Source organism: Lissotriton helveticus, chromosome 6 (assembly GCF_964261635.1).
Source record: "Lissotriton helveticus chromosome 6, aLisHel1.1, whole genome shotgun sequence".
NCBI classification, from domain to species: Eukaryota; Metazoa; Chordata; class Amphibia; order Caudata; family Salamandridae; genus Lissotriton; species Lissotriton helveticus.
Genome location: NC_136067.1, coordinates 779948505 through 780092683, shown reverse-complemented (window position 1 = coordinate 780092683; position 144179 = coordinate 779948505).

Genomic DNA, 144179 nt, shown 5'->3' with positions numbered 1-144179 from the left:
GGGGACAGGGAGGACCCGCACTGGTTCCTATCGCTAGATGCGGAAAGAGCCTTTGATGCGGTGCACTGGCCTTTTCTGGAGGGGGTCCTACAGAAATTTGGCTTCGGGCCAAACTTTTAGAGATGGGTGCAGCTGCTGTACACTGAACCGAGGGCCAGGGTGAGAGTGAACGGAGTCCTCTCACGGGAATTCAAAATCCGACGGGGGACCAGGCAGGGGTGCCCCCTCTCCCCACTCTTATTTGCTCTAACGATAGAGGTCTTGGCGGCTAAAATTCGACAGAACCCGACCATCAGGGGATTCCGGCGGACCGACGTAGATGTGAACGATTAAAAGATCTCGCTTTATGCAGATGACGTTCTCCTATATGTAACCTCGCCGGAGACGTCGATACCGCAGCTGTTCCATGAACTGGAACTATATGGTGAATATGCCGGATACAGAATAAACTGGCATAAGTCGGTCCTGTACGACCCCGCAGGGAGAGAGGAATGGCCGGACCTCCCAGGACGGCTGCTCACTACGACTGGGGGATTTCAGTATCTGGGGGTCTACCTTACCTTGGATAGGCTTATCTCATATACCCGCAACATTGAGCGTATCATGGTTAACTCCGTCGCGGACATGGACCGCTGGAGGCAGCTCCCGCTCACCCTCCTGGGCCGAGCGGCCATGTACAAAATGATCGTCCTCCCCAAGTACCTATATGCCCTCCAGAACGAGTACTACCCCCTCCCCCCAAAAGTCTTCCCTAAGATACATGCAGACCTTCGTGCCTTTCTATGGTTGGGCAAACAACCCAGGGTGGCCCTGACCACCCTACAGAGGCACCAGTATAGTGGGGGAATCTCGCTGCCGAATCTGGAAGCATACTATTGGGCAGAACACCTGGCCCGATAAATGAATGGTTACATGCGCAGGCAGACCACCCTTCATACGCACTAGAGCGCCACAACTTAGCACCCAGACACATCATTTCTTATTTATACGGGGGACATGGTAGGAAACGTCTACTACCGGCAACTACAATCACCATTCGGGCCTGGAGGGCGTCCACGAAACGAATGGGGTGGGACGGGAAGCCGACGAAACAAACACCAATCTGGCACTGCAAGTGGCTGGCAGAGCTCCACAAACTGACGGGTTACAATAGATGGGACGACATAGGGATTTCCACGCTGGGAGACATCCTGGCCAAAGGACAACTGAAAACATTCACGGCGCTGACCACGGAATTCGGCTTACACCCCACACAGAGATACAAATACACTAGGCTGCAACACGCATGGAAAGCTCAGAATATTGACACCACAGGTCTGGCAGACTTTGCCCCACTTGAGGGCAGGCTTCTACAGGAACATATTCAGCAGAAGGCGGTATCTCTGACCTATAGGACCCTCACAAACAACATGCTGGGAGACCTGGCCAGGCTAAGGCAACACTGGGAGGCAGACGTGGGAGGCATGGAAGACATTGACTGGGAACTGGTCTTAACACACCCTAGAGAGGTGGCAATTAACTCCCGCCTCCGCCTTATCCAATTTAATGTGCTACATAGAACCTACTTCGACAGGGTAAGACTTCAGAGGATGGGAAAGATAGATGATGCCAAATGCCTGCGATGTCATGACCCCAGGGGGGACTTCTTTCACGTCCTGTGGTCGTGCCCTAAAATACAGGGGTATTGGTCGGATGTTTTCACGGAACTGTGTGCAGTACTGGAGACCCCATTACAGATCGATCCCAAGCTGGCTTTACTGGGCATGTCGATAGATGTGGACCTCCCGCACCCTCAGTTGACCTTCCTAGTACTAGCATTAGTTGTGGCAAAGAGAGACATTGCAAAATACTGGGGGGCGCCGGATCTACCACGTCTGGAGGAGTGGAGGGGTGGCCTGGACATGTACATGGCGGCTGAGAGGGTTACATATAGGGCGAGGGGGTGTCCCAAGAAGTTCAGAAAAGTGTGGGGAAAATGGCGAAACTACCACGGACTAGATGCTGGACTGTGAGGGTTCATTCCGAGAGGTCCAACTCGGAGGGCAAAGAGACTTTCTAAGAATGGTAACGCTGATGATGTTGTGGAAAACTTATTCGGAGCTTATTTCTGTATGTGAATTACATGCCTTCATATGGGTAGTGGCAGGGGAGGGGCGGCGGGACTGGGGGGAAATGCATGATGCACTATGTGTTGGAGATGACTGCGTTGTTCTGTTGGGAGAAAATGTCAATAAAAACGGTTTAAAAAAAAAAAAAGAATAAAAAAAAAAAGAATGATGCAACTCTTCCTTGATGACACTTCTGGGTCTATTTGCTGCATTTGACACCATCAGCCGTCATAATCATAATAAATATATCTGAACTTAAAAGGAAAAAGGATGGTAGGGAGAATGCTGTGGGTAGCCGCAACCAGGGTACTTGGGGGTGCTGGGTCACAGGGGGAGCCGGACTTTACTTGGTGCATAATGAGCCTGCTGTTTAACTGCACACATGAGAGTCACTAGTTTAACAGGAAGCCAGTATGGGTTTGGTGTGGTGCATGATTTTGGACAGTTGTAGTCGCAAAGAGATTTTCCAACTTCTTCAGGAACTCCCATTCGGAACGGAAGTCATGTTCAAAATCTGGGGGAAGCTTTGCAGTTGCCCAGGGAAATAGCAGTGGTTAAGCGTTCAGCACACCAATGTGGGAATGGATATATTGCTATGGGTAATAGATATGCAGATTCAGCGGAACTGTATGGTGCTTTGTTGAACTGCACATGTAATAGCACTTTCACATGTGAGTCTGAAGAATACAGTTCATTCGCAATGTTGATAAGAGTCACAGACACCTGGAACAAGTTAAAATGAGTCCAGGAAAATGTTTCAGAAGCAGAAAATAATGGATGGATAAAAGCAGTGTTAGAAATGGGGTTTCAGGTTGCCTAGGGTGTGCACCTAAGCCAGGCAGAACCCACCACTCTAGTCATGGCAAGTAGGTTACACACCAAAGATAACCTGTGCTCACCCGGAGTAGCTTGGCACATGGCAGTCAGGCTTATACCCTGAGGCAATGTGTAAGTGTTTGTGCAACCCACTCACACCAGTAACACAATGAAAACACCACAAAAGAGACTCCACACAGAGTTATATGAAAATATAACATATAATGTACATACATCATAGACCAAACAAAATAAATCATAAGAGCTGTGCATACTATGCCAAACCAGAGTCAAAACTCATTATTCTGACAATGCAAGCATTAAAATGAAATACATTATAACATCAGGTCAAGAAATGCAACAAGTTCTGAAAAGATACATGAATCAATAATGATGTGCATATTATGGAAATCTTGAAGTAATACTGTTTTAGAACATCAGGGCTTGAAAAATAAGGACACATGAATCATTAGGGGAGAGGAGTTGGCCTAACGGCTAGGGCGCTCGACCTCGGACCTGGGGACCTCGGACCTTCGAGTCTCGGTAATGACGCCAAAAACCTCCTGTGATTCTGGGCAAATCACTTAATCTCCCCGTGCCTAAAATGAATGTGTGTCCGTCCTCGTATAACGTAACTGGTGCTATGTAAAGCACCTGATTCGGTTCGGGTCTAGTTCGCGCTATATAAAACTGCAAAAAAAAAATTAATAATGTGTACCAAAGTGACATAAACCCTGCACTTACTATGACAAGCCTGAAATAGTACTCGTGACCCTGGCTGATGTGAGGCATCATGACATTGAAAAATGCAGCAGTTTATGAATGAACACATGCATCATCACATTTCGGCAAGTGGGGGAGCACACATAAATCACCACAGAACACATACGTATACGGTAATTTAGGCCCCAAGTGAGCAGCATCTGTGTGCCTATACACCTTAATAAAGTATCATGCACTAATCGGGAGCCTCCCCCTAGATCTCACCCTGTAAAGACCATCAACGACCATATGTGCTGAGATGGGGGGTACACCCACTGCTGAATTCAGTGGGAGGCCTCGCTGGGTCCCTGCATACCAACAGCTACCTCAATGGGACGGCTGGACAACTCCCTCCACCACTCTCCAATGAGGCGGGGAGTAATTCCCACACCCAGAAAGTGAAGGAAGGGCCTGACCAAACGCCCTGTCCTGAGGTTCCCATGAGGCAATGGCAGGTGCGGCAGACTCCACCCCACACCATGATGTCAGCTGAGTTCTTCTGCTTCACTTTTGTTCTGTGTTCAAGGCAGGCGGCTTCACCTGTCGCTGTGGTGGCTCTCTTACTTAGAGAGCACAGCTTTGGGGGAGCCCAGGCACATAGGCGGTGAGCAGCCCAGTCTTTGAACGACACAGTGAGGTGACAGAGTGAGGCACCAGACATGCGCTGCTCTCCTACCAGAGCGTACACTCACTGACAAAGCCTCATGCTTGGCTGCAAGCGCACCACATGCGCTCCTCTGGGTCACAAGTTTGAAATAAAAAATAAAGCGCTCAGCATGAGCTTTTGTTGCAGAACACAAAGCAAGTTAACCTGCACTTGGGGTGAAAAGTAAACTGCTCATCACACGCTGAGAACATTTACAGGCAGGTAAAAGGCAGGGATGACAAAACCAATCCAGCGAGTCCTTAGTGCCAGCAACAGGTAGCAGACAGCAGAGCAATAAATGAAGAGTACTCCATTTGAGTCATTTGTGCAGCACCGGCAGTCCTTCTGACAGAGTTTCAGTCCCAGTTCCAAACCAAAAATGTGGGGCCAGAGCCCCTGTACCCTTACTCTGGTGCACTGCCTCTAGAAGGTAGAAAACGTTTCCAGCAAGGCATGTGAAGTTCCAGGAGTTTCCTTTCCCCCCTGCCTTGGCTCCAGACATCAGTAGGGGATAAACAAGCCCTTTGTGTGAGAGCAGGACACAGCCTTTAGAACTGTAAGTGCGCCCCGCCTCCCACTTTCCTAGCCCAGGAAGACTATCAGTATGCAGATGCATCCAGGCCCTCCTGTGGGATGGCTGTCTGGAAAGTATGCCCAAGTCCAGCTGTCACTCTATCCTAGACGTGGTTTGGAGTCAGGCTGCAAAGCGCATAGAGGTATGAGTACATGGCAATGGCCACTTTCTAAAAGTGATACCAAAGGGGATGATGGACGGAGAATTTGAGCAAATCAAACACTCACCCCCAGTCAACTGATATGGGTTTAATCCATCATCATTGTTTAGCTCACTCCACCACCCCAGTTCAGACATGGCCATATGCAAATCAGTATAACCGTGTGCCTCATGGAAACAGTCCAGCCCGAACTGCCAAGCTATGTCTTCCTTGGACCGGAAACAAGCATCCTAGGACTGGTTTCGGGTTCATAACCCTCATCAGCCAGGCTATATTGAATCCAGTGGCAAAGTGAACAAGGGACCCACGTCTGGGCATACCCTGCCAACTTAGGGCAAACAAAGCGATACCAAAGGGGATGATGGACGGAGCGTTTGAGCAAATCATACACTCACCCCCCATCAACTGATCTGGGTTTAATCCATCATCATTCTTTAGCTCACTCCACCACCTCAGTTCAGACATGGCCATATACAAATCAGTCTGACCCTGTGCCTTATGGGAACAGTCCAGCCCGAACTGCCAAGCCATGTCTTCCCTGGACTGGAAATCCAGTGGCAAAGTGAGCAAGGGACCCACGTCTGGGCATACCTTGCCAACTTAGGGCAAACAAAGCAATACCAAAGGGGATGATGGACGGAGCGTTTGAGCAAATCAAACACTCACCCCCAATCAACTGATCTGGGTTAAATACATTATCATTCTTTAGCTCACTCCACCACCCCAGTTCAGACATGGCCATATGAAAATCAGTCTGACCCTGTGCCTCATGGGAGCAGTCCAGCCCGAACTGCCAAGCCATGTCTTCCTTGGACCGGAAACAAGCGTCCTGGGACTGGTTTCGGGTTCATAACCCTCATCAGCCAGGCTATATTGAATCCAGTGGCAAAGTGAACAAGGGACCCACGTCTAGGCATACCCTGCCAACTTAGGGCGAACAAAGCGATACCAAAGGGGATGATGAATGGAGCGTTTGAGCAAATCAAACACTCACCCCCAGTCAACTGATCTGGGTTTAATCCATCATCATTGTTTATCGTACTCCACCACCCCAGCTCAGACATGGCCTTATGCAAATCAGTCTGACCCTGTGCCTCATGGAAACAGTCCAACCCGAACTGCGAAGCCATGTCTTCCCGGGACCGGAAATACAGTGGCAAAGTGAGCAAGGGACCCACGTCTGGGCATACCCTGCCAACTTAGGGCAAACAAAGCGATACCAAAGGGTATGATGGATGGAGTGTTTGAGCAAATCAAACACTCACCCCCATCAACTGATCTGTGTTTAATCCATCATCATTCTTTAGCTCACTCCACCACCTCAGTTCAGACATGGCCATATGCAAATCAGTCTGACCCTGTGCCTCATGGAAACAGTCCAGCCTAACTGCCAAGTCATGTCTTCTCTGGACCGGAAATCCGGTGGCAAAGTGAGCAAGGGACCCACATCTGGGCATACCCTGCCAACTTAGTGCAAACCAAGCGATACCAAAGGGGATGATGGATGGAGCGTTTGAGCAAATTAAACACTCACCCCCAATCAACTGATCTGGGTTTAATCCATCCTCATTCTTTAGCTCACTCCACCACCCCAGTTCAGACATGGCCATATACAAATCAGTCTGACCCTGTGCCTCATGGGAACAGTCCAGCCCGAACTGCCAAGCCATGTCTTCCCTGGACCAGAAATCCAGTGGCAAAGTGAGCAAGGGACCCACATCTGGGCATTCCCTACCAACTTAGTGCAAACAAAGTGATACCAAAGGGGATGATGGACGGAGCGTTTGAGCAAATCAAACACTCACCCCCAATCAACTGATCTGGGTTTAATCCATCATCATTCTTTAGCTCACTCAACCACCAAAGTTCAGACATGGCCATATGCAAATCAGTCTGACCCTGTGCCTCATGGGAACAGTCCAGCCTGAACTGCCAAGCCATGTCTTTCCTGGACCGGAAATCCAGTGGCAAAGTGAGCAAGGGACCCACGTCTTGGAATACCCTGCTAATTTAGGGCAAACAAAGCGATACCAAAGGGGATGATGAATGGAGCACTTAAACAAATCAAACACTTACCCCCAGTCAACTGATCTAGTTTTGGTATCACTTTCTAAAAGTGGCATTTATAAATAGTAATGAAAAATCCACCTTCAAAAATAAGCAGGATTTATCACCATTATACCAAACATACCGAACATGACAACACTAATTCTTCCAGATTAGAGGTTACGACTATGGTGGTCTGACCATGTGACTGGAGTAATGGTTTGAAAGGTTACTAGTTTCTGATTTGAAAAAATGACAGCTAGGATGTGTCCAGCAGTGTGTGTGGACGATCTGATGTATGTTTAGTGCATCTAGGCCAGTGATGATTGTTTTATGATGGGGCATACCGGTTTGTCAAACCAAATGTTTAGGTCACCAAGAATGCAAGAAATAGGCCAAAGAGAAAGTTCAGTTTACCAGGGGCACCTTAGAATGTGGGGCACATCGGCAAACGCCCACTTTGCCCTTGCCTTAAAATATCTCTGATAGTTGTCAAATTTTTCCTAAGGGAAATGCATGTGGAAAAAAGTGTTTTGAGGGCCCCCCTTTTTCTTTGCTCCCACTTGATGGAGCGCCCCAAAACCTTTCCAGAAAGGAGTTAGATGGATGAATGTTGGCTTCATTTAATACATCACTGTTCGATGGTCAAAGTTTTCTTGTAACAATCAATAAAAAACAATCCACAATGACATTGCTTCTGTCTGCTTTTAACTGTGGCAGCCATCTTGTAATGGTACATTTTAAGCATTCCGTGACTCCTCCTCATGTTTCTCGATGTGTTCCTCCATTTTCTTGAGGAGTGTTTTTTCACTTCCTCCTGCTCTTTGACTGTCTCAACTTTTTCACAATAATCATAGAATAGCTGTTTGCTCTTCCATGCGACGCCTTGCATGAGTTATGAGTGTTTCCATGAGCGTAAAGGAGCAGCCTTCGGTATTGGATCTCCATTCCTCAAACAGATCTGCATCCATATCTTCAAACCTGGGCATCACAAAAATGCGCAACCCACGTAGAATCCTTTTGCACTCAATGTATCTTGTCAGTGACGTCGTTTCCCACCATTTTTTGTACTCTGCATTTCGTGCATTCGCTAATTCTCTGATCACCACCATTGTTGCTGTACCACTGAATACATCCAGGGCCGCTTTCACCCACTGTGCTCTTCGTTCCACCATCTGAAAAAATATATATCAGATCAATGTCATGGTTCTATGCAAACTCACTATTCTCCAACTAATGCACAGCAAATTTCACTTCAATCGAAGCCGTTCGGGACCAGAGATTAGCCAACAATATGTAGCTGTAGTCATGTGTTGCTCAATTAAGACAATTCAACGTCAGCTGAATAATTTTATTGTGCGTGCGCCCCTCTAACACAGTACAGGTGCGGTAGAATGAGGAATCCGGGTCATTAACCCACTGGTTGACGTGCGGGCAGCCGGGCTGAGTAACACCAGTAATAATCAAATTAAGCTCTATCCTATGTGGATACCGGGTCGGGTTCTCTCCCCTTCGACCTTGATCGTTCAAGAGGATCTCTTACCCTAGTCTTCCAGAGCCTCCATCTTGTTTCGATTACCGGCAGAGAGCAGTTCACTGTAGCCTTCACTTCAATTCCTGCTCAGAACACGGACGCTTCTTCTCTCGGTGTGCTGGCTGTCTGCGCACGGGATCGCGCATATCCATTGCTCTATAACAACCATCGCTCAATGATGATCCAGCTGCACTCTTCTAGAACTCCAACAAAGGTGATACACGATGTTCGAATGCTCAGTCGCTGTTTATTTCTTATTTTGCATTAAGCAGCACCACCACATGGAACGCTACATGGAATGCTAATGTGTTTTCAGTTCAAATAAGAGTTTATTAAGCGATAAAAGGTGTCAATATAATATACATAAGTGATACAGGATAGAAGCAAAACAAGTTAGAAAAACATTGCATAAATAAGAAAAGGTACACTGGTTATGGAGATAGGAGGAGGCTATACAATAAAGAAAAAAAAACAGTAGTAAAATCTGTTAGACAAGAAAATACTTAGGAACAATAAGGTCAATCAGGGAGGTTTGGAGACTTCTTGCTGAATGGGTGATAAATTAAATAAATTTTTAGCACAAGCATCAAGGTACAATGTTATAGGGAGCCATAAATCAGTGCGTTTCATTGCCATATGAGGAGGAAAAACAAAAGCAGTATCTAACCTATGATTGTGACAAACGTTATACCACCATGCTTTAACCGATATATTAGTAAAAAATTTCCAATTAGCAGTGATTTGTTGGAATGCAACCTCTATCAGTAAATCAATGATTCGCACATCAAAAGTAACATGGTCCCAACAAGGGGAGAGACTACCTAAAAAAATGTGAATAAAAGAAAAAGGGATTTGAGTGTGGAAAATATTATTAATTTGGGCCCAAATTTGCTTCCAGAAGTCATGAACGATTGTGCAAGAGAAATGCATGTGGAATAAAGTAGCAGTGGGTGTAGAACAAGACCAACAGAGGTCAGGAGCAGAGGAAAATCTCTTATTAAGCAAGTGTGGTGTAAAGAGAAGTCTGTTATAAATAAAAAATAGTGTCTGTGTTGAAGTGGCAGATCTAGAAGATTTGCTAATCTTGACCCACAACCTATCCCACAGAGAAATAGGCCAAGAAGTAGCAAAGTCACATTCCCATTGCTCCTCTACCTTAGACCTTGGACGAGGAGAGGGTGTGGAACGAAGAAATGCGTAGATGAGAGAAGCCTTAGAAGAAACAGCCAAAAAAGAGTGAAGTTGTGAGGTGGGGTTAGGAGATGAAGAATGATTGTGAGAATGTGGGATCTGGGTGTAAGTAGACATGACCACTTCCTTAAGTATAAGATAATTACGAGCAAAGGAGGCAGGAAAATCAAAAGAGTGGCATAATGTTGGAAAAGATAAAAAAGTGGATTGAGAAAAAAGTTGAGAAACCCAAATTAAACCCTTCTGCCTCCAAGATTTCCAATAAAAAGGTTTGTTATTGATAAGGAGATTTTTATTATGCCAAATGGTAGTGGATAAAAAATCAGCAATAGAGGAGGGAGGGGTCCGGGAGGAGGCTAGCAGTAGTTTGACTGTGAATTTATGTATGGGGAGGGATGGTAAGTGTGGTTTACGAGAAAAAGAGAGAAAATCAGCAAAAGTAAAGGGAGAGAGAGAGAGAGACGTTCTACATTAACCCACAAAGGACAGGGTTCATCAGGGTCTCGCAGCCAAAAGGAGGCCTGGCGTAAAAGGAAAGCCTTGTGGTAGGTCGGAAAGTCAGGAAAATTGACACCACCCTCAGATTTAGGACGTGTCAGTCTGAGGAGAGACATACGGGATTTTTGCCTGACCAGAGAAAAGAGGAAAGAATGGCGTTGATCTTCCTAAAGAACTTTGTGGAAATAGGAACAGGAATATTAGAAATAGTGTACAGAACAATGGGGGATAACATCATTTTAATAGTATCAAGGCGTCCCCAACAAGAAAGATAGAGTGGATGCCATTTGGTGGTGAGATCGGAGAGTTTCTGGATACATTTGTTGAGACAAAGGGAGACCGTATTTGTGATGGAGGGAGTGACGTGTAGACCTAAGTATTTGATGTGAGAGGAGCTCCAAGTGAAATTAGAGTCAACAAAATCAGGTTTGAAGGTATATTTAGTAAGGGGTAAAATTTCGCACTTGTCATTGTTCAACTTATATACAGAAATCTGCGAGTACACACGAACTTCAGCAAAGAAGGCAGGAATAGAGACAGTAGGATTGGAGATAAAAAGCAAAATGTCATCTGCGTAAGCAGCAAGTTTAATGTGAGAGTGTGATGTCTGAAAACCGTGTATGTCAGGGTTTTGTCTGAGTTTGGAGAGGAAGGGTTCCAAAGCTAGATTAAAGAGAAAAGGGGATAAAGGACAACCTTGCCGGACACCTCTACCCAACTCAAAAAAGGAGGAAACCAGACCATTTGCACAAACCGCTGCTCTGGGATTGGAATAAAGAAAGGAAATTAAGGACATAAATTTGGGCCCAAAACCGAACCATTTGAGGGCAGAGAAAAGATAAGTCCACTCTACCCTATCAAACCCCTTCTCTGCGTCCAGGGCAATAGCCGCCAGAGAATCTTGAAAGCGTGGGGATTGAGACAAAACATTAAAAAGAAGTCTAGTATTATCAGTAATAAAACGTCCCTTAACAAAACCAAATTGCTCGGGGCCAAGTAATTCAGGTAAAAAAGGGTCTAACCGAGCTGCAAGGGATTTGGCATAAATCTTATAATCAATGTTGACAAGGGAAATTGGTCTATAGTTTTTACAGTATCGAGAATCTTTGCCTTCCTTAGGGATTATACAAATATGAGCATCAGAAAAGGTACCTGAAGAGCTACCAAGGGTAACAAAAGAATCTATAAGAGAGTGTAATTTGGGCATTAGCAATTTGGAAAAATGAAGATAAAACTCAACAGTAAAACCATCAGGCCCCAGAGCTTTATCTTTTTTGAGAGAATTAAGGGCGGAGAGTAATTCTTGCTGGGAGATGTCCAACTCCAAAGAGGTTAAGTCAATGGGAAAACGGTCTGGTTGACGAATGGTAGAGAAAAAATCAGAGAGAGATTGAGGGGTAGGATGAGTTTCAGAGGAATAGAGGTTAGAGTAGAAGCGAGAAAATTCATCAAGGATATCGGTGTCTTTATGTCTAAGGACAGCATTGTCATCAAGTACAGATTCACTATTTAATTTGTTATGTTTGATTTTCAAATAATTAGCTAGAATTTTCCCTGCTTTGTTTTTGCCACCATAAAATTTCGAACTGGATTTCAATAAGTAGAGAGAAGCATCCTCTGTAGATTTCTTGTTAAATTTCAACTTGGCGTCAATAGGCGCTGTCAAGCTTTCCTTTGAGTGAGAGGTATAATAGGAGTGCTCCAGACTCTTGATTTTGTGGAGAAGGTCACTAGTGTATTTACGTGCGATCTTCCGCTTCTTAGCCACATAACGGATGATAAAATCCCTAGCTGTGGCTTTGAATGCATCCCAAACAGTGAGAGTAGGAATAGAAGGGGTGTCATTGAAGGTAAAATATTCATTAAAAAATTCAGTAAAAGAGGTGGTAAATTTGGGATCTAAAAGTAAAGAATTATTGAAACGCCACCTATTTGGTCCAACAACTTTGGGTAGGATATCAATATCAATAGAGACTGGAGCGTGGTCAGATAATAGAATAGGGCCAATTTCTGCATGAGTAAAGGACTGTGCAAGATGATGGGATACAAAAATATAATCAATACGTGATTGGGAATGGTGGGAAGGGGAGGAAAAGGTAAACTATTTGGCCATTGGGTTGCATATACACCAAGCATCAATAAGTTTATGCTGTGAAACTGCGTGAGTAAAGAGTTTGTGAGGCTTGTTTGGAATGAAGGAGGCTTTGGAGTTTCGGTCCAAAAAAGGGTCAAGAGGCTGATTACAGTCCCCCGCCATAATGAAATTATCATCAACGAGGCTAGTGATGCGAGTAGCCATCTCGTGCCAAAAAGTTGGATGACCGCCTGTGGGGGCATAAATATTGAAAAGGGAAAGTGGAACACCCCTCAAGGAAAGCTTGACATATGAACATCTACCATCAGAATCTGATTCAGTATCTAAGATGGAGTAGGTAAGAGATTTATGGATAAGAATAGCGACACCATTCCGCTTACCATCTCCGGGAGCAAAACACACCTCTCCCACCCAACCTCTTTTAAGCTTAACAGATTCCGCTTCTGATAAGTGAGTCTCTTGCAAGAAGGCGAAATCCACATTCAATTTAGCGAGGTCAGAAAGAATTTGTTGTCTCTTAATGGGAGAGTTAAGACCTTTAACGTTCCATGAAACAATACGTACTGACATTAAAAAGAGATAAAAAAAGGAAAGCAACTACAATGAGAGAAAACCTCAGAGCAAAGAAAAATACATAAAGATGAATGAAGGAGAAGCCAAGGAGATGATGAAATAGGAATTAGATGAACAGAGAGAAATTGAAAATGGAAGAGAAAAAGTGACACCTTTAAGAAAATAACAGGTAGAAAGGGTAATAGGGAAGAGGAGATAAGGACAGAAATAAAAGTTAACATTTCAATAAGATAAGGAAACGTACTTACAGGTAGGGGAGGCGAGGGATCACAAGCAGGAAAGGAAACCAAAACGAATGAGGAGGGGGGGTAGAACCAACTAGAGGAGACAAGATGGTCAGGGCTCGCGAGCCGCCGGGCTGGGGAAACACGGAACATGGTGTATGATCTGTGGAAACAAGAGGAAAGCGTTAGGAGAAAAAGACAAGAAGAGAATCAAAAAACCACACGGAAGTCATACCAATAAAAGCAACAAGTAGAGGGGAGAGTAAACAATGAACATTATGAACAACAGGATCAACATGAAAAAAGGGAACTATAACACAATGCATGTGAAACTATGCTACCTATGGTAAACCTATGCATAAAGCACGAGACTTCAAAAAAGGAAAAACAACATTAGTCAGAAGAGTCAAGGAGGGAATGAAGAAGAGGGACCAGAAGTATCCATGATAGCTCCTCGACAGGAATTCAGAAAGCTCTGGAGTCGCACAGGGTCTTCGTAGGTCGTCGTCTTATTGTTATATGTAACCCTAAAAAGACAGGGATGAAAAAGCCCATATCTAGCACCAATAGATCGGAGTTCAGGTCTCATGTCCAGAAAGGCTTTGCGACGACTGGCCGTGGCTCTAGCATAATCCTGCGCGAAAAACAAGGAGGATCCAGACCATGTAAGATGTGGAGAGGCTCTAGCTGCTGAAAGGACCTTTAAAAGGTTAGTATATTGCAGGAAATACATGATCAATCCTCTGGGTTTCGCCGAGGCAGAAGTAGACGATGGAGCTCCACCAAGCCTGTGGGCTCTTTGTATGTTGAGCACAGTGTCCTCTGGAAGATGTAGAAGTTTAGGAAGAAAGGATTTAAAGAAAGTAATAGGGTCACTCTCCTCACAACCCTCCACCAGGCCGTAGATGCGCAGATTGTTGCTGCGATTTCTGTTCTCAAGATCCTCAACCTGCTTTTGAAGAGAAGAGATCTGGGAATGCATATGCGAAGTCTTAGCAGAGGACTCCTGAAGAGAAGAGACACTGTGTTCCACCGACGCAACTCTTGCTTCCATTTGTGTCCAGTTGTCAGTTAGAACCTGCAGTTTAGCGTTAGTCTCTTCCATAAAAGGGCGGAGTGTGCTTATCTCCTCCAATAACAACACGATAGATGCAGATGAAGCGGAGGCAGATGGTGAGGGGGGTCCTTTTTTAATCGTTTAACTGTAGTCTTCCCGTTGGGCTGAGTAAGGGGTTCCATGGCCGGCTTTGACATGTGAACAGGAGTTTCTTGTGAAGCTTCCAACAGGGCCAATGCTGAAAAGACCTTTGAGTTTTTGATGAAAGTGCGCTTTGAGGTTTTGCTAGCGCAACTTGTTGTAAGTCTGCCCATCGGGTGGTCAATCTTTACTAGGAGCACGACTAGGCAGCGTGCAAAAAGAAAGAAAAAGACCCCTTATCTTCCAGAATGAGTAATCAGCATTGGAAAAATAAATAAATGTCACAGCAGTGAAGGATTAAATCCAAGCTTCACATGCAGAGCAAAAATGGCAAGATGAATAATCAGAAGCAAGGGCTGCTGAGGGCTGAGGAAGAAAAAAGCAGCAATAAGTGTAAGCCTCTGACAGGCAAGACCTGGAAACCGCAAATGACATATTATGCTGTAAATAAGCATAGAGAAATTAGCTGCCATGCAAGAGAGCGACCAAAAAATCTATTCAGCAGAGCCGCAATCAGTCTGTAATGCTTAGAAAAAGCAAAGGAGGCAACTAGGTGAAACTGCGCAGGCATAATATGACTGAAGAAGCCAAAAAGGTATTGAGGTAACAAAATGGCCGCTCATGTGGCAAGGAAAAAAAGCAGCATTTAAAACACAAGTGAAAGGTTGTGTGGAACAGGAAAGTCATTTAGCAGTAATATAATGGCCACCATGAGGAAAGAAGAAGGCATCAGGCATTCTGAGGGCTTGTGGAGAGCAATGATGTTTCACCTGTGGGGATCGTCACACGGAGGAGCTGCACAAAATGGCGGCCGCGGCTGTCATGAAGCCGCGTCCTGGAGAGCGTCGCTCAAAAAAGACAGCAAGCGACCAGAAAGGCTCCCGCAAAAGGTCACATCCTCCTCTGGAGACCTTACGATGTCGAAATCCTCCGTTCGTGGGAAAGAAAACCAACGCGGTCCGCTAGTGCGCCCCAGCCGCGACGGAGCGCTCAAGCCAGCACCGCCATCTCCTCTGGGCGCTAAGCCACGCCCCATGCTAATGTGATTTGGCAAACCCATTACCCATAATCACTGAGTTTAAAAGAAGAGAGCGACTGTCACATCTTCTTTGCTTATTTTCTGTCGTCAGCATCTAGACCACCTACTTCCACATCTTTCTCGCAGCTTCAGCCACATTAGAATTGCGTTTGATTGCATGCAGTACCATGATCCCCCATGTTCAGACCACATTTTCAAATATAATCTTTTTAATTATTTGAAATTCTTTTTAAAATAGAATTTTACAAGTATAGTTGCCAGATTTAAAATTCTTCAACTGGGGATTTATTATTCAGTGATAATGCACAACCCATTAAATGTCTACCATATCTGCATAGATTATCGACTTTTTATGCATAGCACATTTCCTAGAACATCATGTTTCTGCAGTACGGCATTATAGCACATATATAGTTGAAAAAACATATTTGTTGAATTGCACGTTTCTATATTGTCACTGTGGACGTCCAATGCAAGCACATAAAGTGCAAGTGCAACCAATATGTTTCATTTCTACAAGGGATCACCTACCATAATAGTTGCATCCCAATATTATTGCACAAACCTCATACAGTGCAGATGCGTATTTCTAGACAGTTTCCCACAGGGTCCATCAACCCTCAAACTAAACTGCAAGTGCTTGTTAAAAACTGGTCCTATGCTCTCATTACTGTCACCTAAAGTTCAAGTGCATGATCATAAGCACCAACTCAGAGACATCATGTACACCCAGTATGAAGTGCAAATATCGTTTGTAAGCAAGACACTCTATCAATCGTATCAAAATGTATAATCAAAGGCACCAACTCGAGAGCATCAAAAGTACCCAATATAAAATGCAAATGCTATTTGTAAACAAGTCACTCTATCCATTCTATCAAAATGTCACTAAAGCGCCAATGCATATTGGTGAACATTCTTCTCAAATCCTGAAGTATAAATATTATAGGAGTTTGCAGATATGAACTTATCAATCTCTACATGCATTTAAAGTGCAATATAATTTTCTATGGGATTGCGTTGCACTACCTATCAGTGGCCTGGTGTGGTGCTAGACTTACTCCAAGGCTGGGCTTGAGTTCATTTACAACATTTGGGCCGTAGTACCTTTTAAAATATAGTTTGTGAACAACAATGGTTTTGCTTTTTTGTGGGTGGGTGTTTTCATTAGGATGTCCCTTCCTAAACCCCTTGTAACTCATCTCTAACGCTGTCTTATGTTGTAAGAAGTAGTTCTCATTTACCAGCCACTCAACCTGACGCTTGACAAAGCCTGAAATCTCTTGCACGGACCCGGACCCCTAAAATAGCGAGAGCCTACCTCGCCAACGCTGTTCCCCGTGACTCCTGGTGCCTGTTGGTCTTGGTCCCCCTCCCGCCGCCGCAACCGTCACCTTGAAGCGGCCGCCGAGCGGAGGGGGGCACAGGACTACGTTTCCCGCCCTGCTTTGCGGTGGAGGACGGCGCTGTCATCGCGCCAGGCGGCGCATAAAGAGCGCGTCACCCCGGTGGAGCGGGTGACGCTTGATAAAGCCTGAAATCTCTTGCACGGACCCGGACCCCTAAAATAGCGAGAGCCTACCTCGCCAACGCTGTTCCCCGTGACTCCTGGTGCCTGTTGGTCTTGGTCCCCCTCCCGCCGCCGCAACCGTCACCTTGAAGCGGCCGCCGAGCGGAGGGGGGCACAGGACTACGTTTCCCGCCCTGCTTTGCGGCGGAGGACTGCGCTGTCATCGCGCCAGGCGGCGCATAAAGAGCGTGTCACCCCCGCGTCGCGGGAGCGCCCGGGGCTAAGCCCGGGCAAAGGGCGGGCCCTCTGTGGCCCTCAGGGGACAGAAGGAGAAGGGACGGGCCACCCCCTTTCTTCTTCAGTATCCTGGGATATACCTTGAGGTGATAGTATCACATCTGGTCTTTTCACTGACAGTGAGTTTTCAGAATTAAGTGCTCAGTATATTATCTACCATTTTGGATATTTTCTACATGATGACTAAAGTTAGAAAGACTCCTGTGGCTACAAGATCGTCAACTAGAAATAAGACTGTTCCATCTACACCTCTACCGACAATCACAGCTATTGACTTAATGCTACAAAAGACTATAGGTATAGTAGCAGATGCCATACAAAACACGGAGAGGCGTCTTTCTTTGACACCAAATATGTGTTTTCCTAATCTATCATTACATACCACCACTAATGATAATACTGCAAACTCTTCTATTAATTTAGAGGAGTCACTTTTATTGCAATCTTTTACAGGGTTGCCTAGTGGTCAAAGCAGTAGGAAAAAAGCACTACTAACTTCCCCTATACCATTAAACAGCATAGAAAGTAGTCCTGCATTAACTTCTAACTTTGGGGTAAACCCGTGCTCGCCCCACTTGGGAGCCATATTACCAAACTCTCCAAGGTCAGGGGTTGAACTCGTAGAGAGCTTACTCATAACAGATACAACAGCAGCAGATAAGCCACTTTCCCCAAAAAAGTCAAGGAGGCAATACAAGAAAAAAACTAAATCAATAATGAGGAAAACATATCGCCCCCTAGGTAATCACAAACCATCAGCAAAGGATGTCTGGGCAAACTTCAGATTGGTCAAACCAACTAACAAAGTATCTAACTTAATTGAAATGTTCCCCAATCAAGGTGTATTATCACCGCAAACTGAAGTGCATTTAGAGTATATTAAAAACTCCACAGACCAGACAACCCAGACAGAAAGGGCAAGTACATCAGACAATTTATACCTCACAGAATTGGAACATTTAGTTAGATCCCTCTTGCAGCCAATAAGCAATAAAATTACCAGTCTAGAGCAAACTTTAGTGAAGTTTGAAAAGTCCCAAAAAGATGACATTACGAGCATGTTAAAAACTTTTAATGCACTTACACCAAAGGATAGTCTCTCGCGGGACAATAGCACTCACAAGCAACATAACACAAAAAAGACACGAGACAAGAAAAACATTCAAAATGATAGCTCCAGTTTGTTACCCATTCCCTCCTCAAGTGCTATAGATCACAACATCGCAATCTCAATTGTATGTGCAAATACCCAAACTGTACTAGTTCCTACTTCGCCTACCATCTTAGATGACCTTACAATTGGTAATGATGAGAGCGAATGGGCTGCGGAAGGCTCATCCTCCGATCCACCTGATGACTCGGATGATCAGGTTGAGCCTCAAAGGCCAATACCAACACATAACGTAACCATAAACACACGACCGGTGCAAACACCAAAACCGAAACAACCAAAAAAACTCGCCCACGTCAATCTCCCCCCTAAATCCCACTTACACACCATAGTAATGATTGGTGTACCACAATTAGAAGAGGGAAAGGCCGAGAGTTATGGGGATTTGAAAAATAAAGTGAGTCATTGGTTAACATCTCATAGACCAATCCCCCCTCATATAAGCGGCAAAATAACAAATGTTAGGAGGGCTGACTGGGTGGGGCACAGATTCAAATCTACTGAGGGTGACTGCATTGTTGTCAATTTCATGGATAACCGTGTGGCAAGGCATATTACCAGTTGGAAGGATGGCTCGATCAATAGCCTGATCCGCACCATGGATCTAAGCTACTTTTATCCTTTAAATGATCACAATTTAGCCAAAGTGCACCGACACCCCGCATTAGAGCAGGAGAAAATTTATGGTAACTTTAACCAATACCATGACGGAGTAACCCCAAGAAATCGTGGACACTACCCTGCAGGTGACCAAAGACAGTACGGGAGAGATACATCTTGGGAGCCCAGACAAGTTAATTACCCAGTATCTTATCATGAGAGACGGGAGGCCTCACACGAGATGTATCACCACCGCAATCACCCCCATTCACCATTCCCTAATACTCATTATAATGTACCTACTTTCAATAGGTTTGACGCCTTCTATGATGAGAGTGGTCTGGAGGGGGTTGACTGACTGCATGCCGCTTCTATCACACTAACACACACTGATCACATGCAAAGCAAATTAGTACATGGGGAAACTAGGGCTATACAAGCAGCAAACGTTCCCCTCCCAGCCGCTGAATTAGATACTAATAGACAGGTAGAGCTAGACTCAGATTTTTTAACGGATAGTCCCACTTTATATGAGCACACCACTATACCGCATGCTTCACCCAAGGCTTCCAGCCCTCTTCCACTTCATGAAGAACCCAGCGCTTCCCTAATTGTAACCCAGGGAGACACTAACGCAGTACAACTTAATCGATCGTCTCCAGAATTTGCTACTGTAGAATCTGCCATTGGGACAGAACTGGATGACGTTTACAATGCGAATTTAGTCTCATGGAACATAGCGGGTCTAGCTGATAAAATATGTGACCCTGCTTGGTTGGCATTTGTTAAGAAATACGCAGTAATATGCCTTCAAGAGACATGGATGGAAGATAAAAATGTTTTTATTGAGGGCTATCAAAGCTTCTTGAGGCCAGCGGATCCATCAGTTAGTGGAAGAGCAAAGGGGGGCCTGGCCACTTTCATTAATCTGGCACTCACCTGCCAAGTAAGCAATTGTTACCATGAACATCAGAACATTCAAGTGCTGGAACTAAAGAGAGGCAAATATGCCCTGACCTTAATTAACTTTTATAATGCCATAAACAGTCAAGGGGAATGTAATATACTGCTTCTAAACAAGTTGTTGAGAGAGGGAGCAGGCATCTTGCCACGAGATTTATTGATTGTAGGTGATTTTAATGTTCACCCGTGTGGTAATCCAGGAATTACCCCCATGGGATCATTGGGTTGTAACAGTATGAATGGTTTTCACTTTGATCACTCTAGGCGTGGAGCCTGTCTTAATGACTTGATGAATGAAAACAACTTAATTGTAGCCATGTCTATGGTGCCGGAGTCTAAGGTTTTTGATGTCTCCACATTCAAAGGATCAGTTCACGGTTCCTTTATAGATCACATATTGCTATCTGCTGATCTCGCCAATCAGGCCTCTAGATTCACTATTAAAACAAGCATCTATAGTGATCATAACCCCATATCTATTAGCCTAGGTGGAGGAGTACTTGAACGGCGACTGAATTGTGAAGGCAGGGGAACCTTGAAATGTATTAATGGTAAATGTCGATTGAAATGGTCAACGGTAAATTGTGAAAACCTGTATACTGAAATCAATAGGGCATGTGGGGAGGAACTTATGGTTTGTGTATCTTCAGCCACATCCCCAGAGCAAACACTAGCTGTCTTTGAGGTTGTGGTCTCATTAGTAGGATCTATGTTAACAGTCCCAATGAAAGTACAAACCAGAAGTACCCCCAAATGGTTTGACCACTCTTGCTCGAAGGCAAGCAGAGATTTGAAAAAAGCATTGAAAATCAAACCCAGAAACTCAGGCCAAATTAAAATCCTGCGTTTGATTTACAAGAAATCACTTTTTAAACGGAAAAAAGAAATTAAGGCAGGTATCTGGGAGTCTCTGCTTGACCCATCAGTTCTGGGCAACAGTAGTAAATTTTGGGAAATCATTAATAAACCTCTGTTTGACGATCCCAGTGACATTGCACTTGGCACTAACATCCCACAGAAGGAGTGGGTTATTCACTTTGGTGCTATTTTTAAAAGCAATGAGCAGGAGGCAGAATACGGTTCTTTGTCTCCTAAGGAGAAATTTTTGTGCTTTTCAGTTAATGAAGTAGAGAAGGGCATTCAAGGGTTAACAAGTAATAAGGCCCCTGGCCCGGATGGCTTGCCTCCGGACCTTTTTAAATCTTGTATCTCACTATGGGCCCCTGTCCTTACAGCCGTAGTAAATGCAGCCACGGTCTTTGGATGCCCAAAGTCTTGGGGGGCATCGACTATAGTACCCGTGTTTAAAAAGGGTGATCGCAGAAGCCCGACATGCTACAGGCCAATATCTTTAATTAATTCTGTAGCTAAAGTGGTAGGGGGTGTAATTTTGAATAGACTAACTGCATGGGCAAATGAAAACAATGTCATATCCCCGATACAATACGGCTTCAGACCTGGACACTCGACAGTCACCCAATGCCTGAACTTATATTTGATCACAGGAAAATACACTATGGCCCGTCAGGGAACAGTCCACATGGCCTTTATGGACTTATCGTCCGCATTCGACTGCGTGGACAGAGGCAAGTTATGGGACACCCTGTCAAAGATGGGTGTAGAGCAGAACTTAATTAATTTATTGGCTGACCTGCACTCTGACACAAGAGCTAATATTCGATACACCCAAGACCTGAAAGTGACGGGGGATATTAGAATTAATCGCGGTGTGCGACAGGGATGTATCCTAGCCCCATTCCTCTTCAACCTGTATATCAACGAGTTAGAGGAATATTTGCTAAAAACAGGTGCAGATTACCCCTATGTAGGACAGAAAGGCATCCCAGTCCTGCTTTATGCGGACGATGCTGTCCTCATTTCTAGGACAGCAATCGGCCTTCAGACACTTTTAATTTCTTTTTTTAACTTCATGGAGTCCCGAGGCTTAAGTATCAACAATTCTAAGTCTTACGTTATGAAGACAGGCCTGGGGCTGCGAAAAACCAACCTTTTTAATATAAACGGGAAAAAATTCCAACCACCAAAACCTTCTCATACCTTGGGGTCCTCTTCGATCACCAATTATCCTGGGGCCCCGCTATATTGAGAAAGAAGGGTGAGGTAACCCATGTTAACGCGGCTATACTTAACTTCGCAAGAAAAATTGGTAATAGCCCGGTGGCTGCCCTGCTTCAATTATACCAGGCAAAGAGCATCGCCGTTGCTTGCTATGGAAGCGAGCTCTGGGGCTATAGCCGGACGCGAGATCTGGAGGTTGCTGAAAACAATTTCCTGAAGCAGTTACTGAGGCTGCCAAGGGGAACAGGTAATTTCCCTGTACATGAGGAACTAGGGGTGTCCTACCTAAGTGACAGAATAGCAGTTAACCCCCTGCTGTGTTGGATGAACTGTTGGCTAAATAATGATATACCTCTTACCCATGATATACTAAAAGAAGCCCTAACATGGGAGTGTAGGTCTAAGGTTCCGTGGCTGAAGTACATTTGTGATTGTTTTACCGCAATAGGACGGGCTGATTTGTTTTTAATCCCAAACTCTATTACCAAATTGGACGTCACTCTTGTGAAAAATACATTCTTGACAACTAGGTATTTAGCTCGGGAAGAGGTTGAGCTACAGAAAGACAGTGTTAGGAAACACGCATTACTTAAAACCTGTCTACAAATGGAACCATACTTATCATGGCCCATGACAGGCTATGAACGCTATTTACTAACAAGGTTCCGTTTTGATTTGTTTCACCTTTTACTGGCAGTACCGAGTGGAGCCCATCGAGGTCAAGTGTTACTAGCTTGCGGCTGCGACGGAAAGTCTCCGCAAGACCTGGCGCACTTTTTATTTATTTGCCCTTTTTATACAGTACCCCGGAAGTTATACTTAAAACCTCGTCTCAAGGAACTGAAATTTGCACAGATTAAACCAGCACTTTATTACCTTCAACTCCTGAATTGTGACTGCACCTTACATGTATGTAGCTTCCTGAAGTTAGCAATCAGATTCAGAAAAAGCATGGAGGGATAATAATGTTGCTGTTGTTAGGCATAATGCCAACTTTTTATCTTTGTTATAAGTATTTATATTTTTAATGTGTATATTCTGCCTGTTACTCTCGTTTTATAATGTTTACATAATCTCGTCTCATAAACGAACTGGATCATTTGCTTTTTTAACTGTATGTTCATTAACTGTGCTTTTATGATTGTAAAACTAACAATCGAATAAAGTTATTTGAACTTGAACTTGAACACTCCACCTGTTCCGTCCCACATTTACTACAAAAATATATACTTAAGTGTGCTGAGACCTCTGCCACTTTGGTGCAGATATCTGCACAGAAAAGTTGGATCTAGTTTGAGAACTCTGCATGTAGGTGCGTGACCTGCATTTTGTAGTTTATGAGTTGCACTACTGTGGAACTACTTCACATACTACAATAGTTTGTGAAAAAGGCCCCAGAGACGTTTGACACTATGAGAATACACAACCAGTTGAATCTACAATACCCCTAGGCTTTGAGAGTCAGTCAGGACCTTCCTTATAAGTGGAAAAGTCAGCTTCTTGAAATTTGAAAAACTGAGATGTTCTGATCCGACAGGGATCCCGAGGGGCGCACTGAATTCTGCAACTGGGCGCCATCATACGGAAGACACTTGTTCCTCACTTTTAGTACTTTAAAGCAGTAACAGCATCATTAAATGTATGGCAGATTCCAATTTACAACTAGCTGGTAGACAAACATGAGCACGATCCTCTTTTGGACTGTAACCAATGGAGCTGCAAAAATGTTTTAATACAAAGCCAATTTGTATGCCTAGCAAATATCTTGTTGCTGCATTCTGTATTCATTGAATGCAGGTAGTGCTCTTTTAAATCTTAACCCGTGTAAAAGATTGCTGTCCAATGTTTACACTCTTACTTTTTGTTCCCGTTTCAACTTTGGTCTGTGTCAAGTTCTCTTTTTGTTTCAAGGTTGCTACTTAATAGCATACATCAAAATCACTCATGTGTACTTTTTCAAACCTCAGTGCTTGAGTTAATAAAAAAGGCAATTTCCCATCGCTCCTGAATATAGTAGGGATTTTTATGTGAAGAACTACAGTATAAATGATATTAGGGCTGGAAAATCAAAAATGACACTCATAACCTAATTTTAAATAGCGCAATAGTCGCTTTGATAACTACATCTATTTAGGGTGTCGCTTGAAAGATCAGAGCCTTGATGTAGGGAGGACGTTTAATTGAGTTTCATTAGAACGAGGCGATTAAAGTAATGTGACATATTCCTCATAGGTACCATCGACAGATGCTGTCAGGATATTGTAACATGACCCATAAAACCTTCGCTGTCTTCAAAGTGGTGGGAAGTATAAAAAGTGATTCAATTTCAAAATACAGCAAAGTGAAAAATGTGCCTGACAGACTCATTATTGTTCATAAAGAGGAATCAGAAAGCGACGCGGGACCGTGACCTTAATCCGTGACCTTGTGACGATGCTTCTCAATTTTCTCCTGACCTGCTCTCAGAAAACATATTTTATAATTTCAAGAAGAAGTGGATTTCCCGATTTCTATTGTCTTCTCCTCTTAAAGTACTTTAGTGTGAGCAGATATGTGGGGAAGACATTGCAATGAAAGCAGGGGGTGTTTTGTGGCCTTATTGTTGACATGAGGCACTATACAAACCCTGCAATACAATACAATGCTGAGGCGGGGAAGGAAAACAAACCACACCTCTGAACCGAACTTGTTTTATACACTTTGGACAACCATCATACATTTGAAAACTTCACCTCTAGCAGTAATGAAGCTAGTGTGTTTGTAGAACACTAAAACCGTCCTCCACTAAGAACTGCCTCATTTTCTTATATTAGAATAACATATTGTTCAACCTTCTTGATATCTCTACCCATTCCTGGCCACCAATGCCACTCATCAAGACTCCTTTTGTTCAATCTTATTTATGAATGATCTTTCTGAATACATTACCTCATTTTCACTGGGGGGGGTGGGATTGACGTTTTATCTAGAGTTAACTGAATTGACTAAAGATAACTTTGAAACCATCTTAACAAAATGTTTCACACTACTAGAAACAAATCTTCTCTTAGCAAGCTCCACTGTCAAAACCTAAACTCCAAGAACCCCAGGTTATGTTACCCAACTCTTCAGTGTCACCTGTAGTCACTAAGCACTCGAGATCCTGGTGGATGCCTTATACCCATAAAATGCGCAATCTTCTTACACAATAATCCCAGAAAGACAATCTGTCCTCTTCTTCCCACCAGCACAGTGCTCAGTCTGATAGATATATTCTTGAAACTTTTTGCTAGGTATAGCCACCCTAGTTGTAAAGCTGCTTGTGATCATGCAAGTTCTCCATAGAACATAAACACAGGGTTTATAATCTGTCATAAGGTCAAATTGAGTTCCCCAAATAAACATAAGATATGTATTTGCAAAGCACACGTTCACTTAAGGATATCTTGGTGCTGAATAACAGATGTTTATTGCTACCCAACTCATTGGTACTCATTTTATTGACTTCAGAAGGATGAAAGGCTGAGTGGAGCCACCGGGATTTGAACCTGATGAGGTCAAATACAGGCCCCTACAGTGGATGCATTTGTTCACTAAGACACCAGTCCCAGCCTAACCACTTGTATGTGTCCATCACCCAGGGACAAGCAAGCATTTTCCTTTTAATGCTGGACTGTTTTCATTCTAGGGCCCTCATAATATGGGAAGCACATGTCAGAATGTAATGTTTATGGTAATCCATCTGAAATAAGCAGCAGCAAATGAGCGAAAATTAATAAATAATTATTTTACCCTCGTCGTGATCTGTCGAAATCCCCCCACCCGCCCCACACCGCTCTTACCTGCATGCGTTGCGGCTTTTATAAACGGAATACTTGCTCACCAGCATTAACTGCCAGAAACTAACCATGCACAGGGAAAATGGAGTTACACTGGCAAGAGCTACAATATAGTGCTTATTATGTGCAAGATAAACAAATTCATTGATGAAAGGCTTGAATTAGTCTCAGTCACTGGCAATTGCTCGGGCGACATCCCAGTCCATCGTTTTTCACTCACCATGCCATCTCAGTTTGGACCCAGCCATATGCAAATCAGTCTTGATTCTGCTTGAAATGGGAACACTCCAGCCCAAACTGCCTTAATATGTACAGAGCAATCGCTCTGGCCCTCTCCCCCCAAATACATACAACCTTTTTGAGTAATATCTTGAAAACGTCTGTCTTGACTATATATATATAAAAAATAATATGAGCTGTTCCTTGTTCCTGGGGGCCAAAATTCCAACTCTCAACCCTGCTCTTGGTTTTTTATTCTTTTAGCAGAGAGCATGATCACAAATATCAAAGTTCAAATTTTCTACAGATACAACCATCTTCCCTTAGTTTGAAATTACTGATCTACAGAATCTTCAACATGTGGCCCAGTCTAAAATCATGTTTCACTTCAGAATAAAAAAATAACTAATATTATCAGATCCTCCTTCTAGCATATATATATGAATTGAACATAAGCAGCCAGCACTGAGGACTACTGAATGGCATCCTCTTAAATGAGAAACATACATTATGGGTGACACAAGTGTACTATCAGGTTTCTAACCTTGTGCACAGGATACAACAGAAGCTCTCTCATCTTCCCCAACAATGACCACTTATGCTAAAAGACAATGGGCAGTGGTAGAAGGAGGAAAAGGGGAATAGGATAAAAGAGAAAACAGAGACACAATACTCTGCAATTTGTCTCATCACTTCTATGGTCAAGAAGGTCTCCAGGGTGTAATGGATCTCTTAGAAATATCTCTGGGTAGCCAACTCTCTATGCTTCAACAGGTGAATGGGAATTCCTGAAAGATCACAATGTGATGGTATATGCTCTTTTGTGGACAATACGTATAGTTTCTACTTGACTCCTATAGAAATGTATGTTCATTAATAATTATATTCATTTGAAATGTCCTCTTAAATATCCAACCTCTTCCTTCACAGGAACTGTTAGTAGTCTTTAGAGTTAGAAACAAGTCTGCAATGAGTAGTTCATAGTTTATTTTCAAACCACACAAAACTTCAGCGTACTTCTTTGGCAAACAAAATGTCCATAGGTCAATCCTGCAGGAAACTAAAGATTATGATGCTTGAAAACACACAAATATTTAGCAAGGTCCTGCTGCAGCAACATCCTGATTCAGAAAAGGGGGTGGTGATGAACAGAGTGCCTGAATTAAGCAGACCACTCTTACCCAGTCCAAAGATCAGGGCTTGATCCATCACCGTTTTTTAGCTCACTGCACCATCCCAGCTCAGAACTTGGCTATATGCAAATTAGTCTGTTCCTGTCCCAGTGCATGATGGGAACAGGGCAAACCAAACTACCAAGCCAATTCTTGTACTGGGAAGGAAACAAGCTTCCGGGGACCGGTTTCTGCCATTTCAGGCGTCTTCGGCCCGGCTTGCTTGAATCCTGATGGTGCAATGAGCAAGGGACTCACATCTGAGTATACCCTTCCACGCTTATGGTGGACAAAATGATTCAGAAAAGGGGGTGGTGATGAACAGAGTGCCTGAATTAAGCAGACCACTCTTACCCAGTCCAAAGATCAGGGCTTGATCCATCACCGTTTTTTAGCTCACTGCACCATCCCAGCTCAGAACTTGGCTATATGCAAATTAGTCTGTTCCTGTCCCAGTGCATGATGGGAACAGGGCAAACCAAACTACCAAGCCAATTCTTGTACTGGGAAGGAAACAAGCTTCCGGGGACCGGTTTCTGCCATTTCAGGCGTCTTCGGCCCGGCTTGCTTGAATCCTGATGGTGCAATGAGCAAGGGACTCACATCTGAGTATACCCTTCCACGCTTATGGTGGACAAAATGATTCAGAAAAGGGGGTGGTGATGAACAGAGTGCCTGAATTAAGCAGACCACTCTTACCCAGTCCAAAGATCAGGGCTTGATCCATCACCGTTTTTTAGCTCACTGCACCATCCCAGCTCAGAACTTGGCTATATGCAAATTAGTCTGTTCCTGTCCCAGTGCATGATGGGAACAGGGCAAACCAAACTACCAAGCCAATTCTTGTACTGGGAAGGAAACAAGCTTCCGGGGACCGGTTTCTGCCATTTCAGGCGTCTTCGGCCCGGCTTGCTTGAATCCTGATGGTGCAATGAGCAAGGGACTCACATCTGAGTATACCCTTCCACGCTTATGGTGGACAAAATGATTCAGAAAAGGGGGTGGTGATGAACAGAGTGCCTGAATTAAGCAGACCACTCTTACCCAGTCCAAAGATCAGGGCTTGATCCATCACCGTTTTTTAGCTCACTGCACCATCCCAGCTCAGAACTTGGCTATATGCAAATTAGTCTGTTCCTGTCCCAGTGCATGATGGGAACAGGGCAAACCAAACTACCAAGCCAATTCTTGTACTGGGAAGGAAACAAGCTTCCGGGGACCGGTTTCTGCCATTTCAGGCGTCTTCGGCCCGGCTTGCTTGAATCCTGATGGTGCAATGAGCAAGGGACTCACATCTGAGTATACCCTTCCACGCTTATGGTGGACAAAATGATTCAGAAAAGGGGGTGGTGATGAACAGAGTGCCTGAATTAAGCAGACCACTCTTACCCAGTCCAAAGATCAGGGCTTGATCCATCACCGTTTTTTAGCTCACTGCACCATCCCAGCTCAGAACTTGGCTATATGCAAATTAGTCTGTTCCTGTCCCAGTGCATGATGGGAACAGGGCAAACCAAACTACCAAGCCAATTCTTGTACTGGGAAGGAAACAAGCTTCCGGGGACCGGTTTCTGCCATTTCAGGCGTCTTCGGCCCGGCTTGCTTGAATCCTGATGGTGCAATGAGCAAGGGACTCACATCTGAGTATACCCTTCCACGCTTATGGTGGACAAAATGATTCAGAAAAGGGGGTGGTGATGAACAGAGTGCCTGAATTAAGCAGACCACTCTTACCCAGTCCAAAGATCAGGGCTTGATCCATCACCGTTTTTTAGCTCACTGCACCATCCCAGCTCAGAACTTGGCTATATGCAAATTAGTCTGTTCCTGTCCCAGTGCATGATGGGAACAGGGCAAACCAAACTACCAAGCCAATTCTTGTACTGGGAAGGAAACAAGCTTCCGGGGACCGGTTTCTGCCATTTCAGGCGTCTTCGGCCCGGCTTGCTTGAATCCTGATGGTGCAATGAGCAAGGGACTCACATCTGAGTATACCCTTCCACGCTTATGGTGGACAAAATGATTCAGAAAAGGGGGTGGTGATGAACAGAGTGCCTGAATTAAGCAGACCACTCTTACCCAGTCCAAAGATCAGGGCTTGATCCATCACCGTTTTTTAGCTCACTGCACCATCCCAGCTCAGAACTTGGCTATATGCAAATTAGTCTGTTCCTGTCCCAGTGCATGATGGGAACAGGGCAAACCAAACTACCAAGCCAATTCTTGTACTGGGAAGGAAACAAGCTTCCGGGGACCGGTTTCTGCCATTTCAGGCGTCTTCGGCCCGGCTTGCTTGAATCCTGATGGTGCAATGAGCAAGGGACTCACATCTGAGTATACCCTTCCACGCTTATGGTGGACAAAATGATTCAGAAAAGGGGGTGGTGATGAACAGAGTGCCTGAATTAAGCAGACCACTCTTACCCAGTCCAAAGATCAGGGCTTGATCCATCACCGTTTTTTAGCTCACTGCACCATCCCAGCTCAGAACTTGGCTATATGCAAATTAGTCTGTTCCTGTCCCAGTGCATGATGGGAACAGGGCAAACCAAACTACCAAGCCAATTCTTGTACTGGGAAGGAAACAAGCTTCCGGGGACCGGTTTCTGCCATTTCAGGCGTCTTCGGCCCGGCTTGCTTGAATCCTGATGGTGCAATGAGCAAGGGACTCACATCTGAGTATACCCTTCCACGCTTATGGTGGACAAAATGATTCAGAAAAGGGGGTGGTGATGAACAGAGTGCCTGAATTAAGCAGACCACTCTTACCCAGTCCAAAGATCAGGGCTTGATCCATCACCGTTTTTTAGCTCACTGCACCATCCCAGCTCAGAACTTGGCTATATGCAAATTAGTCTGTTCCTGTCCCAGTGCATGATGGGAACAGGGCAAACCAAACTACCAAGCCAATTCTTGTACTGGGAAGGAAACAAGCTTCCGGGGACCGGTTTCTGCCATTTCAGGCGTCTTCGGCCCGGCTTGCTTGAATCCTGATGGTGCAATGAGCAAGGGACTCACATCTGAGTATACCCTTCCACGCTTATGGTGGACAAAATGATTCAGAAAAGGGGGATAAATAACGGTGATGGATCAAGCCCTGATCTTTGGACTGGGTAAGAGTGGTCTGCTTAATTCAGACACTCTGTTCATCACCACCCCCTTTTCTGAATCGCAGCAACATCCTAGCACAAATGCCTAACAAAGACACTGCAGGAAACTTATATCTGAAGATCCACGATGGATGCCATCCCTCTAGACATGCAAATGTCTGTGGAAAGCAGAGTTCTCTGCCAGTGCTCTGTCACACAGCATGTTCCCAACGCGCATGCAGCCTGAATCCAGTCAGTGCCAACATTCTGTAACAACCGGCAACCTTTGTTTCGCTGAAAGGCACTCAGCGTGGATGGCCACCAGATACTACTTCCTCGCACTCAAACCAGACTTGATGGTAGGCTTCACCCCAGCACTGTTTCCTGACACCTCCTGATGACAGGATTCCTCATCTTTGATCACCTAATGATAAACTGATCGTATCGACAGAAACACTTGGAATGGCATAGCATGATGATAGATTTTAGGAAGAAGATGCTTATCAACAAAAGACGACTAGTTAACACTCCTAGGGTCTACCCAAATATAAAGCCTACCACTTCTCTTGCATGTCACAATAATGGGAGAAAACAAGATGCATAGGTCAGTGGGCTCCATGATCCCCCCTCACACATTGTTTCCAGTAATTTGGTGAGCTGCACTACCATGCCATAAAAGGCATTCCCAGTTTGTTTTTCAATATATTGGCTTATGTTTTCCCTTTAATATGCTGCATAAAAACCTTAAACTCACCAGAACATCTGGAAAAACTCTTGCATGTTTTGTCAGCACCTCATTAATTTTGTCAACATTGCATACAGTTCTAGCTGACGCAGATGTCTCCACCTTAAATATATAAAGACCTTTCCTGTCCACATAGATTTTGCTCCACATGTTCCATTCTTGGAAAAGAATAGATGCCTCAAAATCATTAAATAAGTAAACTTTGATGCCCCCATTCACAACTCAGAGTGGACAGTTCTTTGGACACTCACCTCTCTTCACAATCGCTCAGCACATGCTAATTGCTAAATCATTTCTTCTAAGCTTACTTGCAATTGATTGCACTCCAATATCATATTATCACTAGATTTACTTACCTCACTGCAAAATACACTTTATCTACATAACCTGCTTTGCCACCTTCTTGTTCGCTTTTCGAATTTTACCGATTCGCTATTAAGAAATCGGTACTTCCTTAATATTCCTTATTACCGAATTGGTAATTGAGATTGGGTAATAAGGAATACCTACCCATTCATTTCAAAGGTTTGGAGGCCTATAGGAATGAATGTGTAGACATTTAGTATTAGCGATTCAGTATTACCAAATCGGTAATACCTGGAGTTATTTCAAGGGTGCCAGGGTGTCCAAAGGACACCCTGTTGCACCCCTGAAATGTGCATGTGTGCACATGTGGCGCACATACAGGCCCTAAGGGCGTGGATGTGTGCCACATGACACTTTAAAAAAAGCAAAAAAGTGTTTTTTTAAGGGAAATCGGTAATTACCACCAAGTTGAAGTTGGTGGTAATTACCGATTTCTTAAGGCTCAAAAGCACTCTTTAATGTGCTTCATACATTGCATTTAAGGAATCTGTATTACCGATTCCTTAAATGCAAGAGCAATAAGGAATCTGTATTAAGGAATCACTATTTATTTACCGATTCCTTAACTACATTAGGAATGGCTAAATACCGGTCTGTAACGCTGAGATTTACCGAATTTCGGCGTTACCGACCGGTATTTAGCCAGCTACATCTGGCCCCAAATTTGTTACATTTCCTCTAAATTATATGACAGTATTGATAAACCCAAATTTGAATAATTTGGGTAAATAACCAACATTCTTAAATTCAGTATCTTGGGCGCATTTTAAAAATGAATATGTTTCGATCATGCTCATTTTTCCTTCATTAGATTTCACTACATAAATTGATGCATGGTTGGTGCAAAAAAAAATAGTCAGCATAAGATACAGCTCATTTGTTGGCTCTGGGTATCTCGTGTTTTTGAACAACTATAAAACACAATATATCCCTGCAACCAAGATCAGGGCCGTCTTTAACACTGGTGGCGCCCTGTGCGACAATGTTTGTTGGCGCCCACCTTCAATGACCACCTCTGCCACGGATTCTCTCACCACCGCCCTTTCACAATACCCCTCAAATCTCCAGAACCACTGTCTCTCTGATTCATTTAGTTTTATAGCACCACTCATACCAGTGTAAGGTGTCAGAGCACTTTAAATCACACACACATTACACAGAGACAATTATAGTTGTGTAAATCGGTGCATAGGAAATGTTACATCAGACAGGACTACAAGGTGTAGTGTAGGAGTAACATGCCATTGATACTGGTTGCCAATAAAGTTTAAGGGTCCTTTTTCTGGAAAAGCACAAATTCAGAATTTAAAATGTAACACCATTGTTTGGGATTCTCTTTAATAACAAGAATTGTTTTCTACCCAAATTAACCCTTTTGGCAAGATTAAGATGATGAAAGACTGGGCAAAAAAACATATAGCTCTAACATAATACTTGAAGTTTACATGCAGCTCTTTGATGACAGTTAATAACTTAATGTTCTATATTAGGAATTTGACTTACAAACAACAAGATACAAAAGGAGCTCTCTTACAGAAGCAGTAACCTACTGACCTATTTACATTACATGCACTTTGTTTTCTGCATGGTACACATTCTTAGCAGCAGGCATTTTTACCCACTGCACTACCTTTGGACGAGTCAAAACCTCCACTAGACAAACAATGTCTCTTTCCAGGAAGATACATTATCACCTGACTTATCTTAAACATTTTAATTGATGCCTGAAAATTGCTGGAGGCCAGGAACGAAAATATTAATATACTTGCACAAATGACACACCAACCACAAGTCAGCGCCTGGTGTGGTTGCAGAGATCGCACCGCCCTGGAGCCGGCCCTGACCAAGATGGTCTGACGGATATAATGGTACGTTACTTTTGATGACTTACAGATGACAACAGTGTCACATATTTCTACTTTTTCCTACTTATATTCACATTGCTTTTTATTTCAATGATTAGTTTTTTTGGGAACCCATGAGCGATCTAAACAACCAACACCTTGCTGAATTTTGAACTTTGTCAACTTTTTAGAAATGTGAAGCTTTCTGGGTTTTCCCATGGGTTTCATTCATGTTTCCACCACAAACTGCAAGTAGGTAGAAACCACAAAAAATTACGAACATGGTTTAGTATTTAGAAAAAACTAAAAACTGTGATAAAATATTTTTTACAACCATGCCTGTTTCTAAAAGCTGGAAAATTATGATCTTAGCATAGTTATCCTTTGGTTGATGTCATAAACGATGGGGCAGATTTATGATAACTGGCGCATCCCCAGGGATGCGCCAGTTATTTTGCGCCGCTGCTCCGCCACCCATAGTGCGCCGCATTTACAATGCAATTCAGAAAAGGGGGTGGTGATGAACAGAGTGTCTGAATTAAGCAGACCACTCTTACCCAGTCCAAAGATCAGGGCTTGATCCATCACCGTTATTTATCTCACTGCCCCATCCCAGCTCAGAACCTGGCTATATGCAAATTAGTCTGTCCCTGGCCCAGTGCATCATGGGAACAGGGCAGACCAAACTACCAAGCCAATTCTTCACCAGAAAGGAGACAAGCTACCGGGGACCGGTTTCTGGCATTTCAGCCTCTTCGGCCCGGCTTGCTTGAATCCTGATGGAGCAGTGAGAAAGGGACTCATGTCTGAGTATACCCTGCCACACCTATAGTGGCCAAAAACAATTCAGAAAAGGGGGTGGTGATGAACAGAGTGTCTGAAATAAGCAGACCACTCTTACCCAGTCCAAAGATCAGGGCTTGATCCATCACCGTTATTTATCTCACTGCCCCATCCCAGCTCAGAACCTGGCTATATGCAAATTAGTCTGTCCCTGGCCCAGTGCATCATGGGAACAGGGCAGACCAAACTACCAAGCCAATTCTTCACCAGAAAGGAGACAAGCTACCGGGGACCGGTTTCTGGCATTTCAGCCTCTTCGGCCCGGCTTGCTTGAATCCTGATGGAGCAGTGAGAAAGGGACCCCTTGTTGTAAATAATTTTGTCCACCCTAAGCGTGGAAGGGTATACTCAGATGTGATTGTTAATACCTGAGTCGGGTCGGGGACAATCGATATTTGCCCGGCGGTATTGCCTCTGTGACCCTCTAGTTATTTAATCAATGAAGAGGCAGGCGCTGGAGACTGGAAAGCAGGAAACAAGGTTTTTATTCTCTCCGGAGGAGAACACAACGAAACGGACAGAAGGTATCGTTCTGAGGTGCTCTAACTGCATCCCTGAGGCCTGGCCTCTTATACACACGTTTATGACTTTATTGTAGATTACACATTTATGTTAAAGCTTTGATGTATGGAAAAGACATTCCCGGAACTCCCCTCTGGGCCCGTTCCCACACACATTTACAGTTGAAGTCCCCACCCTAGTCACAACAGGTGATGAGTATCACGCAGCCGGATATTCCGCCGATTCACGGAATGTGGGGGGTTTGATCGGATCTCATGGAGTGGGGGCTTTGATCAACCCGGGGATCCTTTGATGGGGGAAGCTTTCTATTGTACGGGGAGGGGCAAGGAATGGTATCGGCAGAGCTGGGTGTCGGCCTGGGAACGGGGGAGACAAAACGGGCACACAGGGAAAAAGGGGGTTTGCATCTAAGGGCCGGAGATCATGAAAGGGAAGCAGGGAGGTGTCGCGCTGGGAACAGGATGAGGGCCTGGGGCAGAGCAGCGCCGAAGAGGGGTTTATGACTCAAGGCAGGTGCAAGCAGGGGGTGGTCAGCGTGCAGGCTTGGTGAAGGCGAAGGGCTATGTCAGGGGCCAGCGGCGTGCAAATGGGTTCGTTCTGCTCGGGGCATCTTAAAAAAATGGCGGGCGCGCACGACAAAAGTGTGGCATTAGGGGAAGAGGCAAGATGGCGCAGATAATGTTCACCAAAACGTACTAATTTTCAACAGTCCTCCCTTTAACATATTCAAGACATCTTGCTGGTTCATTTTCTACTCGGTTCTATTGTGATGGGCATGAGAAAGAAAACGGTAGGAACCCTAGAGGAAAAGAGTTGTAAACAATACATTTTAACATTTCTAGTTTTTAGGAGGTGAGCCTATTTGATAAACTTTGATCAATTTGTTTTAGCAGGAAAGTCATAGGAATGCAATACAAAAACGATTCTGTAGCGAGAGCAGCAAGCATATTTCATACTGGCAGGTTATTACATATATATCAGGTTCGGATTGGAGCATGATCAATACAACGGCGGCTGGGAGAGAAATGAGGTCTAGCAGAAACGGCGATTGGGGATGTCAAATGTTCAAAGTTTAACGAGTTCTCATCATTCTTTGTTGCCTTTCGTTGGCGCTGTTGAGCACCGGCGGTGGAGCTACAAGTCCAGCTCTGTTCTACGTTCTGCGTTGCAGGGCATGACCCTTTCCTCGCGTTTCTGGTCGGAAAGGTCCTTTTCGCCCTGTGTCCTTTGAGGTGATTGTCAGAAAGTTCAGATGGAAGAAGAGCGTACAAAACAGTCCATAGGGTAGGTCAGAGGAAAAGGGGGATGGAGCAAGGCCAAATTAGGAACAAACTAGGGAAACGAGAGACTTCAAAATAGGCGGGCGTGTGACCGAATTCAGAGAGCGGGGACTTGTCGACCAACACTGGACATCGAGCAGGGGCATCAGGTCGACCCTTTCTTCTCATGTTGTCGAAAACAGTGCCTTGTCCTGCAGCTCTTTTCTGTCGTGGTCTCGCCTTGGCTAATGTCGCAGGTATTCCTTAGTCTGCAGTCAGGCCTCGTGCTCCCACATCCGGTCCTTCTCTCCTCCAACAGCAGTACCCTTAAACAAGTTTGAAAAGACAGTCTTTAGAGAATTTGCAGATGAAGATAATCAAAAAGTCTATTTCTCTCCCAGCTCCAGACAAAGAATGAAAATGCCCGTTATATTAGTGTTCATAACTGGCATATGAATGACCGGTGACGGGCCTGTTGGATTTACTATGACTTTCCTTAACAATTATTTATTACAGTCACGACAGTTCATCTGATGGTGACCCACCTTCGTGAGACGAACCTGGCAAAGATATGCCGTTCTCTAGAGTTTTACATTTACAAAAGGGTACTGTGAGTCGTCAACATGGTACTACACAGGTATTTTGCTGAGAGACGATCATGGCTAAACATTTCCTTTCGATCGATGCATCCTGCTTTTCAACTACTACGGGGTTTATTTTCGATGATTTCTTTACCTTGGACTAGTCTGTTAACCTTGTAAAACATCATTCTGGATCCTACGTAACCTTTTACAGCCCGATTACTTAATTAGGAAGGACAGGGGTTTTATGGGAAACAACCAGGGACATAGGAAACTTGTGGTAAGGGCATAAATCGACCCATCTCTCACAACCGGAAATGAGGGGTAGTTTCGTAATTCCAGTTTTTGGGCGGCTGATACAGGGGAGGTAACAGGGGTGATCGTTTTTCCGGTTTGGGTATTGCGACAATTCGGGGAGGGGAGGGTCGCGTATTCTGAGGTCCTTGTTTTATACCATAGGAGCCGTTGACATGTAGTTCCCTTATTTCGGGTCAGATTAGGGAACCTCTGTCGTCTTACCTGTCCTTTCCCTTACGGCCCAACCTCGGTTCATTGACTTCTAGCGGAAAAGGAGAGGTAATGACGCGGCCTCAGGGGGATTGTATTAAAGACAAGTTTTTGTGCAAATACTGACGGTATTTGAAGCCAATTAGGTGGTGTGCTAGGGGTGGCAGTCTGCCAATTTCGGGGCTAATCACTCGGAAGAGTGGGAGTGCAAAAAAAAATAGAGGGAGAGAGAGAGAGAGAGAGAGAGAGAGAGAGAGAGAGAGAGAGAGAGAGAGAGAGAGAGAGAGAGAGAGAGAGAGAGAGAGAGAGCGTAACGGCAGGCTAAATAGTACACGTGCAACAGAGAGGGTGGCAGTGTATTCAAGAAAGGCTATTTAGTGCATTACACAGTAAAAGGCATTCACGGGTCTGCGTTAGAGTCTTGTAATCATGCAGTTTGAGCATTAGACAGGGTAGAGGGGACGTGCCTTGAGAAAAAGGAAAGAAGAAAGGAGGTACCATTTTGTCGCACTTTCTCGCATTCTCGGTCCTTCGACCAGTTGGGTCAACGCCTCAGTCACACACACACATTCCCTCATAGTTTCGCATCATACGTGACATGGGTTCATTCGTCCGGTCTGGTTTAAGGGTGATCGTTTTTTATCAGGTTGTGCTAATTTTTCGGGTTTGTTCGATACGTGAGTAGTTTGCAGGCGTGCTTAGACACCACCTTGCGGCGCTAGTCCGTTTCGTGTATTAGACATGGCAAGGCTTCAGATCTTCGCCACACCTCGGCTGTAATCTCTGATGTAACCTGCAGAGGGAGGAAGAAAGGGGGGTGGGGGAGACAGCATTCGCGCATATTCAAATACATGGACTCATAAGTTCTTTACTTACCTCTTACTCGTCTTTCCTCCTCGGGGCAGGGTCCCCGGGGATATGGTTTCTGGAGTCGAGGGGGGTAGTGTGTCCATATAGGTCATGTGCGGGGAAACGTAAAAAAGGAAACCAGAGGTGCTTAGTGCGAGGTATCTAGTCAAAGGATGTATCTCACTATCGGGATCCTTAAACCTCTTTCGACGCTGTGGCGTTCTAAGGTTCTTCGGTTCTTGGGTCAGCTCCGTTCCCTGATACTTTGGAACGTTGTACTTTATAACATTTACATTATTTCATTTCACCCTCCCTTTACATTCCCTCATTTACACCGTTCGTTTTACCCATCCTTGGAAGTCAAGGTCTTCCTCTGCGCGAGAGTTCATGGGTCAGTCGCGCACCTTGAAGGCGGAGTGTCGTGTTGTCGATCCGATCCGTCCTCCAGGGCTGGGCAACCATCTTCTTTCAACCTTAAAGAGAGAGCAGAGTAGGGTGCACAGAAAAGAACTTTCCCACCGATCCCACATTTTTTTTAAAATAAAGCATGCAATACCCGTCCATAGTTTCAAAAACTTTATTTTGCAAAATCGTTTCAGCATGTGGATTATGAGGGTGCGGTCGTATTTGGCCGGTCGTGGCAATGGCTAAAGTGCGTACAGTGGGGGGTGTCGTTTGCAGCAATAAAAACATCGGAGAGTGTTACTCATTCATTTGTAAGAAACTAAAACGTCTACTAATTGGCTGGGGGTTCGGGGGCATTTATTTTCATAATTTAGAAGCATAATCATAATAGTTGTAATCAGATTTCCTATATGCATACCGTACGTGTGCGTCGTAAATGAGGTTTACATCAGTTATAAAAATATAATACATTGTACATTTGTAATCGATATTTGTAACGGGGATCCTTTCGTACTGTCCGTCGAGTGAGTTCTCCTTGTCTTTTCTAGCCAAGTGTACAAAGGATCATATAAAATCTCAGAACATCAAGTTTTTATTAGTGCGAAGGAACACCACGAGGTGTTCGTAAGTTCCGATTGATACCAGCGCCATTTTGGGCGGGGCCGGCTCAGTCCGGAAGCAGCATCAGGGGGAAATGTTTCCCATTACTGGCAGTTTGGACCAGAGTCCTTTTCGGCAGTTCTAGAATTCATGCTAACAGAAGGAGTGGCAATGTCATGTTTGTTTCGTTGGCGATCAAGGCAGCCGTCCCTTACCGGAAGCCTGCAAAGGCCGAAGGTTCCGCCGGGGACCTTTTTAGGATCTTCAAGGCTGCGGAGATGCTGTCGGAGATGGGGGCTCGTGCTCCAGGGGGCAAATGTTCGAGTTATGTTGCTGGTCAAAGTTACTCTAGTGGCCGGGGCCCTTCCAGCGGACCCAGACGCCATTTTGAGGCCCTCCAGGGGCCACTCTCGTCGAGTTTGCAAGAGTGGAAGAGACCCTTCGGAGTGAAAGGAAGAGGGCTCTGTTTTGTGAGAGCGGGACGTTCGGCTGGGGTGCAGCTGTGATGCCCCCACCTGGGGGCGAGGGAGACTCGTTCGCGCCGTCTCCTTCTTCCGGGGCACCCCATGCTGCTCCTTTTCATCGGCCCGCACGAAGGTCTCTCCCCATCCGGTGTTCCCCAAGTCCTGTGCTCAGTGCTGTGGGAGTATGGCCACCTGTGGCGCGCATTCGGTGCGGCACGAGTATCAGTGCGGCCATTGCAGGTTCGGTGTTCCGAAAATATGGCCACCATTGCACGTTCGGTGCTGCGCAAGTACTGGGGTGCCACCATGGTGTGTTCGGTGCTGTGGAAGTATTGGCACCATCGCCTGACTGGGGGTGTTCGGCGTCGGGCCGGGGGCTGGGAGACCTCCTATCGGTGGAGGTGGGAGAGGCTCGTCCGCGTCGCCTCTCCCTCCCAGCCCAATTTGGACAAATTGTTGTGGAGGTACGTGCAGGACATCCCGCCGCCCAGAGCTGCTGCGGCTGTTACGGAAGAGAAAAGGAAGAGGTGCCTCGTTCTTCTCTGGACATGTGGCGGGACTGCTTAAGTCTATCCAGGCCCGTTGCGGCTGGCCGAGGAGACATGTGGCGGGACTACCTACAACTGCCCGGGCTGCTGGCTCCTGCCTCTCCTCCGGCTCCCCCATACGTTAAGATTTCCTGACCAAGAGTTGGCGGCCGGGCCCGCCTTATATGGGTTGCCGTCGGTTGGGCGTAGCCGTAACCCTGCCCTACTTTGGAAGGTTCCAGAATGGGGGGGGGGGCGAATGTTCTGTTTGACTCTCATTTTCTACAGTTTACCGTTATTATTCCTTGTTTGTTGTGTTAAATTAAAAGTTCAAGTTCATTAATGGTCTACGGATTTTGTTTTGCCATTTCTTTCTTTCCAGGTTGCTTTTATGCTAAGTTTCTGCTAACAGAGGTTGAGTAACACGGAAACACGTGTAGAGGGATGACGCAGATTTGTACATTACATACACACAAACTCAGACGGGGGACAGTACAAGTACGACATACAAAGACCCAAGACGAATATAAAACAGTTATTGGTCATAATTATCTCTTTCCGTCTGTGAATTTGAAACGAGGCTGGGTTCCCGTCTTGACGTTGCCCGACCTAGGAGAACTTGAGCATGTCGCTGAAATTTTCCTGGCGAAATCTGTGCCATCGGGCATAATCAAACGTGGTGGTTCTGTCTGGTCTGTCTATGTAAGTCGGGTTCTTCTTTGTCTCGCGCTTTTTCTCGTACTGCCGGTCTGTCGTTCCTGTCGGCCCTTTGCCTTTACTCACGCTCAGTAGAGTCGGGCATTGGGCTTTCCAGTGTCCGACATACCTACAAAAAGCGCATTGGTCTGGCCCTAAGTCTGGTCGTCTTTTGCATAGTGTCGGGGGATAAGTTGTGGGTAGCGGTGTCCTGGGGTTGTCCTGTCGGTATATTTCTCTACTTGGTTTGTCCTCGTCTTTTCTCTGTCGTTGCATAGCCTCTCTGCGCCACATACCGAGACTGTCGAGCATAATTGGCGTTGTCTTATTATTTCGAAGGGCTATTTCTAACGTTTCTATTTTATCAAGGTCAAAGGATCCTGCCAGTGGCCACTGTTTGTCTTGATTCTCTTCGGTATACCTGTGCCACAATTTATTATAGGCTATGGTGACTAATCCATAGTTTATGAACATGTCCTTATTAGGGGTGCCTTCTAGTGGAGCTATATGGTCCACCTCTAATACACGGTCCGGGCTAAACAGGCTATTAATCAGTGGGGAGAAGACAGACATGACGGCTCGTAACGAGGGACTAAAAAGTCAGCACTGCCTATCTTATCACTAGGTGCAAAGACTGGACAGAATATTTCTATTCAACGTTGTTTGCAGGCAGTGAATACCTCATGGATCAAAAAAAAATAACAAACAGACCAATAAATAACAATGGGGAGAATGAGTAGGTCCGCAAAGATCTGCGTTACCTACCCTTTTCACTATCTGCAAAAAGGGTGGTCTCTTCCCTGTTTGCAGACAGGGAATCTCCAGGAAACAATAGTTTTGCGAACAACAGTTCAGTTTCAAGTAATTATTGAGTGGGGGAGAAAAAATAAGCACGGCTGCTGCCCTACCTATCCTCCACTGCTTGCAAAGAGAGAGCCCGTTGTTTCTCCGTTTGTATACAGTGAATCTCCAAATAAATAAAGAGCAATACTAGTATTTTTAAACAATCAAACAATCAAGCAATTATTTCGCAACTTGTCGTGATTACACGACCTTACCCGGACCATGTGGACAGTTTCTTGTCTTCCGAATCCAGCGCCCGATCGTCCTCTTTTTCTCGTATTTCTCACGGCACTCCTGATGGTCCCCAGTCAGGACCGTAGATCACTCGAGAGAGGTCTGTTCGGAACTAGTGAAGTTCGGATGATCGGCTGCCAGACGAGGGTCTATTGGGCAAGAGCTCTCCCGATCGTTGCAGTCGTTCACTCTGTCGTCGGGACCTCTCCCACTGGATCCACGAGTCGCTGATGGGCCCCACGTTGGGCGCCAATTGTTAAAACCTGAGTCGGGTCGGGGACAATCGATATTTGCCCGGCGGTATTGCCTCTGTGACCCTCTAGTTATTTAATCAATGAAGAGGCAGGCGCTGGAGACTGGAAAGCAGGAAACAAGGTTTTTATTCTCTCCGGAGGAGAACACAACGAAACGGACAGAAGGTATCGTTCTGAGGTGCTCTAACTGCATCCCTGAGGCCTGGCCTCTTATACACACGTTTATGACTTTATTGTAGATTACACATTTATGTTAAAGCTTTGATGTATGGAAAAGACATTCCCGGAACTCCCCTCTGGGCCCGTTCCCACACACATTTACAGTTGAAGTCCCCACCCTAGTCACAACAGGTGATGAGTATCACGCAGCCGGATATTCCGCCGATTCACGGAATGTGGGGGGTTTGATCGGATCTCATGGAGTGGGGGCTTTGATCAACCCGGGGATCCTTTGATGGGGGAAGCTTTCTATTGTACGGGGAGGGGCAAGGAATGGTATCGGCAGAGCTGGGTGTCGGCCTGGGAACGGGGGAGACAAAACGGGCACACAGGGAAAAAGGGGGTTTGCATCTAAGGGCCGGAGATCATGAAAGGGAAGCAGGGAGGTGTCGCGCTGGGAACAGGATGAGGGCCTGGGGCAGAGCAGCGCCGAAGAGGGGTTTATGACTCAAGGCAGGTGCAAGCAGGGGGTGGTCAGCGTGCAGGCTTGGTGAAGGCGAAGGGCTATGTCAGGGGCCAGCGGCGTGCAAATGGGTTCGTTCTGCTCGGGGCATCTTAAAAAAATGGCGGGCGCGCACGACAAAAGTGTGGCATTAGGGGAAGAGGCAAGATGGCGCAGATAATGTTCACCAAAACGTACTAATTTTCAACATGAGTCCCTTGCTCATTGCACCATCAGGATTCAAGCAAGCCGGGCCGAAGACGCCTGAAATGGCAGAAACCGGTCCCCGGAAGCTTGTTTCCTTCCCAGTGTAAGAATTGGCTTTTGTAGTCTGGTCTGCCCTGTTCCCATGATGCACTGGGCCAGGGACAGACTAATTTGCATACAGCCAGGTTCTGAAACTGGGATGGTGCAATGAGCTAAAAAACGGTGTTGGATCTAGCCCTGATCTCTTGACTGGGTGAGAGTACTCTGCTTAATTCAGAGACTCTGTCCATCACCACCCCTTGTTGTAAATAGCATTTACAATGCGGCGCACCATGGGGCAAAAACGGCACAGATGCGTGACGTATCTGTGCCGTAAAGGTGGCGCATTGCTGGAGTTGCGTCGCAAGCGCGACGCAGCTCCAGCAAGGCTCGGGGGTGCCCCATCTTTACAATGCTGCGTCAAGACCTACGCCTGCTTCAAACAGGCGCAGGGTTTTGACCCAGCATTGCCCTGAAAGTGACTGAGTAAAATCTTATAGATTTCACTCAGCCACTTTTGCGAGGCGCACCTGCCCCGGAACGCCCACCCTGCGCCGGAACGCCCACAAGTGGCGCAGGGCTTTACAACGTGACGCATCTGCCTAGATGCGTCACGTTGTAAATGGTCGTAGGGATGCGCCACGTTTACGCCGCGGTTGCGTGATGCAAACGTGGCGCATTCCCAACATAAATCTGCCCCATCGGGGCAGATTTATGATAACTGGCGCATCCCCAGGGATGCGCCAGTTATTTTGCGCCGCTGCTCCGCCACCCATGGTGTGCCGCATTTACAATGCGGCGCACCATGGGGCAAAAACAGCACAGATGCGTGACGCATCTGTGCCGTAAAGGTGGCGCATTGCTGGAGTTGCGTCGCAAGCGTGACGCAGCTCCAGCAAGGCTCGGGGGTGCCCCATCTTTACAATGCTGCGTCAAGACCTACGCCTGCTTCAAGCAGGCAAAGGGTTTTGACGCAGCATTGGCCTGAAAGTGACTGAGTGAAATCTTATAGATTTCCCTCAGCCACTTTTGCGAGGCGCACCTGCCCCGGAACGCCCACCCTGCGCCGGAACGCCCACAAGTGGCGCAGGGCTTTACAACGTGACGCATCTGCCTAGATGCGTCACGTTGTAAATGGGTCGTAGGGATGCGCCACGTTTACGCCGCAGTTGCGTGACGCAAACGTGGCACATTCCCAACATAAATCTGCCCCTCTGTATGTAGCATTTTGGAATTGCGAATTTAGGTTAAGAAATCGCAAATTACCACCAACTTGTAGTTGGTGGTAATTTGCAAATTCTTTTAAAAATGCACAATTTGGCATTTGTGAAGGTGGCATGTGACGCATATACCTGCCCATAGGGCAGGTATGTGTGCCATATGCACACACATTTACATTTCAGGGGTGCAGCAGGGTGTTCTTGAGACACCCCTGCACCCTTGAAATTATTCTCAATTTGCGATTAGCAAATTGCGAATCGCAAATAGAGAATTATTTCACAATCATTCCTATGAGCCTCCTGGCCCAATGGAATGAATGGGAAATTATTCCTTAATTGCGAATCCGCAAATTGCGAATTCACAAATAAGGAAGAATAAGAAATCGCAAAAAAATAGCGAATTTCTACATACATCCCATTTTGCGTTTTCCAAATAGCGATTCCTTCAAAATCGCTATTTAGAAATCACAAAAGGGTATGTTGATACATCTACCCCTTGGTATGTTGCCATTATCTGAGTGAGAGAATATCAGGACTTTGCTATTGCAATTTCTACAACCTGAGGTGCTGGGATCATTGGATGTCCATAAGATGCACCATTTTTACTAACTAGAGGTGCATGGGAGAAGGGTCCTGGACCAGGGACTATGTTGGCGGAATTGGGCTCCCTAGCACAGTGGGAAGCAGTCACCTGTGCTGCGCCTAGAATAGGAGAATTGCACTTCAGAGGGAAAAAGGATTCCTGACCTCAGTGGAACAATACAACGACGGGAGCTCCAGAACGTAATGAAAAAGACTTGCTGGCTGCCGCGCTTAATATTTTGTCTGGAATACTACTAAACTCTGCTTTCAAAATGATGGGAAAACATATGCATTTACAGCCCACCTGCTACTTCCCCAGTAGACTACTACAAGGGAGATAGTCCACCCTGGTGGATCAGAAAGTGGCCCAAAAGAGTCCAACATTAATAAACATACAACAAGGAACTCACCAAGGGGTAACAGGAAGGTCACACGGTACACAAAATGTTAAATAAGAAAGTATAAAATCTTTATTTTCTTTTTGTCATATTTTATCAGTGCAATCTTAATCCATAATATTTCGTATCCTAATATGTAGATTGTTCAGTTCATAAGACATATTTCAATAAATACATAATACAGTCACCCCACAACACCTCTCAACCAACACACACTTCCTAATCTTTCAGTCACACTCAAGCATTCACCAATATACTAAACATAAATTACAAATTCCTCAACGTAATCCCCAGAGTAACAAGAATAATAATTGGATCCAGCAGGATCTTCATAGCAAATTGCCAGAGATCCCAAGTTGTTGAACCAGGATCCAGGACACACGTAAAGCCAACGCGCGTTTCGGTGCTCAGCCTAGATGAACAGGCGCACCTTCATCAGGGCTCTCACGCCGAGGTAGTGGGGGACACAGCACATAGGGAAATGTTCCGTGGACAATCTGTTATCAACAGAAAAATTACATTTTAGAATATACACCCTCATGTACCGTTACACAATTTATTAATTTATTATTCCCATTCGTGAAATCAATCGAAAAAATAAATTTCATTCAATGAAATGTACATAACTGGTTCCTCATACTATGTGTTCAATCATATAGTATACTTAGTTTCAAAACAAACCCCCATTTTGGTGAGTTCCAAAGTTGAAAGAATGAATGGTCACATCGTATTTGTATAGGCCATGTATTTAATACACAAACAAGAATTCCTGGAATCCAAAACGTCTCATATATTTCCTATATCAACACTCATCCTAACATTTCATCACTCAAGATTATCTAAATGATCAAGGAAGGCAAAATTCAGAAGAAATGGTAAAAGAGATTAGGCTCATTATGTTGGTAAGGTACATTTACCTCTAACCCAGGTTCCCTATATCTGTATATTTCAACAGTATACGTTAATTTAGCGATAACAGGCTCAATGTAGGTGGCAGAGTTTAACTGACTGATCAGATAGCACCTAGTTGGAATAAGGCAGGAAAACCCCTCGAGTGAACGTTTCAAAACAAATTCAGGAGGTAAAACTGATTTAAACATCCCTCCAACAGGCAGCCATAAACCCTTCTTTTTTCCACACATCTTACCCACTGCAAGAGAATTTTTTAGGAGGGGTCTTTCCAATCTCTCGTAGATGGGTCGAATTCACCTGACGGGCCGGTTCCCGATTTCACCTAAAAAATTATATATGTACACATTCATCAACCTCGCCCCTACATCCGTTGTTCAATTTTTTAAAAAGGTTAGTTCATGGTTTTAGAATATCACAAAAAGCTACATCGAAGTGATTTAAAATTTCCTTGTTTTTCCTCCCAATTCGGATAGATTTAAGGAGAAAGACTACCCAAGCATTCTTGTCCGAGTCAGATAACATACGGTAGTAGGCAACGGCTCCATCATACAAAAACAAACGTACCAAATAATTATCGGCACCGCATGCTTCACTCTTATTTTTTCAATCGTCCAGAGCAGCGGCTCAGTAAGAATTTAGGTGAAGGCTTTGTTTTCACGCGTGCTCTATAAAGTAATCAAGAAAGCACGGGGAGTTACGATTGAAAAATAAACAATAGGGTTTTTCAGTTAAACTATAAAGCACCTCAGCTAAACAGGATGGATGAGCACAGAATACAGGCGAGATTAGCAAAGAGGGTTTCCCCAAGAAGAAAATAGGCTCTGTCATAAAAATACAAAAGTACCAAAAGATTATCGGCACGGCATGCTTCACTCTTTTTTCAACCGTCCAGAACGGCGGCTCAGCAGGAATTTTGGTGAAGACTTTGTTTTCACACGTGCTCTATAAAATAATCAAGAGAGCACGGATAGTTACGTGTGGAACATAAGCGATCGGGTTTTCACTACAATATAAATCATCTCCGCTAGCATGGACGGATGCGCACAGAATACGAGCGGGGTCAACAAAAAGGGTTTCTCCAAGAGGAAAAATAGCCTCCCAGCAGTCAAGCCTCTCTTACCACATGAAGACGGCTTCATCAAGGCAGATAAAATTCCTCCTAGTGGTTCCGGTACCCGCAGATATCAGGCGACCGTAAGGCGCGGGTTCCTGCCGTTAAAGAAGGGTGTTGAGGACACACCCCCTTCCTTTCTAATCTCGAACACCTGCCCGCTCCACTCAGGTTACTAAAGGTCGTAGATAAGACCTGGCATGGGTCAGAGTATCCGACCAGTCCCGGGTCAAAGAAAAACATCAACCCGTTCAAAACAGCAGTTTATCAAAACAATAAACAGAAAAGGCAATAGCGTGTCCAGAATAATCATAAATCAGACACTTAACACCATTGCATGTAATGGAGAGGAGATTTTGCTGTGCTGATAACATCGCATATATACGGCAGGGTTATGTTTATATATAGCCACCCGTCAGATTCAGATTAAGGGAGAATCACTAGAGAAAATGGAGACGAGACAACTATATCTCATAATAAAGCATTCTCCCAGGGACAGCACTCATTAAGACCGGTTTTCGCTGAATCCAAAAGGAAAATCCAAAAGACTTCCCTTTTCTTCCTCATTAGAGTCAGATCTTTCCCCGGAATAGCGCAAATTTTCTCAAGTATAGACCATCTCAGATCATCATCACTGTGGTAAGCAGTGCCCCAATGGGCTACAAGTGGAGCCCCACTTTTACAGTTTCGAATACAGGATTTGTGCTCACCAATCCTGGTTCTGCACTCCCGTCCTGTCTCTCCCACATAGGGGAGCCCACAAGGGCAGATGATGACATAAATTACATTTGAACTGCGACAATTACTCATGCCATTGAGTTGAATGGTCCGGTTGCCAATCAGTAATGTACGGCCTGTTAACGCTTGTGGACATGCATGGCAGTTTCCACAGCGGTGATTCCCGGTCACCGGGGGGAGACCCAACACTCCAACTTGTTTTGACTCCCTAGTGTTTCTCACAGTTCCTTTTACTAGGTAATTGCGCAGATTCTTATTGCGTCGAAACGCAAAAATGGGTTTGGGGATCTGTTATTCTGAATCGTTAGTATTGAGAATATGCCACAGTGAGTCAATAACTTGTCTGATCTTGTTGTTCATTCCAGAATGTTTCATGATACACACCAAACACTCCTTCTCAGTGCGATCACGTTCCATGAACATGCTGTCCCTGTTAAAATATCGAGCTCTCTTGAAAGATTCTCTAAACAACCTGCGAGGGTAACCTCTTTGCCACAATTCTTCTTTTAGAATATCTGACTGAGTCAGAAAGTCGCTTAACAGAGAACAATTCCTTCTCAGTCTGAGGAATTGACTAAAGGGTATGGAGTCGCGTTGACTACGCGGGTGGAAACTTCCATACTCCAAAAGTGTGTTTTTAGCCGTAGGTTTAGTGTAAAGGGAGACATAAAGAGATCCCTCTGTATGCCTCACCCAAACATCAAGGAACTCGATTTGGGTACAGCTAACATTTGCTGTAAAATGAAGGTTAGAGTCTGCCGCATTGATCCATCTCACGAATTCATCCAATAGAGCCCGATCGCCACTCCAGATGAAGAAAATATCATCAATGAAGCGCGACCAGGCTCGGACGTTCTCGAAGAATGGTGCCACCTCGTTGTAGATATTGATTGCTTCGAAATGGCCCATATATAAACATGCCACACTAGGGGCACAGGAGGCCCCCATGCTAACTCCCTTCACTTGGTGGAAGTATTGTCCATTAAACTCAAAATAATTTTCAGTGAGAACAATTCTGAGAAAACTCATTATGGTGGCTGCATTGGCAAGATTGGCCTCACCCGTGACAATCTCTTGCACAGCGGTCAAGGCTCCCTCCTGTGGTATGTTTGAGTATAAGGACTCAAGGTCCATGGTTACCAATAACTCAGTATTGGAATTAAAAGGAAGATTTTCCACTTTCGAGATAAAATGGCCTGTGTCTCTCACAAAAGACCGAAGTTCACTGACCAAAGGTTTCAGAAATTTGTCAATGTATTTTGACAAAGGTTCTGTGGCAGCCCCAATGGTGGACACAATGGGCGCATAGGGGGGTCCTCCCTATTTTTGTGAACTTTAGGCAGCCCATAAATAATGGCCATTCTCGTGTAAGATGGAGTCAGATATTCTGCTTCTTTAGTACAGATATGTCCCATATCCACAGCTTCAGTTACTCGACGGAGGATGCGCTGTTTCAGAGCTTCCTCCGGATTTCTTAGAATTCAGCGATAGTGGGCATCGGAAGAGAGTAAAGAGTTCATTTTGTCAATGTATGTAGATGTTTTAAAAACCACAATCCCCCCGCCTTTATCACAAGGCTTGATGGTAAGTTCAGAACAATCACTTAATGTTCTCAAGGCCTGATTCTCAGCACCAACAACCAGGTTGTTGGTGAAATGAGGGACAGATTTCAACAATTGGTTTACTCTATTGATGACAGCCTTCTCAAACACTCCAACTTCAGGACCTATCGTATCAAGGCTGGGGGTGAAGCTGGAGGGAGGTTTTAGGCCGGAAGCATTGTCAGCCTCTTCAGGGGAGGGACGAGAAGTAAAAAAAAAATGTAAACGGATTTTTCTGAAAAAGGTGTGGATATCTTTCAGTAATTCGAATTTATTGAGTTTGGTGGTCGGGACAAAGGAAAGACCGTGAGAGAGAAGGGCCATGGATTCAACCGGAATATCAGTTCCTGATAAGTTGAAAACTGGAATATTACTCACCTTCTCCAGTAATGAGTGTTTCTGGTCTGAACAGCGCATCCTCACTGAAAATTATTTTGAGTTTAATGGACAATACTTCCACCAAGTGAAGGGAGATAGCATGGGGGCCTCCTGTGCCCCTAGTGTGGCATGTTTATATATGGGCCATTTCAAAGCAATCAATATCTACAACGAGGTGGCACCATTCTTAGAGAACGTCCGAGCCTGGTCGCGCTTCATTGATGATATTTTCTTCATCTGGAGTGGCGACCGGGTTCTATTGGATGAATTCATGAGATGGATCAATGCGGCAGACTCTAACCTTCACTTTACAGCCAATGTTAGCTGTACCCAAATCGAGTTCCTTGATGTTTGGGTGAGGCATACGGAGGGATCTCTTTATGTCTCCCTTTACACTAAACCTACGGCTAAAAACACACTTTTGGAGTATGGAAGTTTCCACCCGCGTAGTCAACGCGACTCCATACCCTTTAGTCAATTCCTCAGACTGAGAAGGAATTGTTCTCTGTTAAGCGACTTTCTGACTCAGTCAGATATTCTAAAAGAAAAATTGTCGCAGAGAGGTTACCCTCGCCGGTTGATTAGAGAATCTTTCAAGAGAGCTCGATATTTTAACAGGGACAGCATGTTCATGGAATGTGATCGCACTGAGAAGGAGTGTTTGGTGTGTATCATGAAACATTCTGGAATGAACAACAAGATCAGACAAGTTATTAACTCACTGTGGCATATTCTCAATACTAACGACTCAGAAGAACAGATCCCCAAACCCATTTTTGCGTTTCGACGCAATAAGAATCTGCGCAATTACCTAGTAACTCCCCGTGCTTTCTTGATTACTTTATAGAGCACGCGTGAAACAAAGCCTTCACCTAAATTCTTACTGAGCCGCCGCTCTGGACGATTGAAAAAATAAGAGTGAAGCATGCCGTGCCGATAATTATTGGTACGTTTGTTTTTGTATGATGGAGCCGTTGCCTACTACCGTATGTTATCTGACTCGGACGAGAATGCTTGGGTAGTCTTTCTCCTTAAATCTATCCGAATTGGGAGGAAAAACGAGGACATTTTAAATCACTTCGATGTAGCTTTTTGTGATATTCTGAAACCATGAACTAACCTTTAAAAAAAATTGAACAACGGATGTAGGGGCGAGGTTGATGAATGTGTACATATATAATTTTTTCGGTGAAATCGGGAACCGGCCCGTCAGCTGAATTCGAACCATCTACGAGAGATTGGAAAGACGCCTCCTAAAAAATTCTCTTGCAGTGGGTAAGATGTGTGGAAAAAAGAAGGGTTTATGGCTGCCTGTTGGAGGGATGTTTAAATCAGTTTTACCTCCCGAATTTGTTTTGAAACGTTCACTCGAGGGGTTTTCCTGCCTTATTCCAACTAGGTGCTATCTGATCAGTCTGTTAAACTCTGCCACCTACATTGAGCCTGTTATCGCTAAATTAACGTATACTGTTGAAATATACAGATATAGGGAACCTGGGTTAGAGGTAAATGTACCTTACCAACATACTGAGCCTAATCTCTTTTACCATTTCTTCTGAATTTTGCCTTCCTTGATCATTTAGATAATCTTGAGTGATGAAATGTTAGGATGAGTGTTGATATAGGAAATATATGAGACGTTTTGGATTCCAGGAATTCTTGTTTGTGTATTAAATACATGGCCTAAATAAATACGATGTGACCATTCATTCTTTCAACTTTGGAACTCACCAAAATGGGGGTTTGTTTCGAAACTAAGTATACTATATGATTGAACACATAGTATGAGGAACCAGTTATGTACATTTAATTGAATGAAATTTATTTTTTCGATTGATTTCACGAATGGGAATAATAAATTAATAAATTGTGTAACGGTACATGAGGGTGTATATTCTAAAATGTAATTTTTCTGTTGATAACAGATTGTGCACTGAACATTTCCCTATGTGTTGTGTCCCCCACTACCTCGGCGTGAGAGCCCTGATGAAGGTGCGCCTGTTCATCTAGGCTGAGCACCGAAACGCGCGTTGGCTTTACGTGTGTCCTGGATCCTGGTTCAACAACTTGGGATCTCTGGCAATTTGCTATGAAGATCCTGCTGGATCCAATTATTATTCTTGTTACTCTGGGGATTACGTTGAGGAATTTGTAATTTATGTTTAGTATATTGGTGAATGCTTGAGTGTGACTGAAAGATTAGGAAGTGTGTGTTGGTTGAGAGGTGTTGTGGGGTGACTGTATTATGTATTTATTGAAATATGTCTTATGAACTAAACAATCTACATATTAGGATACGAAATATTATGGATTAAGATTGCACTGATAAAATATGACAAAAAGAAAATAAAGATTTTATACTTTCTTATTTAACATTTTGTGTACCGTGTGACCTCCCTGTTACCCCTTGGTGAGTTCCTTGTTGTATGTTTATTAATGTTGGACTCTTTTGGGCCACTTTCTGATCCGCCAGGGTGGACTATCTTCCTTGTAGTAGTGTAATTTTCCCCTGACGTCTGCCCGTATCTTTTACAGGGGGGGCCCTTTTTGTATTAGTAGAACTTCCCCAGTAGATACAGACATTAGTGTCTGGAAGGGACTTCGGACACTGGGGAAGAAGACTAGCCCAAATCTAGAGTCTTACAATTAGACTAGTTACTTGGCTGTATGATGCACTGACCAGTTGCCCCTGAAGGATGAGGGACTTTTTGTGTCTGCTTATTTCTATTGCCAATGTGTGGCTTCCATCTCTTCCCCTGCCTTCATCCTCCTTCACTACCCAGTTCCGTGACATTGTTTTGTTCTGTGTTCAATTTGAGGTAAATTGCATTAGACTACCCAAATGGCGTTCCACATGCTTGAGATTTCAAGTTCATTTAAAAGGCATGTTTTATGTTGCTGCTTCCATAGTCCATAATGATGTAAGCATCTAATAAAAACAACCTACACCTAATTCACATTACACAAATGAAATCTACAGGACTGTAAAAAGGATTCAAGGGGTATCATAAATTGCATACGATTTCTTCTGTCATTGTTCATTCACAATCATACCAAAGCATTGGCGTGTTGGTAGTCCTCAAATCAGGGTTTTATGTGGGTGAAAAAACTGGGGGTCTCTCAAAGGGGCATGGCCAATGTAATTAAGGGTTTGGCTTAAAAACACGTAAGCTAAAAATCTGTGCATACATAGTGTACCACCCGACTTGTATTTTGCTGTTTCTGTCATTGAATCCAGATACAACAAGTAAAATGGCACCTACAAGAAGTCAGGACTATTGGCTTTGTCAATGGTTGTTAGTTGCATAAGATAAATAAGCAGTAACTATGGTGTGTATATAATATTGAAAAAGCTTCCACTGAAAGCCTTGGTGATGCCACGACAATGTTGCTGCTCCTGAGTTTCAAAAAGAGAATGGACATCCAGCGAGAAAATGACTCTCTTTAAAGGATTTCCCTTTCCCTACAACGCTCACCTGCTATGACGTCATGCCGTAACTTCTCCACTAGTGAGAAGTGAGCAGTGTGAGCATGCGCACATCAATGCACCTGCTGTCACTGCAGTCCGGAAAAAAACGGATCGCCTGTGCCAGGGAACAAAACAGAGCCCAAAAGAAAACCCTTTTGAGGCCCCCTTCAAAAAACTGCCAGGGCTCAGCACCGATGAGACCCGGCCCACTTAAAGCCCTGCCTCTCATACAAACAACCAAGTCAAAGCGCAGGCACAGCCAGTGATGGGGCGCCCCATCAGCGGAAACTTGATCCACAAACAAAACTGTTCTCAGAAGCTTAACATCGCCTGCACCCTTTTCTCGCACTTGCCCCTTACTGTAAACACATACCTGCCTGCAATTAAGACAAAGTGTTGGCCACAATTTTTTCATCCTTGAGGGCACAGACAGAGCTGGTGGGAACTGACGACCTTTACTCCTTTAACGAGTGTCCTTAAATCCATGAATAACACTTATATTTACTCTGTATTTACAAAATATGGAATTTGTATTTTAAATCTGCTGTTTTTACCAAAACAGTTTTACTGATCATATCTCATCTTGAGGGCACAGACTGAACTGGCAGGAACTAATGATCTAATTATTTATACTCCTGTTCATGTGTGTTCTTAAATTTGGGAAACAACACTCACTTTAACTATGTATTTTCGGAGCGTGCAACTTGTATTTTAAACCACCTTTTTACTGTAACTCAACATGTAACTTGTATTTTAGAACAACATTTTTATTGCAATGGTTTTAGGTAACCACGCGATTTACCAATAAACCATTAAACTTAAACACAGATCAATTTGATGTAGGATATATGTAGTTCCAAGAAAGTGCATCGTCTATGCATCAAGATCGGTTAGGAGCTCCTACAATAAAACAAATCAAGTCGACTAAGGTCGAATACTTCAGAGCCCAACTTAGACAAGCCTCTAAGCGCCCAAAAAAAGTTTTAAAATTGTCAAACAGCAATCAGTGATAGCTCCCAATCACCTCGACTCAGCAGTCAAGTCTCCTTCCTGCACTGATCTGGCTATCTTCTTTAGTATTAAATCTGTTTTATTATTAGAGACAGAAAGAATAGGACAGAAGACGCCTACAACTTAGGGCCGGCTGAACAACGCACTTCCGGATACACCATATCAAGGTTTTGGAGACACAAACAATGTTAAACACAGCATGCCGCCTACAACCCCAAGGGGCCGGCCGCGTTTTAAATTGGAGCGGGAGAAGGGGGAAGGGAGGGGGCAGACAGAACAGTCGAAGCGATACTCCAGCGGCATGCAAATTAACAGTAAGTAAATGCACCTCAGCGGCCGTCTCAATACCCGCACCCAACGTCCTCCCCACCACCCAGCCAGAGTAGGTGATGTGGAGTAGAACATGCACAATTCAAGTGTTCCGTTGTTCCAAATGTGCTTTGCGTGTCTCCCGTAGGCACTTTCAATGTCTAGGCCTACCCTGTGTATCACTAGTGGTGCTAACCCGGAAGAAGGAACGTGGCCATATGGCCACGCCCATTGCGATGCCGGGCGAGAAAGAGGCATAAGAAGAAAGAACGAGAAAGGAAGAAGAAGAACCCCCAACCCTCCCCCCGAAGCCTGTCCCCAACTCCCCCTCTCCCCTTCCCCCTCCCTCCCACCCCAGTTCCAGGTCCTATTTGTACCACCTAGTCGGGAACTCCCTCCTCTCCAATTCAACAGGTGTCTGTGTGTGATAGACGCAGAAGGCGTAGGTACCTAGGGCACGTGACCTCTCTGAACTCCGTGGCTAGGATATTTAGGAATGGCTGCCACAGCTCCACGTACTCTGACCCCTTCCCTGCTTTGATCAGTGACAATTTCTCCATACCCAGCACTGCCCACAGACGTGAAAGCCACCCCTGGAATGAGGGGACATGTGTGGTACGCCATAGGGCCAAGATGTTCTGCACTGCGGATCCAATGGCGATGGTAATCAATCTGCCCCTCCGCGATTTTGAGGGTACGTGATGGGGTTGGGAAGGCCCAGTATGACATATGCAGGGAATCTCGGAATTTCAGTGTCAAAATGTGTGTCGACCTCATCTAAGACCGACTTCCAGTACGCCTGAAGGTGCACACATTCCCAGAGGAGATGTACTAAAGACCCCGCCTCCCCGCAGCCACGCCAGCAAGTCGCCTCCCTAGTGTGGTCCATTTCGTGCAAACCCATCGATGTGTAGTACCAATATGTGACTAGTTTGGTGAGGGTGTCTGTTAAGCCCATGTGATAGGCGGAGTGACGCGCGCGGTAATATATATCCTCCCACTCTTTGGCGCTGAGCCTAGCTCTCATTCCCAGCGGGCTCTACCGGCGTTATAGACAAAGGAGTAGCGGTCTAATAGCATGCGGTACAGGTCCGAGATAAGATGTTTATCCGTTTTACTCGTGAGCAGCCAGTATTCGTAGGGCCGCCATTGCCTGGCCGCCGTCTCTCGCACCCGACCGTTAAGCGCCCAGTGGTGCGCTTGTAGGTAACGTAGACGTTCCGTATCAGGCAGGCCATAGATCTGTTTAAATGTTTCGAAAGGAATAACCCCCTTGGTGTCGTACAGGTGAAACAGGACTCTGCAGCCCGCAGGGCACCACCGCTCATAAGCGATGATGTCTTGGCCTGGGGAGAAGTCTGGGTTCTCCACTATGGGTGTAAGTTGGGAGGGGAAGGTGGTCAGTTCATGTTTAACATTAGTGCTATCCCACACCTCCAGGGGTACTCTGGTAATGAAGGAGGCATAGAGATTAGGGGGCCTATGTTGCCTACGGAGAAAGGGAATCTCCTGGAGCGGGCGACCTGCTATGGCTTGGTCCTGAAATAGCCAGTGTTTCTCCGACTCCCATCGGCTCCATTCGATCAGAGTTCTCAATTGCGTCGCTTGGTAATACAAGAGGAGGTCCGGCAGTCCCACCTCTCCTTTCTCCGGTGGCAGCGTAGACAGTCTGAGTTTCAGTCTAGGTTTCCTACCATTCCAAACGAAGTGCGCTAGTTCGGATTGCGTCTTTCGGAGCCAGCCCTCCGGTGGCCGGAGCGGAATGGCTCGAAATAGGTAAAGGATCTGGGGCAGAACCGTCATCTTGACGGCTGCTACCTTACCCAGCCACGACATCGGGAGATGCTTCCAGCGGTTCAATTCTTTGCGAATAAGGGTGCTCAGGCGCGCGTAATTAACCCGGACAGTGTCCTGCAAGGTGGGGGCGAGGTGGATTCCCAGATAGGGGACCGCCGATTGTGACCACCGAAATGGAAAGTTGGCCTGGAGGCAGGAGCGGGTGTGTGCGTCTAAGGAGAGGTCTAACTCTAGCGAAGGCCACAAGACCTGCCATGCAAGCCGGTAAAGAAGTTGCTGGAGAAGAGAGTGATTGGAGAATATCGTCGGCATACAGACTGATGGTATGAGTGTAGGCCCGACCTTAATGCCCCGCACCTCTGGGTCGAGCCGCAGCCTCTGGGCAAGCGGTTTCATGTATAAGGCAAAGAGCAGGGGCGACAAGGGACACCCCTACCTCGTGCCCCGCTCGATCGGAAAGCGGGGTGAGGAACGCCCGTTGACTTTGACCGTCGCCGTGGGGTACGAATAGCAGTTAAGAGCCCATGTGCGGAATTTGAGGCCTAGCCCTGCTTTCCCCAGCACTTGCTCCAGGTAAGGCCAATGGACGCGGTCAAATGCCTTCTCGGCGTCTATCGCCAAAAGCATATATTCCCCCGTCATTCTCGTGGCCTTCTCTATAAGATGTAGCGCCCTCTTCGTGTTGTCTACCATTTGACGTTCCGGAATGAAGCCTGCTTGGTCCGGATCAATCAAGCAAGGCTTGAGTGGCGCTAGCTGGGTCGCCAGGATACTAGTGTAGAGCTTGAGGTCCACATTTAGTAAAGAAATAGGCCTATAGGCCTCGCACCGTGTTTGGGGATGACGGAAATGGTGGCATCTAGAAGATCCCTTGGAATCGCCCCGGACTCCGCGAAAGAATTGAAGAGAGCGGTCAGTAGCGGTGCCACCTGTGTGCAAAACATTTTGTAGAATATTGCGGAAAATCCGTCCGGTCCGGGCGCTTTGGCTAATTTGAGGCGGGAGATGGCCGCAATAACCTCTTCCGGCCGGATCGGCCGATCTAAAGACTCTGCCTGCTCTGAAGTTAGGGAAGGAAGGGGAATGGCCTCCAGGAAGTCCACACTCTCCGCTAGGTCCAAGGGAGACCCCGCATACAGGGAAGTGTAAAAATCGCTAAAGGCTTCGGCAATGTCCGCGTCTTCGGTAACCACCCCCCGATTTGGTGTATGAATCTCCTGAATCGCTTGGCTTTGCTGCACCTCCCTCAGTGCCCGTCCTAGCAGCCTCCCACACCAGTCTCCCCCTGTGTAATAGAGGTGTCATACCCTCAGCGCGGCGTATTCTGCCCGGTCCTGGTCTAACGCAGCTAATTGCTGTCGCACCTGCCGCAGCTGTCTCCATACCCTTGGGGCCCCGGTGCGCTGATGCATGCGTTCTAGCTCGCGCGTTTTCTGTGACAGCTCTTCCCATTTGCGCGCTCTCGCCCAAGTTTTCAGCAGCTGATATCGCTATCAGTTCCCCGCAGAGGACTGCTTTGAGCGCCGCCCAGCGAGTGGCTAATGAGGTGTCGGTGGTGTTGTTATGTGTTAAGTATTCGCTAATAGTCCCCTTAAGCTTTTCCACCACCTCTACCCTGTGTAAGAGTGTGTCACGCAATTTCCAGGTGCGGGGAATGCGGTATGTCGGGGGAAGGGCGAATACTGCGAGTACTGGTGAGTGGTCAGACAGGGACGCGGCTTCAATCTCAGCGTCTGTAACAAGCGCGCGTAAGGGGGTGGAGACCAAGAAGTGATCAAGGCGAGCATAGGTTTTGTGGGTATGTGAGTAATATGTGTATCCCCTCTCGCCAGGGTGAAGGCTACGCCACAGGTCTACGAGTCCCATATCCCCCAATCTGGCCTTCCCCTGCGCCGAGAGCGCTCCGGTCTGTGAGTGTCTTTGCCCCGACCTGTCTTGTAATGTGTCCATCACTAAATTCAAATCCCCACCCACCAGGATATGTCGGTCAGGTGTCGTGGCGATCTCCGTGAGGGCTGTGTTGAGGAACTTCTCTTGGCCTTCATTTGGCGCATAAATGGAGCACAACGTGAAGGTGGATTCTCCCAGGGAAAATCTGTATGCAAGCAGCCGCCCTTTCAATTCCGCCACCTTCTGCAGCACGTTCCCCTTGAACCGCTGAGCAACCAGAATCGCCACCCAGCCGTTTTAGTAGGGGAGGAGGAGTAGAATTGGTGTGGGAAGCAGCGGGACCGCATCCTAGAACAATCTTTCTGCAACAGGTGGGTTTTCTGCAAGAGACAAATGTCAGCTTTGGAGGCCTCCAGAAGGGAGAGTATCACCTTCCGTTTCACCGGGTTGTTAAGTCCCCGCACATTTAGTGTGAGGACCCGCAACTCAGACGGAGTCATGAGACAATGCACGGGGGCCAGGCCCCCTCGCCCTGCTGGAATAGGTGGGAGTCACTTTGCTCGCCAATGAGTACATTGCTAGACCTGGAACCTGCTCCCCCCTCGTGCCCCACCAAGAGAACCCCAGAAAAGAAAGAAAAGGAAGAGGAAGAGAAAGAACATAGTAATGCCAACATTTCCGAACATACGTATTGTCCATCATCCGAAGATGATTGGTGAACAGGTTAGGAGGACGCATAAGGATGGAACAAATGAGCATCCTCCTGTCTCCCTCGACGTCCGTCGGGATCGAGTCCTGGAGCCAAGGGTAGGTGGTCCCCTCCGGCACCAGCCAATAAGCCCAAGGGTGCATGCCTCAGAGTAGAGAGCTCATTCCTCCACTGCTGCCTCCGTTACTCGGGCCACCAAGGCCACCGCTGCCCCCCTTTCGCGCTGAGTGATCGTGGGATCCGGTCTTGGCGAGGTCGCAGGTTTGCCAACCCTCTGCCATTCTTGGGAGCGGTGGCGCCGCCGGGAAGGGGGAGCTTCATCGTCAGGCGACCCTCCAGGTAGGTCCAGACCCAGGAGTTCGCAGGCCGCCTCCAGCAATCGGATCTGGATGAGTTTCGAGTTCCATTTAAAGATAAGTCTGAACGTGTGACCCCAGGAATAGGGCACCCCTTGCTCCTGAAGGAAGGTCGTGACGGGACGGAAGCTCCTACGCTTAGCCAATGTGGAGGCCGCAAGATCCTGGTATAGCACGTGCCGATGGTCTCGAAATGTCAGGGGGGAGAGGTTCCGTGCCATCCTTAGGATTTGCTCCTTGAGCTGAAAGTCGTGGACACAAACTAGAATGTCCGGAGGTGGGGCCTTAGTGCCTCGTGGTAGACCAACACGGTGCACCCGGTCCAGCTTGATCTCCGGAGGTGCTGCATCGCTCAAAATAGATCGGAAAAGCACTTCCACGTACTCTTGCAGATCTGTACCTTCCCCTTTCCATGGCACCGCCCGTATTCGTATGTTGTTTCGGCGAGACCGGTTCTCCAGATCCTCCGTATGCGCCTGGAGGTCCAGGTTTTGTTCCGTGAGGTGTAGGACATTCTGTTGTAGCCTGTGCACATCCTTCGCGGTACTTAGGTCATGGTCCTCTAGTGTCGCGACACATTCCCCCACCGCGTCTACATCTCGTCGCATTTCTCTGAGGTCTGACGCAAGCTGGGAGTGCAGCTCCGTGATATCTTCTTTGATTGCTGCGAAAAGTTCCAGCATAAAAGCTTTGGTCGCTGGGCTCTCCGGATCATCGCGGTGTGGGGATTTCCCGGTGCTTGGCGATGCCGACTGTTGCGTGACCTTCTGCCCAGTGTCCTTCGGTAGCTTGTCTTTTTTGAGTCTGGGCGCCGCCATGTCTCGGCCCCCCGGTAGCGGCTGGTGCAGTCGCCTCCCCAATCGGTATCAGGTCCTCACCGAATGCCCTGCTGCTACGCCCCGGAGGCCCGGGAGGACCGCCTGGCCCTCTCACTCACTCCAACACCGTGTTCCCAGGGTATCGCGGGCTCCGATGGCAAGCCCGACACTCAGTCCCAACTAGTTGTACTGTCCCCACTTCCGCGTTGTATGTCGCAACACTTTCTGCAGAAAGAGGGCCGCTTTCTCTCCGGGGTCCCCGCGGCCCAATCCTGCTGGATTTGAGACTCGCTGTTCTGGCGGCGAGGCCAGGCAGGGCAGCCCAGCTCCGGTCGGGCCAATGCTCCGGGAACGGCCCTGCCCCAAGCAGGGCCGGACAAGTGGGCCAGCACCAAGGCCACCCTGCAGCAGTAGTTACCCAGACGTGGGGAGAAAGGGCGCACGCAACAGGTCAGCAGATAGTTCCTCGCCGCAAAGCGCAGGACCCAGGGAGCCACCAGGCACAGGGGCCCAGGGATCCCGGGGCGCGCAAATCCCAGCAGGCCGCAGTCTTTCCCCCACAGGCCAAAGGGGGGCAGTGCACCCGGCTCCCCAAACCCCTCAGGACAGCGCCGTCTGCCAATGCATGGTCCGAGGACCAAAGCAGATAGTGATGCCACCCCCGCCGCTCTCACCTGCCTCTCGTCGCGAGGGAGCACTCACCCGCAACACGGGGATCTCACCACCGCATCTGCAGCCGTTGTAGCTCTCCACCCGGAGGGTATATGACTCCGACCGGCCACCAGAAACACCGAGGCCGGGCCGCTTCTCACACCCCCGCAAGGGTCGGGCACCTCTCAGCTCCCCGGCACCAGGATACGGCAGGCTCAGGTTCCCGGCGCCGCCGGCAGGCTCCGCCTCCGCCCACACACCGCGCACTCCCGGGGCCCGGGGCGGACAATAGCGCTCCCAGCCGTCCGATGCAGGGTCGCTCGGCCTTCGGCACCTCCACAGCCTCGGGAGCATCGTCGGGGCCCCAGGCAGCTCGTCCTCACACCGTAGGCGCCAACCAATGCGGGGGACCCGCGGTGCCTCGGCACGGCCCCGTGCAGGCCGCACCACGCTGCTCCGGTACCAACGGAGCAAATTGCAAAAGGAGGGCACCAAACGTCGCCAATCTGCTCCCAGTGACTCCAAATCGGCCTTGCCAACGCCGATGGGCACCAGATCGGGTGATATACAAAGGTGATTTTCTTGCGGCGCCGGAGGGACCGAGAAACGCGTCCTACTCCGCCGCCATCTTGGCCACGCCCCCCCTGGCTATTTTCTTTATGGAGAAAACTAAATCCATCAGTCTTGACCTTGAAGCTAAGAGGGCCCTTCTTACATCACTTGAGAGTACGGCTCAGCATGTCCTCCCTGTGAGTTAAAATCCTCTCAGTATTAGCACTAAGAACAGGGCCACATGGAACCCCTTCTATCCCCTCTGTGAAAAGGACAACTACAAAACCCTTCTAAGCATTAACCCCTCTAATCACTTTAGCTACCCACTTCCACAATCTATCTTCAAAGAAATCAAGGAGGCTCTCATCCCGCTCTGGATTAAAATTGTCAACGCCTCTTTATCTCAAGGCAAGATCCCCAAATGTCTAAGAGCAGCTCACATCTTACCCATTCTAAAAAAAACTGACGTGGGCGTGGCCAAGATGGCGGCGGAGTAGGACATACTTTTCAGTCCCTCCGGCGCCGCATGCTTTACAGCTTTGTAAATCACCCTGCAGAGCGCCCATACACGGCTCAAAAGCGGTGTTCGGTACCCTGGAGCCGTCCGGACAGGCTGTGCGGCGTTATTTCCAGGATTGAGGAGGAGGAACGGAGGCACGCTAAGGTGCGGCCCGCACGAGCAGTCAGCCCGGGGAGCCACGTGACAAGCGGAGGGGGACCGCTGCGCATCAAGGAGAGTGCCCGGAGCGGTGACTGGGGGGGGGGTTGGAGCCTGTACTGACCCGATCCTGGTGGGCAGCCGGGCGTGAAGCTGCGGAGCACGGTGCGGCGACGGAGCCCCGCGGTGACGCCACTACAGGAGCGGCGAAGCTGCGCGAGAGTACCGTGCAACGGCCAGAGGCCTGTATTCCCTCGACCCTGTGTCAGCTAGGCCTTTGGAGGTGAGGAGTTTGGGAGAGACCAGGAGGGGCGCCTGATTCTCGGTCCGCAATCCAGCGGAGAGCTCTGAGGCCTGCTGCAGGCAAGCATTGGCGACCGGAGGGTTCCCCATGACCTGGCGGAGGGTTCTGGGCCCGTAACACCAGAGCGCGTAGTCCCGGTGGTTCCCCGAACCGGAGTACCAGGAGGAGGCTTGGGGATGGTTTAGAGGCCCGTCACTCGCCCCTGGCCTTTTGAGCGACAGAGCTTGGCACCTTGAGTGCTTTGAAGGGGCTCGTGGTGCTCTCAGCACCCCGACCGGGGCAGAGCCTTACAGCGTCTGGGACCCGGTGGAAGCAGGGGCTAGATCTGCGCAAAGGAGGCCTGACGATGCGATTGCAGAGAGGGCCCTGAGTCGACTCTGGCGGCAGTGGGTGACCGTCTAGCGGGCGTTGTCCCTTGCCTCCCCTAGCCAGCCTTTGCTAGTGGTGGGTCACGACGGCCTGGGAGGCCCCGACGACCCTGGTGTGGCGCAGGATAGTTTGCCGCTGCCTGCAGGCGACCATCTGGAACCAGGGACCGTTCCGCCTCGGTCTTTCCGGGTGCCTGGGTCGGAGTGCTCGCCGCAACAGCGAAGCAGCTGAGGGTATCTGGACTGTGGCCTATACGCCGTCCATTGCTACAGGTGGGGGACAAAATGGCAGTGACCAGGCCTAAAAAAGACAAGCTGCCGAAGGACAGCTCCCAGAAAAGTGCTCCACAAACGGCCTCGCCGGCTGCTGATAAGTCCCCACGCCGCGACGACAGCGATGCACCAGCCACAAAAGCTTTCATGATGGAATTGTTCGCTGCTATAAAGGAGGACATCACAGAACTGCGCTCCCAACTTGCATCGGATGTGAAGGCGATGCGGCGGGATGTGGATAATGTGGGGGAGCGCGTCGCGACGCTGGAGGAGCATGATTTGGGAACAGCGGAGGATGTGCATCGGCTCCAACAGGATGTCCTATGCCTCATCGAGCAAAACATAGACCTGCAAGCCCATACTGAGGACTTGGAGAACAGATCTCGCCGCAATATTATACCGAATAGGGCGGTTCCATGGAAGGGTGAGGGAACGGACCTGCGGGAATATGTAGAAGCTCTCTTTCGGCGCATCTTGAATGAGGAGGGCCTGCAGGAGATTCAAATGGACAGAGTGCATCGTGTTGGCCTGCCGCGGGGACCCAAGGTCCCTCCCCCTGATATACTGGTGTGCGTCCACGATTTTCAGCTCAAGGAACGGATCCTGAGGAAGGCGCGCGACAATCCCCTTCAATTCTGAGATCATCGTCCTGTGCTGTTTTAGGATCTTGCGGCCTCTACCCTGGTCAAGCGGAGAGACTTTAAGCATGTCACTAACTTTCTGAGGGAGCAAGGTGTTCCCTACTCGTGGGGGCACCCATTCAGACTTATCTTTAAATGGAAGACCAAGCTGATATAGGTTTGGTCGCTGGACGCAGCCTGGGACATTTTGGGTCTGGATAGGCCCGCTACCCCGACTGAAACCGGCAGCTCCCCCAACAGACAACGGCGACATTCCATGGAGTGGCAGAGGGTCGGCAAACTGGTGACGACGACAAAACCTGATCTGTCAGTGAGCCTGCGGGAAAGAGGAGTGGCAGTGGCTTCTGTGGCTTTGGTGACGGAGGCCCCAGCGGGCACTTGAGGACCGGATCTTTCGCTTGGCCCTTGCAGGCCAATAGCTGGCGCCGGAGGAGACTGTACACAGGATCCAGATGAGTAATGTTTATGTGTCCTTACTTTGGGGTATGTCCTGCATCAGGAACTGGGTGATGAGTGGGTTGATGCCATGTTCCCCTGCTGTTAGTGCCTGTTTAATGGACTATCGTTCACTTCTTTTGCTTGTCTTGTTGGGTTCTATGGTCACACTGTTGGGGCTCACGCTGCCAGGGGGTTTTTACTTTTGGGGGGAGGCGGGTGGTAGGGGTAGGGAGGTTTGGAGGGGTGGGGGGCTCTGCATCAGCCTCAGGGTGCCATGAGTAGGCCGCTGAATGTCCTACATCCATGTGAAAGAAGTCTGACGGGGCCTCTCTGGAGGCTTGAAATGTGTTTGTCCTGCAATGTTGATTTTGCTGTGGTATTAGGGGTTTGCGCTGTGCCTGTGATGTATGACAAATGTCCAGGTCTTTGAAAGTGGTGAGTCTTAATGTTAGGGGACTCAACAACCCGGTGAAGCGAGCTGCGGTTTTGTCCCTTCTGGAGGGTGTGGATAGTGATGTGTGCCTCTTACAAGAAACACACCTCCTTGCTAAAGATGTCCGGCGCATGCGAGATAGGCGTTTCCCTCTGTAGTATTGGTCTTCTGGCCCGAATAAGAAAAATGGGGTGGCTTTACTGTTTAGTGCCCGTATGCATTGTAAAGTATTGTCCCAAGTGGTTTACATCAGAGGAAGATGCCTGACTGTGCAGGTGCAGTGGGGGGGACAACCTTTACGATAGGGTCCGTCTATGCCCCTAATGTCCAACAAGAAGCAATCCTGCGGTCAGCCCTTGCTCAGGTGCTTGCGTCCCCAGATGCGCTGGTGTTGGTGGGTGGTGACCTCAATCTTGTCATGGAGAGAGGCATAGATAGGTCGGAGCAGCAGTCTCGTCAAACAGGCGCTTGGTCGCAGGATGGGAAGCAGTGGCTTTTGGAGGGGGGACTGCATGATGTGTGGCGCGTCCAGCATCCCCAAGAGTGCGATTACACCTACTACTCTGCCGCTCACAAGACCTATGCGCGCCTTGACCACTTCTTAGCCTCATCCTCCTTGTTACCCCATCTATCTGCTGCAGACATTACACCGCGCTCCCTCTCTGATCATGCGCTCATTTCTGTGGAAGTATCGCTTATCGGTGCTCGCCCACCGTCGGCTGGCTGGCGGCTCCGAGATACCATGCTCCATTCTGACTCTGTAGTGGCGAAGCTGCGCGACACTATTACGCACTACCTGGAGGAAAATAGAGTAGAGGACACTCCGCTTGCTCAATCTGGGAAGCACTCAAATTGGTGGTGAGGGGCGATTTGATAGCACTCTCGGCAACGTATGCTAAGTTGCGCAGGGAGAAGCGAGCAGAACTGGAGGGGGATGTGCGCAGCCTGGAGGCAATTCATAAGAGAACAGGTGCGCCCCAGATCTGGAGAGAGCTTGAAACCAAAAGGCGCATGCTCAAACATCTTGACCTTGACAGGGCGGCTCATGCGTTACTGCGCTTACGGCACAAATTCTTTCTTTGTGGGGATAAAGGGGGTAAGATGCTCACACATAGGCTTTGTGCGCGAACACAAGAACACACAATACACGCAATCAAGGATCATCGGGCACAGACTCAAACCGCGGACGCTGACATACTAGACACCTTCCGTCACTTTTATCAATCACTCTACCAGAAAGAGGGCACCGCTCCGGAGAGCATAAGGGAGTATCTTGCATCCTCGGGTATTACACCTTTATATCGAGATTCAGCTGAGATGCTGGATGCTGAGATACGAGTCCAGGAAGTTGTCTCGGCTATTGCGCGGCTGAAACTGGCTAAATCGCCCGGGCCGGACGGGTTCTCAGCTATTTTTTATAAAACATATTGTAAGGCGCAGGCTCCTCTCCTCACTCGCCTTTTTAACTCTTTCCTAGACACCGGGGTGGTCACTCCCTTCATGACTGAAGCGGCCATCACTGTCATCCCCAAACCAGGGAAAGACCCTATGGAATGCGGCTCTTATAGGCCGATCTCACTTCTCAACATTGACACTAAATTGTTTGCAGGGGTGATGGCTGCGAGGCTCAGCCCTTTGATGGATGGAGTGATTGACCCTGACCAGGCGGGGTTTATACCAACTAGACAAGGGGGTGATAACACCAAGAGACTGCTCCATCTGCTGGACTTCGTACACCGCTCCAGGTCGCAGGCTTTCTTGCTTTCTATCGACGCGGAGAAAGCATTCGACCGCGTCGACTGTAGTTACATGTTCGAGGTACTGCGGGACTTTGGGATTGGCGACAATTTCCGGAAATGGATTCAGTGCCTCTATGCGGCTCCTACAGTAGTGGTGCGGGTAAATGGGTGTCGGTCCAGCGCCTTCTCGATAACTAGGGGGACGGGGCAGGGGTGCCCCCTATCCCCGCTGCTCTTTGCGCTCTACATGGAGCCTTTTGCTCAGCGCGTTTGCTCTCACCCTGATATTTCAGGGCTCCGGTTCGGGGCGGATGTCCATAAAGTCAGTCTGTATGAGGACGACGTCATTTTGGCTCTAACTAACCCCCACCCCTCCCTGCAGTGTCTAACTGTGGAACTATTGGCCTTTCAAAACGCTGCAGGCTTTAAAGTCAACTTCACCAAATCACAAATCCTCAATATCTCGGTCCCTGATGTCGATGTGGCGAACCTGCAGAAGGACTTCCCGTTCCAGTGGCTCCACTTGGATATCACGTACCTGGGTGTACGGCTGGCCCCGACCCTCCCCAAGACGCTCTCCTTAAATTACTCGACTCTGGTCGAACAGATCGCTAAGACCTTGGCAGAATGGTCCCGCCTGAGATTGGCTTGGTTCGGGAGACTGGCCGCTATCAAAATGAAGGTGCTGCCCCGCATTCTTTATGTTTTCCAGATGCTGCCTCTGAGCCCACCGCCGGGCATGTTGCGGAGACTTCAAGGCCTCCTCAACAAGTTTCTATGGAATCATAAGAGGCCACGATTTGCCTTTACTGTGACAACTACTCCGAAAGCCGCGGGGGGGGTTGGGTTTTCCGCTACTTGCTGCTTACTTTCAGGCATCCTGTCTTCGGTACATAGCTGGAACTTTATGGACCAGTCGGTGGCTGGGTGTAACATCTGGCGGGAGCTCTGGTTGCCGCGCAAACATAGGGCATGGGGTTTGTACTCTACCCCGGTAACTTCGCCGACGCTCAAGGCTTGGGATCAGTTGGCATTGCGCAAAGGATGGATGTCCTTCCCTTCTCAGATGACACCCATAGTGGATAATCCTGACTGTCCGCCGGGTTGTGCATCCCCGATCTTCCAGCGTTGGCGAGAGGAGGGGTGCACGAGGGTGGGCTCACTCTTCGACCAGGACGGGCTAATTCCATTTCACACTTTACGTTCGGAGTATTTTCCGTTGCACACAGAGGACGCGTTCTATCATGCGCAAGTCACACATTGGGTGACTAAACCAGCTAATGTTGCACTCATGTCGTGGCCCCTCACACCCTTTGAACGGTGGCTGGTGTGCAAGAAGGATGACCGGAGCCTTATATCGGAGCTTCACACAATGATCCTACGCTGCCCGTGGAAGCAACGTACCAAGGCACAGGTCCGCTGGGAGGTAGAGTTAGGACGCCCACTGACGCCCAAAGAGTGGGAGCATGTGTTTTATAGGGCGCACCACACGACATCCAACACTGCTGGGACTGAATCGGCATACAAAACTGCAACATATTGGTATTACACACACGAGCGCATCCAGGCATGGGACAAAGCGAAGTCAGGCCTCTGCTGGAGGGGTTGCGGGATGGCTGGGACTCTAATCCATATGCTGTGGCGGTGCCTGAAGCTGGAGCGCTACTGGGCTGCGGTCCTTGATGAGCTAGAGTCTGGTTTTCAGATTACTCTTCCACGACTTCCTGAACATACACTGCTGGGTTACCTCACTCCACTTCTTTTCCGCTGTGCTCTCTTAGAGGCAGACAGATTGCGTTGGCTCTGCTCGCGGCACGACAGGTCCTGTTGGCTCAATGGGGTTCCCCGGCGATACCTGACTTCCGAGACTGGATTCAAAGATTGTGGCCTTCTCTGGCCATGGAAAGACTCTCCTTGTGTATGGATGGGAAGGGTTCGGAGTATGCTAAACTATGGGGCCCTTTTCTGCGACTCCTGTCCAAAGATTTACGGGAAGTGACATGCCCGAAGTACCTACAAATCTTACAACTTATCCCACTGGAACCCGTGGGTGCCACGCCGGGCCCTTGAATGACAATGCAGGCGGCCGGACTGGTTGGTAGGATTGCAAGGTTATTTAGGGCAAAGAAGAGCTGATGCGAAGCGGGGTGGGCTTGGGAGGTGGGAGGGAGGGGACTTCGGTTGAGTGGGCGTAGGGGTATGGGAGGGGGGAGTATTTCCTTTTTGCTTATTATTTTTGCTGTTTTCCGTATAAAACGGTGGCTTTGTTGCAGGTGGGGCGGTGGAGCCTTCATTAACGCAGGGCCGAACTCCGGGGTGTAGACCCATACGCTGTGTCTCTGATTTGTGTATCCGCCCTGCCGGAAGGTTGATGTAGGCAGCTGGGCTGTGTTATCTGATGTCTTGCCGCTTAATAAAAATGATTGATTCTAAAAAAAACTGACGTGGACAGATCTGATCTCAACAACTTCCGTCCCATCTCCAACATCCCTACTCTGGCTAAGCTCTTAGAAAAATGTGTACAATCGCAACTTTGCCCGCACATCGAGACTTTCAATCTCATGGATCAACATCAATTTCGCTTTAGGAGTGGTCACAGTACTGAATCGGCCCTCGTTCATATCAATGATGACATTTTAAACATGCTTGACCATAATGAATCCTGCCTCTTAACCCTCCTTGATCTTTCCTCTGCATTTGAAACGGGTAATCACGACAACCTGTAAGTCATTCCGGGAACACAGGATGGGCCTCTCCGGCTTGGTACTGTATTGGTTCCCTTCCTTCCTTCACAATAGATCCCAAAGAGTTAAGGTGAATCATACCTTATCCCATCCGTGTGCAGTTTCCATGGGGGTCCCACAAGGATCTGCCCTTTCTCCTATACTCTTTAATATATTCCTGGAACCACTAGCAAACATTCTATCATCCATAAACATTCTTTTTCACATGTATGCATATGACACACAACTTTATCAGAAAATCAACTCTTCTGAAGACTTCATCTCACTCAACTCCTCCTTGATAATTATCCAAAACTGGCTTACTGAAAACCATCTACTGCTGAACACGACCAATACAGAATTCCTTCACATTTCCTCTACCAAGCACACCCTCAAGATTGACCTCTGGATGAAACACCTCTCTACCTTCAACTGCTCCCCGGTCATCATCGACTCAGCTAAATCTCTTGGAATCACCCTAGACTCACACTTGAACACGAAGAAAAATATCAGTAAGATGTGCAAGGGCGTGAATCACCAAATAAGGATTCTTAGAAATCTAAAACCATTCCTCCCTCAAGGGGACTTCAAGCAGGTGGTACAAGCACTTGTCCTACCGAGGCTAGACTGTGGGAATGCGACGCTCTGTGGCCTCCCCAAATATACCTTGGCCCCGCTCAGGGCTTCATTGCATACCGCTGCCAGACTGATCACTGACACAAAAAGATATTAGTACATTTCCCCAGCCTTAAGATCTTTAAAGGGGTTACCCTACGAAGCAAGAATACATTTAAAGACTGCTTGTTTGACGCACAAAGCCCTCCACTTCAAAACATATGGATACCTAGCTTAAAAACTGGATTTATCAGAAGGGGGCAGACCTTCCAGAAGTGCAAATTCCTTACTACTGAAACCTCAGACTTTTCACAAAAAGAAAACGAGACTCAGAGGCTTCTTGGGCAGGGTACCTAAGATCTGTAACTCTCTTCCACCTGAAATTCCCAGAATCCCCTACACGGCAGCGTTCAAACATGAAGTAAAAATAATCCTAATGAACAAGTTCCTGCCTTAATTGGATCATATATTTAAAGAAATGGTCCCAATATACCCTTGTAGGCTTGGGCAATAAGTATAATCAGAGTAAAAAGGGTCTACAAGGGATTTCACTTGCAATTAAACACAGTTTTGCATTATTTCACAATAATTCAGTCAGTTCAAGCAAATCAAACTCAAAAGTGTCCTGTGGGACAACTTGAAACTACACCAATTTCAAACAGAACAAAAGAAGAAAAAATGAAAAACAGAGGAGAAAAGAAAAACACACGGCACACAGAAAAACTAGGTTGTAAAAAATGAATTTATCTTATTTTTTGCAAATTCTTAAAAACTTAAGAAGGGTACAATTTACACAAAATGAATACCAGAAGGTGAAGTTATGACAAGAGATGTACAAATGAATTTGGGCATACAATTCATAACCATACGTCAGCTCCTATGAGATGAAAGGGCAAATATTATTGTAAATTCAATAAATATTGCTTGAAGAGGAAAAATCTTTGTGGAGTTGACGAGACTGTCGACGTTTCGGTCTGTGCGGCATCAATCCATCAAACCATCCTCAGGACAAATAGTTTTATGCAGGATATATAACCTTCTTTTGTTCCTGATGATGGTCCTTCTGCGGTAGCGCCAGGACACTCTTCAGAGAAGAAAACAGAAGAACAGGCCTATGGGCAGAAAAAAAAGCCAGGCCTTAAGTTTTTTTTTTTTTAACTCAGGTGTCGTCTTGATGCACCTGAGAGTCAGCTGAAGTTTGTTCCAGAGAGAAGGGCCCAGGAAGGAGAGAGATCTGCCACCTAACCTTGTCTTTCTCGTCTTTGGCTAGACAGAGATTTTGCGGAACAGAGATTTCTCTGGGGGGAATAGAACTTAATTCTATCTTGAAGGTAGCCCGGGCCGGTACAGTGGAGAGATTTCTGGGTAACAAGCAATATCTTAAAAATGATTCTCTTCCTAACCGAAAGCCAATGAAGACTCCGAAGGTGGCAAGTGGTATGGGAATTGCGGGGGAGCTCGAAGATAGTATGTGCCACCGCATTCTGGAGCAACTGCAGCCTATTGATCAGATATTTGGGCTGTCATATGTAGAGACCATTCCCATAGTCAAGCTGTGAGCTTATCAATGTTTGCACCACTTTTTGTCTAGCCTTAAAGGATAGGAGATATAGAAACTTCCTAAATATACGAAGAAGGGCAAAACAAGTGCCCACCACGGAGTTTTACTTTAGGAACAAAATAACAATTGTCCATCAAATCTGAAGCCCAGGTTTTTCACCACCTGGTTTTGAGATAATGGGGGGGGCATCCTCAGGCCAGACGGTCTTCCTGGGAAAACCTCACCCTTCTCCCAGGAGAAAAGCAGTTGAGTGTCATCTGTGCCACCTGCATAAGACACAATTTTTGCCCCAAAGGATTCTGCCAAGGATGCCAAGGGAGTGAGATAGACATTAAGTAGAGTTTGACTCAGGGCTGAGCCCTGTGGCACTCCTGCCCTGAGTTTACGAGAGGCGGCAGAGAAAGGGTTGCACAATACCACTTGTCCTCTCTCCTCCAAAAACGATGAAAGCCACTGCCAGGCCAGCCCTCTAATTCCCATCGAATGAAGGCGAGCAAAGAGGATGGGGTGAGAGATAATATCAAACGCTGCAGATAGGTCAAGTAAAACCAGCAGCGTTGTCACCCCCGTCAGGCTGAGGAGGATGGAATTGAGTACCTCGAGCAAAGCAGTCTCAGTACTGTAGTTATGATAACATGTGAAAGAGAGAAAAGCTGTGTTCTGTGATCACCCTAGTTACCCAATTTTCTCCTAAAATAGAGCAGATTCTATACACAGTAAGGCAAGTTCATTGGAGAGTATAATACATAGTTTCTAAAAGATTATATAGAAACACATTTAAAGGACTATCTAACTTCCTTAGAATGTAAGTAATCACACCATACCTAGATAAGTGCTGTCCTCTCTGGTGCAGGAAGATTTAGAGACCAGTGCCCTAGTACTGCACAATGCATTCTCAACCAGCCTGTCACGTTACCACCCCCTAATTGGGATGTCCAGCATTAACGGGACCTTCTGGTGAATTATGTTATAATAGATCTCAAAACCTCACCCAACATCAAACAAACATTCTAGGAAGGCCTGTTGCTGCTGATTATCAGCAACGCAGAACTTGGCAAAGCAAATTGTTTTTTCTCTGCACTTTAAATGCCGTTTCTGAAATCGGGATAGTAAATGCATGCCCACAGAAGGCTGGACTTTGCACAGCACCAATGTCGATTAAGCAGACAGTGGCTTGTTTAAAAACACAATGCTTACTGTTTGGGAAAACAACAGGGAAGACCACTTCCTGCTCCCTTGAAAGTCATTCAACGTGATTCACAAAGCAGAAGCTGTGTCACGGGGACGACTTCTCCTTTGCAAATCAGTTACCAATCCAAACTTAAGAGGGGGTAACTTTGTAGTGGCTTGCACTGTAAGAAGGCTGCAAACGATTTATACACTTCAGGAAGACATTTTTAACTCCCATTCCTGTTTGCCATTTGGAAGGGGTCGCAAAACCCCTTTCTGAGCTCGAAAAAGTTCTCCGACTAGTAAAAGAGGTATTGGACATTGCAAAATGGCATTATGCATTTTCGTAGCATGATTCATATGCTCTGCGACTGCAAACACCTTTATTACAGGCGCCCCTACATTTGTTAGAACATACTTTGCAGACGTAAAGTAGTACCTCATGCATTCAATAGGGTCAAAAGTGTACATCCAGACAAACAATGCAAAGAAGATGAGGTTATATACTCCATGGGATGTTCCAAGATGCAAATGATAATGTTGAAACCAATGGCTGAAGATTCTGGAGTCAAAGAAGCCAATAGGTAAAGGAGGCTGACCCAAGGCCCTTTCTGAATGTAGAGAGTATGCACTATATGAACTTCATGCATGGTGCATACGCATCAACCTCAAAAGGATGGGAGCCGAAGGAGCTGCAGCCTGTTTCATAGACAAGCATTTGCAAAGTCTGGACCATCCATGAGACACCATTACGGTGAAAACTATCAAATCATGCTGCCAGGTGTGCATTCGTTCACTTGATAAGGATATATCAGTTGGCCAGAGGGCACAGAGCTTCTTGCATGACGTAAAACATTACCAGTGTTGAGCAATTTGTTGTCATATCAGAGATAATGCACAAACGAAAAGAGATGTTTGCGTTAGAAATAAAACCTTATGGGGCATTTTTACAAGTCCTCACTGCCACCGAAGTGTTACTACTTTTTGACGCTCCGGTGGCGCAGCGCCATTTTCCATATTTACAAGGTGGCGCTAAGCCACTTCGCGTGGCTTAACTCCACCATGTAAATATGCCACTTTCCAACGCAGTCCTTTGCGGCAAAGGAGCATGTATTGGGTGTTGCTGTGGGCGTTACACCGGAACACCCATGCTTTTTGATGCAGCCCCACATTTACCAGGCTGAGCCGGTGCCAAAAACTAATGTCATGGAATACCAGGCGTTAGAATGGCGCAACAAGGAGAAATTATTAATTTCTTCTAGTTTTTTGCTCTTTCCATGTTTGCTGCATTTTGCAGCGCACATAGAAGGTGCATATAGCCATTATTGATTGTTCATGTGCAGGAAGTTGTCCCTTCCTGCACATAATTGACTGTTTATGTGCATGAAGGTGTCCCTTCTTGCACATAAACAATCGACCCTGCAGCGCAGGCACCCTTGCAACAGGGCAGCAGGGTACCTGTGCTGGTGTTAGGCAGCTTTTTTTTGCACCAGCGCTAGGTGAAACACAGGGGTGCGCCATATTCTTGTGAATACGGTGCATCCCTGCATTTTGAAAATGTTGGAGCACAGAGCTGCCAAATTTGGCACACTAAAATTTTATTGTAAATATGCCCCAATGTTTCCTGTTGTCATGGACAAGTACCGTGTATCTATGTCAGTGGTTCAGGAATGATTCACCTCTACTCTTAAGGCCAATTAATATTGAAAATTGGATTTTGTCTTATTAAGATGATGCACTGTATATTATCCGGCATATTTATGGACGTATTTCTTGCAGTTTTCCCAAAACATTTACTTAGAATATGGAGAAATAGCCCAACAGAGCACAATAATGTAACGTCCCCAAACCCGCCTTTGCTTTATTTCACTTTCGTTGAAACACTGGCATTTAAAGACATTTTACGTGATCATATTTACTTAAATATTTATGTAATCTGTAGGCTGTGTTGTGTCTTCTCTATGATTTATGCATGAATGTTCTCCGTAAAGTCAACCCCCCATTAAACACAATAAATGCACTGATCAAAACGTCCCTTTTTGGCAGCATGTCTCTGTTACTCAATATCCCAACATCTGCAGAATGGTGTTGCTTCAATGGTATTCAAAATTGCAGATTGCAAATCACAGCAGACGCCAGCAGCGAGCGTTTAACTTGGTGAGCCATCTTGCTAGACAGATATCAAGATGTAAAGTGGCACCAGCTTCTACACATTTGCTGTCGTTTATACTCCACATTGTACCTGTGAGAAGCTGAAACTGGCAACCCTTGGAGTTTCCAAGCAATAAAGGCCCGTTCAAGCGTTAAAGCCGGACCTAATCGCATTTTCCATGTGTTAGCTCCTCCAACTGTGCAAAATATCTAGACGGGCTTCATTCTTCTGTGGAACCCGAAGATAAATTGTGCTGTAAAACCCTGATGGGAGACGGCTTTACCGTGACTGACAGATCAGAGAAGAGGCTGCGGCGACTCCGTGTTGTAGATACGGATTACAACCAGGCCAACTTCTGTGGGCCTATGCACACTAAATAATTCATTGCTTCATAGTGACATCTGTGTATTTTTCCGTCCTACTTACAGCCCCGGCCATTGCACATGCCGACGTTTTAATCAATGCGGGCGGGCGCGAGCGCCTTGAGAAGCTAATGCTGGGATGACCGTGTTAGACATGCTTCAGAGCAGCTACGAATAAATGTTCTTGAAAACGCGAAGCTCCGACAGGCAGCACCTCTCGGCACCCGTTAATGAGATATGTGATACGCCTGTCACACTAGCTGCAGCCTGCTGCAACACGAGACCTTGTGAAATTAGGACTAAATATATGGATTTACGGCAGATGCATTAGTAACGAGTTTGACAGCTAGCACAGGGGCATATTCTCAAGAACGTGTGATAACCACCGCAAAAGTAACTTAACACAACTACCAACATCGCAGTCTATCGCGGGAAAATTACGCTGTGTTAACGAAGCATTCGCAACATGGCAGTACCATGCGATAGACTCCAGAAAACGCATCAAATGTCCGCGTTAAAATCAACGCCACAGCGCAAAAATGCGAAACACGAACGCAAAAAATCTTGCAATGAGGGCAATCGCGGTACAAAAAGCATCGAAAACCAGCGACCGGCCTGCAAATTGCACGCGTCTGGGGGGAAATTGCACCCTAAAATCAGAGTAAATAAACAGTGACAATGACAATGTGCTACCACAACCCCCACAACTGTAACGCTGAACAAATGACCATTGTCCAAATCAGATGGCAATTTCCTACAAGCAGCCACAATGTACATCGACATGCATTCAGTATGTAACCTGCGCCAATGCGGAACAAACATGGTTCACACTGTGAAACTCCATCTCCCCCTCACATTGCAGAGGGACAAACAACACCCCCTGCACACCGAAGTGCCATGTCCATGATAAAACAAGATTGAAAGCACAGACTAATGTAGGGGCAGTGACTCCCCCTTACATACATGTTGCCAATGTTGTGGAACTTGAGACACAGGGTGCATCCCTGAACCATGGCAGCATATATCAGAGCACAAAATAATCCCTGTTGTCACTTGTAGGCCACAAATGACAGCCAAAATGGAATGATTTGGGACACATGTGAAACGCCGAAGAGTGAGATACCTTAACAACTGTGACACACAGAACTGGCAGTTCGAATACGTGACACCATAAACAGCCGCACTATACAGAGGTGACACACCCACCATCCATTAACAAATCCCTCAATTGACAGCACAACATGTCGTACCCAGACATGTCTGAGTGAAGTGCCTGTACAGATGAGTGAAATGCACACAAGGAATGTGTATCGGAATGCTTTTATTAACACATGCAGTGCCTGTGATCAGTCAACGTACTGTGCCATGAGTGCTAAGGACCTACACAATGTGACGTCAACCAGAGAAGAAATTGTCAATGATGTAGTTCCTACGGGCTATTCCTGCTGCGGCTGCAGTGGGGTGTGGTCCACCTGCCTCATCCTCATCTTCATCGTCCGGTGCATCTGGCACTGGTATCCATGTGGCCTTGCTGCGAACATATATGTTGTGCAATACACAACATGCAACTATCATCTTGCACACAAGGTCTGAGCTGTACAGGAGCTTACCCCCTGTGACGTCTAGGCTCCTGAAACGTGATTTGAACACGCCAAATGTGCGGTCCATGATGCCCCTGGTGCGTTTGTGGGCCACATTGTACTGCCACTGGGCCTGTGTGTTCGGGGCTCGGAGGGGTGTCATCATCCAAGGGAGAGTGCATATCCTTGGTCACCTATGACAGTGCAGAGAGACATGAGTCACGACTACGTACTGCATGATGTGTTGGCATGCTCGCTGGTTCATTGGTGTGTGATATGTGTGACATAGTGATTCCTGAATGACATGTACTGCGTGTTGCACTTGAGCTGCAACACTGTGTACTATGTAGCCTCACTGCTGCACCTCCTCCCAGAGCACATTCAATAGTGTGCGCAGCACGATTACATCACATGCACCCCTAGGGCACACCATTGACATGCCTGTCTGCGCATGTCCACAACCCTGACTACGGCACAGTGATGATGCTGCGCAGAATGTGGCAGACCATGTGTGTGTAGGTCCACTGCAAGCACAGGTCTGACACAGATGTAGAACACCTGCCTGGCTGCACTCGACATGCAGTTGAGGGTACATCTTTAGCTCCTGCTGCGCTAATAGAGACACACACAACAGTTGGCATGTGTGATCCCTGACCCTGAGCGGGCATGCCCTCCCCCATGTACCTCTTTGGCCAACCACGCACACCAAGGGCATGCCACATAGCAACATTGTCCATTGCGGGACGGGCGGCGCAGACACTACAACAGAGATGCACGCATCAGCCAAATCCTTGGCAAGGCCTACACTGAACCACACACAGATCCACATGTGGAGGAGCCACACCCCTACGCAGTACTGTAGTACACCTGTCCACCCGCTTATGTTCACATGGAGATACGACATGGTTACATGTCCCAGGTCTACACCACTGCCTGCGGTGACATGGTTGCGCACACTGTACACAGCACAATGTAATGTAGAATGGCCCTGGTCCCTCATGCATACATAATGACCACACAGACACACTGAGTGACTTAGTGGGACTGGCTACAGGCACGTGCGCCTTGCCCCTTTTATTGCGAGGGTCACGTCTCCAGTGACGCCTGTGCTGGATGGGTGTTGAGTAGTGTAAGCCACCACTCACGGGTTGGGTGGTGCTGGCAAAAACCACAACAGTGAGCAGACAATCAGCAGTACAAGGTACGGACATCATATGTTCCAGACTTGAACAGCACAGAGTTTGTGGCCCCGGATGCTCAGAGGCCGGCACAGGCACACCGCCATGGGACGGTGACTTGCGGTGCACTGAGGTAGAGGCACGCGAGCTGAGCGTGTACTCATCAATGTCCAAGGGGAATGTCGTGGAGGGTTGCGGAGGACAGTGGAAGTTATCCCTCCAGGGCATGATGCAGAGGGCAAAAGCAAGCAGGAACAGGCAAATGGCGGAGTTGATTGCTACAGACTCCACTTTTCCACCTTGTCAGTATCAGCTACATGTAGAGGAAGACAACCTCCAGCCCATGGGCCCAGACGCCACCGACGTACAAACAGATCGAGCATGAATTTCAGGGCACACACTCAGGGGCACCAGAGCAGGAAGAGGGTGCCGTCAGCGATGAGGCCTGTACGATGACATGGACTCTCCCATGTAGAGGGCAAGACTCAGTTCAAAATGTATGACCTACTCCACCGCAGTGTGTACCGGAGGCAGCGGTCATCAGGTGCCCACAGCCACGTATGGTAGGCATGCGCTGCACAGAGTCAGTGGCACCAGTGCAGTTGTCGGTAGTGTTCCATCACCTCCGTAAAGGTAAGCCTTTTCTTCTCTGGACTGAAGCGCGTCTTCCCCTTCTCCTTGTGTACTGTGACATGTACACTGCCATGAAGATTTCAAGACTCAGTTCCAAAAATGCGACCTAGTTGGCCGCAGGGTCGTACGGAGGCTGCGGTCAGGACGGGTTAACCGCTGTCCAGCCTTCTCTTCCAGGATCTCTAACACACGGCGTTGGAATGGCATTTGTATTACATGTGTGGGTGACATAGGTAGTGGCACCAGAGCTGAGCGTGTGTTTAGCCAGTGACTATGCCGTGTCCTGCCTGTGACAGACTGCATTGGATTGTTGTGAGGCCTCCAGGAACGCAGTGTAGGCCGAAGGCCGCAGTCAGCAAGTGCCCACAGACACGTTTGGTGCGAGTCCTATGCACAGCCTTGGTGGCACCACATTGAAGGGAGTAGAGTGACATAACCTCAGCCTTAAATAATGTACTCTGCTATGGTGTAATCAAGACTCAGTTCCAAATGTGTGTCCTACTTGTCCGCTGTGTATGCCGGTGGAGTACGTCAACAAGAATAGAGTTTGGCGGGCCTGTGTCGCGGAGGCTGTGATGGTCTGAGAAGGCTGCCAAGGTCGTGGGCCTTGGGCCTGGAGCTTGCACGGGCACGTGGTGGGCCCTCTTCGACACACACCGGTGTCGGCAGTTGGGCAGTGAGGCCTGGGTGCGCAGGAGCGGGCAATACGGGTTCGGGGACCAGCGACCAGTTACAGCAGGCACACAGGATCACATGCAACACCGCTCACGGCGACGGCCTGGTGGTGGGGTGCGAGGCGCCGCCCTGGCAGAGACGTTGGGCATTCCGGAAGTGGACCATGCCCAGAGTTACGTGCCTTTTATCCACACCCCTATGCTGGCCTGGCATACGCTGGGCCAGCCCACTCCGCTCACGTTTACGGGGGGGCATGACAAGCTACATTTACTTGATCTCCCCCACTGGCTGGGGTGACATGGTTGCGTCCACTGTCCACTACACTCCAAACACCAACTGTGTGTGTCGACATGGAAATGTGTGTGGTCTCCATACTGCAGTCTGGCCAGCACATCCACGCCACACTTGGCATTGTGTACATGCTTATTCATGGGTCACTTGCCTCCTTCGCACATGCATGGTTCCCACCTCTCCCCAAAATCTGCTATTGTGTGGCTGAGGTGCCATGCCATTGGTGGCTTGTGTACAAGGCTAGCCCAGTAAGTTGTGCTGTTGTGTCTGGCGGCTGGGCATATTGTTTGGCATGTTGTAAGTGAGTTTGTAACATGATCATTCCCAGAGTTGTAGGTTGCATGATTGTGAAGTTGAGGTGTTTGGTGTGTTCATTTGGTACTTACCAACGAGGAGTGCTGTTCCGTAGGTGCCAACCTGGAAGCGCCAGTTGATGATGGACTGTCGGAAGATTAAGGAATCATGCACACTGCCTGGGTAGTTGGTGATGACATTGGTGAAGAGTCAATAAACAAGACAAGAGTGTTCCAAGGTAGTAGCGAACCACCGTTTTGGAGCAGATAAACGACTTCACTTAAGGCGTTAAGGAAAGCCCTCACTCACCACCTAGTGATGACATGCTTCATCATCGGGCCCCACAAAAGAGACCTAGCGTCTCTTTTGTGTGCTTCAACGCCAGATCTACTGCGGAGCGGGTTGGTGGGTTAAGGCAGTGTTGTGCAAAGAAAATTAAGTGGGTGGTGAGAGGTTTAAAAGTATATAATTTACCTGGACCCCAGTCGAGGGTTGATGCAGGTATACAACGGGTGCCGAGCATCGAGGGCGGTGTGCCAATTACGCTCCCACCCCCTCCTGTGACCCATGGTGTGAATACTTGACACCTTAAAAGTGCAGAAACCGTAAGTTCGGAAGCCTCCTAAACCAGGAGTAATTAGGAAGACATTATTTTTCTTCCTAATTTTTGTGCACTTTTCACTTTGTATTTTTCACTTTCACGCCCCTAGGTAAGGGTGGGACTTAGAGAGTCCATACCGCCAGGGTTTATTTACACCGAGTCCTGATGAATGCCAGGTAAATTTATACCGTTTCGTGGCTGAAACATGTCGACTGATATTAGGAAACTACCACTTAATTAATTGTGGACGAATTTCCTACACATAATTTTTATCCATAAGTCCCTAGTGATCATTATAATAAAGTTAATTTTGATACACTACTGACTCTTTTTAACCTCTCACCACCCACTTAATTTTCTTTGCACAACACTGCCTTAACCCACCAACCCGCTCCGCAGTAGATCTGGCGTTGAAGCACACAAAAGAGACGCTAGGTCTCTTTTGTGGGGCCCGATGATGAAGCATGTCATCACTAGGTGGTGAGTGAGGGCTTTCCTTAATGCCTTAAGTGAAGTCGTTTATCTGCTCCAAAACGGTGGTTCGCTACTACCTTGGAACACTCTTGTCTTGTTTATTGATTCATACTCGGGTATAAGAGTGTCCCTCTACTCTCCTTGCCTCTCTTCTTGTTTTGACACATTGGTGAAGAGTCCCCAGTGGTCCACTATTGCCTGCACATTGATGGAATGTGTGTGCTTTCTGTTGCGGTAATTGTTGCATTGTTGGCAGGGGGTACAAGTAGGACATGTGTGGAGTATATTGCCCCCAAAATATGCAGGACTTCAGCTGTGGCATAGAAGCCTTGCTTGGTCTCCAGCTGTTCCTGCGCAGTGTGGGGGAAGTATAGGTACTGGGGTACCAAGCGATACTGGCATCCAGGACAGGTGTAAGGAACTTGGATAGGGCTGGCTGTGAGACTCCTCCGACTCTGGCGGTTGTTGGTTGGAAGGTACCAGAGGCCATCAGATGCAGCGCAGCCATCAGCTTTGTCTGCGGTACCGCTGTGTTGGTACCGTCAGCCTGTGGGCAATGGTGTTCAGGATGCGGAGGATTGTTGTGCTTTTGAGCCTGTAGACTACAGGCTCAAAAGCACAACAGTGGGCAATGACATACTCTGGTGTCAAGTCTGTGAGGCTGGTGCATTTTCTGAAGGTCCGCGGTCTGTGTCCGCTCTGCCTCTGTGGTGGTCCGGGAGGGTGTTGCGGAGGGGTCCAGGGGTTGGTGGCGGGCGTGGGGGTGGTAGTGGTGGGTGTTGTGGTCCTCTTGGGGCTCAGAGCTGCATGATCAGTAGCTCCATGGCATCTGTTGTTCTTCAGGTGTGGCTGTGGGCCGGGCTCCCTTTTGTGGTACAGGCTGCCGTCCAACTTTACACCAGGTCAGAGCGTGTGTTATTTTCCTGCTGCCACTGCGCCTTATCGCATGTTTTGTGGTTGTATCGCCAATCTGGCTGGTCATTGAGAATGCTGCTGGGTGGTGTTGAGCAGCTTTTTGTTTTTGCATGGGAACGCCTACTCTGCGTCTCGATTCGATTCGATTCATAAAACTTTATTCGATTCAACAGAATCATAAAAGTATACACAAAATTTTGTTTAAAAAAAACACATTAGACACCATTACATAAATTAAAAATCATCATATTAGCTTTTTCATATAATTCGGACATACACATTTCCCCAATAATCAATTAAAAAAAATTTGTAAAGATAAAAACAGCCAATAATACAATACTTATACTGATCGGTTACCACCCTACCATATATCAGGATAACATTTCCAAGTCCCATGAATTTAGTAATACAACAATGCAACAAGGAGGACAGCCCCAGTTTTTCAATAGCGTTTTCTTATATATTTTCTTTTTTTTTTGCAGAGTTTTATATAGCGCAAACTAGACCCGAACCGAATCGGGTATCAGAGCGCTTTACATAGCACCAGTTACGTTACATGAGGACGGACACACATTCATTTCAGGCATGGGGATATTAAGTGACAATCTAATAAAACTGAGAATGGCACTACACACAACATCTGAGGACAATGATAGCAAATGCTCATAGCCCTCCTTGTAAGTGCATGGTTGAAGATACAAAAAAACTGGTTTGATAAACCTGATTCTCGGCTCTCTATACAAGGAACAGAATAAAACAAGATGCAGGGTACACTGTTGGGTTTTATTATCACAAGGGCAAGGGGGAAGCCTCTCACACCACCACCCTTGTTTAGGAAAGGCAAAAAGAAAGTGCAGTGTGTTTAATCGGAATCTGGTCAGATAGAAACGCCATTGTGTATGCACGGTGAAGGTTAGATAAAATTGATGCTGCAATTTATCTCTATAATCTAATTGCTCTTTATTTAGCATACCAATGGTGTTACGATAGGCCGTTTTGATTACAGTCTTTATGTCCCCCTGAATAGTTTCTGGCTTCTCATAAATATGGCCCAAGCCAATTCTCTGGAGGGTTTCACTCACATAGGATAACCATGGGATCTTCATGGAATAATCTAATTTTTTACAATCCTGGAGGATTTCCTTTGAAAGCTGGAGGTCTTTAGACAGCCATATTTTCCCCCATAAAAGTAAAGGGGAGACGCGGATGATATCGCTCACGTATTCCATGCCCACTTCTGTATGGCAAAATGTATTCGATGAGCCTGATGGAATTGGTAATAAGCGTTTTGACCTGGATCTTAATGGGGCTTCTGTCCCCCATACCCCTGCTCCATAGGTGGCCACAGACAGGCATTTTGCTTTATACAGGGTTTTTAGCTCAACTATCAGTTTTTGGCCTAGTTTACTGGCAAAACGAAAAAGGCCCTCTATTGATCGGGTAGTTTTTTGTACACGTGCCACTATCAATGGGGCCCAGTTCAGATTTGTATTAAATAAGTTTCCTAGGTAATTAAAATGTTCTACTTTTTCAATGGTAGAATTTTCTACCACATATCGACGTGTTTTTGTCCCTTTGGGATCACAGACCATCATAAAGGACTTGGTGAAATTAACCTTAAGGTCTAGGTCCAGCATAAAATTATTAAATGTATCTAAGCAGGTCTGCATGCTGTTAGCAGTTAGGGTCATCAACACCGTATCGTCGGCATACGATAACATAGGTATCTGTTTGCCGTTTACCTTAGGAAAATCTGAGCAATTTTCCATCAAACACCCTTCTAGACCATTAGTATAAACCAAAAACAAAAAGGGGGCGTCTCATTAGCGATAGTTGTGGGGGTCATCTGTGGCGATGTTTTTTGCGGCTGCTATCACGGGTAAACTGGTGTTATGGGCCTTTTAGCACCAGCTTGTGAATGGGGTGATAACTTTATTGCGTCTTTGGCTGCGATGATGTGCTGTTAACTCGGCGATAGCTCCTTGAGGATATGCCCCTCAGTGTATTAATGCACCTGCTGCTTTGATCTGGGTGCACACTGTAGATTACAGGTTGGGAATTCTAACCGGACCAACCCACTCATTCATCGTTCTGAAGTTGATAAAATGAAATTCTGTGATTTATAACCACGGCAACACCTGCTGTCTAAAGTGAAGAGTTCTAAGTACAATAGTACGTCAGTTTGCAGTTTTATTGAATTCGTTATTAGCAACACCTGTGATTTACACTTTACAGCACTTAGAGGTGGAATGGCGCACTACATAAAAAACAATTTAGAGGAATTGGATGTCCCACGTTTAAGTAGGTCATCTAGTCCTGCATTTTTCATTGTATTGTGGGACTTTTAACTGAAATAGTAAATCTTCAAGTACCAGGACAGAACAAGCTACCTATGCCCTTGAGATGTCTGCAGTCAATATGTTTTGGAAAAATCTTAGATTTTGCCTGAGGTGCCCTGCATTATGGACTTCATCCAATAAGAAACCTATTCTCGGTCTGACAGTATTCTCCAGCTAACAAGACTTTAAGTGTGACAGTACCTTTAAATATTATCAGTACAAAATGGTGGTGCAGACCTTCAAAATTGGCTTTTATTGGGAATGACCATGTTTTGCTTGGCAATTTCACAGATTTTTACCTTCACTACCCTATTTTTGCAGAATCCGATTTTGGTGGCATTCGGACTCTACATACTTTATCCCTGCTATCCAGTGGTAAAGTGCTTATGTGCTTCCTTCCAGACATAGAAAAATGGATATACACTTAATAGGCACCGTACTTTACACATAAGTCCCTAGTAAACCTGTACCCTGGACCTGCAAATTAATGTCTACAAGTGGGCTACAGTACGCATTTTCCATCCACTAAAATAGCACTATAAAGCATGTCTCCGTCCTGTGAATGCAGTATGTAGTGCATTTTTAAAACTGCCATTTCAACCTGGCAAAATAAACCTTTTTCCAGGCCGAAGCATTGCATTGTAATACTTTTAAGGCACCCTTAAGGTAGGTCATAAAGGCTCATAGGGCAGGGTGAATGGTATTTGAACATAGGACAAGTGTACTTAAGTTTTACATCATCGCAGTGAAAAGCCTCCTAAGTTGTTTTTCACTGTGGCAAGGCTAGGTTCCCATTACATAACTCTAGGTTATCCTATTACATTTAATAAGTGATAACTTTTGTGAACAGTTAGAGAAATATTGCTTCCACTCATTTAACTTGTAATGTAAAATCTTTTTAATGGTAAAGTTGGATTTTGAATTACTGTTTTTAAAATACCACTTATAGAAAGCTAGCATCTTTGTGCCTAAATCAAATGTGCCTTGCTGCCAGTGTCCAGGGTCACATACATTTTAGGGGCTCTTCTGTAGGATGATGTGTATCCATTCCAGACAGGGGACAAAGGGGCCTTTGTGTGGGGAAGGCTGTTTCTCTCCTGAGTAGGATTCGCCAGAGTGCTGTAACTAGACCATCCTTTGCTTCAAAGGATAGCCTAAGTGCTGTACGAAGCTCCTCCCTGACTTTAAGAGATACCTGCCTTGTCACTGGCAACTGCAGCTCACACCAGGGTCTGCCTGGCCTTTGTTTCACTAGCCAAACTGGAGCCAGACCCAGAGGAAAGGGAAGAACTGACCAGAATTAGTCTAAGGTTAAACAAAGGGTGTGACCCCCATCCACAGGCTGGCACTGAGCATAAAAGTGGTAAACACAATAAGATAATGGACGGAGCCTTGAAACTTTACTGACACTCGCCCCCAGTCACTATTAGATCTGGGTTGAATCCATAATCATCCTTTAGCTCACTTCTCCACCCCAGTTCAGACCCAGTCATATGCAAATCAACCTTGACCCTGTTCCTCATGGGAACAGTCCAGCCCGAACTGCAGTGCCAGGTCTTCCTTAGACTAGAAACAAGCATCCTGGGACCGGTTTCGGGGTAACACCACTCATCAGCCAGGCTAGCTTGAATTCAGTGGCAAAGTGAACAAGAAGAATGATGTATTCAACCCATATGTAATAGTGACTGAGGTGAGTGACTGAAAAGTTTCAGAGCTCCGTCCATCATCTCCTTGTGGTTGCATAAAAGTGGTAACCTGACAGCCTCTTAGCAGAACACTCCTGGACCTGAAAAGGTTCAGAAGAAGGACAGCCCTGCTATATGAAGAAGGTCTGACTGGACTTGCCTGCCATGAGCCCAGGAACCCAGATGTGACTGCAAGGGTCATTTTCTGACCTCTTATTTGAGCCACAGGGACACAAAAGCTTCCAGAGACCTCTTCTGCCTTACAGCTGGCCAGACCAAACTGGACCTGTCCTGGTTCCCTCTGTTGGCCTCTGTGGGAGTGATTCCTGACCCCCAAATGTTGTTGTCCAGGTCATGAAACATTGGATGGAGTCAGTGTGTACTCATCCCTGCTCAACTGGATGGCCCAGCTCTGTACATAGCAACACCACGCAGCCACTGATCGACAGCTCCACCGGATCTGACACAGGACAAAGCAGGACTCACTTTCACAGCACCATGCAGCTCTTGATTGGCGACTCGATGGACCCAATGCAGGACAAAGAAGTGCCTCACATCATAGCACTGCACATCCCCCATGCCAAGGAAAAAAGGTACAATTCCCAAAGGGCTTGCACCTGGTACCTTACCGGAGCAGCACTCTATCACAATCAGCCTGAACGTTTGACTTCATCCCAGTCTGACGAAACCAGATACCCACAGTTGGTGCTTTGTACCTTTTGGCTCTATTTAAGAACTCGTAACTGGTTCTGCTGATGGGACATTTGTCTTTTGGTTTCATTTAATTTATTAAAAAAGGTTTCTATTTTGTATCTTGTTTTGTGTGGTGTTTTCATTTTATCATTGTTTGAGTGCTGCATAAATAGTTTACTCATTGCCTCTAATTTAAGACTGACTGTTTTTGTGTCAAGCTATTTAGTGACTTTTGGGGTTTACCCTGACGACAATTATGGTTGTTACTAGAGTGGGGCTCTCGCTCCTCTCAATTAATAACCTACTTTCACACACTCTTATTTATTTCAATTACGTTTTTTAAAAAGCCAATAAACAGAACATTCTGAGAGCGTCCACGGCACATTTTTAGCTGTACCTTAAAGACAGCAGCTTTAAAAACCTCTCTCTTATAGCGACGAACAGAATGTGAATCTTAGAACAGCACAACATATCTCCACTAAAATCGCACCTTCTGAACAACTTAAACATTTTCTGTTCTTTTTGCAACAGACCAGCACAAAATATTCTTCAATATTTATCTAATTGTTTAAAACATTGTTTAAAAAACACATTTTCCTGTTTGGAAATAGGATTTATTCATGGCATCTAGTTTAAAGAACATGTACAAATACAAATTTGTAGTGACCGATTGGTCACCATCTAGTGTTTCTAAGTAATGTGTTTTTACCATCCACTCCTAGAGGGCTAGCTTCCACACTCACCCCACACACATCCATCACAGGTGTCACCAGTCAGGGGACCCTGCCAATAAAAGGGGACGGGTACACGTGGCCTGGGCCAGTTCCAGACAGTAACTCATTTTGTCTGTGTGATTACTGTAACTGCATGGAGGCCTAAGGTCCCAACCCTTACAATATTGTACTTGGGTACAATAAAGCTATTTTGGGGTTCCTGGGACATTTGCAAACCAAATGACATTCCGCTTTATGGATTTCTTTTTATCAGAATATTTTAGTGGCATAATTGGGTGGTAGGGCACCGTTATACATTATGTATTAGGTTGTAGAATAGTCTCCTTATGCACTTTTTTCTTAGGAAAAGTGAGTTCTGTCTTCAGAACTCACTTTTAAGGGGAGTGTGGCCACAGAAGTAATGGAGACAACAGACGTGTAACTCAGAGCTCTGACGCTGCCGGTCCACTGAGGCAATGATCCTGTGCTGTCCGGCCTCACCCAGGAGTACAGGGCACCTAGGGCCCGAAGAGAAGGTCAAGTGGTGTATCGGCCCCAGGGAGGACTCCAACTTTGGGGACTTGAGCGTCAGCTATCCCACAAATATAAAAAGGGAACAATACAAGGATACCTTGAGATTCATAAGTGTGGGCATTTGACTACGTTTGTCTTTTATGTTTTCATGTCTGAATATGTGAACACTGTAAACCTTTGATTTTCAATGTTATGTTAGTTTATTTGATTGTATTGTATGCAATCTGTATGTTTTGGACAGGCAGAATAATAAATGGCATTGATGAACTACTCTTCAGTGTCGTGGTTTGCGGACATTAAAAATTTCGATGTGCAGAAGCAAGTAAGGAATCATTAACAGTAGCTCCCGCGCACAGCCTGATATGGATCATTATTGGACCCTTTATATCCATGCTTAATAAAAAGCATTTCTCACAATTTCTGCGAAAATTGTGACACCCGACAGAACCATTTGTAGTTTATAATTATATACCCAGGTTCTGAGGGACACAGGGCAACCCCATTATACTTAATGGCTGAACACCAGATGCTCTCTATCAGAGATGTCTAGCAGGTGGCCTTGGGGTAGTACTATGGGAGGCTTAACAAGCTGTGACGCTTGGCCATCTACCAGCGCATTTGGGGAGGGGGGATTAGTGAAGCTCCACAAGGTGTAGGAGTTAGAACAGGAGATGACAGATGGGAAGGCAGCCTATGCATAAACGCCGGAGGTGAGCAGGCGCCGATACTAGCCTGACTGAAGTGGAGTGGTGTGGCTCACTGGTTAGAGGCGGCAGACCCGGAAGCAGAGAACGGCCTGGGACCAGGGTTCAATTCCCGATGCGGCAGGGTCGTGGACCAGGGTCAGCGGACTCGACAATTCTCGTCTCGGTGCCTACTGTAACCAGGGATCACACTCGGCAACTCTGGGCATTAAGCTTGCCTCATCTCTACAACGGCCCCCCACAGACGCCGGGGATGCCTGGTTTCACTTTGGAGATACCCAGAAGGGACCATCTCACAGGGAAAGCCAGGACGGGTTCCCCAGCGGTCTTCAGCGCCGGGACGCTTACGGGCAGCTGTGCGCTTTACAAGTCCCATACATTTACATTACATTTACATTTACATTTACTGAAGGAGAAATATAGGCGCCTTATCCATCAGGAGGCGAGGGCATTATATAGGTCCCGAGAGACACAGGGAACATAGTGGGCAAGTTGCTGGCATGGTTGGCCAAAAAAGATGAGGGTGAAAGGTGGATTGCAGCAGTCCGCACAGAGCAAGGAGACTTGCAGAAAATCCAACAGCCATAGACCACACCTTCACATGGTATTTACAGGGGTTGTAGATATTCCACCTCTCCCCCACGGAGGCAGCAGACATGCATAATTTCGTGGTCGATCTTCTGGTGCCTAAATTGAGATGGGAGGCTATGGCATTGAACTTCCTGCCCCTGGAATTACGGAACACTCAGGACCTCAGACTTTTTAAAAAGCAACTGAAAACCTTTCTCTTCAAGCAGTTGTGTTAAAGTTTTCATTCCATCGGGTCACAGTTATTTTGTGCGCCAGGACACTCTTGAGTATTTGTGTGCGTATTAATCCATTATAACATAACATGACAATTATGGAGAGAGAAATTGCAGAGGTCTTGACCCAACTTCAAAGTGGGAAGACAACGGACCCTAATGGGTTTTCCCCTGAATTTTTTACTGCATTAAGAGTAAGGTGATTAAACCCCTTTATTCTATGTACTGTGAGGCCCTGACCCGGGGAGAGCTACAGTGGGATATTAGGCAAGCACAGACTTTGTTGCTTCATAAACCTGGAAAGCCACCAGAGGACCGTTTAAGTCATGGCTTACCTCTTGTACCTTGGCTAGCTCTGAATCAGGGCAACCGGGCCATTGCACATAGCAGAGGTCAGGGTCTGGAAGTCTGTGATCAGCTGGTTGCCACTTTTTTCACATGAGCAACCTGTTGTGTTATGGATCAAATGTGGTTTGCAGTCTGTTGCCAATGATGAAAGTTGGAGAATCACAACTCTGTCCAAAAATGCCATCCTGAGACTACTTTGCAAGCGACACTAACTGTATATAAACTACAGCTGTTGACAGGAGTCAAAAGATTGACCTGCATCAGGTCATGTGCCGATGCTAGCAATCAGTGTCTTTGTTGTCCCTAAGCATTCTATTGACTCAGAGGATTAGATGTATATGTTCTGGGAGACATTCCCGGTCCTTTTGAGAATGGGTGTCTGAATCACAAAAGGGCCTAACTATTGCATTGTTGAGTTTTTGTCCCCAACAGATTTGACTCCTCCACAACTGATGGGCCCCCAACATAAGTCAACAGCTGTGGTATACATACAGTTAGTGTGGCTTACAAAGTAGTCTCAGGGTGGAATTTTTGGAGTCATAATTATCCAACTTTCTCTATTGACATCAGACTGCAAACCTCATTTGGTCCATAACACAACTGGTTGCTCATGTGAAAAAAGGTGCAACCAGCTGATCACTGACTTGTATACCCTGACCAATGTATATGTGCAATGGCCCGTTTGCCCGGATTCAGAGCTAGCCTAGGTATAAGAGGTATGTGTAAGCCAAGACTTCCAGCTATGTTGTGCAAAAACGACTTCAGGGGAGTACACCATCATTCCCCCAGTATGGTCAAGACATCTGAATTGTGACTTCAAAAGGCCAAAAGTGCACTCTAGGATGGCTCGAGTTCCTATGTGTGCCATATTGTACATACGCTGAGGTACAGTGGTTGCACGTCTGTATGGTGTGAAGAGTTGAGGGGAGAGTGCATACCCAGCTTTGTCTAAGGTGGGAAGATAGGGCAATAGGTTACATTTCCCTCTTAAAGTTGAACAGAACATGATCTATACTTTGGCACATGCAGTGTCTGTTGAGGCCGTGTATGTGGCTTGATGATTCTTATTGTACAATGGTTGTTAATGTAAAGTGGCATTCATACATTTCACTTATACATATCCCTCATTTTTAGTGCTTGTTACTTACCCAGTAGCCACATATTACCAAATTCTCCCACAGTCATCCGGCCGGCAAGAGGTGACATGTGGAATACAAAGCTGTCATGGGTACTGTCTGGAAATAGTGCATGCACATCAATGAATCCACTGGCATCACAGACAGCTTGCACCCTGATGGAATGCCTTCGGTGTCTGTTGCAGAAGATGTGTGCAAGAGCCACATGCGTGCTGAAGAGCCACATGGGTACAATCAGTTGCACCCAGCACACGTGGGAAGTGGGAAATGAAATAGAAACCCCTAGATGCCTTTGTCTCCTGTCGAGTATATGGGGCATTCATATGTAGAGGTGGGCTCTTGAATTGATGCAGTTAGTACCTGATGCAAGCACTGTGACTGGCTTGCCTGAGAGATGCCCACAAGGTCACTGAAGACCCTTTGGAACGACCCCGTAGCAAAGAAATAGAGAGCAGAAAGTATCTTGAGATATGCTCGAATGGCATGGGACCAGCATGTCACAGAGTCAAGTTCCTACTCCCACTCACATACCATCTCCAAGATGACTTCTGGAGGGAAACGGTATCTGGCCCTGACATCTTGGCTGGACATCCCAAATAGGTTGACCCTTTGTCTGAATATCCTCTCTACTCTCCTCCTCCTCCTTCTCCACAAGTCTTCTTGCCGCATGGCAGGGGGCAGAGCAACAAACACATTCAGTGGCATGTTAGAAGATTTGTGTATGTCAGCTCTGAATTCATATGTGCTGCAGGGCTGGGATTGGCAGTTGGGCTGCAGTGTTTCAAGTGGAGCATGGTGAGAGATGGTAGGTACTTGCACAGGTGTTTAGCATTGAAGAAAATGATCATCCGGCACGGAAGCGGCGATTCCACCACGAGTACGAAAATTCTGGCCTGGATATGGGATTTCTGGCCCGGGTGCAGAACTTCCGCTCCAAGTGTGGAAATTCCGGCCTGAGTGACTTTTGTGAATACCAAAAGTCGTAAGTGACTTCTGTGAATACCAAAAGTCGTAAAATTAGAATTTAGGCTTAGATTACCTTTGTGAATCGGCCCCCTCCTGTTTGTACAGTGCCAGTTCACTTCAGTGAAGGTACTTGCAAATATACTCAAGATTTGTACAAACTCATCACAGATTTGGCGACGAGTGGAACTACTGGCACGGTTTACCCAGGTGGACGAAGACAGTGAACAGTCTGTACAGCTGTGTGCTCTATAACCGTTTTTTTCTATGGCTGCAGCTTTGAGGTGAGGGACGTGCACATTGTTGAAGGTAAAACTTACCTTGTTTTACATTGGTGGTGCCGGCAGCAGTTGGCCAGTGCGTGCGAGGTGTTCCAGCACGAGGCGGCATGGCGCATGAGATCTGGCTTCAGTGTTGGAGTCCTGGAGGCAGGAGCAGTAGCAGGTGATGTTCACATCATCACGCACAGTTGCACATATAATATGCCGGACGGCCACATTTTGGGAAGCGAACAAAGGAATAAAGCACACTGCAGAGTCAGCGATAGGCATGCTTCGATTATGCCTGTCAGTTTAAAGTAAAAACTGCGACAGGCACGCTGGAAAAAAAAGCATTGCCTGTGAAGTACGTGGTGTATCCAGCGACAGGCACACTTTTAGTTTGACTGTCAAATTACATTCTATGCAGCGACAGACACATTTTTGAAGTTCAGAGGCGAGTAAGTGAGGGAAATCTAGAGTTCTAGGTAATTAGAGCTGGAACAGTGCCATCTGTCAGATGTATAAATTAGTGGAGGTGGAAAATACATCCTGCACATTCTAGGTACACTTTATCATTTTTTTACTGATTAGTATTGCTGCTAGTAATGTGTGGAATTTATCTCCACCGCAAGCCTTCTTGGAAGGCAAAGGAGAACCTATATTAAAGTGGAATGCGTGGAAGGAGCATTTTGCGAATTACATTTCCACATTTGCTGATGATGAAGATTTGACACCGGCTGAGATGAAGAAAATTCTGTTAGATTGTTTGGGATGCAGGTGGATTGAAAATGTACAACTTCATACAAAAAACCCATCAGACCTGAAGGTCAAGGAAATGAGTATGAGCATGCCCTGGAGGATTGGGATAAGTACTTCAATCCTACAGTGTGTGTATCAGTAGATTGATACAATTTTTTTGCAGAAAGCAAGAGAAGGAAGAGTCAGTAGAAGATTACGTGACTGCTTTAAAAAAAAAATTACCCCTCACTTGTAGATTTGACAATTTGCACTATGAGTTCATAAGGGATCCAATTGTCATGTGTTGTGCAGATTCAAATATTCAAGACACATTATGGACTATTGGGGAGTCATCTCTACTGGAAGTGATAAATGTAGTGAAAAAACCTGAACTGACTGGGAGATGTGCCAGAGCTGTGGTTCCACTAAAAGGAGATAAAATGCGTGAGGACATGGAACGAGATGGCATAGCTAAGGTGCAGATGAAGGATAAATTCAAGGGTATGGGTAAAGTCGAGAATCAAAAGAAGGGAAGGAAAGAAGGGAGAACCTTTGGACAGGTTGAGCGTTTTGCATTCAGTGGTAGATGCTATAGATGTGGCAATAAAGGGCATCTAGCAAATGATAAGAAGTGCCCTGCAAGATACCAAAAATGCTCAGGTTGTGGCTAAGCTGGACACTTCCAGAAAGTATGCAGATGGCAGAAAGGGAACATCAAAGGGGTGAACCTTCTTACACAGGGTTCTTCAACAGATTCGGAACAGTCCCCACATGACAATGTAAATTTATGTGTTTTGAATGTTGTGGATGAGGCTCCCAATGTGGGGGGCAAAGGAGTAAAAAACCCAGATGTGACATTGATATAGGGGGGTATTGAACACAGTCACAGGGGACTCAGGCTCGCCCTATATGATTGTTAAGGAGAGTGTTTGGAGAGAAAGGTTTGTTACTGTCTTAGGGAATGTACTGGAACCTACTGAGATCTGTCCCAAGACCTTGACTGGTGAGGACATTAAAATGGTTGGGGTGAAAGTATTGAACTTCACATTTAAGGACAGGGAGGCCAGATGTAGATTCTTTGTTGCTGAGGTGGGACAATCATTTTTAGGCTGGGGAGATCAGGGAGAGTTAGGAATTATTTTGGATCCAAACATTCAAGAAACTGTGATGGTGGTACAACATAGTTAGCAGGAACAGGAAATCCTTAGGAAGTACCCTGAAGTATTCACGGAAGCGATTGGAGAACTGAAGGGATTCCAGCATAGTATTGTGCTTAAGAGCGATGCAGTACCACACAGTAAGGAGCATTCCTTTAGCCTTGAGGGAGGAAGTTAGGAGTGAATTAGATACGGTGTGTACAGTACTGAAGGTGTGATAGAGAAAGTAGAGGCAGCGGACATTAGAGGCATTGGTAATTGCCATTGCCAGAAAAGCCAATGGAAAGCTCAGGTTGTGTGTAGACTTGATGGATCTGAACAGGAGTATCGTAATGGATCAGATTCTGTTACCAAAAATAAGGGAGACGCTTTCGGTTACCAAGGGTGTACAGTGGTTCATGATTATAAATCTCAATACAGCCTGCCATCAGGTTCCTTTACGTAAGAAAAGTAGAAGCCTAACTACATTTGTAACACCTTTTGGTTGTTTTAGATTTAGGAGAGTGCTATTTGGGCTGGCATCTGCGGCCACAATGTTTCAGCGCATTATGTTTAAACTATTTAAGGATGAACGTAATGTCATGTTTTTTCAAGATGACATACTTGTGATGGGTTAAATATCTGAAGAAGACGGAGACAACCAAAGTGTACCATGATGCAACAGTTGAGAAAGTGTTGACTGTATTGAGGAATAAGGGACTTACTGCAGAGTTTAAAAAAATGTAAGTTTTCTCTGCAAAAGGTGACATACTTAGGTCATGAGGTGTCAGTGGACGGTATCAAGCCTAAAACAAATCTACTGCAGGCAGTAGAGAAATCTCCTGTTCCGGGTAGTAAGGATGAAGTAAGAGCTTTTATAGGCCTGGTTGAATTTTATTCTAAATTCATTGAACATTTTTTGAGCACAACCTATAATATGAGGCAGCTGTTAAAAAACAAGTGTAAATTTGTATGGTCAAAAGAATGTCAAGAAGAGTTTGTCTCCCTTAAGAATTAAATGTGTATAGGGATGTCCTTGCAGGAATTTGACCCCACACTTACATCCATTGTTATGACAGATGCGAGCGGAAAAGGTATTGGTGCAGTGCTCACACGAAGAAATGGAGCGGGAGAAGAGTGCATAGTGGCCTTTGGGTAGCGTTCTCTTACACCTACCGAAGAGAAATATTCGGTAATAGAACGTGTGTTGTTAGCTTGTGTGTGGGGCCTAGAGCATAACAGGTCGTTTATTTGGGGTAGTTATGTATTGCTCAGGAGCAGCCACAAACCTCTCACCAAGGTGTTGTCTACCAAAGGGTTGTATAAGGCCTCACCTAGGTTGGCAAAGTTATCAGACAAACTTCCCAATTTTAAATACAGTGTCCAGTGTATGCCTGGTGTTTACAATAAGGTGGCAGATTAGGTTGCCTCTTCCTTCGACAGAGACACATGATGAGGATATTGAACATTTTTGAGTGGCTTGTTTGGATGAAGGTGCAAAAGTAATTCCACCAGAGGAATGGAGTCAAGCGTATGAAGAGGATCGTGGTTGGCAGAGGTTACAGCTAGTATCACAGGAGGGTGGCCTACTTAGAGCAATGTTCCTTCAGAATTTAAAGTATTTTGGGAGTTGAGGCAAGAGCTGTCTGTGGGGGATGATACAATTCTGAGGAATCGCAGGATCGTACCACCAGAAAAACTAAGAAGCAGAATTGTGGACTTATGAAGGTCATTTAGGAAATGTAAAAACAAAAAATTGGTTGAAGGAATTGTATTGGTGGCCTGGTATGGGGCTATCCATTGAAAGGAGGGCCTGTGAGTGCATGCTATGTGAGAATGCTGATAAAACTAAGGTTACATTAAGACCACATTTATGTCCCACTAGTGTGCCAAGTATGCCTTGGAAGAAATTGATTGTGGATATTACAGGTCCATTTTGAGATGGACCAATGCAGAAGTATCTGGTTGTTGCTGTGAACCATTTTTTGAAGTGGCCAGAGGTAGTGGTTGTAGAGCATGTTGATGCAGGCACTGTGATAACATTTTCAGATGGAATTTTTCAAAGGGAAGGGCTACCTAATTTAGTGATCGCCGACAACAGAGCACAATTTATAGGTGACACGTTTGAGAAATTCTTAAATCGCAAAGGAGTTAAGCATAGTTCCACTTCACTTTATCACCCGGTTGGAAACGGGGCTGTTGAACGTTTTAACTGAGTGATAAAGGGAGTGATACAGCTGACAAAGGCACTGGTCTGGATTGGGAAATAGAAATGTTCCGGACTATATGGGTGTTCAGATTAGCACCATGTGCTTCGACAGGACATAGTCCTTTTGAACTAATGAGAGGGAGGACTGCTTTCACGAAGGACAACATCGGATGAATGCTGTGTACTAGGTGAGTTCATTGGGAACTGGAGGAGGTGAAGGGGTGCAGCTTTACAAGGAATATTACGATAGTAAACATGAGTGAGGGTTAAGAGGACAGGTGTTTTAAGAAGTGAGCAAGACAAGTTTTCAAACCCGCACAAAGTAACCAAATTATTTTGCAATGCTTCTTTGTTGGACAATGGTAAGGTACTACATTTTAGTGCCTTGTCTGTCGGCAGGGAAAATGCAGTAGGTGAGGAGAGAAAGGATCAGGGAGTCTATGATTAGTGGATGGAAGATGAAGAGACTGATGTGACACATGAAACCCCTGTGAATGGTGAGATGGAGGATGCAGATAATTATGGAGAAAGTTTGGCACTTGAGGAGGGCAGAGCAGGGACAGGTAATACAACTGGGAGATTTGGAAGAATGGTAAATAAACCTTCCAGATTGGAAGACTTTATATGTGAATAATTTCAGGCATCAGGTTCAATCCAATGCAAATATCCTGAGATTTTAGACATTTAACTGTTGTTTAATGTTTAATTTCATTGTTCTAGTTGCATGATCAAACGTGTAATTTCTTTAATTATTTATATATATATATTTATTTATATATATATATATATATATATATATATATATATATATATATATATATATATATATATATATATATATATATATATATATATATATATATATATATATATATATATATATGTGTGTGTATTTTTTTTCATTTCTAAGGAAGGGGTATGCAGCTGTATGGGTTCAAAGGTTATGACTTTCTATATCTGATTTAGTCCTCTGTTCTTATGTACTATTACTTTTATAGGTTGTTCAAATGTAATTAATTTTGTCTAAATCAAAGGAGGGGGATGTGTAGTGTTCCACCCAATCCTGGCTTCTGGAATGTGGGCACGCTAGTGGAATGTGGAGTAGAATGTTGGGTACGCAATTGTAGGCAGGGGCGAGAGAAGCCGGTTGAAATGCCCGGGCATCTCCTGTTTGTACCGTGCCAGTTTACTTCAATAAAGGTACTAGGAACTATACTAAAGATTTGTACAAACTCATTACACACTGCTCCTGGGGCCTGTAACACCCATTCTCCGTCGTCTATGCCAGGTGTGGGTGGGTGGGACTAACTTCACGGTGGTGACGTTGATGGATGGGGCTGCCGGCCCCCTGTTTAGGTCTCGCCTATGCAGCGCACATGCGCTGCTTAGGAAAAACACCTGTAGCAATCGAATAAGGGGGTAGCACGCGCTATTCGGGGATGGAGTGAGTGGGAGGGTTATCCAACCTCCGTCGCCCGGTATTATTACAGGAAAGCATATACTGGCAGAGTGTGGATTTTGTAGAACATACTTAAACTAAATTTAGTAGCACAGGGGTCTTAAACCGACCTGTTTCTTTTATACCCAGTAGAGGTGGTCCTGGTAGTTGATGTAATCGATCCTCGCTCTACCGATCTTGCAGTTTCTTGCTCTCAGTCCCTGTTTATCTGCTTGCCTAAAGTATTGCTGCATGTCTGCCATCTCCCCGCCCCTGCACAATCCGGTGCCGGCAGCCCTCTTGGGTCAGCGAGTGAACACTGGCCTGCCGGCTGCTGCGGCTGAGGTCACTATAAATGTCATCTATAAACTGGGTTCCTTCCGCGGGCCCTGTTGTGGCCCCCGTTTGGGAAAGCCTTTCGTTTCCTATCTGATGATCAAGTGATCGTTTTAATTAAATTAAAGACTGAGGGAAGCACTTTTTTTGAATGAAAATAATAATTCTTTTTTAACATGGTGCTAGTTTACTCTTATGGAACTTGATTCCACATATGACCGTCATTTCTCTTTCAACAACCGGAACAGAAATCCTTAGACTGTAAAACTTTGTCAGACTCCATCTGGTATGTTTGGATTGTGCTCTTTTATTGTCCGGCCATGGGTTGCATTAATCTCGTCCACGCGTAATCCCATGTTTATTATTCATTTGTCAAGCAGAGAGGAAGACTGTAGCCGGGACAAGCAGAGTACAATTCTGACCTTTCTGGGCAATGCCCAGGACTTGCATTAACGTGGCTATTTAAATCTTGTGCTGGCCCCTGCTGTTTGGCACTTTCTTGCTGCTCACATTGGGACCTGACATTTTAAAACTTGTGAGTAGGGGGTGCCCGAAGTCTTGATCATCCAGGGCCGAGTATCAGCGGCAGGTACTACTACTTTGGATCCTTTTGATTAACAGGGCAGGATGTAGAAAGCATGGCAATTCTTTTGTGATTTTTTATTTTTTTAAATTTGGAATTTATGTTGGTGACTTCACTTACTGCCTGGGCATCTGCTTTACTTAATATTAGGTGCTATTTGTTAAGTTTGCTTGATTTGAACTATACAGTTGCTTACAGAAATACTTTTTTAGTGATTTAGTTGTCACCGACTGTAATGTAAATTTACGTATGTGAAAGAATACCTCTAATGCAACTCACCTCTGTCAACAACCTGTATGTCGCTATTTCTTCTAGTTAGTATGTTAAGTAGCCTAAAAATCTGTGGGAAAGTGAAAGATGGTCACAATAGTCCCCGTTGTCGCTGCTGTGTTCTTGAGTACCCAATTCCTAGCACATAACAATAATTTCCTGAATGACCATATGTTAATGTGTACATTTCTGCAAGGTAATTGAATATAGTCTTTTCAGGTCCGGATTTCAACATTCTTTCATGGTTCTAGCTTTCTTTCTTGTATGCAAGCAAATTCTTAAGCATTGGGATAGCCAATAAGTCTCACCTTTCGTACCTTATAAGTGTTTAGCAATGCAACAGTTGATGTTGTTGCACCAAGGATATTGTGCTGCATAAATAAATACTTTATAAGGTCCCAAAGGCGAGACCAATTGGCTATGCCACTGCTTGTTATCCTTGTGCTGCCCTGGATCAAAACAATAGGGCAGCTCAAAAGGCTCAACGAGACCTTTGATTGGCCAAACATTGCACATTTTGCCCTTGCCTGCTTCACGGTCTACCCCTTGATTTTCACAGGCTTGCTCTCTCATGCTTTCTTTTTTTTTAAACACAATTGTATTGATTTTATTACAGTTCCTAGGTATATGCATTACAGTAGTTTGGTACCAGAAACATTTGTACTTTAGATCTTTTGTTATGTAAGCTACTTCGGCATATATGAGCATCTATACACAGTATCTTCTATTCTAGCGGACTCATATCCAGTACAGTAAGTATCGGCCACAATTATACATAAACAGTCATATAATATGTGATCTCTGCTGCCCTTTCAATGTAGTTTTTTCCCCTCCCCTCCGTCCACCCAATGGGGTTAGTAAAGAGGGTACTCCATCTTTCTGGACCACTGGGACTCGATTCAAAGGTTCCCATGCTACCTATGGCCTTTGCCATGCTCTTTATTTCCCCAACCTCAGTGCAAAGATTTTAGGAGTACCAGGCAAAATTATACTGAATTTGTGTGTTCTCCTCCACTAGCAACAAGGTCATAATTAAGAGCATTTGGTTCAATCTGGTGCTATTGTGGGCCTCTTGTTGAAGTGGCATTAAGGTAACTTCTTGCAGTAGCCTAAACATAGCAAAGGGTCTGCATTTCTTCCTAAAGTCATTTATTCGTATGTGACGTCTCTGAAATTGATTTTTCAATTCTCCAGCACAATTAGAGAAGGGCGACAGAGTTGGCCATGTTTGCCACCTCTTTTTTAAGTCCCTTTTGAGCTCCTGCTGCAGCTCCTCTATCCCTCCTCTGCAGACAGTTCTGGGGGACTAAAGTGATCCATGTGACAGAGAATGGGGCAGCAGACGAACTGTGGAAACCAATTTGCTGTATCGTTTTCTTCTGATGGTCTCACTAACAGCATGATAGGTGAGTCCTGCTCTCGCTTCAGAGCATCCTGATGGTTTCCATTGGAGTCAAGCTATCCTGGCTGATGACGGCTGATTTATTTATTTATTTATTTATTTATTAGGCATTCTTGTATAGCGCTATCACTGTCACCCAACGGGCATCCTGGCGCTTAGACTATGATGACACAGCACATGATTTTGTCCGGCTACCGCTCTTGTTTATATTGCTCTGGGGAAAAGATGAGTCTTTAACGCTTTTTTAAAGATGGCAAAATCTTCCAGGCCTCTCAGACCTAGCGGCAAAGAATTCCACAGCCGTGCTGCGGTGATCCTGAAGGACCGTCCACCCATCCGGGATCTTTTGAACTTAGGCACTACCACCAGGTGAGCCGAGGCTGACCGGAGTGTCCTTGATGGCAGATACCAAGAAAAAAGATCTTGCAACGGGGCCGGGCCTTGATTGTGTAACGCTCTAAAGACCAGGCAAAGAGCCTTAAAATTCACCCGTTGAAAAATGGGAAGCCAATGGAGGTCCCTGAGTGCCATGGTAGAAGAGTCCGAGCGTCGTCGCGACAGAGCCAATTTGGCAGCAAGATTCTGTATACGTTGGAGTTTTCCTAATACAGTAACAGGAGCCCCCAGCAGCAATGCGTTGCAATAGTCGAGACGACTTAATATTATGCTCCGCACTACTTCTGGTCTTGCCTGAGTCGGGAGCAAGGGTAGGATCCTTCTCAAAGAGCCAAGTAGCGCCATACATGTAGCTACCGTTTTGTTTACTGTGACGTCCAGCTGTAGGTCAGAGCTGAACATGACCCCCAAATTCTGAACCGAGTCGGCAGGCAAACTAGTGCCTTGGAAATCGGGAGGCCAGAGATCCTGTGGTAGGGGTCTGGAGATCCTGTCCATGGAACAGTGTAATACCTCCGTTTTTAAGCTGTTAAATTGGAGGGAGTTATTCCCCAACCACTCTGCCGTGGTGCACATGCACCGATGGAAAACCTCCTGCGATACCCCTCCCTTACCCTCAAACGAGAAGATAAGTTGGGTATCATCGGCGTAATTGGTGACTGTTATACCAAACGACTTAATCAACCTGATCAGGGGGCGCAGATATAAATTAAAGAGGATAGGGCTGATGGCTGAGCCCTGAGGTACTCCTTGCCCAACCCTCTTGATGTTCGATTGGAAGGGTGGCAGAGCAACTACCTGGTGCCTTTGATCGAGATATGACACCAGCCATTCAAGGGCCAAGCCCAACACCCCAGCCTCTCTCAATCTCCCGATCAGGGAGATTGATAGCCAGAAACCGGTCCTAGGATGCTTGATTCCGGTCCAGGGAAGACATGGCTTGGCAGTTTGGGCTGGACTGTTCCTATGAGGCACAGGATCAAGGCATATTTGCATATGGCCATGTCTGAACTGGGGTGGTGTGGTGAGCAAAAAAACAATGGATTTAGGCCCAGATCTCTGTACTGGGTGAATGTATGACATTGGGCCCGATTCACAGATCTAACTTAAGAGAAAATCCTAAACTTACTACTTTTGGTATTCACAGAAGTTAGGATTTTGTCTTAAGTTTGTCTTAAGACAGACTTAAGACAGACTTAAGACAAAATCCTAACTTAAGTCTGTCTTAAGTCTGTCTTAAGACAAACTTAAGACAAAATCCTAACTTCTGTGAATACCAAAAGTAGTAAGTTTAGGATTTTGTCTTCAGTTAGTTCTGTGAATCGGGCCCATTGTTCTGCATTCTGTCCATCAACTGTTGTTTTTGGATTTGTCACCCCGAGTGGGACGGGTATGCTCAGACGTGAGTCCCGTGCTCTCCACGCCACTGGAGACAAGCTATCCTGGCTGATGACGGCTGTAGGAAGGTAGATCCCTGACTATGGTTGCCCCCAACTTTTTGCCTGGTGTTTTGCTGGTTTTCTGACTTAGTTGACCTGGGGCCCTGCTATTCAGGACCCCAGGCCTACTGCTCTCTCTGTAAAATGGATTCCATGTACCTTAGGTACATATCTAAATTGGATACTGAGTCACCTTACCAGTCCCTGTACAGTGTACCTTAGGTACCCAGGGCATAGGTGTACCCAGGGCCTACCAGGGGCTGCAGCATGTATTATGCCACCCCTGGCTGGCCATCCAAATCTGACACAACTGGCTGCTTGACAGCTGGGGCAAGGTGGTGTAATCACCCTTTGCTTTAGATATAGTATACCTATATCTAACCCTAAAAATGGACACACAGATCTCCTATCAGTCACTCCTATGGCAGGCCTTAACAATCCTGAAGGCAGAGTGCTTGGAATCGTGTGAGATGGTGCTCTGGCATGAGCTGAGCCTGTCTGCGGCTTTCGGGATCCATCCCTTAGCCGTTTCCATGATATCGCATACCATATACTCTTAAGTGCATTATAATCCTCGCGGTTATATGCCAACTCTGGTATCGCTTTATCAAAACATGTCGAGTAAGGTGTCATACGAATTGGAATACTAACCCCTCGCCAATTCTGGCGACGGGGTTAGCATTCCACCCTTCTAGAGGGACACGACATGTATGTAACCCCTAACCCCGGTTAAAGTCAAACAGAGCCTCAGCTCCACAAAATGGATGCTGCCACCGAGACACAAGTCTGCCCTCCTGCTGCTGGGAGTCCTCCCAGAGCAGGAGATAAGGACAAAGGGTTTCCTGCCAGGGGCGGTGCCAGCACCGTCCCAGACAGGGTTTTGTGTATTGTAGGTAGGCAGGGCTTTAGAGGAAGGTGACTGCACGTGGCACCCCGGTGCTCACTGTGCATAGGCTGGCTGGAACCAGTTCCAGGGTCACTCCAGACCCTGTGCTGGGGAAAAGCCCGCCAAGGAAGTGGGTGTAACCACCCCCCTCCCAGTCCCACCCATAGGGCAGGACTTAGTCGCGTGCCAGCCCCTTTTTACAGGATAAAGGTAGGAACTGGCCCCCTTCCAAATCAGATCATCTTTGAATCCTGAAACTACTTTCCACGAAAGGAACTCAAGACTTCTTCCTAAGATTTCTCCCTTGTGACTAAGGAGTAGTCACCCTGCATCCGCAGGCACCATCTACAGAACACTGCGGTCTGCTGCAAGTCCTTCCTCCGGAATCCGACTGCCCAGCTCGACGAGAACCGGCTTCCCTGGCACCTCTGACCTCTACCTACATCATCAGTCACGCTGAGATTCGTGGGTGTGACGAGACCTCGAGGGACCGGCCATCTTCAAGACTACACGACTTCTGAACAACAAGCCCGCCGAGTGAATTCCTGGTGAGTGCTTTGGGGTCCGAGAAGCCCCCACCCTGAGCAGCTCCAGCACCGAAGAGCAGCCCCCCAGCCTCTCCACGATCTGCGTGGGGCCCTTCTGCTTTTTGCTGCTCACCGCGTTGTTTGGCTACTAGCCCGCTGGCTTGTGGCCTTCCTGACGACGCCCGACGACATTTCTGCTGCTGGTCTGGTTGCTCCAGACTGGCCCTTGCTTCCCTCCATCGGAGAAGTACCCTGGACCCTCCTGGTCCACCCAAGACGCCATTTTAGGTCCACCGCGTGGGCCTTGTATTTGCCAAGACTTGTTGCCCAATCCTGGGTCCAGCGACGTCGACAGCAAGAACCTTCGTGGGACAGCTCGCACCTCCATCCTGGTCGCCGACAACGCCTCCTGGTCCGAGAGACTGCAGAGCCCAGCAGCGCCCACTCACCTGACTGCGGTGACTTCGCCCGGTGCCATCCTGGTGCCCACTTAATCACTGGCTAGTGATTCAAGAACTTGGTCCCCTCTGCTTTCAGGTTTTCTTCTTCCTTGATCCAGGCTTGGATCCATCGAACTTTTCTTCACTGGTCGCCTGCCAGCAACTTCTTCCTTCCAGGCTCCTGGTCCGGCAACGAGATCCCCGACGTCTTTTCAGACCTATGCAGCTGCAGCCCCTGGGCTAGGTAACTTCGGCACTTCGGTGTCCCAGCATAGCCTCACTATCCTAGGGTCAGGATCCACTGTCGTTTTCTTCCCACCAGGTCGGGTTCGCCCGTGAACACTAACTTTGCCTTTACTAGCCTCCATAGACTTTGTCCCGCATCCCGCGTGAGAGTGCACACTCTGCACCCGAGTCCCCTAGGTCTCCTAGAAGTAATCTAACGATTCCCTAGTTAAGTCCTAGCGATTCCAAAGCCTATTAGAACTGTTACTTACCTGCTAGTAATTCACATTCCACTTTTTAAGTATATGGTTTTTCGTGCCCCTCGGGCATTTGTGTATAACGTGCTAACTTAAGTATTTTCGTAAGAGTTTTGTTGTGTGCTTAGCACCCTGTCCTCATAAAGAGTACAGGGTTGTTGTGATTCTAATAAATACATTGTTTATTTTCATAACACTTGTGTGGTGTCCTTTCACTGGGTGTTCAAGGGGTAATGTGATGGTAAAACAGCTGGCTTAACACGCCCTCTAGAGTCTTAGCCTTAGACTGCTCGTATCCATGCTACTAGGATAGCTGGTCTATAAGGTTGACTTACAACCAATCATCAATAAGGGTTGTTTGGACTGATATATAGTGATCACTAGAATAGTGAGCACTGCACATCAGGCCAACTTCTCACATTGGTGGCAGCGGTTGGGATTTGAGCTTGCTGTTGTTTTACCACACATGCCCTAAGAATATCTTGTGAAAGATCACATAAGTACTAAAGGTACATATAACTTAGCTTAGAATACTCTGAGTTCTACTGAACCAGCTGTTGTAGCTCCTAGGGCCTAGCACACCCTAAACTACAACTCTAGCAAGGGATCAGTAGGCAAACATATAGTGTAGGTAAGTGCACCACTTACACCTCACTAGAAAAGCATGTCTACCCAGGGAGAATCTACTGAGACTCCCCTGGTCAGTGTTGACCCTCCACAGGTCACTTCAAGATATGCAGCTCTCAGTTTTCAGGAGATGAGACAAATCTGTGTCTCCAGGAAACTGAAGCAGGGGTCTAACCCCACCATTCCCTTTCTGATAGGTCTCTTAGAGACATATGATGCCAGAAAGCTTTCTCAGTTACATGAGAACATGCCAGCCTTAGAGGGAACCTCTGGGGATCCAGATCTCCCCAACATTGCTACTGCAGTTGAGGAGGAGGATCAAGAGGAACTCTCTGGGGATGAGGTAGACAAAGGTCTTGAGGTAGTCAGAAGGCTAACCAGGGCCAACTTAGACTTACTTGGGCTAGGATCTGGGGGACCCCCAGTACTAACCCGAAGTGGGCCTAACCTTGGAGTTAGGAGAGATAGATCTCTTTCTAGGGACTCCATTAGATCTCTGCACTCTAATGCCTCTTCTCAGGGGAGAAGGAACTCTCCCCAGAGGAGATTGACTTCCCCTCAGAGAAGAGAGCATGAAGCAAGGATGAGACAAGCTAAACTGAGGATTGAAAGGGAAGAACTTGCCCTGGCCAAAGAGAAGCTTGCCTTTGCTAGAGAGCAGCAGATGTGTGGGTTAGCTCCCACTGGTGGCAGCAATCTCCCAAGAGATAGAGAGAAGGGTTTAGATACTAAACACCTGACTAAAATAGTGCCCCCCTTTAAGCAAGGGGATGACATCCAGAAATGGATGGCTGCTCTGGAGAGGGCCTGCACTGTGCAGTGCATTCCCCAGAGTCAGTGGGCAGCTATACTGTGGCTCTCCTTTGATGGCAAAGGTAGAGATAAGCTCCTCACTACTAGAGTTGAGGATGCTAACAATTACCAGGTCCTGAAAAATGCACTGGTTGATGGGTTTGGTTTAACCACTGAGCAGTACAGGTTGCTGTTCAGAGACACCCAGAAAACTCAGTCTCAGGACTGGTCTGACTTTGTTGATTGTGCCACTAAGGCTTTGGAAGGCTGGCTACTGGGTAGTAAGGTTACTGATTTCAAGGGATTGTATAATCTAATTATGAGAGAGCAAGTCTTAAATAATTGTCAGAACCAGTTATTACACCAGCACCTGGTAGACTCTGATCTGACCTCTCCACAAGAATTGGGTAAGAGGGCAGACAAATGGGTCAGAACCAGGATTAGGCCCAAGAACCAAGGTGGTGACCAGAAAAAGGAATCAACCAAGCCTCAAGAGAAGGGTGGGAATAAATCTACAGATCAAACCACATCAGGGCCCCAAAAATCCTCTGAGGGGGGTGGGTCCCAAAATCCTTCCCACAACCAGAAGAAACCTTATTGTTATCCCTGTAAACAGGTGGGTCATTTAAAAACTGACAGCAGTTGCCCAAAGAATAACAATAAGGAAAACATACCCCCAAGTAACATTCCCAAACCTCCTGTTACTACTAGTAGTAATCCCCCAGGTGGTGGGAGTGCCCCCAAGAATTTGGGTGCATTTACTTTGGGAGTTCCTGGGGACTCTGGCCTAACCAGGTCCCCTGACTTAGATACTCTTGTCTGTGAGACTGGCATGGGGTTTGCCAACTTCACAACTTGTCCCAACACTTTGGGCAAGTACAGACAGGAGCCCCTCATCAATGGTATAAAAGTTGAGGCCTATAGAGATACAGGGGCTAGCATCACTATGGTGACTGAGAGTCTAGTCCCCTCAAGGCAACTTTTACCTGGTGCCACATACCAGGTGACCAATATTGATGGAGTACAGAGAGATCATCCCATGGCAGTGGTCAATCTCAGCTGGGGAGGTGTCACTGGCCACAAGAGAGTGGCAGTGTCACCAAACTTGCCTGTAGATTGCCTACTGGGGAATGATTTAGAGCTCTCAGCCTGGGCTGAAGTAGAGCAAGAAACCCATTCTAGAATGGTAAACATCCATGGTAAGGTTAGTGGGGCAGTGATAGCCACAGCCCCAGTCCAAGATGTCCTCCCTGAACAGGTCAGGAGGGTTGTGCCAGTCACAACCCAATCTCAGACAACTCCCTTCCCAGAACAGGTTGTCAAGGCTGTCATGGTAACAGCCCACACCCAAACTGAGCCCCCTCCTGAAAAGGTTGGGAGAGTTGTGATGGCCACAGCTCAAACTCAGACAGATGATAGTGTTGTGAAGCCTGAAACTATGGATCACTCCACTCAGACAGAGAGCATTGAGGAGGTAGAGAAATCTCCCTCCCACCAGGCTTTAGGAAAAGATCAGCCTCCTCAGGGAACTGATCTGACCCCTTGTGAAGAAACTGCCACAGAGGTAGTCAGGCCTAGCCTGGCAGAACCCCTGATGTCAGTGGACCCTTCCAAGGTGGGACCCAGTCTGGAGCAGGTAACCTGCCCCTCTCTACCCTGCCTCAGTCAGCCCAGGGCTGTAGAGGTCAGGGAGGCCAGTGGTGGACCCCAAAGGGCCCCCTGTCCAAAAGAATTCCCCAATCAGCAGATTAAGGGCACTGAAGCTAGTAGTCCTAGCCAAGTGAAAATAAAACCAACTCCTGAGGGATCCCCCTTAAATTTAGTTAGGGACCTCCCACAGATGGACACTGTTGGGCACAGCCAAACCTGGGACCTGAGGGCCCCAAACCTGACCTGTCCCTCCAGTAAGCCAAACAGAGGGACCCAACCTCCAGCTGTAGGTAGCCAGAGGTTGACCCTGAGAGCCCAAAACAACTCAGTCTTGAAAAGAAAGGCCTCTATGGTGGAAAATGATTGGAGGAAGCTGAGCCCAAAATTAGTGGAGCCTCACTTCAGTACTCCATTTCAGCACCAGCCTTTTACTTTGCCAAAACACACCACAGGTAGAGATTCCCTATGGTGGAGACCCTCAGACACCCTTAGGGTGAGGGATTGCTTAGTGGACCATGAGATAGGGGGTAACCATGCCAGTGCTGTTACTTCCTTATATGGCCACTCAGGCAATATAGGCTTACCTGGCAAGGCTAGCCTTATCTCCTTTCGTTTGGGGGGGGGTTATGTAGGAAGGTAGATCCCTGACTATGGTTGCCCCCAACTTTTTGCCTGGTGTTTTGCTGGTTTTCTGACTTAGTTGACCTGGGGCCCTGCTATTCAGGACCCCAGGCCTACTGCTCTCTCTGTAAAATGGATTCCATGTACCTTAGGTACATATCTAAATTGGATACTGAGTCACCTTACCAGTCCCTGTACAGTGTACCTTAGGTACCCAGGGCATAGGTGTACCCAGGGCCTACCAGGGGCTGCAGCATGTATTATGCCACCCCTGGCTGGCCATCCAAATCTGACACAACTGGCTGCTTGACAGCTGGGGCAAGGTGGTGTAATCACCCTTTGCTTTAGATATAGTATACCTATATCTAACCCTAAAAATGGACACACAGATCTCCTATCAGTCACTCCTATGGCAGGCCTTAACAATCCTGAAGGCAGAGTGCTTGGAATCGTGTGAGATGGTGCTCTGGCATGAGCTGAGCCTGTCTGCGGCTTTCGGGATCCATCCCTTAGCCGTTTCCATGATATCGCATACCATATACTCTTAAGTGCATTATAATCCTCGCGGTTATATGCCAACTCTGGTATCGCTTTATCAAAACATGTTGAGTAAGGTGTCATACGAATTGGAATACTAACCCCTCGCCAATTCTGGCGACGGGGTTAGCATTCCACCCTTCTAGAGGGACACGACATGTATGTAACCCCTAACCCCGGTTAAAGTCAAACAGAGCCTCAGCTCCACAAAATGGATGCTGCCACCGAGACACAAGTCTGCCCTCCTGCTGCTGGGAGTCCTCCCAGAGCAGGAGATAAGGACAAAGGGTTTCCTGCCAGGGGCGGTGCCAGCACCGTCCCAGACAGGGTTTTGTGTATTGTAGGTAGGCAGGGCTTTAGAGGAAGGTGACTGCACGTGGCACCCCGGTGCTCACTGTGCATAGGCTGGCTGGAACCAGTTCCAGGGTCACTCCAGACCCTGTGCTGGGGAAAAGCCCGCCAAGGAAGTGGGTGTAACCACCCCCCTCCCAGTCCCACCCATAGGGCAGGACTTAGTCGCGTGCCAGCCCCTTTTTACAGGATAAAGGTAGGAACTGGCCCCCTTCCAAATCAGATCATCTTTGAATCCTGAAACTACTTTCCACGAAAGGAACTCAAGACTTCTTCCTAAGATTTCTCCCTTGTGACTAAGGAGTAGTCACCCTGCATCCGCAGGCACCATCTACAGAACACTGCGGTCTGCTGCAAGTCCTTCCTCCGGAATCCGACTGCCCAGCTCGACGAGAACCGGCTTCCCTGGCACCTCTGACCTCTACCTACATCATCAGTCACGCTGAGATTCGTGGGTGTGACGAGACCTCGAGGGACCGGCCATCTTCAAGACTACACGACTTCTGAACAACAAGCCCGCCGAGTGAATTCCTGGTGAGTGCTTTGGGGTCCGAGAAGCCCCCACCCTGAGCAGCTCCAGCACCGAAGAGCAGCCCCCCAGCCTCTCCACGATCTGCGTGGGGCCCTTCTGCTTTTTGCTGCTCACCGCGTTGTTTGGCTACTAGCCCGCTGGCTTGTGGCCTTCCTGACGACGCCCGACGACATTTCTGCTGCTGGTCTGGTTGCTCCAGACTGGCCCTTGCTTCCCTCCATCGGAGAAGTACCCTGGACCCTCCTGGTCCACCCAAGACGCCATTTTAGGTCCACCGCGTGGGCCTTGTATTTGCCAAGACTTGTTGCCCAATCCTGGGTCCAGCGACGTCGACAGCAAGAACCTTCGTGGGACAGCTCGCACCTCCATCCTGGTCGCCGACAACGCCTCCTGGTCCGAGAGACTGCAGAGCCCAGCAGCGCCCACTCACCTGACTGCGGTGACTTCGCCCGGTGCCATCCTGGTGCCCACTTAATCACTGGCTAGTGATTCAAGAACTTGGTCCCCTCTGCTTTCAGGTTTTCTTCTTCCTTGATCCAGGCTTGGATCCATCGAACTTTTCTTCACTGGTCGCCTGCCAGCAACTTCTTCCTTCCAGGCTCCTGGTCCGGCAACGAGATCCCCGACGTCTTTTCAGACCTATGCAGCTGCAGCCCCTGGGCTAGGTAACTTCGGCACTTCGGTGTCCCAGCATAGCCTCACTATCCTAGGGTCAGGATCCACTGTCGTTTTCTTCCCACCAGGTCGGGTTCGCCCGTGAACACTAACTTTGCCTTTACTAGCCTCCATAGACTTTGTCCCGCATCCCGCGTGAGAGTGCACACTCTGCACCCGAGTCCCCTAGGTCTCCTAGAAGTAATCTAACGATTCCCTAGTTAAGTCCTAGCGATTCCAAAGCCTATTAGAACTGTTACTTACCTGCTAGTAATTCACATTCCACTTTTTTTTTAAGTATATGGTTTTTCGTGCCCCTCGGGCATTTGTGTATAACGTGCTAACTTAAGTATTTTCGTAAGAGTTTTGTTGTGTGCTTAGCACCCTGTCCTCATAAAGAGTACAGGGTTGTTGTGATTCTAATAAATACATTGTTTATTTTCATAACACTTGTGTGGTGTCCTTTCACTGGGTGTTCAAGGGGTAATGTGATGGTAAAACAGCTGGCTTAACACGCCCTCTAGAGTCTTAGCCTTAGACTGCTCGTATCCATGCTACTAGGATAGCTGGTCTATAAGGTTGACTTACAACCAATCATCAATAAGGGTTGTTTGGACTGATATATAGTGATCACTAGAATAGTGAGCACTGCACATCAGGCCAACTTCTCACAACGGCTGATAGCCAGAAACCGGTCCTAGGATGCTTGAATCCGGTCCAGGGAAGACATGGCTTGGCAGTTTGGGCTAGACTTTTCCAATGAGGCACAGCCTCAAGGCTGATTTGCATATGGCCATGTCTGAACTGGTGTGGTGTTCTGAGCAAAAAAACGTTGGATTTAGGCCCAGATCTCTGTACTGTTGTGAATGTATGACATTGTTCTGCATTCTGTTCATCAACTGTTGTTTTTGCAATGCTGTAAAATGCAGGATAATATACGGAGGGGTATCCAACTGGGAGTGTTAGGACTCTTGACAGTGGATGAGAAATCACTGGTTCTAGCACTGGAGATGTTTCTGAGGGACCTGACCAAGAGCGCTGATGGTGAAACCCAATGGATGATATGCAGGGCATTCAGAGTATCAGTGAAGAGAAGAGACTACCAAGGTAAGAGGCGCAATGATGGTGATCCTGGATTCTCAGGAATGCCGGGCGGTCATTTTGAGGGCTTCAATACGCAGAAAAAAAATTGTGTTTGGCAATCACCACCTCCTTCTGAGCTCAAATACTCCTGATAGCAAACAGGCACACACAGAAGATCCAAGGGAACTACTGCCCAGGGGCATTGAGGCATCTGTGGTGTTTTCAGTGCAACTAAGAGTGGTCTGTAAGGCACAGGATTTTGTATTTTCACAATGCTATGCAGCTAAAGCATATTTGCAGGGCCTGAAAGAGGGAGAAGATCGCACATATGGACTTGGGATAAATTCATGAGGGTGCTTGAGGTTTTGCCTTAGTGAGGGGTTTGAATGTCATATCAGTCTAAGGTTATTTGAGTGGTCCTTCTCAGGGGCTGGTGTGAGAGGGAGGTTTCAGAATTTAATGTAGGTTGCACTACTACATTTTTTGTGTCACTCATCCAACCTCTCCCTTCCCCCTTAAGGTTCTTTCTAAGCCAATGAGTTTCAGATTTTGAAAAGTTATATGCTAAATTATCTTTTCAAATTTGCAAGCACAGGGAATGACAGAGTAGTAACAGTAGTAAGATGATCCTGGGAAAGGCTGGATCTCAAGTTATTTCTTGTTGAGGTACAGTTGTTATTAAAAATTATTTTACCTGAAAAAGAAGATGGTACCACTCACTGACATCACTACCTAGTCTCACTTGAACTACCCGCTGCACTGGCAAACAAACCAAGTGAGGTACTTGCGCATGCAACTCTTTAGGGACATGGAAGTAGGTCTCCGCGAGAACTATAGGACGGCTATGAGTAGGATAGCAAGCAACGGTGACAAATGGTTATGGCTTCCCATGACACTGGCAGGCAGGATAGCATTTATGAAAATGGTGATTTTACTACAATTATTATACCTATTTATGAATATATAGGTATCACTGGCCATTTTCTTACGCACAGCTCAGTACATTTCTCATGAAACTTGTATGGGCTGGGAAACAACCATGCTTGAGTCTGAAAATGCTTTAAAATCCATATAAACAGGGTGTATTTACAGCGCCCAATGTTGAGGCATATTATCTAATAGAACAAGCACAGTTTGCAGCACATTTGTTCCTTAATACGAGGCAGGCTCCACACCAGAAGCTGGAAATGGACATGGCAGACCCACACACAAGCAAAACTATACTGTTGAAACCTCCCACTTATACTGGGGGTGAAATTGCCATATCATGGATGAGTTCTATCCCACCACACACAACGATGAGTATGAGAGACGTAGCCGAATGGGCGACTGCAGAAGCAGTACACATTAAACAGGGTAGACATGATGAAAAAGTGGAGGTTGACTTACCAGTGTGGGCGGCCATGTTAAGGGATATGAAAGACACACAACCACTTATAACACCGCCTTGTCAGGACCCTGTCCGCTAGGATCACCCCATAGATGACAGAATGGAGACGGGTGACAATAGGATAGGACATGTGATGATACACCATAGGCAAATGATGAAAACAGGGAAGATGTAGCACTGGTATAATGACACGGAAGTGTGTGGGAAGGGAGGGTTAGTAAGGGGGTTAAAAGGTTCTTTTGGCAATGGAAGCATTGTTAATGAATAGTACAACATCTATGCTTATGATCACAAATGAAGTGGCAACTAACTGTCTATCAGGGACTGGGATAGAGAGTGGGAATGTCTACTCAATTTCCTGCTGTCTCAAAAATGTATCAATACTTGATAACGTCTTTATAGGTTTTAAAATGCCAATAAATATATTTTAAAATAAAACTTTATGTTGTACTGAGGTGAAATCTACACTGTGCATTGTACCAGCTGGGAATGGGGCAAAGTAGCCAGATGTGAAAGGTGGATACACAATACTCACCATATATAAACGTTATCCAAAGGTGCTGATTACATGCTAGAGATATCTGTTTGAGACCTTACAGTCCAGACAGGTATACAGTTTAGGAGACCTATATAATGATAAACAGTTCATTTGCAGAACGGAATATCTGAGAAAAGGTAGCTCCTTCCCTCTTGACGTTTTTCACTACCACAGACTATGAGACTCAATCAAACATGCATTTCCAACTTCCCTGCAGGAGCCAGGCGCAAGAATAAGGGAGGCTGCTGACATTGATAGAAGCGTGATTGGCACCTAGAAAGCTTGTAACATTGAAGTATAATAAGTTAATAAAACCACAAAACGGGACGATAATGGAACCAGAGAACGCTGGATGGAAGATACAGGAAAGGACATTCTGATAAATGCAGTACGCTTACTTCAAAGTTGCTTTCGTTTTTCACAGAAGTTAGTGCAGGTAGTGCTGTTAGCGCTATACACATGTTTCTGGGTTTAGACCTTCAACAGTAGAGAGCAGAAGTAGTAGAGAGCAGAGAAACGTTGCTGAAATGCTGCCCAAGTCTTAACAGGTCACAGTACCACTTCACAGGCACACCCAGAATCATGTGTCTAGGGATCACAACCCTACCTGCACCAACGGTGGTGAAAACTGCTGCAACTTTGAAGTACGTGTACTGTATTTACCAGAATGCTAAGGGGTGAACTATGCTGGGATGAGAGGCTAGGTGCTCCCCCCCCCCCTTGACATTAAGAGCCAATCAGTGCCAGATGCACTATCTCTTTTCCCTGTCCATAGTTCCTCCTTGGTGAGGCCTAGGTTGGATCTGGACCTCCATCATACCAGGGCATCAGGCAGAATTTTGCACACAGCGCATGCTCCATAGATGATAATTGGAGCTGCATTGAAGTATAAGCTTTCCTGCTCAATATGCATGAGGTGGCCTTTGTGTCCCTTGTGGTCTATGACCAAGTTATAGAGGAGTTAAAATACAGTGCTTGGTACATAATCGCCCTCACCCCACTGACCTGCCCAGGAGCAGGGGTAAACTCTACAGCAGAAGCTGAGTTTTTAAAGAAAGAGATGTTAGAAGTGCAGGCAGATAGAGCAGAGACAGAAGACAAGCACTTGCCCCATGGATATGAAGTACTTCAAGGAACCTGTAGAGATACACCTCAATCAGAGTTCTCATGTTTTCCAGGTATATACCTGAGTAGGTGTGCCAGTGAAGGATTTTCTTTGCATTTTGGAATGCCCTATTATTTAGTAGGATACAACGGACTACGCATCCCAAGCCGTACAGGAAAAAAAGACCTGTGCTGAATGAGATAATCACACATGGACCGGTCAAACTTGTGAGCTGTGTCCTAAGGTAAACAACCGGTAAGGAAAACAGTTGGTCCTAGACAATCCTACTTATACTGAAATTCACTAACTGTTAGACCGGGCACCTTTGGCGCGGTTTCCCCCTATCTTTTTGACTCTACCCCCTGTATTCTTGATGCTGTGCTGGATTTCATTTTTCCTGGTTTAGATGCTTTAGGCACTTTGCCTCTGCTGTTCAGTGTCAAAGTGCAAATGCTCCCTGTGTAAATTGTTATTATGATTGGCTATCCATGAGTGGCCTATTTGTGTCACCAATAAGTCCCTAGTAAAGTGCACTAAGTGTGCCAGGGCTGGTGATAACAAATGCTACTAGGGGGCCTGCAGTAATGATTGTGCCACCCACATGAGTAGCCCTAAAATGGTGTATCAGGCCTGCCACCACAGTGCCTGTGTGCAGTCTGTGGACTGCCATGTCCTCCTGGTCAATTTCGCCACTGGTCAGGCCTAACCCTTCCCTTTCTGTACACATTGGTTATTTGTGAAAAGTTCTTAGAAAAGTCAGACTAAAAGTATTTTTTATGGATCGTGAATATGAAGAACAGATTAACGAAAGTTGGTTAAGAAATAAATCTACATTTATCCCTGAAGCTATATTACTACCATCAGAAGTCCTATTGTTTGAAAACCAAATTTTACGTGCGTTGGATATTCTACAAACCAAAAAGATCTTTTGTAATTCCAATTGTAGTAAATCAGAACGTACAGCCCTCAGAGAGCTATCCCAGAATCGACAGTTATAATCAAACCGGCAGATAAGGGGGGTGGGATAGTCCTTTGGGATACAGATAGATATGACGAAGAAGTGATGTCCCAATTGTCCAACCCTACACATTACAGATTATTGACAAATAACCCCACACCTAGATTAAAGGAGGAGATTTTGGAACTAACAAAGAAGGGTTGGGAAAAAGGTATTTTTTGTCAAAAAAATTTTGACTTTTTGAGTAGCGACCATAAGAAAGTACCAAATATTTATGTACTACCAAAAGTACACAAATCTACGACTAGTCCACCAGGGAGACCCATAGTGTCCGTCTGTGGTTCAATTTTGGAGCCACTGGCGAAGTATATCGATACTTTTCTGTTGCCCTTGGTTAAAAACACCCGATCATACATTAGGGACACAATGGATTTGATATCAAAGGTTGAAAGTTTGCCATATAATATAGAGAAACAACGACTGTCTTCCTTTGATATCAAATCATTATACACGAACATACCCCAGGATGAAGCTTTGGCGGTGATGAGTCACGTTTTGGATCTGAGAAATCCTCCACATCAAGTCCCAACTGAATTTTTAATATCTTTAGCGAAGGTTTGTTTAAAAAATAACTTCTTCAATTTCAAAGAAAACCTATACCTGCAAATATCCGGAGTAGCCATGGGTTGTAGTTTTTCCCCGGAGATGGCCAACCTAGTGATGGCGGAGTTCGAAGACAAATGGATACATAGCGACACCAATCCCTTTAAGAACCAGGTGGAATTTTGGTGTCGCTATATAGATGACATTTATTTGATTTGGAATGGAGAGGACCCAGGTCTCTCTCAGTTTCACAATTGGTTGAATTCAAGAACACTAGAATTCAACTTTACTCTGTCTAAAGATCAACACAAAATATATTTTCTGGATGTATACATTCAACATGTGAATGGAGACTTACAAGTGAGTCTGTACACGAAACCGACAGACCGTAATACGCTTTTACATTTCACAAGTAGTCCCCCTCGCACGTTCAAGGAGAATTTACCATATGGTCAATTCCTCCGAGTAAGGAGAAATTGTAGCAACAGAGAAGACTACTTTACCAATGCAGAGAAACTAAAGGAAAAACTAGTGGCCCGGGGGTATCCTAAAAGGCTGGTAAAAGGTGCACTCAAAAGAGCATGGTACACTCTCAGGGAAGTATTGTTGGTACCGAAAGTAAAAGATGAAAATATCCCGTTAACATGTGTCTTGACTTATGATCCCAAGGCTAATAGAATCAAGAAATTGATTTTAAAAAATTGGAAATTGATATAACATCTAGGAGTCCCAAAGCCTTTATTTGCTTTTAAAAAAGGCAAAAATGTACGCCAACATTTGGTGAGAGCAGCTAGAAAATCTGAACCCTAGCAAACTAACTTAAGAGGTCTATTGGGTTTACCCCCGGTGGTGGGACACTATCGGTGTCAGAACTGTGTAGCGTGCAGACTGACTAAAGATTCAAAAGAGGTCGATATGAATGGTCAGATCCATTACCAAAGAACTTTCTCCAATTGCAATACAAAAAATACTGTATATTGCATTATGTGTCCATGTAATAAGCTTTATATTGGGCAGTCAATGCAACAGATAAAATAACGCATTTTACAACATAAATCTCGGGTAAAATGAAAAATGCAGGGTGCTCCGTTAGTACAGCATTTTGAATTGTTGAACCACAAAGAAAATGATATACGATGGACAGTGTTATACGTTGTGGAGAATACTAATACTGATGAGGTAGAGATGAAACTGAACAGACTAGAAGCGAGATTTATTGAGAAATATCATACTGCGTCTACTGGGTTGAATGATAGAGATGAGATCTGGGCCCTGTTACAATGATTGCGGTAAACTGATATTTGTTATACGAGGTGTTCTAACTGTATCTAGGAGACATTTTCCATGTCACAATTTTCTATTTACACTATAATTATATCGTTGTCATATCTGTGTGAGATTGTAAGAGTGGAGGCATTTATTAAGGGATGCAACACGATAATTTTTTAGTTGGTCGTTTTGTTTGGAAAATAGAGAAAGAGTTGAGGCATTTAATAAGGGATATAAGGTATGAGATACAATTATCTTTTAGTTGGTCGTTTTATTGATAAAATAGAGAAATAGGTTATTATTTTGAAGTAGGGGCGCCTGTATATTGGTATTTTTATCTTCTTTTTTATTGCAGTAGTTATTTTGTATGGTGCACTTTATAGGTATTTTGTATTGTGCACTTTCAATTGTAATATTTGTTTCTGGGACCTATTCACAGGGTTTATGTTATTAGTGAACATTACAAGATGGCGGTGTACATTGGGGCCATTTCCTTCCATTCTTACTCACTGGGAGATGGTGGTAGTCCGCCTTTTGTATCCACGGCGGTTCAGTATTTACCGGACTTCCGTATCACGTGGTCTCTCTTCCGATTGCGAAAGTAATGTGCGGGAGAGAGGAGACACGTCTGAGAAGCCGATAAACAGTTTTAGACTCAGGGTTATTATTGTGCGGCGAGTTTGTAAAGATAGTTTGGATAAGGGTGGATTTGAGTGTAATGTAAAACGAGTGGGTAGTCGAAGATAGTTAACTTTTGGATGTCGCCTTTTTTCAGAACGGCGTCTTCCGGATATTGAAATTGGAAGTATATTGGTCTAATCCCCAGCGTTCTAATTTAAAGAATCATGGTATGGCCATTGCATATAAGAGTATAAATCAACTTAAGGCACATAATAGGTCGTATTATTGCATAGAATATTATTTAACAGGCGGTATCATGTTTTATAGTGAAAGGGGACCCTCTGTATGTGTATAAATTGAGGAAGACATAAGTGTTGACCAGCATACAGGATACGCTAGGTAAGTTCTCTGGCGTTACTCTGAAGCTACACTCTTTGAAATAATAGAGGAGAATGGAAGTGAGAATATCTCCTGAATCTTGTTTCAACAGCCTACATTAGGACAACACTTCGAAAAATAATACGCGCCCTGTTGTGATTTTCTAGATGGCGGTAATTATTCTCATTCATGTCTTGTTTTCCTTCTCAGTTTATCACAGTGCAGTGATGTTGTGGTTTGATTAGAGGGTGTCACGCAGCACTGATTACCCGTGAGCACACATTCATGTTTTATAAAAGCACGTGGGTGTTTTATTAATCACATCACTAGATGCCTGTCCACTCTGAGGGTCCTACTAGTTATATGTGTATATATTGAATACTAGAAAAATATATTGGAACAGATCCCAACATGTTAATAGAGTTAATTAATGTTATTTCCCTATAGTTCTTTATTGTATATATTGTAAATATAACTTCCTTTCTGTAGATGGACCCTGGAAAGCCCATGTCCTGATGAGGCCCATAGTCAGAGGGCTGAAACGCGTCGACAGTTATATAAAGACACCCCTGATGAACTAAGAATTTTCAATGTATTGAAATCAAGAGAGTACATAAAGTATAGAGATGTAAATGTTCCACCTCGGGTGGCTCTACTTTTTTTAGGGTGATCTTGTTTTGAAGGAATGCCATTTATAATTTTTGAAAGCATCCTTTTTTGTTGAACAAAGGGCATCACTGTACAAAGGTCCAATGTGTTAGTTTGTCCATAATGTAAATATAGAATTATATATGTCTATGTTTGTAGTGAGTATGGTGTATATATATGTAATTTGTGTTTGTACATATATGTGTTCATATATGTAATTTGTGTTTGTACATATATGTGTTCAAATAGATGAGAAAAAGATAAAAAGAAAGAATTTCATTATTTAAAGTTTATGGAATAATGAAAAAATAAATAATATGTGTGCTTTGAAATCTTTTTTTGATTACCCTTGGTTATAGACAATTTGAAGTAGGTAAATTGTTTGATCGCTATTAAGTATTGAAGGCATGGTTAATTTATTTATCTTTTCCGGTAATAGAGAGAGTATTGATCCCTAGGCATCACTTTCATTGTTATAGTCAAGGTACCCCCTTGGGCAGGGTGCAGTGTATGTGAAAGGTAGAGCATGTACTGGTGCAGGTGACATGCTCTGGTAGTGAATTACAGCCATTTTCGTTTTTCACTATTATAAGGCTATCTTGCCCCGTAGGCTATCATGGGGACTGCTGGCTACAGTGGCTACCAGCATATCTTCCCATAGGAGCAAGATAGGACATGAAAGTTTGGTATCCCTGAACTCAGAATTTAATAACACATCTTTTAGGAAAGGTTGTTTTTAAATCCTGTGTTTGAGAACAGCACTTTTAGAAAGTTGATGCTTTTAAAGACTTTCTGCAAGTTTTGTCGCATCGCTCGCTTGCGGGGCACATCCCCGACAGTGCGAGGAAATTCCCGCCGCTATGAAGGACGAGATCGTCGCAGCACCTGTTGCCGCTGCCGGAGTCGTCGCATCCTTCATTTGCGGGACGCACCAGACCAGTGCGGCAAGATTACCATTGCTGCGAGTGTCATCGCAGAGCCTGTCGTCGCTGGGTGAGATTGTCACACCACTTGCTTGCGGACCGCATCACGTCGCTGCGAATGTCGTCGCAGAGCCATCGCATCGAGAAGCTGCGAGAGGAGGATCACCGCTGGTCCATGCATCGTCGCCCCGGAGATCGTCGCAACTCCAAAGATCATTGCATCGTGCCTTTGCAAGCTTCTTTCACTACGGAACATCCGCACCGGAATCCATACAAGGTATCGCATCACGCCCGCTACATCCAGCGGGGCTGTCGCATCGCCTCCCCAAGTTCTCAGGAGTTACGCATCGCTTGTTTTGCACTCCACCAGTTTCTGTTTTGGAACTTTGTCACATTTAAAGGTACTGTTGGCTAAACGTGATGCAACTGTGAACTTTTCACGCAACTGTGGATTATTTTATCGCAACTTTAAGAACTCTTTTTGAAACCATATTCTTGAACTGTGTATGTTGGATTTTTGTCGTTTTGGTCTTGTGTAGTTTAGATTAAATACCTTTATTTTTCTTAACTGTTGTGGAGCCAGTTTGTGGTGTTTTCACTGTGTTACTGTGAGTGTTGGTACAAATACTTTACACGTTGCCTTCGATAAGCCTTGACTGCTCATGCCAAGCTACACAGGGGGTGAGCAGAGGTTATCTAAGAGTGTTTCCTCCTTACCCTGACTAGAAGCAAGGGTCCCTATTTGGACAGTGGTACCTACCTCATCCAACTAGAGACCCCCAGTTCTAACACTAACAATAAGTGAAAACCAGCAAAATCGGCATGGCTGTGGTAAGCGATTAAATCATATAGTTGAAAGAGTATGTAATATACAAGCACATTCCACAATGGTGACTCGTAGGGAAAAGGCACCCAAGAGGCAATTCAATTGTAAACATTAGTTTACTTCATGATAAATCACATGTATTAAATGAAAGACATATATACACATAGGGACATAGTGTTCAGCACGTAATGCTCAGAAGGTTACTTCCAAGGAGGGAGAAGGAAGTGGAAGTTGGTGCTCATGTGAGAGAAAAGAAAAGAGGATGAAGATCATCAAGAACATTTGAAGAAGAAAATTTCAAAACCACTAAAATACGAGGGATCTGGCTATGATTCCCAACAAGGCCAGTCTCCCTACTGTAGTAGGCCTGCCCCTAAACTAAATGACAGTGCACGTTTTAATAATGATTCCTTGATTTGATGCACAGTGCAACTTCATTTATGGCTGGGGTAGAAGGGGAATAAACGCTGAGTGCAGGCCCAATGGGGAAATGTTGATGTTTCGACCCTTATGCAAAATGGTGTTTAGACTCCTCTGCTGCGGGTCTTCCTCAGGACAGGGGGACACGGGCGGATGCGGATATGTTCCGCCTAAGATTTAAATAAGATTTGCAATTTTATCGTGGGATAGGCTAACTACTCAAATTGAGTGGTGGAGCCATCTCTCTGGCTGGTTACGTAGCCATCATTAAGATGTTGAGTGCTTTCTCAATTCCTGTACCTCTTCCTCAACATTTCCCATCCCACTTACAAACTTATTTTTTTTTTTGCTACCCTGCACAGTCTCCTACTGCGACTCATCGGGCGATTCACATACCCAGGGTTAGCTGGTCAACTCTAGTACTTCCCTACAAGCGTGACAGATTCGGTGTTCCCGCTCTCCAACTATATCACCTTGCTGCAGTGTCAATATGCACACCACTGGTACCATGCAGATGTGTGCCTCCCAAATGCTAACCAGAGAGGAATCAGGCAGACCTATTACCCCCACACGCTCTCCTCTCAAAGGGGCTGTCACTAGATCATACCGACATTCAAACCCTCTCGACCACCAGTTGGGCATGGAAGAAGCTCATCTGATTGCTTGTGTCGGCCCCCTCCATTCACCAGACTTGCCACTGGCAGGTAATCAATGGCTTCCAACAACACTGGAGAAGCTTTTTAGTCAACAGCTTAATGGTTTGTTGTACTTGATGAATACACAATGTCAAAGTACAGCAAAACACAATAGACACCTCTACGGAATCAATACACACAAGTTTGGAGTGTATAAGGTGTTTCAAAGTGTCGACGGCGTTTCCCGAATGGGTTAACAATCCCCACGGGAAATCAGAGCCGGCGCGGTGGTCGGTCTCGTGAAGGCACAGCGGCTCGATAGCGGGATCTGTTTGGTAAAGCTGTGCCTTCACGAGACCGGCCACCCCGCCGGCTCTGATTTCCAGAGGCGATTGTTAAGCCATTCGGGAAAACCTTGTGCACTCTAGTTTCACTGAGTTGCCCCGCCCGGCAACCAAATTTACAGGACCCTTCTTCTTATTCCCCGTGGCTCCACTTTCGCAAAATCTCTGATTTCAGCCCCCTACTCGGCAATTGAGGCTTCTTATCCTTAGATAAGAAGCCACATATCTATGTCCTGATGATGATCCACATAATGGTTTGCTGGATTGAAACGCCGTCGACACTTTAAAACACCTTATACACTCCAAACTTGTGTGTATTGATTCTGTAAAGGTGTCTATTGTGTTTTGCTGTACTTTGACATTGTGTATTCATCAAGTACAACAAACCGTTAAGCTTTTGCCTAAAAGCCCCTTGTTTTCTGTTTTTCCCTGCTTTTATATGTTGTTCATGTGTTAAGTAGGGCACAGGCTTGTGTCCCACTTTCTGTATTGCTGTCAAAAAACCTTCCTTATTGTCAAGAAAGTAAATATTAGACCTCTGTCCGGCTGGACATGTCGATTCAATATAGCAACGACTGAGTCTATATTCATTGCCCTATAATTCTTCCCTCTCCAATTGCTTTATTGTTAGCAAAACGGGAGATTGCCTTACTCTGGGGTAGCAAGCGCATCCCGACCACAGCTGCCTGGCTGCACAATTTGATTAACTGTGAGAATACCGACGAGATCTACGCTATGTTACAGCCTCCATTTTCCCGCCTGAAAAATATCTGACAGCCGCTTCGAGCATATTTGTTGGTGTTGGAGCCCCCCCACCCCGCTCTTCTTCTTATTCCCCGTGGCTCCACTTTCGCAAAATCTCTGATTTCAGCCCCCTACTCGGCAATTGAGGCTTCTTATCCTTAGATAAGAAGCCACATATCTATGTCCTGATGATGATCCACATAATGGTTTGCTGGATTGAAACGCCGTCGACACTTTGAAACACCTTATACACTCCAAACTTGTGTGTATTGATTCTGTAAAGGTGTCTATTGTGTTTTGCTGTACTTTGACATTGTGTATTCATCAAGTACAACAAACCGTTAAGCTTTTGCCTAAAAGCCCCTTGTTTTCTGTTTTTCCCTGCTTTTATATGTTGTTCATGTGTTAAGTAGGGCACAGGCTTGTGTCCCACTTTCTGTATTGCTGTCAAAAAACCTTCCTTATTGTCAAGAAAGTAAATATTAGACCTCTGTCCGGCTGGACATGTCGATTCAATATAGCAACGACTGAGTCTATATTCATTGCCCTATAATTCTTCCCTCTCCAATTGCTTTATTGTTAGCAAAACGGGAGATTGCCTTACTCTGGATAGCAAGCACATCCCGACCACAGCTGCCTGGCTGCACAATTTGATTAACTGTGAGAATACCGACGAGATCTACGCTATGTTACAGCCTCCATTTTCCCGCCTGAAAAATATCTGACAGCCGCTTCGAGCATATTTGTTGGTGTTGGAGCCCCCCCACCCCGCTCCAGACTGGCATGAGATACAGTCAGGGCTTTAAATGGGCTGGCACTGTCCGGGATGGAGTACTGGCACTTTATTTATTTTGAGAGCCAAAGTACCAGCACTTCTCAAGAGAAATGTATACTTTTAATTCAAGAGTACCAGCACTTCTCAGAAACAAGCACTTCTATTTTTCCATTTCAAGCACTGGATACAGTGCATATATGCGTGCCGCTGAATGTGTTAGCATTTCCCGCATATGTAATGCCTCATAAGCACATGTACTGGTACCTGCCTCCCCACCCTCTTTTTTGCTTTTTTCACTATGTTCACCTCTCTTATTCTGCTCTGTTTCTGGGATTATGATGTGCACTTTGGCCACTTGGTCTCTTCCTGAAGGCCTGCATGTAACGCGGTTATAATTGTTATTGTCTCCTTCTACGGGGTGGGGGAGGTTATGTTTGATATTTTTGATCTATCACATAATGATAAATAAAATGTTTAAAAAAGAATATATGTCAGATAAGAGAGAGTCGTGGGCTCCTCTTCATCTTCTACAGGGGAGCTCATCATTTTGGGTTACCACTGCTGTCATGTGATCACAGAACTCGTCAGTGATTTGCAAGATTTTTAATTCCCGACTACATGCTATGAAGGGTACTTGGTATTACAAACAAGGCCAGTTTCTAAAGTCTTTTTCCACCGAGCTCATCAGCATACTTAGAATAAAGCTTCTGCTCAGGAAAAAAATTATGCTGCCTCATAGCTCAACAGGCAGCTTATTAGCGGTTTTGTTGATTCGCAGTCCACAAATGATAAAAGGAGAGGTCTGTGAAGCAGAATATGTTTTTCATAATTAGCAGCCCACTCTCCCTGAAGGGCGGGCACAGTACACCTGCCGCAGAGGCTCCACGGGACAGCGCGCGAGGGCGATCGGGCCAATCAGTGAATTGATCTCGCTCTGCGGAGCGCCTTTGGCTTATTAGGAGCAGCTGGTCAGCTGAAGCGCTTTTGTTAGAATTAACAAGGGCGCGCGAGCAGGATGCGCCTGCCAATGGAACGAGAGGGAGCGCCCCGCTAAATGAGGCCTAATTTCGCTTCATATCGGGGCTGTTGACAGATGAGAGGCAGAGACGAGAGCTCCACGGCGCTTTGACGCTGCTCGAACACAGCAACCTGCCACCTAGATCAGAGCATGCTTCAGACGGCCAGCGCGCGCGAAGCTTCCCTTCCAGAAGCACAAAGATGCACGCAGAGGTGACGTGCGGTTATTGTGCGCGTGGTCGAGTCGCCCAGATAATTGGCGCAGGAGAGTCGAGGTCATAGCCTTAATTTGCAAAATGGGGTTTTACTTGTGGTGCCTGTACCCGCTGTGCTTGTAATGTTGGGCCTAAAGGGGGCCCATATTCGAAAATGTTGCTGCTTAAATATTTTTTTTTTTAAATACTTCAGTGTAGTTGTTGGCGGCATAATGTGCTCCTCTGTCTAGAGAACAATAAGGTTTTCCACAGAAAAAACACACTGAAGAAGATTTCACCCATTCACTACGGCTCCCCTTAATAGAATTTACCAAAATAGCAAAATTAGGCATAGGTTTGAGGAAGTTGAGGCGGTTGGAGCGTTAGGACTTGAGTTTTCAGTGGGAAACGGGCTTCACAGCCTGAATGAATAATCAGGTACACCTAATACCTCAAGGGAAGAGAAAGATAATTCAGACATCACATGAGCCGCTCCCTCTCACAGACTCACTGCCAGGAAGGGAAAAGGTCGGTGAGGATCACATACCCAATTTATATTCAGGATACAGAAATGATATTACTCTTTTCATCTGATTATTTTTAAGATTTCACAATTGAAAACCTAGGTTACACTTGAATTAATCATTGACGTAACGAAACTTGCAAAGTACATGGATGGGGCCACCCCACGCTCTAGACCCAGTCAGGAGCTTTCAGGTCAGGTGCTTGCCGCCTGTGCACAGTGCTGGAGTGGGCCCTCTGGAGCTTGAGGGCCCACCCCGCACTGTGAGGACTAATGTTACGCCACTGCAATATATCCACACATGTAAGTTTACTCTTACACTTTGGAATAACTTTGCCACTTTTGGCTATTCACCATTTACAAGTGTAAGGTCACTCAAAAGTGTAGACATTGATGTCTGCAACCCCGCAAGAGGGCGTGGAGCCTAATTTATGAGTGTAAAGTGAGTACCACAGGAAATAATGTTTAATTACATAATTTTTAACTATATATGGACATTAATTTAATGTTAAAATTATATGAATGTAATTACAATGCTATTTTCTGATAATATTTTAATAACTACTTCAATTTAAAAATAAATGTAATTTGAATGTAAATTATTTCTCTATTTTTCATGAATTTTAATATACACAACATTTTACATTAGGTGGGACGTTTTATAAAACTTAAAAATATATATACGTTTGATTTATTATGATATATTTAAACTAATTAAATGTTAAATTTATAATTAATAGTGCTATAGTGTTTTGTTATATATTTATTTAAAATAAATATATACAATTAATGTACATTAATATTTAACACAATTTGTTTCTATTTTTCTTCAACTTTAAAACATGTTTTCCATTTCCTGTGTACATTGTAATATGTAGATCTCCACCGCAGTGGTACGGTAAATATTCGGTAAAAGTAAAGAAATAAACGTACACGTATGAGGCTCTCCCCATAGAAAATATAGAAAAGGTGGAGGTTTACACTAGTAGGTTTGTGAATAGCATTTTGTAGTACTATTTTAGTACTACTAAATGTATTACAGAATGCAGTTTGTGAATAGGCCCCTAAGTAGTAAATGTGTGTGGATTTCCCTTAGAAACGATAGTAGTGGAGATTTACACTCCTAGGTTTGTGAATTGCATTTTGCAGCTAGCAGTGATACTGTAGTACTACTTTATTTACTATATATGCAATTTGCGAGTCAGGACTACTAAGTGGAGGCTATGGAGCCTATTTATAAAGGCATTGTGGAACATGTAAAGTAATTACTCCTGTAGTATTCTTTCATATACTTTTACATGCCTTTGTGAATTGGTCAGAAAACATCTACAGTGGTAATATTTATTCATATATTTAGTACAGAAAGAAAGGAATGTGACCTCTTTTCATTTTTTTACTAATAGACACAGAAGCTCCAGGGCTGATTCACAAAGACATGTAAGAGTACACCAAAGAGTATTTCTGTAAAACTGCTTGCCATACTCATAAATGCTTATGTGTATTTCCCCTAATTGTTTACGACACAGTGACACACATACATGGACGAGTATAATGGAGGAGAATGAAAACAGTGACAACTTTTTTGAACAAGTGATTAACCGCCTTCGACTCAACTGCAACCTGCAGTACTTTTCACACACAATTACTGTAAATCAATACACCACGTCTAGGGCTCCTTATCGGCAGAGCGCTTTCCGAAGCATCGGTTGTCTTAACAGAGATAAAGAGGGATAAGGTGACCTGCCCATGTCCATGACAAATATTGATTGGGCGCAAGAGGCTGCACTGAGCAAGCTTTAGTGAGTGTAATGTGTATGGAAAACGCAATTTAACCCGCACTTGAGTAGAAAAGGCTTCCTCGCCTGTTTTCCTCATCCAAAAATGTACGGGGTTCTGAATCCTTCAACAGACATCATTTGCCTATTTTACCCTGTAAATTCCACACCACACTTGCACCTTGGTCAGTACACTAGGCCCTACCAACTTTGGTAGCCATAAATATCGAAATCTGGAGTACAACTCGCATTTTTTAAGTCTTCTAGCAGATGTGATACCTATTATAACACTACAATGAGTCAGTTTCATGTCTACGGTTCTCCCCCTGTCGTGTACAGCCCCTGTCGCTGTGCTTCAGCCATCGTAGACGTCTGCTCTGGACAGGACAGAGGTTTTGAGCAGCTGGGTCCTGTTCAAACATACCCTACAATGTCTGCTGTGCTACCAAGCCTCCCTCCCTTGTCATTCTGGTCCCTGACCCTATGTGTGGAAGGGGTTCCTATGGTCCGGTGTTTGGGCCACAACATGCACACTTTTCATTGATACACTTTCTATGGAACTTAATGTGTAGGGTGGGTGTAGCTAACCCACCTGGTTAGGCAAGAGGGGCAAAAGCACAATTGGATTTGATTTAGTTCTAGTGATGAGTTTCTCTGCCCACGAATGGCATAGGAATGGAAGGTTGTCCGTAAGTAAAGTTACCTCTCCGTTTAGAGCGCGCTGGCTCCTCCTCCTCCTCCTCCTGGGCCACATAAAGTATCCTTGACTGGTCATTATTCTTCCTGGGCTCAAAGAACAGATATAGAGTCTCTGAACTATCCTTGCTCATAACTTTTCTAGTGGCATTTGGAGGAAGTTCTCTTCGCTTTATTCAATTTCTTGTATCTTGTTTTCATTTTTTAGATAACCCAACTATCACAATCGAATTAGGGTGCCTCTTCCTCCAAAGACCACCCTTCAGTTTTTAGTTTAACCAAATCAGCCACTGTAACATCTTGACTAAGTTTGAAGGAGGAATGTAGTGGTTTTTGTGCAACTTTCAGAACCTCCATTCCGTAAATCTTATTTATTCATTTAAATTTAGTGGCAGCATCACGGCTCAGTATTCTTCAGTTCAGAAAATCACAGGGTTTGAAAGCGCAAAATGGCTTTTTACAATGTACGAAACCTCTTTTACAATTGTGGAAAATGTATTCTGAATTTCAAAAGGGATTTTGCACCTCATTCTGAATTACATTTAGGAGGTGGCTTAAAATGGGCATTCCTTCCTAATTGCGATTCGCTGTAATATATATCAAGGGTTTGTGATCACAATTGCTGTCACCAACCATTGAAAAGTTAGACACATCGAAGGAGGTGGTAACTGATTGGCAAAGTTGATGCTGCCCTTGTTGGACAGCTTTCACTATGGGCATCATGTGAGGGCTAGTCACAGTGCAGGGCAATACCATGTCCACCTAATGCTCATGGGGCAACCAACAGCTGTGTTCATCAACAGAAACAGACCCACCTGCACAACGTAAATAGTGAATACCTGCTTAAACATCGGTGTAATTAAATAGAAAAACAGCGTTTAATTACAAAGTGGTATTTTAGCGTAGGCAACATTATGGGGAACTAAAGCTCCATGAAAAGGAGAAGATAAATCTAAAAATTGTAAATTTACGCGTAGGTCTGTCTGGGATTCCGCATGTCCTTGGATACTCCCAACATCTCAGAGATACGCATGGAAATCAGCACAAACCATGGATTTCTAAGTGTAAACCTTACTCTAAACTGACAGATTATGCACCAGTGAAAAATCTGCCTGTTTATGGTGGTATCCATTATGTGAAATATGAGCGTGTATGGATACTCTTCACAATCGAAACACACACTATTGTACACCTTTGCTGGCACTAACGTCAGGAGGATAAATTGGGTGTAAAAACCACTGGAGAAGTTAAAGAATGCTCACAAAGATGCAATTCTGTTTGTGTACACTGCCTTCCTAACGGTCACCCACTGTCATGCCTCCAAAGAAAGACCTGTATTCCTGCCCCTACCCTAAGCATAATATGTTTGAAAATGCACTATATTGATGGACCTTTCAAAGTGGAAAGATCAATCTGTAAATCAGGATTTTTTTGTGCATGATATTTAACTTTTACTTTATTAGGCCCGCCTATAAATTGGTTGCCAGGTGGAAGGAATGCTATTTTAACTTATAATGTTGTCAGGAATTTGCAGGGCAATATAAATATATACACCGTCAGTGGTATAGTTCGTTTTGAGGATGGTCATTTAGGAGCTGAATGACAGCATTTCCCTACATTTTAGCCACTTACTATTGGAGTTCATTTTGACTAATCCGTTGCTAATTCTTATACATTTCGTGGAGTTATTGTTGAAACACACTTACGCACGCCCGTGTTAATCTCAAAAACATTTTTGCCAAACTCCCTGCAACAAGTCAGAAGGTGTGACCATGCATATGACCAAGCAAACTACCGTAGATTTTCCTATCTGCTCTCCCTAAAACAGAACAATGTTCCCAATTTAAAAAGTCCATATTTTAAGAGCAACGATTTTTGACTGCTTTAGCTATTGAAAGGGCGAGATTTTGATCGATACCTTATATCTATTGATCCAAACCTCGATCTGGTCGACTGAACCTTTGTTGCCTGTCTGTGAGGAAAGAAAGTGCACCTATTTCCAAGCTAGTTTACCCAATAAAGGACTCTGCTCCCAAAGATCACAGACAACTTCTAGCTTTCAAAAGTTTATTGTAAAGATATGATAAGCTGCAAATACAAGCATCTCAGAATGAGATTAACGAGATACACAGGTCCAATTACATACATGTGCTCTCGGAAAGCCCTCAGACGAGCAACAGAAATCACTAACACAAGTTCTAAGAATAATAAAGCTATTAGCATAGACGCATATCTCTCCTTCATTTAGGTTGGAGGAAAACGCAAAGGTTAGGCTGTCCCTACCCTGCTCTAGATGGTATCCCTACTTAACCAAATCCCAACCTAACAAAGGTGTCAGCAGTGAATGACCCCCAAGGGAAGTCACCCACTCTAAGTCTCTTGGTGAAAACCTATAGTTCTCCAGTCATGACCCCTCTCTGCCTACCCATCCGCTCTCTAAAGGGTCCTCAGGTATCTGCTCTAACTCCACCCAGGGGTGCTGTCCCTAATACAAAACAGTCAACAACATTTGAGACGCCCCTTGCGAGACGCCTCTCACGTGGTGTAGCTTCTGGCTTTTTCCATGATGCTTTGTATTGGGCCTCATACGTTAGAGTTGACCTTGCTTCTCAGACTCTTCTCCGGCCCGCTGATACCCCTCAAACATTCCGGAACCCTCCTCCATGTCTAGGCCGTCCACTGAACAGACCTCTATTCATTCATTTATAATTGGATCCCCCCTTATCCTTTGCAGACAGATATCTGCAGCCAAGAACCCAACTCTCATAGACTTCTAAAAAGAAAAAGCTTGCAACATTTCTCAGCCCAGACATGTACGTATAAATCAATGCTAAAACATTTCAGGCCTACAATATTTCTCATTATGACTATAGCATTCAACTTCTTCATTAATTAAAGCATGTTAATATTCTTATTCTATTATTTAGTAAACATCTCTATAAATCATGGCCTATTTAATGCAATGACCAAAACATTAATACAATCTGTGTCGTGAAAAGAAACACCTTCCCTTTAGCTCTGGCCCTGAGGCCTACCACATTCTGCGTTTAACCGCATACCATCTTATGTTTTAACAGCTACACGACATGGATTCAGAAATAATCACATCTACTAAAATCATATAATGTCACACATTTCTGTATTAGTTCCACTTCTACTTAAATCTCTATATTAGCTATACATTTAGAATATAATTGCAGATACTATTAGCACTCATGGCATTTCTCCTCATGATTTGTGCTTACTACTGGTAAGTGTGATGTACTCATACATTTAAGTCAGTTTGCGCTCTCTCAGTTCCCCCCTTTGATGACCTCTCGGGGTCATCACTAACATTTAGACTGCAGTTATTGCTGGCATTCTCTGCGCTTCCAGAGCCCTCAGGCTCCTGTACTGATTATCTTGTATGGCAGCCAATCTCTGCAGCTGTTCTCTTTGGGCCCTTTCTGACCTTCTTGCTCTGTACCATTTGAATACTCTCACCAATCCCCACAATATTATCCCACAGATCAATATTATGATGATAGGTTTTAGAATGTACCAAACAAAGCTTTTGCCTAAGGTGGAAAACCACCCTCCAACTGTACTCATTCCGTGGCCCACCTTTTCCCAGACATTTTCTCTACTCAAGTCTTCGATCTCCTTGTGAATATTAGTTATGTTCTTAATAACTTTCTCAAGGGGCTTCGAATTGTCTGGAATGTAAGTGCAGCATTCCTGGACCTTCAAAGCCTTACAGACTCCGCCCTCTTTTGCTAATAGGACATCTAATGCAAGACGGTTCTGAAGAACCATAGCCCTTATCGATTGCATCTCTCCTTCTACCAGCATTAAGGACTGAGCAGTGCTGGCAGACAACCTGTCGACAACTGTTGCCAGTCGTCTAATTTTAACATCATTAAGGATTACCCCCAAAAGAGGGAACATAGCTCCAAAGACATCTCCAACCATTTCTGCATCGCCTACATCTCTCCTTCCCCTCGAAGATGCCTTGCCCTCAATGATCACTAAGTCTTGTGCATGATATATTTTGGGGAAGACAATTGCCAAGTAACATGATCCATACCAGTTGTCAGGTAGTCTCACGTAAGCATTTCTTCCACATACAAAATACACATTTGGAATCACTTGCATTCCCTTCAGGAAATCCTTAGTGTAGTACTCTAAATTAAAAGCATGCTCACAGTCAACTTCACCCACGTATACATTTTCATAATACGTTTTGGCTCGGTGAAGACATAGCTTTCCTCTCTGCGTTTTATCTAAAGCTATTGGACCACTACTACCCTTTCTCTTGTGTGCCTTCTCTTCCTCGGTCCAATCTGTTTTCCATTGTCCTGATTTTTTCAAAATCTTTTGTCTCCTGTAACGATCATCCACCTGCCCTATGAACTTCTTCTCGACTTCTGACACCTTGCATGTCAGGTTATTTCTACGGGCATGTGAAGTATCTAAGGTAATCCAAGGAATGAAGAACTTGGCCAATCTGTCTTCACTCTTCCAGTAGTCCCATTTGTTCATCTGCTTATAATTTGGGACTTCTGGCAACACTGAATCATAATTGGAGAAATAGTATTCAAAACTATCTCTCTCATAAAATATACTAAGCAATAAGCTACATGTAATGCCATATGTCAGAGGGAGGTGATGGTATCTAATACCCTCATCTACAGATGCCGGCAATTGCATGCAGACATAACAATCCTTAACCTCCATGGCATCCACGTATTCATATAAAAGTTTAGCATAAGCATTTGACCTAAAGTCTCCTTGGGACTCGTCTACGTGTAACCTGCGGGCTTCTGCAGCCAATAACGCTTTCTCTTGAGTGTTTTCCCTTTTCTCACCAGCAACAGTAGGTGTAAGCGTCACTACAGAATTCACATCAGTTACCTTTACCTCTTCTTCATGTCCCTTTACATAAGAAATTGTTACCACTAAAGCTATTAATATTATCACTCCTACTATTAGTGTACCTATTATACATTTAGCTCTTCGGTTCTGGGTGCCGGCCTCCATTTCGTCAGACAATATGGCTCTCTCTTATCTTAGAAAAAAGTTCTTTTCCTCTCGTTCCTTTACAGTCTCTTTTCAATCCTTTTGTCTTTAGAATCCACACAACTGGAGGCTGACAACCTTCTTCGCAAAAGTCCTTTAACAGTTCAATAAAGACAACCCTAGCCCTTCTCCATCAACTCAAGGGAAGTTCCCTATTATTCTCTGCTTCCTGGGCGCTAGGTAATCTTCTTTTTCTGCTTGCTTTATTTACAAAGTTCTTTAACAGTCTACTATCAGGTTTGTGGTTGCAGCTTCAATAGCATAATTCAGTATTTCCAAACGAAGATTGTGCTCTTCATGTGCTGTTATCGTTGTACCAAAGTCGGGGAATTGTAATTCTGAAAGGAACATGTGTTTTAACTTGCTGAGGCGGGGAGGTCTGGGGAGCATGAATGTTAGTGACCCTTCTTGTTCGACACCGGGTACCAACAGTCTTATTTCCACGGTGATAATGGGCTCAGAACTGGACACCACCACCGCTCGGATCCTCCCTGTCTCTGGTTTCACAGACATTTGTCGCCAGATATGTCCACTCAGGTGTGGAGTATCTTCTGTTAGGCACACGCACTCTTCTTGACCTTCTTCGGTCCGGTGCTTCAGCGCCCTGAGCACCTTCTTCCGGGTCTGAGTCTTCTGATATCGGAGGAAGGGTTAACTCTGGAGTTGACCTCAGGCTAGAGCTCCTTCTTTGCGGCCAATTAGCTTCTCCACGTGCCCTTCTACTCCTTCTCCTTCTTGTCTGTTCTCGCTCTCTTTCAGACCTGTCAGGGTCAGACTCGTACTCCCAGCTGCTTTCTCCTTCTGTAGCGTCTTCTGTTTCGCTGTTGTACTGACCGTCCTCAGCTTGGTCAGACTCGTTCCCTGCTTCCGCTGGCACCTCTACAGCTTGGCTAGCCCCCTCTATGGCTTCTCGGTCCTCTGCTGGACGTCTATCCGAGAGAGGAGCTGTTTCTTCCAGAGGTGCTGGAACCCTTCGCGTATGTGACGCGTGGATCCAATTGGGCAGGCCTCCCACCTTCACAGCTGTGTTCGTGATCAGGATGATCTGGAAGGGCCCACGCCAACGAATATCCAAGCAGCTTCTTCTCACATGTTTTTTCACCAGGACCCAGTCCCCAGGATACAGGTCATGGCAAGGGCCCTGGCACGCTGGAACCTCGGCAGCCTGCACCTGAAGGGACACAGAACGAATGGCGTCAGACAGCCCCTTACAATAGTCCAGGATCATATCATCTGTGATATTTAACAGTGCAGTAGCTGGGACAGATGGCAGCCTCATCGCTCTCCCCATTAACACCTCATGTGGTGATAACCCCGTTCTTCTGTCTGGGGTACTACGAAGGCTCATGAGAACCAATGGCAGGGCATCAGGCCAACTCAGGGTCGTTGAGGAACAAACTTTGGCTATTCTGGACTTGATCGTGCCATTGATCTGCTCCACAATTCCTGAGGCTTCTGGTCGGTAACTGCAATGCAACTTTTGGTCGATATTTAACGCTACACAGACCATCTTCACAAGCTCGCTGTTAAAATGTGTTCCCCTATCTGATTCCAAAAAGGCCGGCACCCCGAAGCGAGGAATGATTTCCCTGAGCAGTAACTTGGCCACTGTGAGGGTGTCGCACCTACGTGTAGGGTATGCCTCAACCCATCTGGAGAACACACAAACAATCACCAGGACATAGCGGAGGCGGTTGCACCTTGGCATTTCAATGAAATCTATCTGCATTCTGTTGAATGGACCTCCAGACCTTCCTATGTGACTTAGTGCAACTGGTGTTCTTTTTCCTACGTTCAGCTGCTGGCAGGTCACACAACGCTGGCACACTGCTTCTGCTGCTATTCTAAACTTAGGATTGTACCAAGTTTGTCTAAACACTCTCAGCATAGCATCTCTCCCTAAGTGTACGGGACCATGTATGAGTCTAGCCATTGGACTCACCATCTCATTGGGCAACACTGCTCTGCCGTCTGCTGAGACCCAAAAATGGGTCTCACCCATTACACATCCTGCCTTCTCCCATGTTTCTTTTTCAGAATCAGGAGCATTTTCTTGCATGGTTGACAGTTCATCCCAAGTATCAACAGTTTCCAGTATCATGGCTAATTCAGTTCTTACATTTATTCCACCCACTTCCACCTCTGTGAAAGAGTAACCTTGTTCCGCGCAATACCGCGCAACTTCATCAGCATATCTATTGCCTTTCGAAACAAAGTCCTCATTTCTGGTATGTGCGGTGCACTTTACAACTGCGATACTTGCTGGGCATTGCAACGCCTCTAACAACAAGCGCACAAACTCTCCATTGCGAATGGGAGAGCCTGAAGAGGTCATGAAACCTCTTTGAGACCATAACTGCCCGTAATCATGAACTACCCCATAGCCATATTGGCTGTCGGTGTATATGGTGACTCGAATTTGATTGCTTGCCAAGCAAGCACGTGTCAGGGCAATAATCTCGGCTACCTGAGCGGAGTGTACTCCTTCCAGGCACCCAGCTTCCACAACTCCAGTAATTGTACAAACAGCATAAGCTGCTCTCAACTGCCCAACCTCGTCTCTTACACATGAGCCATCGACAAAGAAAATTTCATCTGGGTCAGTCAGTGGCTCATCTACGATGTCGGGTCTGGGTTTGGTGCATAGTTCAGTCACATCAAGACAGTCATGGTCTGTATATTCATCATCATCCTCAATATCATTTGGAAGTGGCATCAAGGTAGCAGGGTTCAAAACAGAGCATCTCTTGAGGGTCACATTCTCTGCAGCAAGAATAACTTGCTCATAGCGCGTGAGCCTGCTGTTGGTCAGATGCTGTGTTTTGGTCCTGGTCATCAACAGTTCAACAGAATGTGGCACGCACACCTCTAACGGGTGCCCCATGACGATATTTTCACATCTCTCAATGCTGACACCCGTTGCAGCAACGGATTTGAGACATCCGGGCAACGCTGCGGCTACTGGGTCTAAAGTAGCCGAGAAATAAGCAACTGGTCTACGGGCATTCCCATGGATTTGGACCAACACAGACAACGCGCAACCTTCTCTCTCACAACAGTAAAGAAAAAATTGTTTATTGTAATCAGGCATTCCCAATGCCGGAGCACGACACAGGTCCTCTCGCAGCTGTAGGAACGCCATCAAACAGTCTTTGTCCCATGGTACCGGATCACTCACCTCTTTGTGCGTCAGTTTTTGCAAGGGCTTTGCTTTCAGTGAAAAGTTCACGATCCACTGTCGGCAATAACCCACCATTCCTAGGAACATCCTGACCTCTCTCTGTGTCTTAGGCGCATTCATTTTCATGATCGCCTCTATCCTATCTGGTGACACTTTTCGTTTGCCTTTCTCTATTCTGTGTCCCAAATACTGCACTTCTGTCAGGCAGTACTGCAATTTTCCCGGGGACACCTTGTGCCCATTGGCAGCTAGGTGATTTAACAAAGCAATGGAGTCTTCCCTGCAAGCTTCTTCTGTTTCTGACGCCACAAGGAGGTCGTCTATGTACTGGACCAGAACTGACTTCTGGGGCAGCACTAGACTTTCAAGATTTTTCTTTAAAAGCTGGTTAAAGATCGATGGGCTCTCTGTATACCCCTGAGGGATACGACACCATGTTAGGACGCGATTTTCCAGCTTAAATGCGAAAAGAAAATGGCTTTCTTCGTCCAGAGGGATCGAAAAGAAGGCCTGACAAAGATCGATCACAGTGAACCACTCAGCTTGGAATGGAATCTGAAACAGTATCACGGATGGATTCGGTACCACTGGACAACACGAAACGACTATGTTATTAATCTTTCGAAGGTCCTGCACTATCCGAAATTTCCCATTTGGTTTCTGCAGACCCATAATCGGGGAGTTGCATGGACTACCCACGATTTCTTTCAGTATTCCCTGTTTAATCATGGACTCGATCACGGGTTTTATGCCTGCAATCGTTTCTGGAGTCAATTTATATTGGGGTGTTCTTGGGAACTCAGCATGCGGTTTCACTACAATTTTCACTGGGTCCACCCCTTTGACCAATCCAATCTCTTCCCCAGTGAAATCCCATACTTCTGGTGCCACTGTCTCTCTCAAGTCCCAGGGGAGCTCATCTACTGTTAAAGTAGGGTACAGCTCCACGCATATTCTTGAGTTTGCAACTTTGAAATCTGCATCATCATCATTGGTCAACACCTCCACTCCCTGAGGTGTACAGTATATAGTACAATTCAATTTACATAACAGGTCTCTCCCTAGCAGACACACAGGACTTGAATCGCAAACCACAAACTGGTGCTCATCGCTGTACTTCCCTATTTTCACCTGTACCGGTTCTGTCAATTGGCTGGTTATTCTCCTGTTTGCGACCCCTACCACCTGTATGGTCTCTCCAGACATGGGCAGGTCTGGAACTGCAGCTGATCTGATCGTGGATCTAGTGGCTCCTGTGTCCACCAGAAATGTCGTAGGGCACCCTGCTACTTCTGCTTCCACATAGGGTCCCCTTTGGTCTACCTCCAAGGCTGCCCCGAGGGTGCAGTCTTCTCTTTCCACTCTCTGTCCGGTTAATGGGTCCACATAATAGCACTCTTCCCCTTCCACAAACAGGGGCATTTGTCTATAGGTCTTACCCATACTCCCTACTCGAGGAGGTTGCGGGAACTGGGCTCGGGGAGGAGCCCCCCCCCCTTTGAGCACCTTTCCTTGGTATGGCGTTACCCCTCTTGTAGGCGCGCTCTGGACCTCTTCCTCCTCCATCTCTTGTTCTCCTATCTCTACATTGTAGGGGCACTCGCGTTTCCAATGCCCCACCTCGTTACACTGGTGGCACCTTGTCGTTTTCTTCAAGGCAGCTATATCTATTCTGGGTCTAAAGGTGGAACTCTCCTCATTGCCCTTGTTCTGGCTGTACTGCTTCTTTCCTCCTGTACCTGTCCCTTGCTGCTGTTGCTGTTGTCCCCCCTTTCCTGCTGCCTGCATCTGTACCACCATCAACTTTTCTTTTAGTTTCTTAGCCTTAGAGTCTATCTCATCACAGCAGTACCTGGCATATCTCAGTATTTCGTCTAGGGGTTTAGTTTGCCAACAAATCGAGTGTTGCTGAATCATTAAACTAATATCCGGTCTCAGTCCCAGGACGAACTTGGACACAAATTGCCCTATGTCCTTTGGATCCATTACATCCAAGCCGCTATACTGTTTAAACGCCTTCAGCAATCTCTCGTAATACTCGTGGACTGTCTCTTTGGGTTCCTGTCTTGTTCGATCTATTCTGACCCAATCTATGTCTTGCATTGGCACTTTCTCTTTCAGCCAATTCATCACTCTCTCGAATTTTGCCATCACAATCTCGGACGGCCCATTAGTCTTGGCATCTCTCTCTGGCTCCGTTGTGGGCCACTCAGCGCTAACCTTGCATGCTGTCCACAGATCGCCTGGTACTACAATGTCAAACAGCGTGTTCAGATCTATCCAAAGGACCTTTGAGATTTTTACAAATCTCTCCACTTGCTTGTACCACTCCACGGGGTTTTCCCGCAATTTGGGGAAAGAGGTGGTAAAAGCAGCTAAATCTCCCCTACTCCAAGGGACATGGACATAGTTCCCATTTGCAACTTCACGCAAAGGGTAAGCTTCTATTCCCTGCTGTCCTGGTGTCATACCAAGCGTGCTTCTCCTGCCGGTCCCTTTCTTGGACCACCTCTCTTCCCACTTATCTAGTGCCCTCCATGTCCTTATTCCAGCAATCAGTTCCCTTATGTGCGTTTTCAGCCCAATCGTTCTCCTCTCATCTAGGTCTCGATCTGTATAATGTAGCCTGTGGTTACCCTGTAATGCTTTGGTTCTTGACAAGTCCACCATATATTTGCCTGCTAGTTCGACTAACTTCTCATGGACTGCTCTCGCTTTTCGAGTAATGTCTTTTGCCATATACAGTATTTCATCCTGTTCATACATTTCCATTCTTTCTAAAGGCAGGGTACCATCTACCATGTCATCCAGGTCTGACCTTAAACTGGAGACATCGAGTCTCTTGGCTTTTATCTCAGCTCGCAATATGTCTTTCGAAGGGGGCTCACTGGTCTCCCTACCATCCCAACTTCGAGCTCTACGTTTGGGCTCGGGAGAGTTAATGGGTGGTCTCCCTCGCTCCCATCTCTCCAGGTCCCATGCTCGGCCATCCGATCTAGGAAGGTGATGGAACACGGGCCTGTTACCCCCACTCTTGCTCTGCCCACTCTCTTCTTCTTCTCTCCTCTCCCCGCACACCTCTCTGTTATTCTCCCTCTGCTCTCTACCCTCTCTTTGCCTAGTATCGCTCAGTATCTGATACGATCCTTCCTGGTTCCCCATATTCCCTGGGCTGCGCTCATTTCCGTCATCACAGGGACTATGGTGCGACCTCTCACAACTCCCATTCAGTTCTCTGGTGCCAGGTACACAGTGTGGACACTTAAAGCTGTTCCTGTACTCTTGCGCTCTCCTCTCCCCTTCACTGAGTATTGGGCACGCCACCCCTCCACTCCCGGGGCCCCCGTTTTCCAGGTCTGTTCTACCTCCACTCCGGGCCCAATGGGTGACTCCCCTACTCCCTCTACAGTCCCACTCCGGGCTACTCTCTCCAGCCCCGCAGTGAGTCCGTGCTCTGCTGTCCTGACTTTCTCTTTCAGCTTCCGCAGCATTGATGCTCTTTTGAGCCTTCACTGCCTCATCCCACTGCTTCATGTACTCATTTAGCTCTTGAAAGGATTTTCGTCCAGATCCCCTCAGATCCATTGGCCATCTAGGGCCCCCAGGATCTCCTCCTGGGTCCCCTTCTGTATGCATCGGGGTACTCCACTCTCTGGGTATCGGCATCTGACTTGGGGAATTAATCGTATCGTTCCTCCTTGCCATCTCTGCTCTTTCTCTGTCTTTCCGTACCCGTTCTTCCCCTCTTGCTCTCTCTCGGTCATATATCGATATTATAGGACCTATGGTAACAGGTACCTGTAGTGCATCTGGCAATGGGTAGGATGTGGCGCTTTCCGTTTCCGGCGCTCTTTGTACCACAAACCTCCCGACTACCTGTTGCACCTGACTAGGCTGGGACAGCTCTTTCTTTGGCTCAGGATCCCACTCTGAACTGGGAAGCGGTCTGTGCTCTCCTGCATTGCCCCCCTTTTCTCCTTCATTATTCTCGACCTCCCCCCCTGCTCTATTATACGGGGGTGGCCTGTCTGTCAATAATCTGTTTATCAGGCTATCCTCTGTTTCGCTCTCCTCATCTTCTTCTAGGGGGCTTTTATTTACTGGCGCCTCTAACACTGGGTACAGTTTATTTACTTCCATGTTATGCACTCTCCATCTTTTAGCATCCGCATCCCACCTGGCATCCTGTACTGCCCTTACCGATCGTTTCACCCTTTCCTGTCGTCTGTTCATATTCTTTTCATGCGCTGCCCTAATCCATGCATCAAGAGCTTCAAACTGGGTTGGTCTAGGCAAGGGTCTCATTGAGGTCATGACTGATTTTAATCGATGTAACACCTCTAATCTGAACGTCCCGTACTTCGGGAACGTCAGTTCCTCATTTCCTTCAGTAATCTTACTCCACTCTGATATCCAAAGGATCGTATGCAGCCCAACATTCACTGCCATATAACGAGCTGGCGTACCCTCCGGCGGGGCTTCTTCCCCTTCATACGATCCCCGCTTCTCTTTTTTAAACACTGCTTTCAGCCATTTAAAACACTTCATAATTATGCGCACAAAATCCAGCCTCGCTATTCTGTTTACTTCCTGATGACAATCCACCAATCCTGTCGCGGCTTTGCTAGCTTGGCCTATCGCAGCGCGGTCTTTCTCCAGTCGGCCAATCACGTCGCGACCCTGTCTGACGTCTTCGCTAGCTGGCCTATCACAGCGCGGTCTTTCTCCGGTCGGCCAATCACTGCGCGACACCACCTGACGTCACTTTTCTCCGCTTCGCAGCAGCACCCCTCCTTTCTCAACTCGTCTCCCGGTTATGCATGCGTCCCATTCATACACCGAAAAATGACTACTTCCGACCAAGCGGTCACTTCTCTCGACTGTACGTCCACAGTCTATCTGTAATTGTCAACACAACTGACGAGATGTCTATCGTCTCTCTGATAGGTTGCTTACACACACAGTAACTTCCGACCAGCGTCCGTTACTCACGCACTCACTCTTACGTTCCCCCTATCTCGGTCTCTCGGGTGATCAATGGTACCTCATGACCCCCTTCACACTAGTTGACAATTACTCTGGGTGTCCGATACACCCGAACCACTTAAGCTCTCCTTGAACTTAAGATTTCCACCGGTTGCGCGCGCTCACAACCTGTTCCACAGTCACTCTACAGACATTCAACTCCGCCAGACATTACAACATAGATACAATACAAAACACCGCAATCTAACACGCATAACCCTTTATACTCACTCTCGACCGATACTGCTGCTTTTTCTGTCTCACGTCATCCGGATCTTCTCCAGCGGCCTGTTCTTCCGATCATCGATCTCTAGGGGCCTTGGGGTAAGCTAACCTGGCCTAGGTCACCGTCCTCAAGAAGGCAACCATCCTCTATAGCTACCAACTGAAAGGGCGAGATTTTGATCGATACCTTATATCTATTGATCCAAACCTCGATCTGGTCGACTGAACCTTTGTTGCCTGTCTGTGAGGAAAGAAAGTGCACCTATTTCCAAGCTAGTTTACCCAATAAAGGACTCTGCTCCCAAAGATCACAGACAACTTCTAGCTTTCAAAAGTTTATTGTAAAGATATGATAAGCTGCAAATACAAGCATCTCAGAATGAGATTAACGAGATACACAGGTCCAATTACATACATGTGCTCTCGGAAAGCCCTCAGACGAGCAACAGAAATCACTAACACAAGTTCTAAGAATAATAAAGCTATTAGCATAGACGCATATCTCTCCTTCATTTAGGTTGGAGGAAAACGCAAAGGTTAGGCTGTCCCTACCCTGCTCTAGATGGTATCCCTACTTAACCAAATCCCAACCTAACAAAGGTGTCAGCAGTGAATGACCCCCAAGGGAAGTCACCCACTCTAAGTCTCTTGGTGAAAACCTATAGTTCTCCAGTCATGACCCCTCTCTGCCTACCCATCCGCTCTCTAAAGGGTCCTCAGGTATCTGCTCTAACTCCACCCAGGGGTGCTGTCCCTAATACAAAACAGTCAACAACATTTGAGACGCCCCTTGCGAGACGCCTCTCACGTGGTGTAGCTTCTGGCTTTTTCCATGATGCTTTGTATTGGGCCTCATACGTTAGAGTTGACCTTGCTTCTCAGACTCTTCTCCGGCCCGCTGATACCCCTCAAACATTCCGGAACCCTCCTCCATGTCTAGGCCGTCCACTGAACAGACCTCTATTCATTCATTTATAATTGGATCCCCCCTTATCCTTTGCAGACAGATATCTGCAGCCAAGAACCCAACTCTCATAGACTTCTAAAAAGAAAAAGCTTGCAACATTTCTCAGCCCAGACATGTACGTATAAATCAATGCTAAAACATTTCAGGCCTACAATATTTCTCATTATGACTATAGCATTCAACTTCTTCATTAATTAAAGCATGTTAATATTCTTATTCTATTATTTAGTAAACATCTCTATAAATCATGGCCTATTTAATGCAATGACCAAAACATTAATACAATCTGTGTCGTGAAAAGAAACACCTTCCCTTTAGCTCTGGCCCTGAGGCCTACCACATTCTGCGTTTAACCGCATACCATCTTATGTTTTAACAGCTACACGACATGGATTCAGAAATAATCACATCTACTAAAATCATATAATGTCACACATTTCTGTATTAGTTCCACTTCTACTTAAATCTCTATATTAGCTATACATTTAGAATATAATTGCAGATACTATTAGCACTCATGGCATTTCTCCTCATGATTTGTGCTTACTACTGGTAAGTGTGATGTACTCATACATTTAAGTCAGTTTGCGCTCTCTCACTATCCCAAAGGCGTATTGATAGCAATCTACAGATCGGCATTCCCTTTCAGCTGTTGGATTGGTTAAGTTATGTTAAAACAGCCCTGGGGGAGTTGGTAAACCTCAGTTGTTTAGTAGCCCAGAGCTAATTAGTAAATCGGACATTGGTTGGGTGAAATAGGGTTTTAGATTAACTACTTGAAAAGCTAGGCTACATGTAGCTCAATCCAAGATAGTTACAAGCACTTTATGATGGTGAAATCTTTGAACAAAATGAAAATGTATCTAACTTTGGACATGACTTCTCATTATAGCAGACTGCTAACTTACGTCCGTTTAAATCTGTTTCCACAGCTGTTGATGGGGTGGCATAAGATATTAGACTGTCCTTTTAGCACAAGCTACAGGATTTCTGCACCGGCGGACACTTTGCATATTGTTTTTATTTGCCCTAACTGGTCAGCCTTAAGACTAAAGTATATTCGCTCCATTTGTGCTCCTCTGGATTTTTATCATGTGAGACCAGCCTTACTTTACTTGCAACTTTTAGATTCACAGAAGGCTTGTTGCTTTTTATCCCGGCTTTTGCAGGGGTGTATTTTGCTAACTTGAGAAATTAACTGTGACTGAGCTATTTTATAAATGTTCTGCTCATGTAAATTGGTTTAAATTCGATTGGATTATTGGTTTTAGGTGGTTCCTATTACTCCCTACTTACATAGTGGACCCTTTTTTGGAGGGTTTTGTTATTAGGTGTTATCAGGATAAGCCCTGGCTCCCTTTAATACAGTATTTTTTAATATGTTTTTTCTTGTACTTAGGTATTTTTAGCAATGCATTTTTATCTTTTCAAAGGTTGCACTATAAAAATTTGCTGTAAATTAAGATACAAGATGATTTGTGGATGTTCCATTTCTTCATGTGCTTTTATGGATTATTCAGGCCGAATAAAGAATGTATTGATTGATTAAATTGTTTGATTCAGCCTCCTCCAGTTGTTAGGCTGTTGGGGTCAACTTCCTTCAGCAATTAATAATAAGAATTATAAAGTCATTTGTAAAGCACCTGGCTACAACGACTGGTGTGTCCCCGCGCTATATGAACAGATATAAGTGGGAGTCAAACTGGGAGACTCTGCGTATAACTGGTAAAGCCAGGTTTTTAGGCCTCTGTGGAAGATATTCTCAGATTTTTCTATGCGCAGCAGAGGTGGCAGAGTGTTCCAATTTTTGGCTTCCAGATTATCAAATGAGCCAAATTGTTGTAAGACTGTTAATAATGTTGTAGACTTTGTTGATCCGGCCAGAAAAATGAACTTCCCTAAAGTAATGGTATTTGATTTTTGTTGTATGATTTGATCTCCAGAGGAGTTGTTCGATTACAATACCAGAGGGTCATTGTTTTCAGGAAGAGGTGGAAACCTTTTGGTGAATGCAGAAGCCATCTTGAAATAAAGGCCTCCCCCTCAAGATGTGATCAATTATTGCAGGTTTACCACTGTGCCACTCATGCTGTCCTCCATACACACACAAGCGCACAGTACTACTGGATGTTAGTTGGTGTCCCCTGAGTGAACAGCATTTACACAAGCACAAAATAATCACTGCCCTGCTTATGCCCCATTTCATTGCTCCTCCCTTTTAGGGCTCGTATACTGACAATCATATGAATGCTTTGTGCTGCTTACAGCTGCAGCAAAAAGGACTATGTGTCGTCAATATTAAAGTGAGTGGTCGACTGTGCTTTATGGTGATCTATCCAGCAATGTCCTTTTTATGATCACCTGCGTGTAATACCCCTGCGGCACATGCCCCTTGCTCAAGGAAAGCAGCGACGCTTCAGATGTTGCATACTAAATGCACAGGGTTGGACTCTGCACCACTCATTTAATCCTCAATATCCCAGAAGTTCCAAGATACATTCTTGTGATATACAATGTTTTGTCAACCACAGATGCATGTGTGTGACTTTAATTTGTGGTCTGTGGCTTGCTGTGAAGGACTGGACATAATGGCGTGCTCTCTCTTCTCTCTCTCTCTTCAGCATCT